General features: G+C 38.7%; 6 protein-coding genes, 2 long non-coding RNA genes, 1 other non-coding gene and 2 pseudogenes across 26 annotated transcripts in view; 6 read left to right on the top strand and 5 right to left on the bottom strand.

The window, feature by feature from the left end:
* TMEM225B (transmembrane protein 225B) overlaps positions 1-7,605 on the bottom strand; it is a 45,614-nt gene extending 38,009 nt beyond the window's left edge. The window contains exon 1 of the mRNA XM_039848667.1: positions 7,474-7,605. The gene's annotated coding sequence lies outside the window, so the exon portion shown is untranslated. The remainder of the gene's footprint in view (positions 1-7,473) is intronic.
* Positions 1-8,723, bottom strand: part of ZNF655 (zinc finger protein 655) — a 17,041-nt gene extending 8,318 nt beyond the window's left edge. For 2 of the 4 annotated variants that reach the window (XM_039848661.1, XM_039848662.1), the window contains exons 1-2: positions 8,592-8,723; positions 7,474-7,636 (exon numbers count right to left, since the gene is read on the bottom strand). In XM_039848661.1, coding sequence (XP_039704595.1) covers positions 7,474-7,609 — 136 coding nt within the window. In that variant the 5' untranslated portion in view covers positions 7,610-7,636; positions 8,592-8,723. Of the gene's footprint in view, positions 1-1,114; positions 4,707-5,656; positions 5,784-6,211; positions 6,298-7,473; positions 7,637-8,591 lie in introns of those variants that run through there. The other 2 variants (XM_039848663.1, XM_039848664.1) reach the window with 2 other exon arrangements.
* Positions 8,724-9,934: 1,211 nt separating this feature from the next.
* Positions 9,935-11,769, top strand: LOC120590948 (uncharacterized). Its single transcript, XR_005649815.1, has 2 exons — positions 9,935-10,010; positions 10,316-11,769. It is a non-coding gene; the product is annotated as an uncharacterized LOC120590948 (long non-coding RNA).
* Positions 11,770-13,140: 1,371 nt separating this feature from the next.
* Positions 13,141-17,702, top strand: FAM200A (family with sequence similarity 200 member A). Its single transcript, XM_039848647.1, is given in 5 exon segments — positions 13,141-13,508; positions 13,987-14,162; positions 15,767-16,193; positions 16,195-16,305; positions 16,307-17,702. Coding segments are annotated over 3 exon segments (1,734 nt in total). The 5' UTR covers positions 13,141-13,508; positions 13,987-14,162; positions 15,767-15,866; the 3' UTR covers positions 17,603-17,702.
* Positions 17,703-33,744: 16,042 nt separating this feature from the next.
* Positions 33,745-56,245, bottom strand: ZKSCAN5 (zinc finger with KRAB and SCAN domains 5). Of its 13 annotated transcripts, none has more exons than XM_039848637.1 (7): positions 56,122-56,245; positions 54,478-54,994; positions 50,942-51,080; positions 46,721-46,803; positions 46,307-46,442; positions 41,476-42,084; positions 33,745-36,060 (listed from the first exon to the last, which is right to left on the bottom strand). In XM_039848637.1, the coding sequence occupies exons 2-7, from the start codon at positions 54,889-54,891 to the stop codon at positions 34,958-34,960; spliced, it is 2,484 nt and encodes an 827-aa protein (XP_039704571.1). In that variant the 5' UTR covers positions 54,892-54,994; positions 56,122-56,245; the 3' UTR covers positions 33,745-34,957. The 13 variants fall into 13 exon arrangements, with proteins under 13 accessions (XP_039704571.1, XP_039704577.1, XP_039704573.1 ...); XM_039848643.1 differs by having other exon boundaries at positions 54,478-54,991; positions 56,217-56,234; XM_039848639.1 differs by having other exon boundaries at positions 56,206-56,223.
* On the top strand, positions 44,890-45,008 carry LOC120590957 (5S ribosomal RNA). The gene has a single exon (XR_005649817.1). It is a non-coding gene; the product is annotated as a 5S ribosomal RNA (ribosomal RNA).
* A 4,825-nt stretch (positions 56,246-61,070) lies between the features above and the next one.
* On the top strand, positions 61,071-69,991 carry ZNF394 (zinc finger protein 394). The gene is made up of 3 exons (XM_039848630.1): positions 61,071-61,698; positions 63,747-63,873; positions 68,536-69,991. The coding sequence occupies exons 1-3, from the start codon at positions 61,267-61,269 to the stop codon at positions 69,519-69,521; spliced, it is 1,545 nt and encodes a 514-aa protein (XP_039704564.1). The 5' UTR covers positions 61,071-61,266; the 3' UTR covers positions 69,522-69,991.
* A 7,646-nt stretch (positions 69,992-77,637) lies between these two features.
* ZNF789 (zinc finger protein 789) lies at positions 77,638-91,327 on the bottom strand. Of its 3 annotated transcripts, none has more exons than XM_039848631.1 (5): positions 90,973-91,114; positions 88,595-88,672; positions 84,462-84,588; positions 79,895-80,008; positions 77,638-78,755 (listed from the first exon to the last, which is right to left on the bottom strand). In XM_039848631.1, the coding sequence occupies exons 1-5, from the start codon at positions 91,021-91,023 to the stop codon at positions 77,743-77,745; spliced, it is 1,383 nt and encodes a 460-aa protein (XP_039704565.1). In that variant the 5' UTR covers positions 91,024-91,114; the 3' UTR covers positions 77,638-77,742. The 3 variants fall into 3 exon arrangements, with proteins under 3 accessions (XP_039704565.1, XP_039704567.1, XP_039704566.1); XM_039848633.1 differs by lacking the exon at positions 90,973-91,114 and adding an exon at positions 91,176-91,327 and having other exon boundaries at positions 77,639-78,755; XM_039848632.1 differs by lacking the exon at positions 88,595-88,672 and having other exon boundaries at positions 77,639-78,755.
* A 2,290-nt stretch (positions 91,328-93,617) lies between these two features.
* LOC120590998 (uncharacterized) lies at positions 93,618-93,736 on the bottom strand (annotated as a pseudogene).
* Positions 93,737-104,267: 10,531 nt separating this feature from the next.
* Positions 104,268-104,386, top strand: LOC120590980 (uncharacterized; annotated as a pseudogene).
* A 26,232-nt stretch (positions 104,387-130,618) lies between these two features.
* LOC120590933 (uncharacterized) lies at positions 130,619-134,394 on the top strand. The gene is made up of 2 exons (XR_005649813.1): positions 130,619-131,097; positions 134,043-134,394. It is a non-coding gene; the product is annotated as an uncharacterized LOC120590933 (long non-coding RNA).
* The last annotated feature ends 9,785 nt before the right edge of the window (positions 134,395-144,179 follow it).

Below are 144,179 nucleotides of genomic sequence, written 5' to 3'. Positions count from 1 at the left end.
CCTATTTGTGCTCTAAAAAGAGATGTGTTAAGGGGCAAGTTGATGACTTTGGGGAGCAAGAATAGTCATTTAAACATTACTCAGACAAGGAAATTTGTGCATGGGATAATTTCACAGAAATTATCATTTTCATTTCTCATCTGCTGCCTATAGATCAATTTTGTATTAGACCTGATCTACAGTATCAGACCTAGTCAAAATTGATGTCATCAGAAAGGTGTATATTTAAGCACCCGGTGTATGGTGAGCTGAGCTGTAGCAACAGAATCAGTAATGACTGAACAAATATTCCTAAAACCAATCTCAAGAAACAATTCATTTCAGTTCACATGAGGAAACAAAGAATAATGACACATTCTCACCCGTTAGGAGCTTATACTCTTGTTTATCCAACAAATATTTATGGGGGCCTCCCATATGCAAAATATGTAGGGGATAAAGAGCCCACGCCGATAAGGTCCATCCCCTCAAGGACCTTACACTCTTAACTGCAGAGACAGATATAAACTAACTATAATGATATAGTGAGGAAAGTACAATGTAAGTACATCTTCACATAAAATGGTCTTTCTTTGGTATAGTGGACTGCAAGGATCTAATCTCTTTTAAAGCATAAGTAAGGCAGTCTGCTTCTGAAGGGGCAGAACTCTTATAGTATCAAAGAGGCATTTTTTTTTAATACATGTTCAGCCCACAAAGCTTCTAGTAGCACACATACAAGGTCTAGATCGAGTCTCTCATCTTCAAAAGCCTTTCTCTCCACTTACTGAATGTCTACAAAATTTATTATTTATTCCTCTTATCCTGACATGTCATTATATGATGGAATTTATAGATACTTTAAATTGGTTTCAGGTATCATCATCCCTACCTGATTGTAAACTCTTTGATAGCAGGGACCATTTATCTTGTATCTTGCACTTCTTTTGATTCATTTACTTAAGAGCTACTCACTGAGTGCCAATTTTGTGCCCAAGTTTCAACATATAACAGATAACAAATGTTTTAAAAAGGGCATTTGGACCTTGAAAATATGACAAATCAACAGCTGCCCTCTTGGGATTCCATGTGAGAGCCTATGAGCAGAGAGATCAGAACAGATATAAGAAAGACATTTATTAAAAAAGACATTTACTATGTTTCTGAATTCCTGCTGGATACTAATACAGTCAATTCTCCTTTTGGACATTTATTTAGTTAAGGTCCTCCACGTCAAATGAAACAGTTTCGCAAGTTTAAAAAAAACAATTAGTGTGGCATGAAATAGCAACTATTCTGTTCAGAATTCTGATAACATAATTTGCAACTTTTAACTTTTGAAATATTCATTAAGATATTTCTAAGTATTTGATAAATGAAACAAATTTTGGTTATTTACTCTATATCTATACTTAAATTACATACACACGACAAAAAAAGATCATCTTCATGTAGGACCAGTGGTCTGATTTTAGACTTGTTATTTAAGGTAATGTAGAAAGGTATAAGAGAAAATGCTTAGCAGGCAGTTAAAGATACAAGACTGTAGTTCAGAAGAGAGAACAGGGTTCAAGATATAGACTTAAAGTCACTATATCATCAAAATATAAAGCTAAGGTTAACTAAGCATTTGGTAGATGCAAAGGACCATGCCCAGAGCGTTAGATACTTTCACTCACTTAATACTCACCCTACCTTCATAAGATAGGAATCATTATTGTACCCATTTTACAAATGAGAAAACTAAGCTTCAGAGAGGTTAATTAACTTGTCCAAGGTAATAAATGGTTAAGCTAGGGCACAACCAGTCTTATTTCAGAACCTAAATTTTAAATAATCTACTAGTAAACAATAATGATTGTGAATGAAATCCATCCCTTCCTCCAAAATTTGTACAGAAAGAGAACAGAAGACCAATATAATTGACAATGGAGTAAAAGTCGAAAATAACAAAAACAGAGAAGTAGTGATTAGAACAATACATAGAGAGCCAGGATCCGACAGATTTGGAGTCGTGAATGTTTTAATTAAAAGGGATCTAAGAGTTCATTGGTGTCAAAAAAAAAATGAAAATCTCTTTATAATAAAAATCCAAACCCTTAGACACAGTTTGAGCAATAATCAATCTGAAGAAATTCCACTATAAAGAAATAAACACTCTGCTGAAATTTTTGTTTGTATTAAACAATCTGGTCTCTAGCTTCTATCACTTGCTGTCCTTCTCAAACATAATCTAGTTTAATCCCTGGGACAAACCAGAGGTAGACATTATTGTTCATGTTTTATGGATAAAGAAAATGAGTGTCAGTTTAAATATTTGCTCAGTGTATCACAATTGGTAAGTGGAACCCAAGTCTGATTCCACAGTTTATAGCCTTTCCAATCTACCATACTAAAGGTCATAGAAAACATTAAAGGCAAGTTTTCTTGCCAGTGGCCTGGATGCCTTTTCCTAAATTTAAAAACTCTTATGCTTTCAAAATATGCATTTGCTTTAAATTTTTTCCCACTTAAAATTACTTGAATTTTTAATTTAAACCTTGATCATTTTCTAATTAGGTTTATTTTTAACTTAATCCGGTCTTTAAAAATATTTAAAATATATCTCATTATCTGGTTTGCTGCCTGTACCAGAGTTGTGCTAAGATTTAGCCATTTGGAAGCTTCACGGCTTTCTTCCTCGTCCTCAACAAATAAACAAATAAAATCTCTCCTTAGCAATATCATTATTGTGTGTATACCTATTATAATGGAATATACGCCTACACAATTTTACTTCTTTTTGAATGTTTTTTCTGCTCCCAAAATGTACAACCTTACTCCTGTCTGTCCAATTTATCATAGCCACTTTTAATTGTCATCAGAGTATAAAGCCATAAAAACATAAAAAACACAAAATGTAGTTTGACTTAACTGTTCTATGGCACTAAATAGTGAAAAAGAGCATGGATTTCAGAGTCAGATCTGAGTCCCAAACCTAGCTCTGACCCTGAGTGGATCACTTAAACTTCTCTGAGCCTCAGTTTCCTCAGGTATAAAATAGAATAATACTTGCTCACAGGATAATGATAAGGATTAAATGATATCTAGTACCTAGTAACATATTGGTTGCTCAATAAAGAGCTATGGCAGTAAAAGATTTTCTATGCAAAATCATTTTTGTCCCCAGGACATCAACTTCAAAAAATGAGTATATGCAAAACATTCCTTATTTATCAACTCACTTATCATCAACTAGAATTCTGATAAGCATGTTTCTTATGCTGTCACCTAAGAGGGCACCTGCCACATTGCCCCATGTGAAATGCAATCCAGGCCTCTTTCCCAGTCTTAATCTCCAGTGCTTAATCTTAATTTTAACCAGTGAGTCACAGATAACTTCCCTTTGGGTATGACCCTCAAGCCAGTAATTCATACACTGTCAATAGAATATGACTTTTAGATTTGGTAATGAAAAGTATGACTTTTTACCTACTTTTTCACTTTTACTCAGGTGTTCATACTCTGCATATTTACTACAATATAGTCAAAGCACTTAACCAAAGGACCAAAGTTCTGATGTCTGTGACAAATACAACTCAGAGCTACTGCTATAACTTTGTATAACTTTAAATTTCACATGGAGTTTGGTGAACCCACAAATAAGAAAATGACTTCCCAAGGAGTGTAACAAATAATTACTAGGAGAGACTACTGACTTGGAAACAAAAGCAAATTAAGTAGGAAGGTTTCTTGTATGCATTTGTGCCCAGTACATGTGAGTGTGCATGCATGTCCTATGCACGTGCAGAGATGACAGAGGAAATAGTGTGAAATTCAGTCTTATTAGTCTTATAGTATGCTGTGCTATTAAGCTGATTAAACTGCTAAGTTTCTTTACTCCAAAAAGTAGACAGGTTAACTGTTGGAAATTATGTAATTATTAGATAAAATTAACAGTATCTTACAATTACATATCATTTTACAGTATACAAAGTTGTTAAATACACATTCAGTTTGATATCCTGAAATAAAGAAATGGAATTCTTTTGCCCTCCCATTTCCCCCCCATCAAAGACAGGGCTAAGGAACACTTGATCAGGAAAGGTCATATAAATGCATCAATCAGTTTAGCAACAAAGAATAAAGGGACAAAGGCAGGACCCTGGAGGGGGCCACAGGGACTTAGAGAAGACTAGAATATTAAATGAGGAAAGCCCAGGGGTCATAGGAGAGTTAGGCAACAGAAGGGGTAGGGTCCTGTTCACTACAGAAAAGGAAGGGCACGCAGCATACATTCCACACCCTAACATAACACGAAAAGATCATTAACTGAAGAGCTGGAGCTGAACTCTGGTTTCTCAAAACACAAGTAGATGACCACCAACAGTGGCTTCTGAATGAACTCAGAACTCAGGATTCAAAATGCATCTGGTTGCAACGAAGGGCAGAAGCAAAGGTTGAAATTTAACAAAGGTCATTTGAGGAGCTGCATTTTACATAGTGGTAGCATCCTGGGAAGCATCTATTCCATCAATCAAGTGTAATATCTTATAATTGTGGAAAAGGAGTTTCCGAGCAGGGATGAGCAATATCGATGGGAAGCCGATACTTGGGCCATCTCTTGGAGATTCCTGCTGAAAGGACTGCAAGTGTTTCTCCAGAGAAAGCACTTGCCTGGGTATGACTCAGGGCCGGACAGGAATTCACACTATGAATCCGGTTGGTGGGAAGACGGAGAAGTATGCCTACAAAGATCAAAGAGCCAGGAATGGAAAACACGCTAAAAACCTTCCCAGTGGGCAGGCTGCCTCCCCACAGACAAGACCTCTTTAATCCTGAGTGTAATTAAGGACACAAAGCAACACCCTGGATTCCTTCAGCATAGGCAAAGCAAAGGAAGAGCGAGAGGAAGGGAGGGAGAGAGAGAAAGAAATGCAATTAAATACATACATAAATAAAAAGAACAAAAGCAGAGACAGGCTAAAAAAGAAAAAGGAGCAATGCTCACATCAAGGGGGGTTGCCAGCAACAACCCCCACTGATGCTTCTCCACAGCACCACAGGTTACCTAATCTCAGCTGCCTACTGGACCATCCAAATGACCAAGGAGAGACTCGGTTTAAGTTCTGAGACTTCTGTTGCTGGAGATGAGATTACTTAGGATTATCATCTGGGTGACACAGTGAAATGTACTCACTGAAATGAAGTCTCTCAAATTCTGCCTGCTTGGAGATGGATTTAGGTATCCTAAGAGGTGAGGGATTACTCAAAAAGATTTTAACCTATCTTTTAAAAAAGCATTTCTTCTTCTGAGGAAAATGAGGAACTCTCAGATACATGGACACTGAATTACCAGGAAGGAAAGTGTCTAGTTGTGGGTTTGGAGGCCCTAGAGTCTCTCATAAAAAGGGAAAAGATAAGGAAGGTGAGAACTTAAGCAAAGCACAAGCAAGTCTCCCTTTTCTAACAGGGAAATAGATGCTCCACAAAAGCAAGAACTAATAACTCAGGATAAGGAGTAGAACATCTCATCTAAAAACCCCCAAAGGAAAACCACTCCTGGAGGAGATGACTTTAAAGATGGAGGATTCAAAGATTAAGATCTAGAATCTAAGCCACATTCTACTTTCTCAGAAACTTCATACCTACTCAGATAAATCCCAATAGGTAAACCGAATAAAAAGACAGTCCTTACCCAGCGAGACCACGTTCCCATAATTCTCTAACATCACTTCTCTGTAGAGATCCCTCTGAACAGGGTCCAGGCATCCCCATTCCTCTCGAGTAAGGTGCACAGCCACATCCTCGAATGTCACAAACTCCTGAAATAACACAGCCTGGCTGCTCTGGGGAATGAGGCCACTATAGCATCATGGCCAGAGGGCAAAGGAGATGATAGAGGTAGACTCTCCAGTGTACATTTATGTTGGGGAGGAGTGAGAACAGATTAGAATCTAGGGAACAAGTTCCATAACCCTTTAACACCTAATAAGTGCCCATCACAGCACCAGGGAGAAAGAAGAAACAGTGTTTTTTGCTGGTGGTTTGGGGGAAATGGGAAAGTGGTTTGTGTGAAGTCCAGTCTTAATCTCCAGTCTTAATCTCCAGGTCTCTGAGGAGGATCAGTTTCCAAACTCAGGTCTGCTACTGAAAAAAATTCCACGCAAAGTTTACAGATGGGACGAGGGAAGGGCCACACTCAATCAGCAGCAATAGTCCCTGAGGAAAAGCAAAGGGTTCCTCAGCTCACCTGGTACCTGGCTGTCAGGAGCGCAGCTGCCTGGTCTCCTGGGCTTCCCTCGTGGGGAAGAGCAGGCACCTGGGGAACAGGTGGAGCTAAGGGAGGAGAAAGGAGCCAAGAGTGAGAGCAGCCCTTCCCTAGGGCTCCCTTACAGAAGAGAGTCAGTGGGACCCTTCTTCACATCAACATTCTAGTAAAACCAATGAACATTTATCAGGTATTGAATGGGTATTCTGCTCCTTCTCAGCACTTGGCATGCCCTGCTTACACATGTTTAGACCCGTGAAACAGGATTTGATTATGAAATCTCATATTTCACTTTAACCTCATGACATGACATTCCTCTAAGAGAAGGGTAAGAACTATACCTGTTTTGCAGACGGGCAAAGCAAAGCATAAAGACTTGCAGTGACTTGTCCCAGGCCATGGTTATTTAGTAGAGTTCTGACCCTTTCCCAGACACTGTTTTATAAACATCATTAAGTTTTTTCTTGTGAATGGACACTGTCTCTGCAACCAGCGTGTAAGGCCCCTAAGAATAAGGAATGGTCATCTGTTTCCTCACAATCCTTTCCACACTCCCACAATTCCCCACAGCATTCTACACACTGTGGCACTCAATCAGTGTTACTGACACAAGTTATTTCAGGCACTGCAGTTGGCCACAAATAATCAAAGATAAGATTCTTACAAAAAAAAGAAAAGACAGATCAACCTATCTATACAATACATTAAAATGTTATTGTATAGTCAATATGTGACATGTATATATTCACAGGCATTGTGCTCAACCAAGGAATTAAACGGGTGCTTTCTTGATCAAAATTAGGTTAGTCACAAACACTGCAATTACAACAAAATGGCATGTGGCAAAGCACAAAAGGTCAAGGAGGGAAGAAATTAAGTGAAGGGAACAGAAGGAGGGAGAGCTCCTATACCTAAGAAGTGAAAGCCAGGCAGGGATTGTGAGATGCAGCAAGAGCAGCATATCTTAGAAAATTTGTGACTGTGGTAACTGGGATGAAGTGAAGGTTGTATGAACAAAAACAGCTGGAGCAAAGTAAATGATTACCACTCTGCTTATTAAGGAAAGATGAGCTGTACTTAATAGAGGGGCCCACATCAGGAGTGTACTGAATAGCATCTGTCCCTCCCTTCCAGACCTCCCTTTAGGGGCCATCTTCTTATTGAAGTTCCTGGCCTCTTACACCAAGCCCAGGAGTCCCTGTACACTCCCCTTCTCCTCGGTATAAGTGTGCTCGCTGCCTTACCCACAGAAAGTCCCTGTTCCATGTCGGTGTCCTGCACGAGCTGAGGCTCTGGGGGTAGACCCTCAGACTGGGTCTCCAAAGACTGAAACTGGACCCTTGGTGATCCTGCTGCTTCCTGAACCGGTATTTCCTCCATCCCCGTTCTGGAGGACAATGACCATCACTGTGGGGTGAGATTAGTAGAAATTATTGTACTAAGTTTTAAAAAGACCATCATTTCATATCCTTAGGACTTAGCAAAGTATCTTACACACTGCAGATACTCAATAAAAATAGTTGATGATTGTTAAACACCTACATTAAATAACAAAGAAAAATGGATACTATTCAGTTTCAAATATTTAAAAACCAATCATATGCTCCAAGTATGCAGGTTTATTTGGACTCCACTAATTCAGATTTTATTAAAAAATCAAGAAAGTACGATTTAATCGTGTAAAGATTTCTGTGGTAAGTTTCAAATATTTAAAATTTACAAATTTTTTTCAAGGCTCAAGTTTGTACAAGAGAAATATACTAGTCATGATTACTCATTTTTTTTTAAAGCAGGCCCCTCAGTAAACACTCTGTCAACTCGCTTTCAATTACTAAATGGTCTTGACTAATAACAAAATTCCACTTTTGGAGTCAGAACCTTCGCTAACAGACTAAGGAGGCAGGCCTTTTCCCACAATCCTAACAGTAACCCAGGGAAGTACTGCGATTCAAACAGGTTTGACTGGTGTCCTTCAAACCCAAGGACGCAACAGAGTTCTCCGTCCCTTTTCCTCAACCCTCAAAGGGCCCTCGCGCCGGGTCCTCTGAAGGCCTCGCCCGGCGCTGCCCTCCTCCCACTTCCCTGTTAGGTGAAGACACGGTCCCAAAAGGACGAGGCGGGCCACAAAGACCCAGCTCACTGCAGGGCACTGCCACCGGGTTCTGACAGCGAGGCCCTCAGTCCGCGGAGCGTCTGGGCAAACCCGGCCTGAGGAGAAACAGGCCCTCCCACCGCCGGCGCCGCGCGCTCTTGGGGACGTAAACCGCCGTCCGCAGGGCCGGGGCCGCCTCCTCCTCCTCCCCGGGAGGCTAACGAAGGGGCCATCCCCACTGCGACCCCAGAGAGGCTTCCGGGGACTCACCCGAGCGGAGTGTCGGGTCAAGCTGCCGTCCAGTCGCAGACACCCTGGCTCCCGGGGCCAACCCTGGCCTTTTGGCGGTCGCTCTGTCGCTTGGAGGCGGTGCTTGGAGGCGGCACTTCCGGAGGCGGAGCCCGACGGCCGGGTGCAGAAGACCGGCCCCCGGATGAGGGCTCGGGATGAAGGTTTGGACCCTCAGAGCTCGGCTTGCGTGGCTGTTCCACGTCAGTCTCCCAGCCTCACCTCATTCCCTGCTAACCCCGCTAGCCGCCTCTGTAGCCAATATACCAGTTATGACTGTGACAGCCCCGGACTTGGGAGGGCGCCCCCTCTGGCCCTTCCTTGCTTCAGCCATCCCTCGAGATTCCGTGAGGGGTGGTGGCTAGCCCACGTATGTGCGTATCCGGGCGAGAAGGAATGGCAGACCTAATAGTCCAACTTCCAGGACAAGGGTATAGAATATACTGATTAAAGAGAGGATTGCAGGCGCTTTGGTAATATGAGGACCATGGGATCGGAATCTACAAAGGTTCTTGGGGGAAGGCAGGAGCATTGAGCAATTTGGAGTGGAAGAGAGAAACGGAAGAGAGCCAGTTCCTGGGGGGATGATGGGACTATGCAGAAACAAGGACAGGTAACACACGGAGCTCGTGGACAGGCAGGACAGGCAGGCCGAGTGCTAGAATAGAAGCCCCTAGGGCATTATGACCTAGATCTTTAGAGAATATAATGTCTTGTGGGGGAACTAGATCTGCTAAGAACTGGCAAGTCTCTTAAAGAATCAAAGTGGTGTGGAAGGGATTTTAGATAATACTCCTCTGTTTAAGTTAAATGTCATCCTTTAATGCTATTTGATGTCAAATATAAGAAAAATCAAAAGCGTGTCATTCTTATGCTTTTTCAAACTACAACAGCCTCAGAGATTCTGATAATGCCTTTCCTTTCTTTTCTCCGTATCACTGCTCTAATGCAGCTTCCTACTATGACAGTCTCTCTAGTCTACAGTATCCCTGTCACAATGAAATCAGCATAACATAGAAATTGCACTGCTTAGTCAATTGCTTGCTGGACAGCTCCATTTAGAAAGTTTCCTGTGTTGAAAAGAAAGATACCCCCTACCTATTTTTTCTGTTAAGTTCTCTGAGACAACAAATGACACATTACTCCCTCCTTTTCATTAACAGCTCTTCTAATCTTCTAGGATAACTATAAGTTTGGGGTTCTTTCCTAAGTTGCCATTTCCCCACAAGTTGTACCTATTAGCAGAGTGCTGCATCTCTACAGCAGAGGTGAGCAAACTATGGCAATAAGCATTTGTTTCTAATAGCTGACTTTAGTTTGCTCCTATGATAGGACCACAAGAAGCACCTACTAGAGAGAATCTACTTCCCACCAATAGGCATCAATCTCTAACAAAGAGTGGTAAGAAACAGTAGCTACTACGTTTCTGAGCAAAATGTTCTTTCGGGGCAGCGGGGCTGCGGGTGGGGGGGTTGTCAGGTGACACAGGTGGAAACAATTAGCCAACTCATAAAATTTGTGATTTTTAGTTTAAACTACATAGCAGCTATTCCCAATGAATTGAGCACTTCATTAATCTTTCTTTTATGCCTACCAATTCACTAGGTATAGATGGGTACAAAAGAAGTAAAATATGCCAGAATTTATATATGCTCTGAGTATAAGTTTGTCTTTCCTGACTGCTTTGCCTCCACCATCACTTGCAGACTTACAAGATGTCGTATCCATTGGACATACCTTAGAGCAAGGAACCCATTTTGGAGTCAAGAAGGTATGACATTCAGCTTGTAACTACAAAATTCATGGTGCTTACTCATCACTCAGAAGCAGCTAGCCTGACAGAAGTATGGAATGGCATGTTGAAGACTCAGCTAAACTGCTGATACAAGATACAGCACCTTGCAAAGTTAGGGATACAGTATATGCATTGATATGCACTGAACCAATAATATGTATATATATGGTATTTTGTCTCCAACAGAAAAACTTCATGGGTACAGGAACCAAGGGGTCAAACACAGGAGTGGCCCCTATTACTGTCATAGACAGTAAGGATACAGGCCATCACTTGCAAAATTCTTAATCTTTTTAATAAACCTAGTTAAGTCTTTCCTCTTTTCTTTGGAGAAAGACCCTCTCCCTCTAATTTAGATAATTACCTTGAAACTGGCAACTCAGGTCCTCTGGCTACTGATAAGGATCATTGAAACTCAGCATTCTCTTTGGCCCATTTTAAGGCAGGAATGGCTTTAGGCCAAAACAGGGCCCTTGGAGTCCCAGTCAGAAAGAGACCTTTTACCCGAAGTTTCTTTCTTTCTTTTACAAAATACATGAATCAAGCCTGATTTCTTTTACCTGCTTGGTAGGTAAATCAATAATAGAAATGTAACTTGATATGATTCAAATTTGTGTCTTTTTCCTTGTCTAGGGACTGAGGTGGCACTTGGGCAAGAAACCCAAGATCCTGTCCTGACTAAAAGAGAGAGGGAAAGAGCTCCATGAAAAAACCCCAATAGGCAGTGACTACGACCCTCCTTAGCAGGAGGCAGATACAGAAAAAGAGACTTCCCATCCCTCAACATCCATACTAATAATAAGGGAGTTTACAGCTCTCTGACAAAAGGGTTAGGCAGGAAAGTTGGATAGGAGATTTCGGTCCGCCAGCAAAGACGCTGAGGTCATCCTATTCTAGAAAGGGTCCGCCCTAGTCTGCCCACAATTAAGCAAGCCAGAAGGCATTTAGGGGCTAAAAGTAACTCATACAAGGAAACAAGTGAGCAGAAAAATGGGTACTAGTTTCAACCAGTCACTCGCACCTGAGCAATGAAGACCCAATGACCTTCAATTCACCTGAGCCTCGTTATACCATCGTTATAATATGATGCATATGCCTGTAAGTTCATTAATATCATTATAACAGGCTAAATTCTGGGAACAAACATGTGCAGAAAGCAAATGATGAATCACTGAGTCCTGTCAATCTTAGTTGTCAATCAAGGAAGCCCGATCCTCTATGAAAAGTAACCACCCACAGCAAATAGGGATAAAAACTCCAAAGGCTTTGTTACTGTGCCTTTCAACCACGCTTCTCTTGCTTAGGCCCACTTCCACGTCTGGAAGTGTGCTATTACTTCTAATAAAGCTATTCTTTTTTGCTGTATTTTAGTTTCTTGTTCAATTCCTTGTTTGAGACATCGAAACCTGGACAACGCACTGAGAGGGGAACCCTACTCTCTGGTAACAGTAATCCATTTGTGGAATTTGTGCTTCCTATCTCTATACCTAGAGTCTGCTGAGTTATAGTCGTGATTCTCAGCAATTACATTTCTTTTAGGAGATACAACAAGTGTTCCACTGAACTGGAAACTGAGAAACCACCAGGACACTTTGGGTTCCTTGTACCAGTAAATCAGTTAGCAAAGAATGGAATTATTGTAAATGCCTCCATAGTCTCTGCCCCCCACCCCCACCCTCAAAACATACCCAGCCAGCTGCATTCAATAACCTACCTTCCTGGACCATTTAATCGCTTTAATGTAAAAGTAGGGGTGAGGGTAGAGGGAAGAGGGCAGATTTAGACGAAGAAAAACTGCATAACAATTTAGTGGCTCTCAGATATGACTTGGAACACTAGACAAAAATATGCAGAAGTATCTGGAGGAAAAAATTCTGGTGTCTTTAAGGAGGACCATAGGTTAGTGAGCTAGCCAGTGATAAAGGAACAAAAACCTATTCAAGTGGATTATTGAGGAGTCATGGAGAAGTAGAAAGAGAAAACAATGGCAGCCACAGCGAGGCCAAACCTCATAGGGAATGGAACATATTTCGGGGCTTGGAAGGTTATTCAGAATTTTACCTAGTCATTGGTAGCCTCAGTAGCAGGTGGCTATTCCTTTTGTGGGCTTTCCATTGTTGCGCTCAAATTTGCCTAAGAACTTAAGAGTCGCGTCACAGTCATTTATGATTTGTTACTGTTTTCTAAAAGATGGTAAAAACCATAATTATCGTGACAACATTTTGACAGCAAAAATGGCTCAAATTTGACTTACTATAGTAATTCCATTATTGTTATTCTGAAAACTCCCTGGGAACATTAGCTGAGCTCAGAATCCTACAACTTCTAGTATTGGATTTATGCTGCCCACAAATCAAATGTTTGAAAATACTGCCAGATCAAGTATTTGAAAATATTGCTCATTCAAGTGGCAATGCATAATCAAGATCCTCCCAGAGAAGCAAGTTTTGTGAAACCATTCTTGACTTCACTTTGATCTTCCTGTCTACATTTTTGTTTCAGTTTCTCTGCCACAGACACACAACCACTAAGTATTATTATTGTTTGACAATAACTAGAATTATGATTCCTGCTATCAGTAAGAAAAAGAAAAACGTATAAGTAACTGAGCAGGATAGTTATCAAGAGAAACTTAACCTCGAAACTCAGCGATCGGGGGAACAGGAACTCAGTCTTCCCGCGTTCCTAGAGAGGTCCCGGAAGACGTGGGTTGACATACTTCCGGCTTCTGTGACAGACACACATCTACCCCCACCCCCATCCCCACCCCCCACACTCCCGGCCAAGGCTGTAGGAAGCGCCGTCCCACTACAGAGACAGCCCTGGATCCAAGCGGGAAGGGGTTGACGACCCTTTCGTTTCCGGACTGGAATGAGAAGCCTCTGGGACCATGAAGAGGCAGTCTCGTCCTAGGTTTTCACCCTAAGGGGTCGGAGACATGACCCTAGTTTAATATCCGTGCTTCCCCACGGAAGTATTCCTTTCGCTTTCCTAGTGAGAGCTTTTTTTCTAGGTTCCTCGGGCCCCCAAGGTGTAAAATGAGGCTACGAAGTTATGCGGGCTTTTTTTTTTTTTTTTAAAGCGGACAAGTTTAAGACTCATAGGTAATTTTAGATTATCTGCTCACTCTTAAACCCACCACTGTTAATGGTGGTGATTAAAGAGTGAAGCCTAGTGAATAACATGATTTGGATGCAGTAGGAAGATTATATACTCTTCACCATTTTCCTTTCAGTTACCTAACATTCTGAATGTTTTTTTAAAAGTATGTTTTCAGACATTGGTTAGATTTTTCAGTTGTGGCAGCTGAACTTGACTTGGTGCGGTGAGTAGTGAAGGGAGTTTGTGATGTGTAGTGGAAAGTGTGTTGGACCTTTAGAAGATTAATTACCAGTTCCCTCCCTGCCACTGATTACCAACATGGTCTTGGAAAAAACACCACCAAGTCTCAATTTGTTCCTAAGTAAAATAAACTAGATGATCTCAAAGGGCCCTTCCAACATGGAAATTCATTGCTAGAGTGATTTAACTGTGAAAAATGCAGGTAGGCCAAACCTAATGCCCCATCTCTATTTCTTGCAGCACCACCAGGACACAGAAAGATATTTTTATTGTTGAGAGAGAAGGTTAAGGGGCAGAGGGCAAAAGTAAACAGTTATACAGGCCAGTGCTAAAGAGATCATTTGCAATCAATAAATGAATTGTGGAGAATACACTGAAAGCAGATCAATGAAACCTTACTATTTGCGGAGAAAGAGGTTGGTTACACAGTGTAATAGGAGATGTGTAAGTAACACCCTTTGACACATACTTTATTTCTGTATTTTAAATCTGCTGCTTTAATATTTCTCCCATTCTTATTCAGATATTTCATAAATAGCCTCATAGTTGCAATGTAGTGAAATCTGTTAATTTATAAATGACATGCCCTTCTAAGTATTGAAATACCAGGCCTATGATGAATTTGTTGAACTTTCTACAAATGGGCAGAAAATGTTGATATTGTATTCATTCAAACAAATATTTTTTAAATGTCTGTGGGTTGCACGGAACAGCAATAAGTGACTTCAGGGCAACAATAAAAGCAAAAAACAGTCTTTATTCTTGAAGAATAACTTAGTTGAGATAAGGCATAAAAGCATGAAAAATTAAATTTCAGGGTAAAAGCTATCAAAATATTACATACTAAAATAGTGATGGAAACAGTTAATGAGTAAAGTCAGGAGGTGACTGGGTGCCGGGATCATTCAAGAAATGTAAAATAAAACCCAGTCTTTCTACTGTTGTTTGTCCAGAATCTGAGCAGGAAAACATCCAGGGCCTCTCTAGGTTAGGGAGAAGTGAATATGCTCCTGACCCCAGCCCTGATCTTTGAGTTTCACCTCCTTGGAGTCCCTTCATTTTAATTCATATTGCCACCGTGAGGGAATGCCTCTAGGGATGTATTATTTCCCCCCTTCTCCATCTTTAAATCTTTGACCTAGATATCAAAAACCAAGATTCCTTTTCCTTGATCTTCTTAAAATACCCAAGACAAAATGAATTTTTAATTGAAAATGAAGGGAAATGAACAAAGAGAATAGAATTGTTAGAAGATGAACATAAGAAGGGTAACAAATAATGAAAAAATGTAAATGCTATAAGAGGGGGACAAAAAAAGTTTGGGCCTATCAGGAAAGGTTAAATGAGGTTCAATATTTTTAAAATACAAATACAAGCTCTAATTATTTTGAAATAAAATCTCAAATATACCCCATCTCAAAGTCCATGATCTGGATTATCTAAGCCTTTGTCCCAATAATCCAAGTCCATTTTTTTTTTTAATGGCCAGATATATACCAGATAATGGTGAGATGGCAGATTGAAATAAAAATGTAGATATTTATAGTTTAACTTTATTTTCTGACAGCAGGTGGCTGGCTTGTCTACCATACTCCACAGGCAAGGCACTCTCTTGCAGTTCATACCTTCTACACCTTGCTTTGGTGATCACTTTTTAAGAATGACCAGGTCACTTTTTAGAGTGGTTTGATAGCAGTGTAGCAGTGGGCTTCAGTAATGGTTTGAGTAATGACTCTGCTACACTAACTATATGTTATTTAATCTTTCTCAGCTTCTCTTCTTCATCTGTAAAATAGAAGTAATAATCATGTACTTTATTAAGTTTCTATGGGTGTTAAATGAGTTGTGTATATAATTTACTAAATGTAATTTACTAGCTGTATGCTAATATAAATGGCAGTTGTTCAGCATTTACCATGTCACCCCATTGTGAATTGTCTTCATGAATGCTTATATAAGGTGTTAGCAGCACAGCAATTCAATGTTATTTTTTAATACTATTAAATTTTTCCAATTTCAGGATCGCAAAAACCAATATCATAAAACACCTAGGACAGAAAGTCCAGTTCTGCACACAGACCCTATTTGGGTCAAGTGAGCCAGTTCCTTGAACCTGAATAATGACTGCTGAATGAAGGGATACTGCAGATCTGTCTCCCCAGGCTACCCAGGACACGGAAGGTATAATGACAATGAAAGTGGAGGAGGAAGCAGAAGGACATAAGGAAGACCACTTACAAAGAGAAAGAAATAAGATCGAGTTATCACCACAGTTTTTTAGTTGTTCCACAACTATGAATTAGAGAGCCTTATTATCATCATATTTAATTGCCTATTGAGTGGCAAAAGAGAAAATGGCTCACATGGCTGCTGAAAAAATTATTCTTCTACCATGTATGGATATGGTACGTACAATTTTTGATGATAAATCAGCTGATATATATATATAAATTAAGAACTATACCTCTTAGTGATAATACAATATCTCGTCGAATCTGTACTGTTATTGCAAAACATTTAGAAGCAATGCTAATTACACGACTACAATCTGGTATAGATTTTTGCTATTCAGCTTGATGAGAGCACTGATATTGCAAGTTGTCCAATACTCTTGGTTTATGTGAGATATGTGTGGTGAGGTGATTTTATAGAGGATCTGTTGTGTTGTTTAAATTCACATATAACTGGATTAGATTTATTTACTGAATTAGATAAGTGTGTTCTTGGTCAATATAAATTAAACTGGAAAAAATGTAAGGTAATTTCCATTGATGGAGCAGCAAATATGACTGGAAAACATAGCAAGATTACTAAAAAATTGTTAGAAGCAACCCATAACAGTGCTCTTTGGAATCACTGTTTTATTCATCAAGAAGCTTTGGTATCCAAAGAAATTCCACAAAGTCTAATGGATATATTGAAAAATGCGATGAAAATGGTTAATTTTATTAAAGGAAGCTCACTGAACAGCCGACTTCTTAAAATATTTTGTTCAGAGATTGGAGTTAACCATACCCATTTACTGTTTCATACAGAAGTTTGTTGGTTGTCTCATGGAAAAGTATTGAGCAGAGTAAGTGAACTCAGGAATGAGATTTACATTTTTCTCATTGAAAAGCAATCTCATTTGGTAACTATTTTTGAAGATGACTTTTCGGTAACAAAATTGGCATACTTAAGTGATATTTTTGGCATTCTTAATGAATTAAATTTGAAACTACAGGGGAAAAACAATGATATGTTTCAATATGTGGAACATATTCTAGGATTCCAAAAGACATTATTGTTTTGGCAAACAAGACTTAAAAGTAATTGCCCAAGCTACTATATCTTCCCAACATTGTTACAACACATTGAAGAGAACATTATTAATGAAGACTGCATGGAAGAAATAAAATTAGAGATATTGTTGCATCTCACTTCTTTATCTCAAATCTTTAATCATTACTTTCCAGAAGAGAAATTTAAATCATTAAAGGAAAATATTTGGATGAAAGATCCATTTGCTTTTCAAACCCCAGAATCAATAATTGAGTTGAACTTGATGCCCGAAGGAGAGAATGAATTGTTGCAGCTCAGTTCATCATCATTCACGCTGAGGAATTATTATAAGACATTAAGTTTATCAGCATTTTGGATTAAGATCAAAGATGAATTTCCATTGCTAAGTAGAAAGTGTATATTGCTGTTTTTACTATTCACAACTACCCGTTTGTGTGAATTAGGATTTTCAATCCTGACATGATTGAAAACAACGAAAAGAAATAGGCTGAATAGTGCACCTGACATGCGTGTAGCCTTATCTTCATCTGTCCCTGACTGGAACGAACTTATGAACAAGCAGGCACACCCATAACATTAAATACAATCTTTGTGAAATTTTGGTTTTGTACTTAATTTGGGGCATTGTTTTATATATTGTATTTAAATATTAATAAAATTATATTTGGAATTAACTAGGTTCTTTTTCCTATATTATAACAGTAAGCATTGTTTCTGGAAACTTGTTAGTTACATGAAGGTGTGTGTGTGTGTGTATATATATATACAGGATAATATTGTAAACTATGTTTCTGTGAATTCTGTCAATTTCCAAAAAAAAAAAAAATAGTGCTCTTGACAGTTTTATACTCAGATCTGTTCCCCTGTCCACTGCTGCAGTCTTGCTCCTCCTTTCAGGCAGAGCCCCATTCAGGGTCAGTTTTTCACCATGCATGTGCCTATATGCTCCTTCCTTTTTAATTCCAGGAAGTGAATCTTGATGCCAATCGTGGTTTAACACCATCCTCCTTGTCACTGGGTTTATGTAAGCAGGGGCACGTGTTAATCATTCTAGCCAATGAGGTGTACACAGGGCAGTCTATCACAATATTTCTGTGAAGGTTTCTCTTGCTTTCAGAAAGGCACACAACAGAAAGGGTAGCACTGATAGTACCATATTTAATAAATCTCCCCTTGAAAAACATAGCAAGTAGGACAGCAAAACTGAAACCCAAGGACAGCATCTACAACAAAACCAGATGACAGGGTACCACCAACAGTTGCAAAATGAATGTAGTCTGGAGCCATTGTGTAAAAAGAAGCAGAAAAGCAATAAGCATCAGAAAGATCTGAGAGCTGCAAAACAATCAACAGGTACTCATGCAAAATTTCAGTGAGCTGTCCTGAGAAAAGCAGCTGAAACCAGGAGGAGTTTGCACACTTCAATAGAGGGGCCGTTTAAGGTGTTTGTGGTAAAGCCTGGGAGCAGTTTTGGGCCCTGTGAAATAGAATCCAAATTGACCAAGACAGAGACAAGAGAGACCTAGTCTTAACTTTGTGTCCTTGAAGATAAGCCAGAGCCCAGAAGGTGAGTAGCTCAGGGAAGAGAACTGGTGCCCCCACACTCACCCTGCAGACCTCGCTGGAGCAGTTGATCTACGGGCTTTATGTCATGACTTCCCAGTTCTGAGACAAGTCTGAACCAAGCAAGTGGGGGCAGTGTGTCCAGTAAACACATGTGCCCTGTCCAACAGCTGTGAAGAGAGAAGGGGATGCCTACAGCACAGCCAAAGCTGCCTTGCCTACACCCCGCCTAGGCTAGTGTTAGGAGCGCTGGACTCAGCAAAAGTAGCAATGAGGTGCCTGGGCCCTGGCCCAGAGATGCTGAAAATCAACTTTGGGCACTATTTCAAAAGGCATAATTTCCACATGCTAGGGGGCTACAGCACCTTCAACCTTCCACTGGCATCTCCCACCTGCCACCTATTGTCATTCTTAATGTTCCTTCCTAGCTCTTCTTTACCTAAACACAGAGTTGGTGGCAGGTACAGATGGGGTGGGATGGTCGGTAAGGAGCAGAAAACCTCCAAAGTCCTAAATACACCTGACATCAATCTGAGATGCCTGGAAGCTGCTATTGGCATGCTGTGTTAGATGCTGCAGGGGCAATCAAAGGGGACCAAACCATGGTCCTTGTCTCCTATTGTAGGGAAATTCTTTGAGGAAGACAGACTTGGAGATGACAACCAATGAAAATGTAAGCAGAAAGAATAAAGTGCTAAAATACAGGTGAGAAATAAAGTTGTGTTAGCCCTTGAAAGAGAAGATTTACATGATGAAAAAGACTTCACAGAAGCAGTCACATCTAAACTGGGCCTAGAAGGGAGGTAGATAGAAGAGCATTCCAGCCCAAGAGAACAGCATGGGCAAAGGAGAAGGCTTGTGGTATGCTGTAGGAGTGACATGGGAGTAGAATGAGGCCCGATGGTAAAAGGCTTTGACTTACAGGAGTCACAGGTGTGTGCTATTCAAAGTCACCAGTAACTATCAAGAGCCCTTACAACAGAGATCCGGGTGGGACTGGAACACTACTGCAAAGAGTTAAGAAGTTTGCCTGGAAAGAACATGAGAGAGGTAAAATGTGACATTGTGGGAGGACAGTCTAGAGGAAAGTATTTTTTGTTTGTTTTTAAGTATAGGGAAAACATGACTATAAAGAGAAGGAATCGATGGAAAAGAACATCCATGTCTATCACTGCCTCTCTCACTCTCCCGTCTTCAAAGACAGCAGGAGGACATCAGAGGAGAATATCCTTAATTTCTATCTCCTCCACCTCAGCAGTTTCACCATTTGTTCTTTCCCTTTTTTAATTTCTGTATCTAAGGAACTAGTGTTACATTCTCCATACCATTCCATTGTCTCTGGGGTCTGATCCCACCCAATTTTCTTCTGGTTTAAATATCTTCTTTTTCCATTGATTCCTTCTCTTTATAAACAAACTCATCTATGTTGAGAAGACGAGGAGGTGCCTTGTTTCCACTGAGTGAGAGTGGGAGAGCAGGTCACCATGTGGTCTCTACTGATAGCCTGGTGACCCTATTCAGCCTTTGCTGACAGTGATGGGCATGTGGCTTTTAACTACAGTAGAGCAGTTGTTGTTTAAAAGCTTTCTGTCTTGCTAGGTCTCCCCTTTCCTGCAGATTTTCTTGTGGCTTCTTAAAAGTTTGTGCCCAGACCGAAAAAAATGGCATAGATGATAGAGGCTTTGTTCATCCCTCTGGCGACCAAATCAAAGTAGTCACGGAAACAAGGAGCTGCAGCAAGGAAAATCTCCTGGGATATAGATGAACAAGCCATGCAACTAGGGAGAAATACAAGAAATCATCCTGCAAAGGCAGAAGGTAGGACGGGGCAAGGATGCAGGGCTGCCCGGTCTCAGGCGGCTGAGGGAGACGGAGCCAGCGGCAGAAACCTCTTAAAGGGGCCGCGTCCATGAGCAGATTTTCTCGGTGACAGACCTGCTCACTCTGAGCACCAGTGCTCATTCAGCAGTGTGCAGGGGGCACCAGGGACTTACAGGGGGACATTGTTGGAGTGAGGGCCAAGGCGAGACTGACTCTGTACAGAAGTGCCAGCAGTATCCATTGTTCCCTGGTGAGCCCTCCCACCTCCCAGAGTGTGGACACAACACCGCCATTGCCAAGACGTCATCAAACTGGATAACAGAGGTCACTCTGCCCAGAGGATTCCCTGAAATCCCACCTCCCCCAACTTGCAGCCCCACCCAAGCCACATCCAGGTATATCCTCAGTGAGTCAGGTGCTCCTTGCTGAGCAGTGCCTCGATTCACACCGGAGGCAGCTGACCTCGGGTTCTGGTGTGGCCTTTTGAGGCAACTATAAGCACAGCACCTGTGGATTGCTTGCTGAATCTTAACAGGTGGCCCCGGAGGGGTAGAGGCTTGGGCTAAGTTTGGCTTGTAGCTGAGCCCCTCTCAGGACTGTGCCATTGGACAGACACCTACTTCACAAATTCACACTAATAAGACCGAGAGACTTAGGAGCTTTTCTTAGTACATAGAAACAGACATGGAAAGACAGCTAAAATGGGAAAACAAGAAGCAGAAGCCATATGAGAGAACAGAACAGAGATCCAGATATAATGGAGTCAAGTAATCTAACAGATGCAAACTTCAAAACATTGATTATAAAGATGCTCAATGAACTTTTGGGAAATGTAGAGAACTCCAACAAAGAGATAAAAAACATAAAAAATGGAAATGGAAATTATAAAAGGGAATCAGTCAGAAATGAAGAACATATTATCTGAGATGAGAAGTATATTAAATGAAAAAAACAAAGTGAATAAAGAAGAGGATCAAATGACCTATATAAAGGATGGGAAAGCAAAGGATACACAATAAGAATGGCAAGAAATAGAAGCCAAGACTATAATAATAATTTAAAGAGCCTATAGGACACATTAAAGGTAAAAATATCCATGTCATAGGGGATCTTGAAGAGGGAGAGCAAGAAGTTGAATATATATTTGAAGAAATAATGATGGAAAACTTCCCTGATCAGCTGAGGATGATGGCAGAAAGAAGGCAACAAATGGTACCCCTCTGTTTCCATATGGGGACAAAAACAGAAGCTGAAGGGGGACAACCATGGGAGAGACTAGGAGATAAGGAAGAAAAGTTATATTTGTAGAGCACCTGCTATGTTTCTGGCACTACGTTAGGTACTTTCATTTTTTGACCTCACAGTAACACAGTAGGAAGCTGTTATTTCTCTCTTTTTACAGATGAAGAAAATGCTCAAAAAACTCAATAAATGGCCCACTGTCACATTTACCAAATGGCAGAGATAGAATATCTACCAAAGTCTGCCTGATGCAAAGCCTATGCTCTATGGCAAGAGAGCTCCCAGAAATTACAGCATAACAATGACCAGGGAATACAGAGTGATATATTTCAAATCATATTACACAATTTTCTAGACCATAGAATATCTCCAGTTTTCTGCCCATGTCACAGTTTTATTGAAGAAAATATTGCTTGGTATATTAGTGAAAATCAATTTGGCTTATTACTACTCTTAATTTTATCATTAAAATAAAAATAAATAGCTGAATATCTGACATATGTAACTGTACTTATTCATAGGCTGTCTTTTCCTGGCCACTCTTTTCTGCATGGAAGAAAAAATACCTCTTGATAAATGAATACAGTTACAAACATATTTTATGTCCATGTCCCCCAGGTATGCAAGTATCTCCCACACACTGATGTGCATTATGAGAATGTACAGAGAAATTGGCATAAATAAGTAGATACATAAAAATTAGTAGAAAGATAAAAGGGAAGATATGGGTCTTTGAGGAACAGAAAAAAGGGTGGGAAATTAGACAGAGTACTTAGAAAAGTGAGGGAGGGTTTAGAGGTCTCAGGTTTGTAGCAGAACAAAGGATACTGTGGCCAGTTCACTGTGCCAGGTCTTCAAATAGATGTATAGCTTTATGACAATTCTCAGTATATTAGAGGGCCCATGAGCATCTCTCTCCTGAGAAAAAAAGGGTAAGCAGGAATCCCAGGCTGGGTTGCTGGATTCAGATTTGTTCCATTGCTTCTGAGTTTTTGGTTTCAACCAGCAGGAGAACATTTATTCTTCAACCAATTAGATGAATTATGCACCCTTCCTGTTAAGCACATAATATACCTTTTTCTCTAGGGTTTCTGCAAATGTATATTTGGACTACATGACACCCTCAACAGAATCAGAGGCAGAATACTTGGTCTTCAAAAGTTTCTTTCTAATCTTGAGAAGTCAAGTATGCTCACATAGGAAGCTTGAAGAGCACAGACACTGAAGCCATTCTGCCTGGGATGGAATCCTGTTTCTAGCACATATGAGCCTGTACTTGGGCAAGATACTTAACCTCTGTGTGGCTCAGTTTTCTCTTCTATAAAATGGGAAGAATAATAGGACCTACCTAATAAGGTTGCTATAAGAATTAATTGAATATATATATATTGAACCTGAGAAAGTGCCTGACATGTAGTAAGTGCTACACACATGGCAGAGAGACAGAAAGAGAGAGAGAGAGAGAGAGAGAGAGAGAGAGAGAGAGAGAGAGAGAGAGAGAGAGAGAGAGTGAGTTTTAAATTGTTGAGCAGAGGTGGAATTAACTAAATAAGTCTTCATAGAAGAAGTGAATACAAAACAGACTATAAAATAAACATTCAGAACCATCAATATGAATATGGCCTATGAAAAGACCTTGCTCAGGTGTTGTTAGGACAGTCACCCAAGCCTCCCTCCTTTTCTCTTTGACTTTGAACTCTGTAAATTCCTTTATTCAGAGGAACTTGCACTTTAACTTAGTCTAGTGTAATTGTTCTAATTATCCATTCTCCCAGTTCCAAATCCTATTTCAAGACTAATACCTTCTCTTCTTATTTTTTCCTTTAGATTGTAAAGTGAAGAAAAAGGATGCAAAGCCTTCAAGGCAGAAAATGGTGAGAAAAATGAAACTTCCAGGACATTATTAGGAAAACCAGACAACAGATTGTCCATGATGGGGGGCAAGGCTGTGAAAGTTTGGGCGGAAGAGTAAGCATTGTGGAGATGCTTACAGAGACGCCTGGGAAAATAACCTCGGAAACAAGTTTTTGGTGAAAGTACCATCTTTTCTGTCTTTATAAACCACACAGGGGAGAATGGGTCAAGCTCTGGCAGAGCTCTAACTTGGTGTGCCATCAGAAGACATGTGTCAGGGAGAAGCACTGCCAGTGTAAAGAATGTGGGAAAGTTCTAGCCAGAGCAGAGCTTGGAGCGCACACCCAAGAGAGGCCTTGAGTGTGCAGTGAGTGCAAGAAAGGATTTATTTCTGGCTCATGTCCCACACCTGGGAGAGGCTGTATCATTGCCTTGACTATGAGAAAACCTAACATGCACCACTCAGATTGTTCACCAGAGAATCCACACTTACATGAAATCAAAATGTTGTCAGTGGCAAAAGCTTCAGAGAGATCAGCACCCTCATCACCCCCAGGTGGCCACACTGAGGAGAAATCCCCATCGTTGTGGTGAGTGTGGGAAAAGCTTCAGGTAAAGCTCACACCACACCATGCCCCAGAGAATCCAGCTGGGGAGAGACCCTCTGGTGCGTGCAATGGGTATGAGAAGGCTTCCAGCCTCAGCAAAATCTTTGTGATGCACAGGAGAAGCCCTACGTATCCTGCATGTGGGAAAATTTTGGTCATGGCACCAGCTTAATTTTATATTATGGAATCTACCTGGGAGAGATAATGTATCAGTGTTGTGCACAGGAGAAGAGATTTGGTGGCAGCTTCATCTTTTAAGATACAGAAAACCCACAGCTCAGGAATGGTTTGACAAGAGAAAAGTTCTATAAAATTATATTTCCTTGGTCATAAGCAACTACACCAGGCAAAGGAGAGAATCCACTACCCCAAAGGTGACCTGTCTCATGGATAAAATACCACAAGATCAAAGCTATCTATTGTTTTCCTTTACTCCCAGAATTAACTGCATAGTGTTAAAGAGACAGCTAGGTACTCTCATGTGAGAGTGTCTTCTCACTTCCCATTTCCTATCTTTACATTCAGCCAATCAAAATAATACCAATCAAGGGTCAGAGATATTGAGACCAAGACAAGATTGCTTTGATATGAAAGGACATAAACCTTGGAATTTGTAATAGGGTTCTCTCAGCCATAAACACTGATTTTAGGATAAATTCTGAGAGTTTCTCTCTTCTCCACTTGTCCATTTTTGGCTTTATTTCCTTTCTCTGGCTAAAGCATGTTGGATCCTTCAGGCAAATATTACCTAGGTTAACAACCAGGTTTTTAAGAAATACACATGTTTTGTGCAATATTATTGAAAGATTAGTATGTATAATATACCATCAAAGCAAAAAAAAAAGAAAAGAAAGAAAGAAAGAAAAGTTCTGTTTTTCTTTACTCTCTGAGCTTCCAAAGTATAATTTTTGCCTGCTTTCTCCCTTATAATCCATAAACTGGACTTTTCTCCAGTCTCTAACTCCTCCTCAGGTATCCGAAGAGCATTACATCTCATGCCTCACGCTTTGGTGTTTTCTTACTTTAGGTATTATTGGCCTCCATCCCAATGTACACCTGCTGTGGTTCCTCTATCAGCTTTTCCCCTGTGCCTTTTCTTCTGGAATTTCAGCAGGTCCACAGACTCTAACTTTGTGCATAAAACTCTGTATAAATGTACACTTTTCTGAGAAGAAGCTGGTGAATTTCAACATTTTCTAAAAGGGTTACCTGACCCCCAAATGTTAAGAATCATTGCTTTATGAACTCTTAATGTTCAAATGGGTTTTTCTTTTTAAAGAGAGTACAGTGTAATCTTTCCTCTTTCTGTACTTTTAACAAGTGGCACAAACAAAAAATAACTGTTTCATATTCTAATTGATTGCCTTAGAGACACACAGTTCCATTAGCCAATTTACAATCTTGAATACATCGCTTTTTTCAAGATATGCCTTCTCTGAATCTTTGGGAGTCACTAATGTTCTCTTCTCAGCTTCGTAGGCTGTGAGAGAAGGCATGAATGGGGGTGAAGTCAAAGGTGCAAAAGAGGAAAATTCTGTGCTCATATTTAGGAAGGCAAGGTGACTCTGTGGCTGAAGGTGTAGTAGGGCTGCTTACAGCCTACAGCCACTAGGTGATATATGGGCTATCTGTACTCCCTAATCCCCCACTGGAGGGCCAGCTTCTGTCTGTATTCACTAGAACAAAGACTTGAGATCAGACACCAAAAGAAAAGAACCACACAGTATACTTCTAGGGGAAAGAAGAGGGTAGAATGGTGGCTAGGAATAGCAATATCAGGAAAGAAGGGTGGAGCAGTATCATTTTACTAACAGTCATTGGCAATCCCCAGTGATAGACCTGTTTCAGGTTCTGAGGAGAGGGAAAGGAGGCAGAAGACACTGTTGGTTAGCTTTCCAACCTCAGAGAAGAACGTGACATGCATGCTCACTTCTTTCAAGGCAAGAGAGATTCACGAAGACAACATATGTGAAATAAATGCTGGCACTATAACACAAATTATGGACACTTGTATAAAGACAATTCAGGGCAATGGAAGAAAACTAAGTTATTTGAGACACTTTATTAACATTCTATTATCAGTCCCCATTTAGACCCTGATCCCTTTGCAGAGCCCTTTCCCCTAGTGCTGCTGGAGAAACTTGGTCAGCGAAGGTGGCTCGCAATACCTTTTGCAACTTGAGAAAGCAGAGCTGAGGTAAAAACTGGATAGTTAAATTGGCAGAGTAGGGTGAAGCGGGTGTAGAGAATAGAGCCTCCTGTGACCTCGAGAGGCTTTCTTTCTTTAGTTTTCAGTCTTATCTCCCTCAATGGCAGAGGCAGGTACCTCCAATTACATTTCTCATATACAACCACAGCAGCAAAATCCACCACCACTGTTACTGTGTTTCCAGTTATTATAATTTGCCCCCACATCACCACGGTGGTGACAAAAGAAGTCTACAAAAGAAGTCTAGATTTGGCCCAATTCCCTCCTTAGGTCTGTTGAGTTTCTGGCAGTAAAGTCATTCAGAAAATAGAGGCAGAAAGTAAAATTTGGACCCTTCTTTGACAGATTATAATTAGAAAGTTCTTACCTCACTCTTTGAGAATGGCCAGGGAAGAAGGGACAAAGGGATCTTTGGGGATTTTGCATGGAAAGCAGAAGTGCACGTTAATATCCCATGGCATTCCAAGTCACCTTCAAGGTCACCTTCTCCATAGTGCCTTCTGGAGCTAGCTCAGCCTCACAGACTTGCTAGTATAGACACATGGCGTGAAAGGTCATTTAGTACATTTCCCATCTGTACAGGGCCATTCTTGCAAGATCCTTACAAGATGGTCATCAGTCTGCCACTTACAGGGGCCAGAAGTTCAGTACTCTCTGATCTCTCCACCTCACGTGGATGAACTTCTCTGAACATTCTAACTTATGGTTAATATCACACTTTTAAGGCAACTTCCTTATCAAGTTTTAAGAATAACTTTCATAGAGTATTTACTACAGAGATGACACATACAATGTATGCAGTGAACATTTGCTTGAGGGACTTGGCTGGACAGAGGATGTGGGACAGCACAAAAATTACTCAATGGGGGTGCCTCACTTACTATTTTGATGAGTGCCCAGATTATAAGAAGATCAATATAGTAATAAATCATTTCATGTAGACAAGTTCCTAACACTTCCAAACCTCCTCAATCTCCACTGTCTGCCACATTTCAGCAGATGATCTCAACTTGTATTTAGTTTTCTTAATTGAGAAACATAATTGTAAACTTGATCTTCCTATTACCAAATCTTTGTGTATCCATTCATTTTTTTTCCTTTTTTTCCCTTCTTTACAATGGAGATGTTGGTCCTTCTATTAGAGGCAAATACCTCCACTTGTGCTCCTAGTTCCACATCCTCCTTTCTTCTCCAGAACTTAAATTCTATTATTCTCTTTTCTGGCTTCTAACCTCTCACTTTTTCCTGGCTTATTTCTAAGATCATACAAACTTGTTCTCATATCTCCCATATTACACAATCTCCTCTTTGTCCCTTACACATCCATTCACTTTCCATGCCTCATGCTTCTCAATGCTGTCAATACAAGTGATGTGGACCCTTTGTTTCCTTGTCACTCTTCAATCCACTCCAATCCAGATTCTCCACTCCACTAAAACTGCTCTTGCCAGAATGACCCGAGTCATTCCTATGGTTTTAAAGACTATTTATTAGTTTACCATTGACAAATTCAAAACATTATCCCAGATATATCCTCTGAGTTTAGGACTATGTAAACTATCCACCGAATATCTCCATTTGGATATCTCTGATGTATTTCAAAATATAACATGTCCAAAACTAAACTTTGTCTCCCTATACCCTGCACATACCATAACAATCCTATCCTTTCTTCTGTCTCAATCATTCCTAGTTCAGTAAATGGCACCACCAGCCACCCAATGCTGAATCCAGAATAGAAACTCAGTAATCAATATTGACAACTACTTCTCATTCACTACCCCACCTCCAACCTATCATTAAGTTCTGCCAACTGTATTTTTTGAAAACAGCATTCTTGAGACATAATTTACATATCATAAAATCTAACCATTATATGATTCAATGATTTTTATCATTCTACTTTTAAATATCAAACTGACTTACTCCACATCTCTCCAATCCACTCCCCCTAGTCAAATCCTCCACCATCCATGCTTTAAGCCATTGAGGAGTATAATCTAAGTGATCCTGTTTATATCTGCTTTCAATGCCCCCATTCTTCAGTCTGCAGTGACTTTTAAAAATATTAACAGGATTGTGCCTTGCCTCTGTTTAAAACTCTTTAATAATTTCCCATTGCATTTAGAATAAAATCCAATTAACTACAAGAATCTTGGTGATCAGCCCTTATCTACTTTACCTGCTTCACCACGTACCACTCTCTAGTTCATCATGCTGCAGCCAATTCCTTCTTCTTAGAACTATTTCCTTTTATTCAACTAACACCGTGGAATTGAATAGAAATCATCTAAATGAGAACATGTGAAGGTTATTTATTAGAGCCCCCTATAGCAAGGTAGTCAGCCACAATCACTTTATGTTTTGGCAGGAACTCAAAGACAGGCAAAGGAGTGGACAAAGGAGAAGGTCTAGGTGTGCCCTGATTGGAGCTGTTGGCCTGAGGAAGCTTTAAGCAAGCTCACTAGAAGGGCGGCATCCTTTGCGACTAGTTAAGTATACATATTTGGCTTTCTCCAGTTGGTCCTAAGTTGGAAGCGAGGACAAAGATTAAGAAAGCTCTCAGTTACTAAACAAGCCCTGTTTATTCGGGATCATTTTTACAAGGGTTACTGTTTGACTTTCTGGACTGGTTGCTACAGACAGTGGTCTAACTTCCTACATGTTTGACCTGTAGATAGTAGGTTGGCTTCCTGGGCTGGATAGTGTAGAAAATGGTTTGGTTTCCTGGGCTGGTGCTGCAGATTGTAGGTCAGGTTCTATTTTTATGTATGATCTGGCAACTGTCTGTTTTCATATTCAGTCTCTCAGCTCCATACCTTCTTTCTGGTCTCAGTTCAAATCTGACTTAGAGAACTTCCTTGTTCACCAATTTAAAGTGCCTTTGTTATTTAGTCTCTTATTATTCTGTCCTTTTTCTTTGTGACATTTCCAATTTTTTTAATTATTTGTAATCTATATTTTTAGTCAATGTCACACAAAGTAGGTCCTCAACAGATATTTATTAAATTCAATGATGAATGAATGAATGTAGATCAGGGTCTATTTTCCCCATTCCTATCTGTCTTTGAAAGGTCACAGAATTATAGTGATAGAGGTGGAAGGGCCCTCAGAAGCTATTTAATCTAACCACCTCACCTTTCATATGATAAAAAACAAGAACAAAGAGAAAGTAGTGACCTGCTCAGGGTCACTGTGCCTCCATTTCCTCATCTATAAAATGGGATTATACTGCTTACTTTCCCTGCAGAGCTTAGGAAGATCATATGACAATGTTTTGGAAACTTATATTACATAAACATAAAATATAAATACTCATAGAAATATATTAAGGAAAGAAGATAATCCACATGCTGCAGAGAAAAAACTCAGGCTTCAATAAGAAGAGATGAAATACTGCCATTTGTGACAACATGAATGGGCCTCGAGATACTCATGCTAAGCGAAATAAGACAATTAGAAAAAGTTGAAAATTATATCACTTATATGTGGAATATAAACCTAAAAGCAACAAATGAACAGGACAAACGGAGACTCATGGACATGGACAATGGACTAGTGGTTACCAGAGGGTAGTGCGGAAAGGGAAGAGAGGAGGTAAACGGGGGAAATTTAAATCATTTCTTCAATTAAAAAAATTATTTTTAAAATACCTCAGGCTTCAGAGCTGTGTACATCAGGGTTTCAATCCTGACTCCAACTCTGACTACTTATCTGACCATGGACAATTTATTAACTTTCTGGGACTCAGATTGCTCAGCTGTAAAACTGGGATATACTCCTAAGTAATTATTGCAAATACGTGGTGAGTCATGTGTTATAGACCGAATAGTGTCCCCCTCCCCTAAAATTCATACATAGAAATTCTAACCCCCTGTGTGACTGTTTGGAGATAGAGCCTTTAAGGAGGTAACTGAGGTTAAACGAAGTCATAAGGGTGGGCCCTCATCGATAGGACTGGTATCCTTATAAGAAAAGGAACAGACACCAGGAGTGCACAGAGGAAAGGCCATGTGAGGACACAGTGAGAAGACAGCTGTCTGCAAGCCAAGGAGAGAGGGCTCAGTAGAAATCAACCCTGCAGGCACCTTGATCTGATTTCCAGCCTCCAGAATGGTAAGAAAATAAAGTTCTATTGTTTAAGCCACCTAGTCTCTGGCATTTTGTTATGACCACCACAGCAGACTAAAATACCATGTAAGGTACTTAATATAATAATAACCACATTACCAATTGCACAACAAATATAACTTTTTTTCCTCTTAGAAACAAGATTATATTACTGTCCCAATGGTTTGTTAAAGTTATTTATCCAGACTTAGTGATGGGCTTGTGCTAATCCAGTCATATTCTCTCTTGGTTGTCCTCATGATCAGCGATACATATATGTAATATTTCCAGCCAAGGTTAAAACAAAACAGTTGCCATATTGCATCAAACTCATGATTTATCATGCTCATAATTTTGCCTCTGTCAGAAGTACCAAGGAACAGATGTGTTATGAATAGGTAAAATTGTCACTGACATCAATTCTAAAACACACTAGTTCCTCCATTTTGGTGCTCATCCTTGAATTTCCGTAATTTTTTATCTGCTATATTTTGTGTATCTCTGCAGGCACTTTATTAGTTTACTACCCATGGAGCAAGAGTACTTCTGTTAATTTTTCTCATCTCATTCTGATTTCAAGGAATGTCTCTTAGTTCTACTACATGTGATTTGGCACGTTCAAATTTGTGGTCACTCCAAATTTTATACTTTCCTTTTTCTGGACCTGCTCTAGGTGCTGTTCTTTCTCCTTTGGTCCAAACCACCAGAGTTGCACTTTATGGTGAAGTCATCCTATGATTCTGTACAAAGGCAGAAAAATGCTAATGTCTTAGGCTTTATCTCCAACGCCTTTCCTAATGAATGCTATCGTTTAGGTTGTCAAAGCACAAAGCTGGCCTGGGAATGGGGAGAGGGAAACGTGGGAGAGACGCTTCTATTAACATCCTGCTAGGGCCAGATTCAGAAGTAGGGGTGGGGGCGGGTTGAGGGTGGGCAGTGACTACAAGCAGCTCACATCCCCTCCACCACCTGCAGCCGGGAATTCAGAGCCATGGGGTCAGCCTGGAGAGGGACACTGAGCAGAACACAGGACCTTAAGGACAAATAGAACAAGCCCCAGAAAGCCTGATGGAAGTGATCCCAGCCCCAGCCCCTCCCCCAGAGCTCCACGTTTGCTAGGAATCTAGCAGGTCTCAGGGTCCCAGTGGTTCCTTGAGCCTTCCTCTATAAATCTAGGGTAATTTAACCTCCTCCTCAGTCTCGGGAAAACACCAAGGTTAAGAAGCAGCTCCTCACTAATAATAAATAAATAAGGGGCTAATGGAGAATCTAGCCTCCTGGGTGAAAGGTGGAGGTCATAAGTTTTGAGAACTAGTGCCTGGGATCTGTTTCTAATTGTTCCTTCTGCAGGGAAAGGACCCCAAGCTAATGACTGGGACCTGTCAGCCCCAGATGGCTCTGGTACTTTTGTAAAAACAATAAACATTTTTGATAGAATCAGCCACAGGCTTCCTCCCTATCTCTTAGCAGATATTTCTATAGAATTCAACCTACATGTTCCCTGCACTCATTCACTGACGTAAGTGCAATGCAGATTGTACTGTTCTTTCCCTTTTTTGCCTTTAGTCCTTTCCAACATTTTCATGTTTAAAAGGAAAAGTAAGTAGTGTCTTGAGCAAACAAATCTTGCTCTAACTTGCCCAAACTTGAGCAAACAAAATATGTGACCCTAATATTTTGTTTCTCTTTACTTTTGGAGGTTTGGAAGGAAAGGCTGTGATGGATGTGGTGACTGCATGGCAGCAAAATACTTTTCAGTCAATTGTTCAAATCATAAAACTGCTTTTTTTCTGCAACTAAAAGCAATGAAAGATGCAAGACTAAAGGATCAACATAGTTTTGAGCTCAGAAAAAAAGTTTCTGGAAATCAAAGCTGTTTTACAATAAAGGCAGTTGCCTTGAGAGGCAATTAACTCCCCATCATTGAAAAGGTTTCATGCAGAAACTAGATAATGAGTTGCCAGGAAATGTTTTCCTCAGCTCAACATAGTTATTAAGCACTTGTTAATATGCACATGCCTACAAATCAAATGGGGATTCTTCCATTGGATGGCAGGTTGGGTTTGATGATCCCATGGGGCCCATTACAACTCTAAGATTCTATGATTGTATGATTTTAATCATACCTTGTATTAAAATTGTTTTAACACGAACAGAGTTTCACTACTCTGTAATGTTTGACGTGTAATAATATAAGACACAGTATAGTTTAGTGCTTAAGAGCTTAGCTTTGGGGCAAAGTGATCTGGGTACAAATGCTAGTTGTATTACAAGGGCTTATGACTTTTGGCAAGTGAATTACCTATTCTGAACCTCAGTTTTTCACAACTCTAAAATGAGAGTGCTAATACGTGAAACTGCCTCAAAATGTTGTGAGGATTAGTGAGATGATCCACAGAAAGCACTTAGCCTATTTAGAACATGGCAAATGCTCAATAAACATTAACACTAGGCTTCACTAAAGTTGTCATTCTCAAGTCTTACATCTGACATTTAGCTCTGTGATTCTAGTTGCAGGAAATAAAACTTAATGCTCCCAAGGAGGGCCTTTGACACACTTTGCATTTAGTGGTTATTTGTCAAGTGTGTCATTTTTTCTCTTCGAGCAATCACTTTCAACAAGAACCACAAATTCTATATTTTCGTTTCCCGCCCCCCCCAAATCTTACCCAAGTCAGTACATCCCTTTCCACCTGTATTACCATTCCAGTTTACCAGTGAATATCACACAACTGAATGGCCACCACATGCCAGGGACTACCAATACTCCATCAGTAATGAGGTCCTCACTGTATCATGGTCAGCAGCCAACTCCATAATTCATTCTTACAGTCAGCCCCCTAGGACTGCTCACAGCACCAAATCAGGTTCCCTAAAGCAGAGCCTGAGACAGGAATTCAGAGCCACATGATTGGATGAGGGCGTACTCTTCAGAAAAATTCTTTATGGGAGAGAATGAAACAAGATCGAGAAAAACAAGAGCCAAGCACAGATGTAGTCTCATAAGGTCTAGCCTTGGCCTGATCCACAAAGGATGGGTTCTGGAGCATTAACTACACTATGTACACTATGGTATCCCCCGTTTTGAGGAAAGCGAATCAGCCTTTTGTATCCCTATATTAATCAGTCACTATCTGGGCAGTGGGAAGGGAAGATAACTCCTGGGTGAGGCAGCTCTCACCAACTGAGGGCAATTCTCCAGAGTCTCTGGAGAAGTGAAGAGCTGTAAGCATTTAGCAGTCCAAACTTATAGCAGCTAGGGGATGGGTATGCCAGCTTGGTCAAGGGGATCTGAACAAGACACCAGTGTACAACATAATCAACAAGTATTTATTGTTTATTGTACGCTAGGCAGTAAGTAGAAGTAGGACTTTAAAAGCACCCCAAAGCACTCTCTCTAGCAAAACAGACTCAGGTTAACCCTTTTATCCATGTCATCTTCTTTCCCCAACTCCTACCCAGACCTTCTCACAAGGCAGGCCTAACCAGACCATGTCCTCCCTGCTCCCAGTTAGTCTGCTTTCAAATACAGCTGCGACTCAAGTTGAAACTCATTCTACATGTCATTATGCTATACGGGAGACCTATCTTCAGAGCAACTAGGAATTGGTACACCTACTGCTTGGGCCACAATTCCTAACTCAACTTGGTCCAATTCCTTCTATGGATGTAGCTGCCCTCATTCTTGTAATAGAAAATAAACAGTCCACAGTTTGGCCTGTCTTCTCTTCTCTATTTAGCTAAGGCCCCTCTCCCCTCTTCTCAAGATGACTAGCCAAGTTTCTCCTGAACTGACAAACTTAACTCCTCTAATAGCTAGCCTTGATGCTAGTAGAATCAAACAAAACAAAAAAGTAGTGTTTTAAGGAGAAGTTATAGATTGAATGACAGCAGGAACATATACCATCCAGTCTCTGAACCCCAATTTTGCCAATATATAAATATCTTAAGTCGATTTCTTTTCAAGGGGTTTAATACTTATGATGGGAACAATGGAACAATGACTGGAGCATTCTAGTGACTGGGATAATCATTTCTAGGAAAGGTTCACTGCTGAGGTACCAAAATGGGTATCATGCTAAAGGGTTCTCTCTTTACTTGTGCTCTTCCCTGAATAGATAAGCGGTCAAACAAGGCAGAAACCACAAATAAGCTTATTTCTATTGCATTTATGAGGCTTTCCTCAGTATCAATGTTCAGAGATTCGAATGAAGAATAAGTGCCATCTGAAGGCTTTCCTTCATCCACCTTATCCATGGGTTCTCTTTTGCCTACCCTCTTAACTATGAAGATGCTAATGAAAGTATTTCTCAATGGGAAAAGCGAACAGGTATCTATTTATTATTCTCCAGTGTTCCTGAATTCTAACTGAAGGATTTCCATATATCTGTAGGTTTGATGGTTAAGCTGGAGAACTTGCTTGAAGTTGTTATTACATTCATTATAGCAGTAGGGTTTTTCTTCAGGAAGACTTTTCTAAAATTGAATAAGAGCTGTGCTACAATGGAAACACCTACACACTTCAGGTATTTATGAAATCTGTCCTATCATGACTTCTCAGATGTTTGAAGAGACTACAACTCCAACTGAAACTCATTCCACATTCTTTACATTGGAAGGGTTTCTCACCAGTATGGATTCTCTGATGTTGATTAAGATGTGACTTCAGAGTGAAGCCTCTGCCACATTCATTACATTGATGGGATTTCATGTTGGAATAGCTTTTTTGATGTTGTTTTATGTGGGAACACTGGCCAACATTTTCTCTACATATATCACATTTATAGGTTTTCTCTGCTGTATGAGTTCTGTAATGCTGAATAAGATCAGAGCTATAACTAAAGGCTTTCCCACATATGTCACACTTATAAGGCTGCTCTTGTAACTCAAACTTCTTATCTTCAATCACTGTTAGGTTCCAACTATATGCTTCCTCACAAATACCATTTTTTTCATTTTTCTGACCCATATGGAGCACCTGATGTTCAATGAGGCTAACATACTGAAAGAAGATCTCTCCACATTCATGACACTGATGGGATTTTTCTCTAGAGTGGAGTCTCAGATGCCCAGCAAGGTGTGAACGCCTCCCAAAGCCTTTCCCACACTCATTACACTTAAAGGGTCTCTCCCCACTGTGCACACTCTGATGCTGAACAAGATGGGACCTCACTCTAAAAGCTTTCCCACATAAATGACAGGTATAAGGTTTTTCACCAGTGTGGACTCGCTGATGTTGAGTTAGGTGCACACGTTGATTGTAGCTTTTCCCACACTCATCGCACTTAAATGGTTTCTCCCCAGTGTGTATTCGCTGATGTTGAATAAGATGGGCACTCTGAATAAAGCTTTTTCCACATTCATTACATTTATGTGGTCTCTCTCCTGTGGAGGATTTTTTGTGAACATATGTAACTTCACTGAAATTTATCCTCTTTGAAGAAGGTTGTCCTAGTATCTCTTTCATGGGAATGCACTGCTTTCTATCCAACTTGCCTTCCCCAAAATCTTGAACTTGAGAAACACTTCTTTGGATTCTTCCAGATAGTTCCATGTCTGCTTCTGAAAATTCTGAAATTTTCTTCTTAACATTCAATTTTGTATTCTTACTTCTTTTGTCACTGCCTGAAAAAACAAAGAGGAGATGCAAATGTCATCAGTTCTTTTACAGAAGAAAAATAAACTGTCAGGAAAAAAGAGGATAATCAAATAAAACTATGGTGTGAACTGACAAAAACTAGAAGAATGGGAAGCAAAGGGTTATGAAGCATATATAGAATTGAAGAATACCTGATAAGGAAACAGGAAAAAAAGAAAGATGAATCAGTATGAAATTTATGATATTGATGGGATTTTTCTCTAGAGTGGAGTCTCAGATGCTCAGCAAGGTGTGAACGCCTCTCAAAGCCTTTCCCACACTCATTACACTTAAGAGGTCTCTCTCCACTGTGCACACTGATGCTGAACAAGATGAGACCTCACTCTAAACGCTTTCCCAACATAATGACAGGCATAAGGTTTTTCACCAGTGTAGACTTGCTGATGTTGAGTTAGGTGCACACACTGATTGTCGCTTGGTGATGTAACACCAAAGGTAGGTGATATATGAATCTCTGTTCTCTTCAACCTTAGCCAACATTCCACCTTCAGTTTCCCTCCCACAGCACTCAATACTTCTCCTTTGGAAATGCTCATCTATTCAAACCTGTCTAGTTTTGAATAGACTTTTAATATCTGCTACTCCCACCAGATCATCAGCTTGAGAGCGTGAACAGCATCTGTTCTGTGTACTGCTGTGTCCCAAGCACTTAACCTAGAGGTTCTCAATAAATATGGCTGGATGAGGACACAAAAGTATCCCTCCTTTGATCAAAAAAAAAAAGGTGGGGGGAAGGTAGGTATTAACTAGTCATTAGTCATAAGAACAATTGCAGGAAAGATTTAAAAGGAAAGACACTATTTTAAAGCAATTGCTTTCCAAGTCCAGAGTCCTATTAGACAGATTTCTCCAATGAGACAGTCATCAAGTAGAATGGGATAGAACCAGCTGAGAAAATAGCTCAGCTTAACCCATAACTTTCAAGACACTATGAACTACATAAACTTTTATTCCATGATGGAAGTGGTGGCAGTGGCTATTAATATGAATGACAAGTGGCTAGGTTTGGGGACATTAAAAGTATAACTTAAAATTAAATACTTGGGACAGTCTTAAGAGTTTTCTGAATAATGTTAATAATAGCCGTTAAATTCACAGCACAGGTTAATTAAAGTAATGCCATCTTATATAAATATATCACTTAAACAGATAAAAAAATAAGTAAACAAACAGGAAAATCACTAAACCTTATTCATAATCAAATTAGTGAAAAAGAATACAACAAATTTTTGATAACCCTGAAAGAAAGTAAAACTGATACTCTCGTACGTGGTGTGATTGTTTCAAAAAGCAATTTAGCAATATGTATCAAGAGCCATAAAGATGTTTTGGGCCTTTCATCCACTAATCCCACTTCCGGGCATTTATTATAAGAAAATAACCCAATATAGAAAAAGACATAAGCACAGTTATCAGGACAAAAGAGAAAAAATTAGAAGTTCAACTGGGGGGTTCCCATCAAGATGGCATAGTACATAGACACTGTGCTTGCCTCCTCACATGACCACATCAAAATTACAACTAAACTACAGAAATATCATTGGGAGTAGCCTGAACAGCAAATCCTACAACTGTGGACATACAAAAGAGGCCACCTCAAGGCTGGTAGGAGGGGCGGAGACACTGAACAGGCTGGTCCTACACCCACGTGTACCAGTTGAGAATCAGGAGGGATATCCTCTGGAGGTCCCACCAGAGGAGCAATGAGTCCCAACCCCACACCAGGCTCACCAGCCCAGGGTCCCAGTGCTGGGAAGAGAAGTCCCCACAACTCTGGCTGTGAAAACCAGCAGAGATTGTGCCTGATTGAGATGGAGGGCAGCTGGAGTCAAAGACATTTCTCTTAAGGGGCCCACAAGTGGACTCATTCACTGATGGACTCACTTGCTCTGAGCTCCAGGGCTGGAGCAGCAGCTTGGAAGGCACCAGGGACACACAGAGAGGAACTGAATTGAATGGCTTCAAGGTGAGAGGTGGAGGGGCAGCTTTCTTTCAGACAGAAGTACTGACAGAATCCATTGTTTCTTTGTTGAGCCCTCCTCCACCCTGTGTCCGTCAGCCAGGCTAATACCCATCACCCCGCCCTGGAGATTCTCTGAGGCCTCATCCTATCCAACTTGCTGGCCCACCCAAGTTGTTTCTAGTGGCTTTTCCATACAAAAAGCCTGTCTTGGTTCATGCTGTGGACTTTCCTAAAGTCTTTCACAGGTTTGCAAAACCCAAACAAGAAGCATCTGGCCTCACTGTGTCCTGTACCTCTTGGTGAGTAGCCCAAGCCCGGCACTAGTGGCAGCTGGCCTCAGTTCCTGACTTGGCCTCTTGAGGCACCTATAACCCCAGACTGGCTGGTGGCCATCTGAGGACTGCTTGGTGACTCTTGTCAGGTGGCTCCAGTGAGGGCACAGGCTGTAGCTAGAGCCCCTCCCAGGAGGCCCTGGGACCAGCATGTCCAGTGGCCGGCTTCAGATAAAGCTAGAGCACTACCCGGGACTGTATTTGAGAACCACACAGCCAAAGGACAGACTCAGCAGGCACCAGAGCCCTGCTAAAGTGAATCCTGCTCCACAGAGTCAGCCCCTCACCAGCCAGTCCTCACAACCAATCAGCCCAAGGGTCAATCCCTCCCATTAATGTGCAAACAGCAACCAAGGCTCAACTACCACAGGAGGGCACGCACAACCCACAACCCATACAAGGGACATACCTGGAGTACCTGGCTCAAGTGACCAGGGAAGACTGTGCCACTGAGCCCCATAGGACACCTACATAAGGCCACTCTACGAAGAGTGGCAGTTCTACCTAATACATAGTAACAAACACAGGGAGACAGCCAAAATGGGGAGTCAAATAAAGATGTCACAAATAAAAAAAAACAGAACAAAGCTCCAGAAAAAGAACTAAACAAAATGGAAACAAACAAGCTACTAGATGCAGAGTTCAAAACACTGGTTATAAGAATGCTCAATGAACTGAGGAGAAGAGTAGATGAACTCAGTGAGGGCTTTAACAAAGAGACAGAAAACATAAAAATGGAGATAGAAAACATAAAAAAGAACCAGTAAGAAATGAATACAGCAAATGAAATGAAGAATACATTAAAAGGAATCAACAGCAGATTAGATAAAGCAGAGGATCGAATCAGTGATTTAGAAGATAAGGTAGCAGAAAACAGCCAATCAGAACACGAGACAAAAGAATCAAAAAAAAAATGAGCATAGTTTAACAGACCTCTGAGACAATATCAAGAATACCAACATTTACATCATAGGGGTACCAAAAGGAGAAGAGTGAGCAAGAAACTGATAACCTATTTAAAGAAATAGTGATGGAAAATTAATTTGGCTAAGGAAATAGACATACAAGCTCAGGAAGCACAGAGAGTCCCAAATAAGATGATCCCAAAGAGGCCCACAGGAAGAACATCATAATTAAATGCCAAAGGTTAAAGATAAAAAGAAAATATTAAAAGCAGCAAGAGAAAAGCAATTAGTTACCTACAAGGGAGCCCCCATGAGACTGTCAGTTGATTTCTCAATAGAAACTTTGCAGGCCAGAAGGGATGAGCAGGAAACATTCAAAGTGATGAAAAGCAAGAACCGACAACCAAGACTACTCTACCCAGTAAAGCTATCATTCAGAATTGAAGGACAGATAAAGAGCTTCCCCAGACAAGAAAAAGCTAAAGTTCCTCAACACCAAATCAGTATTACAGGAAATGTTAGAGGATTTCTTTAAGAAGAAGGAGGAAAACAAAAGAGATAAAAAATATGAATAATAAATGGCAATAACTTCTTATCAACAATGACTTCAAATGAAAAAGGATTAAATGCTCCAATCAAAAGATAGGGTGAATGAATGGATAAGAAAACAAGACCCTTACATATACTGCCTAGCAGAGACTCACATCAGATTGAAAGACACACACAGACTGAAAGAAAAGGGATGGAAAAAGACATTTCATGGAAAAAGAAACCAACAAAAAGCTGGAGTAGCAATACTTATACGAGACAAAATACACTTTAAAATAAAGCCTATAACAGGAGACAAAGAAGAAATCAGTAATCCTGCTTCTGAGTATTTATCCAAACAAACCCAAAACACTACTTCAAAAGCACATGTGAATCCATATGTTCATTGCAGCATTATTTACAGCAGCCGACACATGGAGGCAACCTGGGTGTCCATCAGTGGATGAATAGATAAACAAGAGGTGGCATATATATAAGATGGAATATTACTCAGCCATAAAAAAATTGAAAAAAGAATGAAATCTTGCCATCTGCAACAACACAGATGGACCTAAAGGGTATTGTGCTAAGTGGAGTAAGTCAGACACAGAAAAACAAATGCTATATGATTTCACTTACATGTGGACTCTAAAGAACAAAAAAACAAACAAAAACAGAAACAAACTCATAGAGAGAGAGAACATTTTGGTGGTTGCCAGATGGGAGGGGGTTTGGAGGTTGGGCGAAAAAGGGGAAAAGATTAATAAGTACAAATTGGCAGTTTCAAAATAGTCATAGAGATGTAAAGTATAGCGTAAGGAATACAGTCAATAATATTGTAATAACTATATGTGGTGTCAGATGGAGACGAAATTTATTGGGGTGATTACTTTATAAGTTATATAGATGTATTTAAATCACCATGTTGCACACCTGAAACAAATATAATAGTGTATGCCCACTGTAATTGAAAATAAAAAAAAACTATTAAAGAAAAAAAATTCAACTGGAGAACAGCCAAGTAAATTGTGATGTCTCTCTACACAATAGCAGATTGTCAAAAATAACAAACAGGAGGGCAGAGCAACACGGGAAAATGTGTACATCTAATATTTAATTGTACCCTCCAACTATATAAATATAGGCTTATGAAAAAGGACAGGAGGAAATACACTACCTAATAATAGTTCTATTAGTTAGGATAGTGGGATTATGGGTGATTTTTTTTCCTTCCAATTTCTTACTTCCAAACTTCCTGTACCATTTTAAAACAAAATAAGTGAAATAACTAAATTGGGGATAGGGGAAAGAAGGAAAGAAGTAAAAGAGCCAAAATCCTCATTTACAATAGAAAGTCAATAGATAGTGTCTAAAATTGATGAGTAAAGCAATAGCAGAATTATTTAAAATATGGAATTACCAGAAGAAACAGAGCTGAAAGCAGGCATCTCTGGAGAAAGGGAAGTTGTGGAGATGGGGGAGATGGCATAGGGTTTTGCCTAATTTGACAATTAAAGTATAATAAAATAGATTGTAATCTATGTCCCTTCCTACTGCTCCCACTATCACAATCCATCTGTGCTATTATTGTTCAAAGCTAATAAAACAATATTTGCCCCCATTTATTCACCAACACAAACTCCTCACACATACATCTTTGGGATTTCTCTCTGAAGTGGCGCTTCAAGTGTTCAATCAGATGGGAGTGCCGACCAAAGTTTTTCCCGCATTCAGTACATCCATAAGGTCTCTCTCCACTGTGCACACTGTGATGCTGGACAAGATGGGAGCTCACACGGAAGGCTTTTCCACACACCTGACATTTATAGGGTTTCTCACCAGTATGGACTCGTTGATGCTGAGTAAGGTGCACACGCTGATTATAGCTTTTCCCACATTCACCACACTTAAATGGTTTTTCTCCCGTGTGGATTCGCCGATGTTGAATGAAGTTTGAGGCTTGAAGGAAAAATTTACCACAATCATTACATTTGTGACCTCTCTCGGCATTTGTTTTTTGCTTACGGTTAATGTCTGTGATGGCACCAAGATCTCTTTTCTGGGAAGGGTTCTGCCTTGACTTCCCCACAGTGGGGTTTACCTGCCACCTGTCTACCATGCCATGAAGGTCACTAACTTCTCCAAATTCTTGACTCTGTGGAACATTCCTTTCAGTGCTTCCTGATGTCATCCAGTGCGATTCAGCTTCATCAGAAATCTGCTTTACTATGAGTTCCATATTGTCATTCCTGGATTCGTAATCTGAAATAACAGAAGGAAAATGAAAAATTCAGCCATTGCCTGCATTAGAAGAAAGGAAATGACTAAGGGATATAGAATAATTATACAAAACCAACATGAGCACATGACTTTGTAAAGACATTTATGATTTTATAATACAGGGACGGGATAAAGAATATTTAAGCAGGAAACAGACAGATTAAAGAGGAAAGAGTTCGCAAGAATGGTTCAGAAGGATGAGACTGGAAGAGCGGTTATTCTATTTAATCATGATGACATTCTCTTGGTATGGTACTTAATACAGTACCCTTTTTTGAATATCTGAACATTATTAACTATTCTTAATTAAATCTGTTATTATAGCTATCCCAGTCTTCACTTTCCTCTTCCTGTTTAGTCATAGCTTGGAGAAGAAAGATCTTTCTAGCTTTTTCAATTCCCCCAAAATTTCAGTATGGTATAAATTATTCTAAAGGAAAAAAAGTCATTCTTTCTATACCCAGAAAAGATCTACTACTGTCAAGAGCTACTGTCAGTAGTCCATGACGAATACAGATGTTTAAGACACTGGATTAACAACATATATTTTACTCAAAACACTGACATTTAATATAGTTTGAAAAGACAAATCTTCAGTAGTTAACAAAAATTAAGGAATATTATTTTTTAAATGCTAGAGAGAGAGATCATGGCCTCTTGAGAACTATATCTAATCAAATTTTCTGTAAAAGAAAAAGTTGTTTTCAAATATTACATAATAATGGTAATAAAAACTAACATTTGCTGAATGCGTACTGTGGATCAGGTGCTATGCCTTTAAATGCCTTATAATTTTATGGCATTTAATCCTTACAATGATCCTTAGAGGTAGATATTACCTTTTTTGACAGAGTGAGAAGTTATAATTCTTGTACCACGAAGACAACTTTAATTTTAATTTATCTTCCAACTGTTTTTACTTAATTCTCTTCCTAAAAAGACATTTTAATAGTGGAGACAAACAAACATAGGAAAAAAAAAAAAACTCTATCACAAAACCAGACTTTTTACATGTTTTTTCCTACTCCATTCAACTAAGCAGGTAATCTCAGCTATCACAATACTTCTCTCTTTTATTCATATCTACTTATGCTCACACATTTTATTCTTCTTATAATTCTCTCCCATTCAACAAGTCAAACAAGCTCATGACATTCTTTTTCTGGGGATGAATTTGAAAATAATCAGATTAGCCCAATGCACCTCTTTGGGACTATTAACAATGGCCCTTTTTCAGAGAAGGAGATTATACAGGTTGTTATTCTGATTGGTTTCCAGATTTGCTTTTTTCCTCTTTCCCTGCCTCTCCTTCACATATATGACAAGCTTTCTGTTGATTCTTCTGGTTTATCTGACATAGGTATTATGTATATTTGACAGAGAACTCAATAGCTCAACTGAACTCATAGCTCAATGCTATACCTGGCTTCTGAGTAATGCAGTGTGCGTGTGTTGTGGGGGTGGGGTGTTACAAAAACATCTAATCAGGCAGATTTGGTGCTTTATAAATTCATGCTCATCAATCTCACTGGTGCCGTCTGGCATTCTGTTTCTAAGGCTGGCTAGTTTCCCCACTCCTTTTTCTCTTAGCTACATCAAAATGTCTCTGTCATGATCTCCAAGATATATCGCTGTATTTAAAAAACAAAATAGTGTGTATGATATGCTATGATTTTGCACAAACTTGTATAGACACAGAATATGTCTAGAGATACAATCAAGAAACTAGTAATAGTCACTGCCTCTGTGAGGAACTAGGAGATTGAATATCAGTAGGGGTAGGTGGCTTACTTTTCGTTTTATCTTTTTTATTTTATTTTTATATTTTAAAGATGTATTTCATAGGACTTCACTAGTGATCTTAAAATATATATATATATGTATATATATATATTACTTTTTAAAAATTTTTTTAAGTTTATTGGGGTAACAACATTGGTTAATTCAATTACATAATTTTTCACTTTTCGTTTTATACCCATTTATACTATCTAAATTGTTTTCACTATGTGCATGAATGACCTTTTTAAAACCAAAGTTCACTGTGCTCACACCTCTACTCCACCGCCTACTGCTTTCACCTGCTCACTTTCAACAGGTGACTTATTGTCTCCTATTTTAGGAAGGTCAAAGCTATCCAGTCAAGAACTCATTGGACATCCTGCAACTAGAACTATAAACTTGATGGTGGCCTTATTCTTTCATTCTACTCTCATCTCACAATGGAGGAGCTGTCTCTCTCCCTAGCCAAGGTTAATCCTACCTCCTATACCCTGGATTTCATCACGCCATCCTATTTTCCAGGGACCTCTCTACATCAATTACACGCTCTTCCTTGCCCTAACATTTCAAACTTACTCTCAACTAGTTATTTTCCAGTAGCTTGTAAGTATACTTAAAACCTCTCTCATTTAAAATAAGAACATACAAAAATAATCCATCCATATAACCCATGTATTCTTTCAGTGACCAGCCTTCCCTCTCTTCCCCTTCACAAAGTTCTTGAAAGCTTATCTATAGGATCTCTCTCAAATTTCCGCTCCTTTGCAATGTTCAACAAAACTGTCTCGTGTTCCCAAACATCTCAAGCCACTCCTTGGTAACAGCTGTTTCCAAGATTCATTTATTTTCTTCCCAGAGAAGTTAAGGAAACAGAAACCTCTGAACATGTTCTTAATGCAGAAGAGTATACTGAGTATAAGATTAATAAAGAAATGAATAATGAGAAGAAAAATGAGAAAGTAAAAATTTTAAACTGCTTGGAGAATGGTATAGAAAAGAGCTGTGTTCTACGGCCATGCCACCCTGAACAAGCCCGATCCCATCTGATCTCGGAAGCTAAGCAAGGTTGGGCCTGCTTAGTACTTGGATGGGAGACCACCTAGGAAGACCAGGTGCTGTAGGCATAAAAAATAAAAAATAAGGGATTGTAAGATGACAAGATCCTTGCAATCTGTGAGGTCAACCAAGAGTTGCCTCTAAAAAGAGCTGTGCCAATAACCTCCAACTCTGAAACCCAACGAATGTCTGTAAAGTAAGTGAAAAGGAAAATAATACTAATAGACTCAAATTAGACAAGCGAGGTATTAGAATTTAATTTAAAAAGAAGAGAATGAAAAAATTTTTGCATTAAAATAATACACTACAAAAATAATTCCTTGGGAAGAAAGACCACTAGATCTCAACAGATAAACAGGGGGCATGTACAAATAAATCAATGAAAAGGAAATACAAATATACATATCAATAGTAATAAAAGAAATAGAAACTTTAAAAGAGCATGAGTCAGTTTTTACACTTTTAAATAAAAGCCTATGAATGAGCGAAATCCCTTATACAATGTAAACTGGTATAATCCTTTTCAAAAGAAATCTGACAATATCTATGTATTTCATCTAAAGTCTACCAGTGTGCCTGATATATATATAGTGGTTCTTCTAAAAGAATTCATTCAAAAGAAGCTAAGTGCTGTAAGTTCTAAAATGTTTGCCACAGTGCTGAAATTTTTATAATTGCTCCAAGCAGCACAATCAAATATTAGTTCCCAGGATCGTAACTTAGAAATAGGTGCAAAAATCTCATTTTGGGGCACAAAATTCAAGAAAAAACATGATGTGTAAAGTGTAGATGCTAACAGGGCAAACATCATAAAATAGGTACTAGTGTTCTGAGAATGGTAACAGTGTGAACAACTAGCCATTCGTGCTTTAGAAGAAGAGAATAAATGCCCTTGAGATATTGTAATTACTACTATAATAAACAGTTATTCAAAAAAGTCTTTCAGAAGTGAGAATTATGCAGTTAAGAACAATTCAATTTGTCAAGGAATAGAATACAATAACTATTACAAATTTGTTAAAATCCAAATCTGTTTTAAAAAACACAAAATTTAAGAAAATTTTAATTAAAATTTAAAAAGAAAAGATCCAAATCTGTTATTTTAAGCTCTTTTATTAAAATGGTAAAAAGACAGTATTTGCTGGATCACAAATACTATCCCCTAAGCATCATCAGTGTTCAGTCATAATCTTATTATGATAGATATAATCAGAATAAGCTAAGGAAAAAAAAGGCTGATTTACTTTTTCACAGAAAAAAAATAAGTCATAGCAATTGAAACATACATGCTTTATAATCTGTACTAGAAACATTCTTTATTACAAAATTAAGATGTCCTAATCCACGCAGACAAAATAAATCTTACCCATGGAAGTAATACTCTCATAATTCTCCTTCCTGTCATCCCTATAGAGGGCCTTCTGGGACTGGTCCAAATGTCCCCATTCCTCCAGGATGAAGGAAACAGCCACATCAGCCACATCTTCAATTTTCACCAACTTCTGAAACATGAGATTTCCACTAAATTCCCATTCCCTTTGTTCAAATTTGGAGTGAGGGGAAGAACTTCATGCATTAAGGAAAGAAATAGAGGGAGGGTCTATGCTTCAAACAGGATGGGGAGTACTGGATAGAATGAAAAAAGACATTAAAGCACGAACCCAAGATGGGCCTGGTCTCTAGTTAAAGAGACAGAACTGATACAGATTCAGGATTAAGGCAGCTTCTTGTCCAAGAATAGACATGGGTCCTCACTGCAGGCACAAGGACGCCAGCTCACCTGGGACCCAGCTGAGAGAAGTGAGGCTGTCAGCTCCTGGCTGTCCTTCAGGGGAAGGGAAGAAACTTGTAGAGCAGGAAGGGCTGAGGGGTGAGAAAAAGAGGTGTCAGTGAGAATATCTTTACTCAGTTCCAACTGCCATCATGTTATGCTTTTGCTCAAGAATCCACAATGGTGTCCTGATACATCAAAGCCAGATTCTTCTGCTTGGCTTTTAATACCCTTGACTTACTGGCCACTCCCACAATTACCCTATATGTACCCTTTTCCCAAAAAATGTAGACTCCCTGCTTTGGTTAGGCAAGTCCATGCTGCTGACTTCAGATTGTAATATTCCTATATATGGATGTACTCTCTTCTGCCAAGATCTAACCTAATCATCCCCCAAAATAACCAGAGTTCCACAGCTTCCATGGAGCTGAAGCACTGACTAGAGCCCAAGGCTTCTCAAGCTTTAATGTACAAACAAATTGCCTGGGGATCTTGGTACAGGAAAGACTCTAGTTCAATAGGTCTGGGGTAGCCCCTATATTTTCCACTTCTAACAAGCTCCCAGGTAATGCTGGTGCTGCTGCTCTTTGGGTCACACTTTGATTAGCAAGTTCTTAGTCCACAGTCTCTCCCTTCAAGGAATTACTGTGATTGGTTTATAGTCAGCCAATTAGTATTAATAAATCAACTCTGTGTGTTATAGGAATAGACAGATAAAACAATTCTTGCCTTCCAAAACTTCACTGTCTAATGGGGAAGACAGGCATGTAAATCTTACTTACTTCAAGAATAGGGTAAAGAGTACTAACTTGAAGTTCACCCCAGTTCCCAAAAGAACACAGAGGGAGGGGCGCCTACAGAATAGAGAGAGGGAGGTAGGAGCATCAGAAAAACCTTTCTACAGGAAGTAGAAGTGGAATGGAATAGGAATTAAGGGTGCTTTGCAGGTAGAGTGAATGTGCAATGCCTGGAGGGTCTGATCTCTAGATGCTAATGACTATCTGACCTTCTGCTGTCATCTCTGCTTGTTCTTTGTCCAAGATTCATGGTGCATCCAGATCTCACTGTCTATGTGTGCCCCAGCTTGGACAAATCCAGCTGGTATTAACCTTTAACCCGACGGTTTATACCTTGCTATGGCTCACCCAGTCCTGGAGATGTATGTGCATATTTAGCTTGCTTGTGTCCAAGGAATGGGAAGTAATGAGCAATGACACAAAAAGGAGGAGATAATGGTTATGGATAAAAGCCAAAAACAGAGACAACATCTGAAAACAGGAGTGTCCCTAAGGAGTAAAAAGAAGACTTGAAGAAATGGATAAATGTAATCTACTTAACAGTAATTTTAAGTATAGACTACATTCTAATTATAATTACATTCCAAATAATTCCACTTATTTGCTGAAGTTTCCATGAAACCCATTGTTTCTTTAGTTTTTAAGTAAATGACTTTGCCCCTCTCAAGCTCAAATTAGTCCCCTGAGCAGAAAACCAGCCCTCAGTGCTATCAAAGGCATGAGGAATGCTGCCTCGTGTGTAACAAACAAACAATATTAATTTTGATGGGATAAAGAAACTGGCTAGGGTCTGGCTAACAGGGCAGAGAAGAGAAGCAGCACCTAGGAATAGAAGAAAAGAGTAGCCTGATCTGATGAGACTCTGCAAATGGAAGGAAGATGACATGATTCGAGGACAAGATTCTGCACTTGAGAAAGCCTGATGGTAGAGCCTTCCCAAGCTAAAGGTAGCACAGAATGAGGTAAAAGAGCAGATTCAGAGCTTGACTGCTTTTGTTAAAATAAAATCCCAGCTCTGTCATTTACTAGCTTTGTGACCTTGAACAAATTACTTAACCTTTCTAGACCTCAGCTTCTTAATTTCTTTTTTTTTTCCATGATTGAATTTGACATACTTTCATTTTTCCACTTAAAATTTTTATGTCCCACCATCTGACTGGAACTTTACCTTCTTAATTTCTAACATGAGGATAACAGCAATACCTATTCACTCCACTGGGTAAGTGTGAGCATTAACCCTTGGTATGCCAACTAGGGTTATTAAACACAAGTTTGGTTTTTGGGTTTCTATTTTCAAGTTTTAACTATTTTTAAAGACTGGAATTACATGACTTGTATTCCTTTAGAGGCCTTCTGAAGAACAAAAAGAACACTTGCTTTAGGATTATTAAAAAATAGAATAAAACTCATCCTATCCTATAATTTCTATATGGATCCACTGGACCCTTTTACGAATCTAGAATAGATTTTGAGATCAAAGTGATCTTACTTTTCCTGTATCACTAAACATTTTTCTATTTCATCATCTTAGGAATTATTTAATTTTTACTATCATTATTCATTAGTTATTTCCAATGAGAGCATAAAAGACTAAAATAAGAAAATGAGAGAATAAAGGAAATATTTAGGATGACACAATAGTGAAATACATCATCATTCTTCACTATTCCCAAAATATTAAGTGCATTGCCCAGAGTTCTGCATCATCTTCAAGAAGGTATAAGACTACTGACACTGCTTTTAGCTTTCATTAAACATAGTTGAGAATTCAAAGTTTCTCATTTTCCACCCATATCGTCAAAGAGAAAAAAATCTGCAGACATTTCACTATTATTAGATGAATGAGAAGATGATGAAGACAGAGAGAATGTGCTCTCTAATGATAATGATGAAACTGAAAGTATAAGGGAAATCTTTGTATGAATCTACAAATGACAATATCCCAGATAATTTTTCTCAAACTCAAGAATCAACAATAAACACTATATTTCTAATTTCATAAAAGGAATATGACCATCTCATCCAGTGAGTCATGCAACGGGAAGGACTTCATCACATAATATTTTGCAACACGATTCTGGACTATCCCAATTTGCTACAAGGACAGTATTCATTTTGTTAAAGCAAAGTATTATATGCAGTATTCTTTTATTTTTTATGATGTTTTTATTATCAAAATATACTTGATACAAAGAGGTTTAATTTTTATTAAAATTTCTTTAAAAATTATTCATTATCCTTTGATTCTACTGTAAATTATGCATAAAATGACTTAACTATAAAAATAATTAAAAAGAATCCATTGGCGCCAGATGGTAACAGTGCAGACTATTTTTCCTGGTATACTGAAGATTAAATGAATTCCTACAAGTAAAGTTTAGAACAGCTCCTGACACACAGTAAGTACCACAGAAGTAATAGCTGCTGCTGCTGCTGCTACTTAGTTATTATTACCACAGTGAAAGGAAAGCTGGAAAAGATTAGAGCCTTGAGACATATCAAGTGAAAGACCTGACCAGAAGGGCACCCAAAAATAAAGCTTGAGGCCAAACAGGAAGCAAAAGTTTACAATTCTTCATCCACAATTCTGAAATTCCAAAGCTCGAAATACCAAAGGTTTTTTTTAAGTTAGGCATTGAACTACTTTGACAACAAAATCTTACCAAAATATATGTGAAGCTTTTCAAAGTTTTTATTTAATCCACTTATTGGAAATATGCATACATTTTACTGCCAAAATATTAATGTGTGTGATTATGGAGTACCACCTCAAATCCTGTTAGTGTAATATATGGTATATAAGTCCTATTATCTTATTTAATCTGAAAAATTCTGAATTCTAAATTACATGTGATAGTAAGAGTTTCTCTGATTAGAGACTACAGACTTGTGGACATAGATCATAAATAAAACACTCAGCTGTGCATATTTCTTCTTTGATGTATCTAATACAGGTTAATAGAAGACAAGGAGAGAGAGAGAACAAATGCTCCAAAAGTCATTGTGAAGCATTGTTTGAAATAAGACTTCTAATCGAATGAGCAGCCAGAAACGAGTGTAGTTAGGAATGGGAAAGCTTTTTTTACATAAGCATTAAAACAACAAAATCTATGAGGTAGAGTTGGAAAACTCCTACAAAACAATTATGATACTTTTGTAAAATACTTTTGTGGCTCTTTTAACAGTATCTATATAGTTGTCATCATCTGCATTACTGCTTTTGAATAGAACTGTGGTACAATTCTTAGCCATCCTATACGCTGACCTCTTTCTTAAACCAGGGACTCAATTCCAGGTCCCCAACCCTTCACAACCTCCAGCTCCTCCTGACTGCAAAGAGACCGCGCAGCCCAAAGTCTATGCTGCTGACATTGCTTCCCCCATGGCACCTACTCTCTAGCCACATTTGTTTTCCTGAATCATAGATCCTCACCATTTTCCTCCAGGAGATGAGGCTTCTGTGGCTCTTGTTCAGGTTGGGGGTTCAGAGACAGGAGCTGGTGACTGAAGGATTCCTGCACAGCTCCTGGTGGCACCATCTTCTGAGAAAGGACTTCAGGACATGCCACAATCTAACAACCACAACCACACCAATCAGTACATTACCAAGAAGGCTATGAAAGAATCCTGTAAATTCACATTATTCTTTCATTCATTCCTTTATCAAATATTTAATGTGCATATGAGCCAGGCACTGATTATACGGTGGCTTAATAACATGGGTAATGTCTAGCTGAGGAAGACTTCCATTAAACATATCAACACAAATATATAATTATGTATTAGAAAAGAAAAGAAAGTGGTGCCACGAGGTAGAACAGCTGAGACCTACTTTAAACTGAGTGGCCAACAAAGGCTTTTCTAAGAAAGTGTTACTTAAAGTAAACACCTAAACGATGAAAGAAGCCAGACAGGAGAAAAGTAAAAAGTGTTGCAGGCAGAAAGAACACAAGCAAGGACTCTCAGGCAGAAAGTGGGTGTTTGGTATAGTCAAGAAATCGTAAGAAGGCCAGCGTGGTCAAGTTCAGTGAAGTGGGGAGAGAGGTAAGAAAGAAAGTTGGAAAGATCAATGATAAGACTCAGGAAGATATACCTGGTTCCCTAGCAGACCAACACCAAGACAGGAGCTAGTGCATGTCTGGTGTGCTACAGTCCTCCTTTCTGTTCGTGGCTCTTGCTCAACCCTAGGGTACACACAATTACTCTGCCACAACCTGTCTATTCTGGAAGGTACTAGCACAGGAGCATCCTAGCAGGTAATAAGACCCTGCATTGTGATAGAATTGCCATATGTTTCAAACTGTAGAGTTTAATCCTCCTAGTTCTGGCAAAATATGGTACAGGAGTTAAGAGGCAGCTATAAAACAGTTGTGGAAGGAACACACAGTGATGGTCGGGACACAAAGTGAAAGTCACTTTGCATGGTAGTCTGTGTCCTCGTGGACCTGCTCAGAACAAGAGTTAAAATGACACCAAATATGTCAAAGGGTACCTAGACACCAAAGAAGCAAAGCAGCCTTTGATATCCCGAGACTAGGACAGAGAAACCAAGGAGGAAGGGTAAGAATGAGGCCCGAGAAAGGCTTGCCAGAGACAAGAAATGTCTGAAGATAAAGCTGAAGAACAATGTCAGGGATACAGGAGGTAGGCAGAGAAAGGAAAAGTGTGCCGTGGAGACCCGTGTGAAATCCTCTCTCTGGCCTCAAATTCTGACCATCACTATGTGTCCCTTCCAAAGATGGGCTGCAAATCACACTGAGAGAGGTAAATGTGTAACATCTACCGTAAATCCTCTATTAAAAAATGCTTTTTTTATTTTAAACTATGCTTTTTAATATTTATTACTATAAAAAATAGGGAAAAGTTTCTTAATGTCCCAATTAGGTTTTAAAAAGGAACAACTAGATGTCACCATGAACCTTTACTTCCTATTGTGACAGAAGCAATAGTAAGGTTTGAACATCCCCTTGGCAGGACAATCATTCAGTAGAGCGGCAGGGTCTGGCCACAGATTAGCAGTAACTCTCTCCACGGCCCACTTGTCTCATGGAGTGAGCTAAACCAGCTGAGGATCTTGATGTTCTAGAATGCTGAAGTACCCTTTACTCAGTGGTAAAGAATAATGAGACTGGTACCTTACATTAAAGTGCAATAGCTCTGAAGAATAATGAAAATTCTCTAGCCTCAAACTCTTGTAGCCCTATGATCCTATGAGTTTTGTTTTTTTTTATAAAAAGAAAATTCAAGTTTAAGAGAGTGTGAGACTAGCAACAAGAAGGTAGAGGGTCGAGTTATAAATGAATAAGAAAGCACAAGAAGACATAATGACATAAAGATAGCGATCCTCCCTGAATTAATATATGATCTAATACAATACCAACAAAAATACCAACAAGATTTTTGGGTAATAAAAACTAAATAAGTAATTCTAAAGTTCATTCAAAAAAAGAGAAAGAAAATATTGAAAAACAATTTGGAAGGGTAGTAGCCCTATCAAAAACCAAAGCACTTTACAGAGCTCCAATAAATAAAATATTGATATTGAACAGACAGTAAGATTAATAAAATGGAATAAAAAGACCAGAAATGGACCTAAATACATGCAGAATTTGGTATGTAATAAAGATGGCATTTTAATCAAAGAGGAAAATGGTGGATTACTATACAAGTTGCTGGGGAAACTGGATAAATATCTGAAAAAAAAAGTTATAACCATACCAAACACCCTAAACCAAAGTGAATGCCAGATTTATCAATCATTTAAAAGTATTAAAAAAGAAAAGAAACTATGAGAAAAGCCTCTTACGATACTGTAGTAGAGAAGACCTTTCTAAGTGTGGCACGAAACTCAAAAATTAAAAATTAAAAGATTTAAATTGATTGCATAGAAATTTAAATACCCTGCAATGCAAAAATCTCTATAAGCAAAGAAAAACAGCGACATAGGAAAATAACACTTGCAACATAAATGACAGACACGGTGCTTAATTTTTCTAATAAGTAAATAATATAAATAGATAATTTACCAAAAAAAGGTATAGGCATAACCCTTTTAATACGTACTGTGGTCAAACCCACTCATAATAAGAGAAATGCATGTTAAAATTGCACCAAAATTGCATCTTACAGATTGGCTATAATCAAAAAGTTGGATAACACTGTGTTATCAGGCTGTGGACAAAGAATTTCTCTTAAAAATTGCTGTTGAGACTATAAATCGGTATAACCTCTACAGAGGATAATCTGTCAACAGCTGTCAAAATTACAAATTCATATGGTCTCTGAGACAACTGGACTTCTCAGCATTCATTCTACAAATTAATGATGTATGTAAAGGATATTCATTGCAGCAAAGTTGGTTACAGTAAAAATTCAGAAACAATCTAAGAACAACTTAAAGGGCCCTTAACAGGGCCCTTAACATCCATACAATGGAATATAATATAGTTTCAGAGTGAGGCCGCTCCATTTGCACTGACATGGAATAAACCAAGATATAAGAAAAAAGCAAGATGCAGAAGTGCACAGTGATTTTAAAACATTTGTGTTTTTTTAAGCATGTCATATATGCTTATATATCAGTATGGTATATCTCTGTAAGGATATACATGAATTGTGTAACAGCAGTTGCCTCTGGTGAGAAGAACTAGGCAGCTGGGGAATTAGGGGTGGGAGGGAAACTTACTTTTCATTACAACCTTATGTACCTTTTGAATTTTGTATCATGTCATTCAAAAAATAAATACAATAATTTAAAAAATAAATAAAATCGCAGATTGTCTTCTCCAGGCTAACACACTGGATACTGCTTCTCTTTGCTGGAATGGCAGGAAATCTCCACAGTGTACCTAATCCCAGGAGAACAAAAGAATATGAATGAAGCAGCAGAGTGCTAAGGATCTCACCCTTGCTTAGCAGCTCCTTAACTCTCTTCCTCTCCTTTCTCATTGCTCTAATGTCTCCACTCACCTGTTGTCTGCGTTCCTCTAGTTCCTTCTGTATATTTTCTACCACAGCCACAGCCTCTTCTCCATTTTCCGGGTGATGTTCTCTCACCCAGGTCTGGAACTCTTCAGGCAGGATGGTCAGGAACTGCTCCAGCACTAGTAGCTCCAAGATCTGCTCTTTGGTGTGCAGCTCCGGCCTCAGCCATTCACAGCAGAGCACCCTGAGCTGACTGAGTGCCTCCCGGGGGCCTGATGCCTCATGGTACTGGAAATGCTTGAAGCGCTGGTAAAAAGTCTCAAATACTGGTGGATTATACTCTTGCATCCAGGTGCAGTCTTCTTCTTCCACCTTCACTATTAGAAGGTCTTCTTGTTCTTGCGAAGTCTCAGTTGGAGGGTCCAAGTCTGTAACTTCCCCAGATTCTGTCATTATCATTCCAACTCAAAGGGATGTCTCTCCAGGTTAGCTGTGTTACACTGATCAAATCTGTTTTCTGCTCTTTATCTTCTGAAGGGCGCTTTCATTAGTGTGCAACCTACTGATATATTGTAAATTATTATTAGCAAAGAGATGACAGAGGTCATCTACAGTAAAAATGACGACTCAACAATTTACTTAAAAATATGAGCTACAAGGCAGCTGTCACTCCATTCGTAAACTAATTACAAAAAAAACCCAGAATATTTCTAACATTTAAAAAATGTAAACGAGAGCCATAAAAATCTGACATTGGCCCAACACAATTTTAGTGAAGAACATTAAATTTCATATAAATAATAGGACAAAACTTACTAACTAGTCCAGAAGCAGTCGTTCCTTCTCTCTACCATAAGCCAAACTTAAGTCAGAACAAAGGTCAAAAATATTACAGTGGTCAAAACTGGTCCTGTCCTTCAAGCCAAAAGGGCCTGAGAGACAAACGGTAGACTTCATTGGTCCCAAAGAAAAGCAGGGTTATAAGTAGAGATTTGGACCTGGATTCCTCGGAATCGACTCTGACCCCGTAAACACCTAGACCGGCCCAGTCAAGGTTAGAGACAGGACCACCGTCTGGACACAAAGAACATTCCCTTTCCTCGAGGCTCCAGTCCCGGGGAACTCTCCTGGAAGACCAAGCTTCCGCAATAAAGGCTGGGGGAAATGGGCTGCTTCTTACAAACGGAGAAAACCGAAGACGACACTTCACACCACTTCCTCGCCGGAAGCAAGCAAGTCCAAGCTTTCCCAGTCCAACGGGGCTGAGCTAGAAATCCCAACTGCGATTGCACTTCCGAGTCCTCTCTAGGAATCCCGGAGGTCCTCGCCTCGCAGCAGGCGGGAGGTGCCAGCCCCGGGACCCGCCCCCGAGGGGCTGTGGGCCAATCGGCGGGGAGACGGGGCGCCGGCCTGGTATCCCAGTCCTACCTTCCGAAACCGTCCCACGGAGCCGCAGTGACAAGGACACTAGAGCCGTGGAGAAAACAGAGCTACCCTCCTTCCCCACCTAACCCCAAGGCCATTTAAACAGCCCGGGCTCCTCCCCTTTCCTTGGAGTGCGGACAGGGGGCGTGGCCCTAGGTGTCTGGAGCAGTTGCTAAGGCAACAGTTGCTAGTATTTGATTGGCCGTGGAACTCGCGCTCCCCCACCCTCAACACTCCGCGTCCCGGTTCGAAGTAGGTCCATACCTTTCTGCGAGCTCGCAACCCTCCCATCTCAGTTTCTTCACTGAATCTCGCCATTCCCCGCACCCTTTCTCCAGACATTCCCACCTCTTTACCACCTCAGTCGCCTTTCAGGGCCAAAATCTCCGACGTCAGACTCGCGAACCTTCCGAGCCAGCAGATCCCAGGACTACATATCCCAGGAAGCCCCGCGCGGACCGTACCTGCTAACCAATAGGGCTGCGGTTCTCTTTGTAACGTCAATCTTGCTGGCCTATCAGAATGCAGGAGGGCAAGGAGGCGTTTCCTCCGCGGCTCCTGCTGAAAGGCGATGGGTGGTGAAACCCGGTGCCAGGCGAAACCCGTTGCGGTCCCTGCTGGGTAGAGTGAGGGCAGTAGTCCTGCATTCCTGCGAGGAGCGAAGTCGTCTATGCTGGGCTTCTCCAGCCAAGGGAATCCCATCCTTAATAATTTCTCGTTTTCGTATCCGTTTACAAAACTATTCGACAGGCAGGACAAGAGTCACTATCACCACTCTTTCACACGATGCCAAAATGAGGCTTACCGACTCCACTCTGAATCAGAAGGCACACATCTTTGGATACTCCTGAGAGTTGTTTTTTAATGTATGGGATGAATTTTCAATCAGGGATGAGTTTTAAGACTCTGTTGCCAGCGCTGTGGTTTACCTAATGGGAAGAAGGCGATGCAGAAAATCCCCTATCTCCAAAGAGACCTTTAGCGGGAGCGGCTTAAATTGACACTGCTGTATGTTTGGTGCGCTGTAGTATTTGTATGGTTTCACTTTTTACATTTAGAACTTTGCATAGTTTCACAATGAAACATTGGGTCTTTTCATCCATTCAAAATGATCTTGGTGTATCATTTTGATATACCAAGTGTAGATCCAACTTTATCTTTTTCCAAATCACTACCCAGTTGTCCCAACATTTATTTTTAAAAGGTCTATCTTTATACCTGCCCCCCACCATCGATTTGTAGTGCTGTCTTTATCACATAGTAAATTCGTATGTTTCGTGGTGTTTAGATTTTCTATTCTAGACCTATTGCAATGGTCTCTTTGTCTACGGATGTGATAATACCATGCTGTTTTAATTTATTGAGGATTAATCTCTTAGGGCAAATACTCCCAATTGTGTTTCTTTTTAAAGTATTATTGCTTCTTTATTTTTTCCAAATTAACTTTCGATTCATTTTTTCTAGTTCCAGAATGAAATGTTTTTTGAGATCGCTTTTAACATTTTAAGGTAGGGAAAATTGACATCCATACAAAGTTGATTTTTCTACCCAAGAACATGGTTTGTCTTTCCATTTGTGGAAAAATAGCCTACTTTTGGATCCTTTGGAAGTTTTTAAAATATTTCTCCACATAGGTTTTGCACATGTCTTTTTATGTTCTAAATATTTTATCTTGTTTTAATATTGGAATTGGGTTGGTCTAGTTTTTAAAAGTATATCTGTTAGCTTTTGTTGCATAACAAGCCACCCCCAAGCTTAGTGACCTAAAAAAATAACCATTTACTTAGCCTATGACTCTGTGAGTTGGCAGTTTGGTCTGGGGTTATCTTGGTGGTTCTTCTGCTGGTCTCCTTTTGTCTATGGTCTGCTACTGGTAAGCTAAGCTTTTAGGGGATTGGTTGATGGTCAGCTGGAGTGCACGTGGCAACTCAGACATCTGCCTCCCATCATCCAGCAGGCTATCTCAGATTTGCTCACTTGTTGATGGCAAGTTCCAAGAGCAAGAGAGCAGAAGTTGCAAGGGTTCTTCATACCTAGGTTCAAAACTCACACAATATCACTTCTGCCACATTCTGTTAGTCAAAGCAAGCTACAAGGCCAGCCCAAATTCAAAAGGTGGGGAAAAACTTAACTTCTTGACAGGAGGAACTGCAAAATGTTCTCCTCGTATTTTATCTTTTTTGTTTCAAACCTTTGTGGCCCTTTTTACAATATACCACGATAAGATATATTATCTTAAGAGGAGAGCAAAGGGTAATGATCCAGGTAGTTCTGGGAATGGACTTTTCATATAACCATCAGCCTGAATGGCATGGCAAAAGGTCTGAAGAGTCTTGCCCTAGGCACGTTGAATTTTGTCGTTATGTTAAACCAGGACTTAAGAGAGCTGAGTACTTAACCTACACTCTTCTACCTTCACAGAATCAGCTTTTTTGAATTGTGCTTTGATACCTACCATCAGCTAACAGTAAATGGACATTAAAAATTTTAAATCTTATTTACTTGGGAGATCTTGTTAAGATATTGTACATTATGTCATGTAGTGTTCTTTTTCTGAGCACTCAAGGAAAATTTCTCTTCCTTCTTGGTACCAAGAATAGCTGGATTTCTCCTAAGCCACTATTAATAGTTTGCTTTTCCCCAAGATACACTGCAAATGATGTAACTGATCTTTTTTTCTTGCATTGGCTGCTGACACTTTTTAAAGCCTAATTGTGGGCTATCTTTTATGAGCACACAGGAGCTTACAGTAGGCAATTTGTAATCTCATCTTATTCCTGGCTCCATATTGTTTATCCTGCCCTATTTTCCTTTTCTCACTTAATTATTTCCTCACTTAAGTGAGGCAACTAGCATTTTTCCATTAACTTCTGTGTACAAAGCACCAAAAATGGCATTAAGAACACAGAAATATACCATTCAATGATATAAGTGAGAGCAAATTAAAGCACTTGACGTTCTAGGGATGACGGCAAAAGTTACATTACAGGAGAAAGGGAGATATGCGCTAAGAAATTCAGTATGTCACAATCAGAGTGCACAGTCCAAACCAGAGACAGACTGGTAATCAGCTGGTGAGCAGACAGAATCTACAGCTTCTCTTGCTGGGATGTGAGGAAAAATGCTTGTACTGCCCTTTAATTCCCTCACTCATCCCTAAAGCCTTGTCCTGCAATACTGGAAAAAGAACTTTTGATTTCCTGCCAGATTATGATAGCATCTCCACACAGATGAGGAAGTAGATTTGTGCAGTTTCTGTCCTTAAGGAACTTTCAAGCCACTTGGAGAGATCAGATATAAACGTGACGAGTTATGTCATTGAATTATTACATATTGCTCCAAATTTCTAAAATGGCAAATCTGAGCCTTGAGAGTAGTGAATTTGTTTTTCTAGAAGTGGATTTGGCATAAAAATTAATCCTGAAAACCCTGCCTTTGCCTTTTCATGTTCTGTTAATGTCTAATCAAAACAAACTAGTACACAACAAACTAGTACAATCACTTGGCTGCTAAAGCCTGAAGTACGGGTTGACTAACTGTGCCTTTGCACATTTTTTATATTTGAAACTTTAGTCCATAGAGATGTCATATGGAATTCTGACACTCGGACTTTGCATTCATAAATCAGAACATTAATTTTATTCATTAGAATGAATTTTAAAAATGAATTTAACTATAACATAACTTTGATAATTCTTCATTTGTTAAATGAAGATGATTTAATATAGATTTTAAGTTAATGAGTAGTATTCATTTAATGTAAATGTTGAATTAATGCATAGTATTACATGATTTGTTTTCCTGAACATTATTGAATATAAGTGGATATGAAACATGCAAAAGATGCTTATTTTAGTTTCCTTATATATTCTATTTCTTGAGGCAAGAAAAAAACACTAGAAAAAAAATCTTCCACTATTAGCTCGATTATTATCTGCTTCTGACTTTTCTGAATACATGGGATCCAAAGGTTCAGTTATTTCCATGATACTTAAAATAAGTCTTTGGTATTTTATATATGTTCAAACATCTTATAATTAAAAGTTACAGTCACATGTAATAGAGTCCTATAGTCAAGATCAAATCATCATAAAATATTTTTAAGTAAAAAAAATAAATGACTAAAATTGCAATTTGCCACTTACTCCTGTTACAAACTGAATTAAAGCTTAGGTTCAAATGCTCAGAGGCAAGACGCCTACATGTAGACCCTTACTGCTTCCGGAATTTCCCCTGGAGTACAACTCTGCTTTACATTGTCATAGGATATGTGTAATAATAGCAGGGAACTGCAATACAGATAATGAAGGATAGTGGATAAGTCTTATGTACGCTACACATGATCTATATGTACAAAAAGTTACCTACATTTTTTACTGTCAGAAAGATTCATCTGATCACTGCTTCTCAAAATTAAGTGCATGTACAAATTACCTGGGGATCTTTTTAAAATACATATTATGCTTCATTAGGTCTGGAATAAGGCTTGAAATTCTACATTTCTAACAGGATCCCAGGAAATGCTTATGCTGACTGTAGACAAAGCCCAATGTAGCCTTGTCACCTGTGAGTATGTGTACACTGTGGGGGCTAAAAAAAAAGAAAATTAATACCTTTTATCCTACCTTCTAAGCTGTTCCAGAGGGGCTAATAACCAAATTAACAGAGACAGATTAACAGGATAAAAATCAGGTTTTTAATACATGTGCATGGGGAATTCACACATGCATGAAATTCCAAAGACAGAGAGGTAACATTGGGTAGATATGACATTTTGTACAAAAGAGAAAAGGCTGGGAATGGGGTCTTAGATTTCAGAAGTGAGAATAGTGTCTGTCTCAAGAGACTATGAACAACTTGAGGACAGGGATTGTGTCTTCTCCAGTTTTGTATCTATAGTGTCAAGCATGATGCCTTGACATGTAGAACATAGTCTACAAACCTTTCTTGTATAAGTGAATACCACCTGGCTGAATAACATTCAAGTTTTAAATGAAGAGTATCCTTTTTTAAAAGAGTAACCTGAAGGATTATAAGCTCCCTAAAGCAAAGTGCACACACTAGAGCATCCCTTGAAGGGGTGAAAACGGCAAACCACCGAGATGCATTTCGCTCCTCCGGTGCGCCTAGAGAGACCCCGGAAATGCCCAGGCGGTGGGTACCGCAGGGAGTCGGTGTCGCATTTCCGCCCTGGGTTACGAGCTTTCTTCTTCTTCTTTTTTTTTTTTTGGTCACGAGAAGAGGGGTTCCTTAGGCGGCGCCGCTGCGAGTAGGAGAAGTCTGGGAGGGAGCCGAGCAGGGTGCGCCCCTGCTTGGGGAGGGCCGATGGGTTCCGCGGCTTTTTGCAGCGTTTGCCCTTCTCTCACCTGAAGGAAAAACTCTAGGGAAATCGACTCGTGCCAGAGAAAGATGAGTTCGATATTGACCGCAAGTCTAGGCAGTGACGCTGAGGCGGGGGCCAAGGTTGCTGCGCCACCCTTGCGTGATGGACTTTTGATAGTGAAAGTGGAGGAAGACTCATTCGGAGGTCTGGAGTCCGACTTGCCCGGGGACTGTCAGGATTCCGAAACTTGTCGACTGCATTTTAGGCGGTTCCGTTACCAGGAGGTGGCTAGTCCAGAAGAGGCACTGAGCCGGCTCAGGGAACTTTGTCGTCGGTGGCTGAGGCCTGAGATGCACTCGAAGGAGCAGATTCTAGAGCTGCTGGTACTAGAACAGTTCCTGGCCATCCTGCCCCCAGAGCTGCAGGCCTGGGTGCGGAAGCACTGCCCCCAGAGTGGGAAGGAGGCAGGGGCTGTAGTGCGGACTCTTCAGAGGGCACTGGGTGAGCCCTCACCCCAGGTGAGTGAGTGTGCTGATGGTGGGAGTTGGGGGAATGGAGGTGAATGGGATGCTATGAGTTTCAGAAGTTTTTTCCTTCTTCATTATATTTTTTGCGAACTTTAGGATGTTCATGAAACTTCCAGTAGATAAGTAGATAAGATGGATAGACAATCCATCCAGGAAATGATCCTTCAGTTATAGACCTCTCAGCACAAAACCTACACAAGAGAATCGTTTAATCATTGTTAGACATCCTTTTGTCTAACTGCATTATTTGAGAAAGAAAGTTCAGATGCTAGAACAGTAATTCCTCACCACTTTGAATGTGAGGATCCCTTTTTACTTTTTAACATTTTGGAGACTCGCTTCTCTCACAATTGAGAATGTACTCCAGAGAGGGGAGAGGGGCTGGAAATGGAGTTAATAATTGATTATATCTATATGATGAAGGCTCCGTAAAGATCCCAGTAGTATGGGGCTCGGGTAGCTTCCAGGTTGGTAGCTCCCAACTTAAAGGGAGGGCAGGGCACCCTAACTTCATGAAGACAGAAGCTTCTGAGCTTAGGACCCTCCGAGACCTTGCCCTATGCATCTCTTCCATCTTGCTGTTTTTGAGTTTTATCTTTTTATGGTAAACTCGTAATCTAGTAAGTAAACTGTTTTCTTGGGTTCTGGAACCACTGTAGCAAATTAATCAAACCCAAAGAGGGGGTTGTGGGAACCTCTGATCTATAGCTGGTTGGTCAGAAACAGGTTGTGTGGCCGTGCAATTGGCATCAGAAGTTGGGGAGGGGAGCAGTCTTATAGGACTGAGCCCTTAATCTGAGGGATGAGTCCATCCCCAGGTAGGTAGTATCGGAATTGAGCACCCAGCTGGTGTTGCAGAATTGCTTGATGTGTGGAAACAAACACATCTGGTGTTGGAGGTGAAGTAGTGTAGTGAAGTATTCAGAGTATTGAGAGTAGAGGAGACACACAGGAGTGCAGTTTTCCTTTACACAGAGACAGAAGAGGGGTTCAAGAGGAAAAAATTTATTACAGTCAGGTCCTAGAGACAGGAGGTACCACATGCCACACAGAACCTAATGGGAAGGACACCAGCATGGTCAGGCAGATGACAGGAGCAAGGGGAAAGTTTAGGCCAGAGCCTATTTTGGGGTTTCTGGGGAAAGGAAGGGCAGGGCAGGGTGAACAGTAGGATCGACTAGTTTGAATAATTTCAGTGGGTTGCAAATTATAGCAGTGGTCCCTAGTTGCCTGGTACCTGGCCTTGGGATGATTAAGGCTGAGGAATGTTACCTCCTGGGGTGTAAAGGCCAGATGGAGAAGATAGGACTCTAGATTACCCAGTCTTAGCTGAGCCCTTTGTCTCTCTAAGAATTTGCTCTCCCTAGCCACAAAGGTTTTCTTTTTTTAAGATGTCAAAACATAACAAAATATAATAAAACATAACAGGAAAAAAAATACATTCCCTTTCTCTGTTATTGAGTGAGAGATCCTTGGAGTCAGTTTGCAAGCCATCACTGGGACCTATAAAACCATTTCCCTGCATCAATTTTACAACTTTCCCTTTCTTAGAACTGTGGCTATACCGTCTGTGAATGGTCAACTTACACTTAAATAAACCATCTCAAAAGATCATCTTGTTGGATAATTATCTTACTGGGCAATGGTCAAGTAAGGGAAAGGAAATTATACTGAGCACCTGCTGTTGGTGAGGCACCTTCATCTTCTTAAGGTAGACGTTTGTATCCATTTCGTACATGAGGAAACTGTCTCAGAGCCAGCATTGGAACTTGGGACTCTGGTTATCTGTACATTTTTAATCTATCTCATATTTCTCTTTTGGTAAATCACAGTGATAGAACTTAAGTGAATGTTTGCTCTTATCCCAAATTTGAAAGTGACCCATCAGTATAAGATTCACTGGTAGACTCAACAGCCATGGTTGTTACTTTATTCTCAATGCTGGCCGATGCCTCTCTGGAGTCAGGCCTCATCCTGAGACTAGTGGTAAGGGTATTCTGGGACAACAGGTGCTGATGAGAGGTCACCTGTTGTTTCAGGGTTTGGTGAATGTCAAGGATGTGGCTGTCTCTCTAACCTGGGAGGAGTGGAAGCATCTGGATCCAGTTCAGAGGGTCTTCTACAGGGAGAGCAAACCAAAGGATTATGGGAACATAGCCCCACCAAGTAAGTGCTGTTATTTTGCTTGTTTCTAGCTGTTTGTGATTTGCGAAGGGCTTGTTTAAGTCCAATCCCTGAGCCACTCTGCCATTCACAGATATAAGGTGAGAGCCTTAGAGTCTTTTTTGTGACCCAAGCAAGACTTCTCTGTTCTATATTGCTAGGTGACATTCAGCTTATTAATTCATTTTTAATAAAATACCTACAGAAAAGTATAAAAAAATATAATGGGAACCTGTGTATCTACCACACAGGTTTATCAAATTTTAATATTGTCCATACTGGCCTCATATTTTTTTTGAAGAAATAATATGTTCCAGCTATAGGTGAAGCCCTGTGTACTCTCCCTGAAAACTGTTGCCCTTGCTCCTTTTCCAGAGGTAACCAATATCCTGTTGTATATATCATGTCCATGTGTGTTTTATATTCTTTCTTCATATTCATGTAGCCACATACATATTTTTTCTCCCTTCTTTTCTTTCCCCATATACATATACACACATATAAATAAATGTATATGTAAACATGTATATAAACATGCAAACATATATACTATTTTCACATGTTTTATGGTATATAAATTATATTAGTGTATGATTCCAATGCACCTTGCCTTTTTCTCAACGTTAAATATTTGAGATTTATCCATGTTGATACATGTAGCTCTGGTTTATTCATTTTAACACCTATATATTTCATTGTATGACTATTCCAAATTGCATTTATCCATTCTCCTATCCATGGGCATTAAGGCTTCTAGTTTTTCACCATTACAAACAGTATTACAGTGAATATTCTTGTATCTTTCTTCCTGTGGTCATATGTAAGAGTTTCTGAAGAAAATATACTTAGGGATGTTTGACCGGCTTGCTGTCCAAAAGGATACTCCAGCAATACATGAGGATTCTTCTTTCTCCCATTCTTGTTAACATTTGGTGTTCAGTTGATGGCACAGTGTCCTAACATAGTAGTCCAAGTGTTCCTTTTAAAGTATTAGATTATGTCACACCTGTGCTCAGAACCTGCAATACTCATTTCACACAGAGTAAAAGCCTGTGATGCCTAATGTGACATGGCTCTGTTACCTCACTGATTCATTTCCTACTCTCGCCTTCATTCACTCTGCCCCAACTCCACTGACCTTGCTGCATCATGATCTTTGCTCTAACTGATCCTTCTGCCTGGAATATTCTTCCTTCAGATTTTTACTATGCAAACTCCTTGACTTGTTGCAAGTTTTTGCTTAAATTTCACTTTTCAGTGAGGCCTGAACATCATGTTTAATACTGCAGTTTGCCTACATCTGTCTTTCTCTCACACTGCTGACTGATCCTTTGCCTTACTTGACTTGGTCCATAGCATTACTAGGCTCTAACATCCTATATAATTTACTTTACGTTTATTTATTGTCTGACCACCCCATCTAGAATATCAGCTCCACAAGAAGAAAGATTTTTGACTGTTTTGTTCATTAATATATTCCAAGTACCTAGAATAGTGCCTGGCACAGAACAGATGCTGAATAAATAGTATTTAGATTAATGGTATCTGGTGGTTTTAATTTGCTTTACCCTGATTGCTGCTGGGTTAAATATCTTTCAGATATATTTTAGACATTTTGGTTTCCTCTCCTGTGAATTGCCTGTTTATATCTTTATTTCCTCCATTGTCTTTTTTTAAATTGCTTTGTGGCTGTTCTTTATATTTTTGATATGAATCCTTTGTTATTTTAATGGTTATGTAGGTGGCTTGTCTTTTCATTATGACATCTTTTGTTATATAGAATTAAATTTTTTTAATATAGTCAGTTTTATCAATCTTTTACTGGTTTGTATTTTTCAAATCTTCTTAAGAAAATATCAGGCCCTTCTCAATCCTGTTTCCAACTTTGCAGACACAGCAGATTTAAAATCTTTTTAACTCTTTCCAGTAGTACTTATTTTCATATTTCTAAATAAGATTTTCCACCTGCAGTTATTATCTCTTGACTGCCGAATGAGGAAGTCAAAAATCTGTCCCACAATGTTCATACATTTAGCAGTCTGTAATTCTCTCATTATAGTTAAATCAGTCTTTTTGTTCAGTAATATAATGTTTTAATATTATGCCTATAAAAATATTATCTGTATTCACTCACATAGTACACATGATTGTATGTCTTTTCTTTTACAGCTTTTAGTTTTCTCTTGAATTAAAAATGCCTTGTTTTAACAAAGACTCATGGATATGGACTATAGACTAGTGGTTACCAGAGAGTAGAGTGTGGGGGAGGAGGGGCGAGGTAGGCAGAGTGGGGCTCAAATATAGGGGGGAAAGGGGGGAGGGTGAAGTGGGTAAAGGGGATCAAATATATGGTAGCTGAAGGAAACTGGACTTTGGGTGGTAAACACACAATAGAATACATAGATGTCAAATTATAATGTACACCTGAAAATTATATAATTGTATTAACCAATGTTACCCCAATAAACTTAATTTAGAAAAAGAAAACATACCAAATATGAGCAAAAGGAAACAATCAGTTAAATATTCTCTAACCTTTATATAATTGAATTATTACTTAGTAAAGGGAAAAATTTTAATAAGTTTAAAAAATGCCTTGTTTTGCATGTTTCTCATTTTCTAACTACTGAACACACTAGTTTACCCACAAGCTGTTAGAAATGTAAAACTCTCCGTGCCATCACATACAGCAGATATGCCATCATTTTCATATCCCCTTGGAGAGTTCCTTCTGAAGCTTCCTCTTGCCATTACGTGAAAAGGCTTCTTCTCTAAACCTGTACTCAGCTATTGTACTAGAACTTTCCTTCACTATCACCATGGGAATTGCTTTTCTCTTTCCTGGATCCCATGCCATTTTCTTCCTTGGTTTTACCCTCTCAATTTAATGGAGAACATTTTTCAGTGTGTTCCATATACTTGGGAACTAACATTTTTGTGACTTTGAGTGTGTCTTTATTTCCTTCACATTTGGTTCATAGTGTGGCTGGATATAGCATTCTACGTTAGAAATTTTACCTTTGAATTTTGAAGACAGTGCATTTTCTAGCTAGCTTGCCATATTGCTATTGAGAAATCTGATGCCACTGTGATATTCTATCCTTGGTGTATGATCTGTTTGTTCTGTGTAGAAGCCCTTAGGAGTTTTTGTTTATTCCTGCTAGTATAAAATTTCACCATGGATATGGTTTAGTGTGAGGTTTTGGTTTTTTTTTTCATTCATTGTTCTGAGTAGTTGGTGGGCCTTATAATATAGACACCAATATATTTGAATTGTGAGGAATTTTTTATAGTATTTTTTATCTATCTACTTATTTTTATCTCATTTTTACTGTGTTCTTTCTGGGATTTCTTTCAGTTGCATGTTGGAACTCATGGACTGATCTTGTCAGGTCTCTCCACCACCTTCCCATTTCTTTATATTTTGTTTCACTTTCTAGAAGATAGATCTCCTTAGCTTTATTTTCTAACTCTTACACTGAAATATTTTTGTTCTCATTAATATTTTCAAGAGCTTTTCTTCTTTAAATATTCCTTTTGTTATAGCCTCCTTATTTCCTAGATGCAATGTCTTATTTATCTGAGAATATTAATTATACGTTATTAAAGTTTTCTCATTTCATGCATTGCATGTTTCATTGGCATTTCTATTGAAAGTTTTTTTGAAATGTTGGTGACCTTTCACTTTTCGTTTATATTTAATAGTCAAACATAAGAATTCTGACTGGAATCTCTGTTAGAACAGGACTTGTAAACTGGTGATATTCAGTATAGGGTTGGCCATCCAGGTGCTGTTATACGTGGGAATTTCCTTGTGCCATGTCTCTAGGTCTTTTTGACCTGGGCTGGTAAATTTTACCATAGAGAGATATTCAACAAATATTTTGAGTGTCTGCAGTAAGCCAGGTGCTATTCTAGGTGGGGATACAATAGGGAATAAGCCTATGAAATCCCTGCAGTAAAAATTTCTGCCCTTTCTGCCTAGAGGACATAAGCTTGGAACCAATAGTTTGAGCCTGAGGAGAAGACAGTACATTGAAGTTCTACCAATTAGGGTGTCAGTTTTCCCTTGATTGAACTGATGTGACAGTAGTAACTCTCCCCTATTCTTAGGTGTTCCTGATGTCCCTGATCCAAAATTTATCTGGTTAAGCCTTTCTGGAGAGTAAACTACAAGAATTCTGGATTAAGGGATATAATCTGTTGTCTTGACTGTTCCTCTGTAGACTTTCAATAAGTCCCAGATTTATCTCCCACACGAACCCTGCCTTCAGACATTGGGGGCATCTGGTATATCTAATACTGTAACTCATCACATGAATAGAATTTCCCTTGTTAAACCATCTTTCAGACATTGGATAAAGGCTATACTGGCTCTCTTGACACCCCTTCCTAATTTATGTGTCATAATATGGTGCTTAATACAGCAGTGGAGTAGGGTGGGGGAGAAGAGATGGGTTGGTAGGTGCAGACACAAGTATAAAAGCAAAGAAACAGGGTTTGTACAGGAAAATGTGAGCACATCTGACAGGTTAACTAAAACAATTTAACTTCAGAAGTGGTTACATGGAGATCAAAAATTGGGGGTGCACTTTTCTGCTAGTACTTGCTTATTTTGCTCTTGCACAGGATGAAATATCAGTAATTTGTATTTTAATGTTTCAGGTTTGGAAACCAGAACTGAGAACAAAGAGTTGATTCCAAAGCAAGAAATTCTAGAAGTAGAGCCACAGAGGCAGCTACAGGAAGCATCCCAGGGGAAGGCTCCCTTGTTTTCCCATGAGGACAGGGTAGAAAAGCAGTCAGGAACCCCCTCATCACTGAAATTTGAAAATTCTCCGGAAGAGCAAGGACTCACCAGCATCTCAGATCTCAAGAATGGTCCAACGGAAGAGGGAGACTCCAAAAATAATGAATTTGGGAATAGTGCCAGAAGTTCACACTTTGTTTTTTGTCAGCGTGGCCTGACAGTAGAGAGATCTGTTAATGGTGATGAATGTTGCATTCATAGTTCAGGCCTTTTTGAGACTCAGAGGCAGTTCCGTGAAGAAAGACCTTATAAATGTGAAAGCTGTGAGAAGAGTTTCAAACAGCGTTCTGACCTCTTTAAACACCGGAGAATCCATACTGGAGAGAAACCCTACGAATGCCAAGAATGTGGGAAGAGCTTCAGTCAGAGTGCTGCCCTAATTAAACACCAAAGGACACATACAGGGGAAAAACCATATACGTGTCCCAAATGTGGGGACAGCTTCAGACAGAGCTCACATCTCAATCGGCATCAAAAAATACACATAGGAGAGAAACACTATAAATGTAATGAATGTGGGGAAACCTGCCGTATTTCCAACCGTTTTAGACATCAGAGAATCCATAAAGGGGAGAGACCCTATACATGTGAAGAATGTGAAAAGAGCTTCAAACGGTGCTCTGACCTCTGTAAACATCAGAGAATCCACACTGGGGAGAAACCTTATGGATGTTCTGTGTGTGGGAAACGCTTCAGTCAGAGTGCAACCCTCATTACACACCAGAGAACTCACACTGGAGAAAAACCTTATAAATGTCTTGAATGTGGAGAAAGCTTTAGACAGAGTCCACACCTTATCCGACACCAAAGGATCCACAGAAATAAAATCCTGTCATTTTGACATACTTTTGCATGAACTGTTTTGTTTTTTCATTGCCCAAATACTGCATTCTTTGGCTTGTGGAGTATTTCAGTCAATCATGGATTATATTTCCTTGGGCATCACACCCAAGATAGATTCATTCTGACTCAAGTCTCAAGACATACTTGATAAGAGTATTACAAAGAAGGAGAACCCTATCAGTTGGAAGCCCCTCCAACATGATTCTGGGGAGACTTCTGATAAGAGCGAGGGCTGACATGCGACATTCTGTCCTTGTCTCATCACTCTCCTACCTCTGCTCTTGAACAACCAAATCTTGGCGCACTCTAGTTACTTCCGTAAGAATTAATTTTGGTCACTCAGAATTGTCTTTCTACTTAGATGGCAGAGAGGATTGCAAATACTTTATCATCCAAAACAACTCATATAGTTCAGTGCATACAAGAGCCACTCTATATATTTGAATTAAAAAAATTAATTTTGCAGAATTCCTCTCTTTTGCATTCTTTCCTTGTTGGGTTAAGCTGTAGGCACAACTAAAAACTTGGATTAGAGCTCAAATCTGTCTTACTCTCCTACTAGTTCTGTACGCTGATAACATGTATTACATCCAAATTCTTTTTGAACCTTTTTTTAAATTAAGGGGCTATAAGCACATTAGAAGGATGTTTCAGAAAACATCCAATAATTTAGAAGCTGAGAAAAGGGAGCTGAGATTAAAAATTACTATATTCCCTCATGTGATCTATTTACAGTGGACCCTTGAACAATCGGGGGGTTAGGGCGCTCACACCCTCCATGCAGTCAAAAATCCAGGTATAATTGTTGACTCCCCAACAAGTTTAAGAGAGCTGATTGATGGTAAAAAGTTTAAGCAGGCCATGAGCTGTATCACACTGGTTTTCCCCGAGCTTATAAAGGTTATTTGCCCAAGGTCAGATAGTTAGTAAATGACAGAGTCATATATATAACCTGGTAGGGGTTCTGATCCTAGTGTTCTTTTTACTATAGGAACTCTGCAAACTTAAAATGGACTGTACTCTCTCCATTTTTAGTTTCCCTCCATTCTTCTACCTTCTATAGACATTTACTGTAACCTACATACTTGAATTTCCCACATATCTATCTTTGGTCAAGATAATTCTGCTTTTAATCTCAGCTCCCTTTTCTCAGCTTCTAAATCACCAAATTAATAAAGGAAAAAGTCCACTCTTGTAAAACAATTTAAAATTTTCACTTCTCTATTATCCTACCCCAAATTATTCACAAGTGACTATATACAGCAAATGTGTATATGCCATCTCTGATCCCTAGATTATAAAGGGTGTCTTACTCTTCTCTAATGCCTAACAAAATACCACAGACTGGATGGATAAATAACATATTTATTTTCTCACAGTTCTGGAGGTTGGAAGTCCAAGATCAAGGTTTCATCAGGATTGGTGTCTTTTGGTGCCTTTTCCTGTCCTGTAGACAGCTGCCTTCTCATTGTGTCCTCACATGGCTTTTCTTGTGTGGTGAGCAGAAAGAGAACTGTTATCTACTCCTCTTATAAAGACACCAGTCCTATCAATGAGGGCCCCACACTTATGACCTCACTTACCTTAATTAGCTCCTTAAAGACCCTGTCTCCAAATACGGTAACATTAGGGTTTAGGACTTAAATGTATGAATTCATGGTGTTGGGTGACAGGATTCAGTCCATAACTGAGAAACCATCTTACTACTTGTATGCTCCTATAACACCAAGAACAGCATCCAACAAAATGGTAAATCTAGATTTTTGCTAACAAGGTGAGAGACCTGACTCGAGCTGGGAGAGTTATAACATTAAAATCTATTATCTTTTAATGTCTTTGTTTTGAAATTTTCAAGTTCTGTTCTGGAAAGTCCTGCACCCTGCTTGGGACTTCTAGGTCTCTGGCACAGTGGCACAGTTAAGAGGGAGGCTCCTGAAGCCCCCTGGTGGGAACTGCAGGGACAGAGGCCTGACCGAAGGGAGGGACCAGAGGATTGCTAAGCACCCTGGGTTCCCAGAGGGTATGTGGGGCAGGGCTGTCTACCAGGCACATGCAGTGGGGCCTGCTGAGGCTGAACAGGTGAGTCCCTGTTTCCCACATGCTTACCTTCTGGCAGGATTCTGAACAGTCTTTGGCAACCATCGTTGGGCCAGCAGGTGTCATAATGGAATGTGGGATCATTGGATAATAACAGCATGGCTTGGGGAACTCTGTGGGCCACTCATCTTGAATTTCCAGAGAGCCACTTTGCCACTTCGAATAATTGGACTAGATAATCTATCTTAGCATTCCTGTCCCCTTCAGAATCCATGTTGGATTCTTTTGGTGAGCATAGGGCTTATCACGATTGGGCTCCCCATTTTGTTTATTTGTAACTGCCCAATGCTTACTTGCTGGACTATATGGCTTAGCTACTGGCCACAGCAAGAATAGCCTTTAGGACATGTCTCTAGTTCTCTTATAGCTAAATGTACTACTTGTGATTCAGTCTGTCAGGCTAGATTGCTGATTTCCAGATTAGTTATCCAAACAACCAAAAGCTACCCCTTTTTGCTTTATCAGGGAGTTTTCTGGCTTCCATCTGGCAGTGGAGGAAAGAAAGTCCCTGGAGTGGGTAACTGTAAATCCAATAATAGTGCTGCTACTTTTTACTGATGTGACATGCGTTCTTCTCAAGCCCTTTCTTGTGGAGGTGGGTGGGCAGGTTAATGTTACTCTGAGCTCCAAAATCTCCACTATGCACAGGTCCAAAATCCTTGATCCAAAGCCTTGGGGTCACATGTGTTTCAAAAACCAGAATTTTTCCGTTTTTATAAAGGTAAGGTATTTACATAACACCATATAGGGGATTGGGCCAATACAGTTAATATTTCTGGAACGAAATATACAAATATGAAAATGCTATTTGGAACTATAAGTAGTTTTAATTTCACCACCAGATGAGTTCAGGTCAGCTCAGGTTTGGTAACTAAATAGATTATGAGAAAACACTTTTGCCCTCAAACCTTCTAGGATTTTTGGAATTGGAAATAAAAGGATTGTGAATATTTTTTTATATATAGGTCTTGGATATTTTTATATATATTTAGAAATATAAATACATATATTTATTTACATAAAATTTTGGATATATATCTGAAACACACAGGCCAAATTGTAAGGAAAGAGGGTTCTTACCCAGCAAGACCTGTTTGCTTAATTCTTTAGCATTGCATCTCTGTAGATAACCTTCTGAGCCAAGTTCAACTATAGATAACCTTCTGAGCCAAGTTCAAGTCTTCCCACTTCTCTCTAATGAAATACAGAGCCACTTCCTCAAATGACAGCAACTCCTGAAGAATTAGGAAATGATTACGATTCTTCTAAAGTACTGAAGTTACACATGATATCACTTACATGTGGGATATAAACCTAAAAGCAACAAATGAACAGGACAAACAGAGACTCATGGACATGGACTATAGACTACTGGTCACCAGAAGGTAGGGGGGTGGGAAAGGAGGGGGGAAGTAGATGGTTAAAGGGGGTCAAATATAGGCAGGTACGGGGAGGGTGGAGTGGGTAAAGGGGATCAAATGTATAGTAACTAAAGGAAACTGGACTTTGGGTGGTAAACACAATAGAATATATAGATGTCAAATTATAATGTACACCTGAAAATTATGTAATTGTATTAACCAACGTTACCCCAATAAACTTAATTTAAAATAAATAAACAAAGAAATAAAGTACTGAAGTTAAAGGCGATGGGCTTCTTAAGATCTTGATCTTTGGAATTATCTCCTTCATTGTATCACCAGACCCTTTGGATTTAAAAAAAAAAAACTTTTAATAAAGTACAATTTATAACATAAAAAAATTAGATGAATTTTCACAAACTGAACACACCCATGAAACCATCATCCAGATCAATAAACTAAGCATTACCAGCCCCCAAAAGTCCCTCCACCTTGTGCCCCATGCTCCATTCCAATCACTATCTCCCAACCAAAGGCATTATTTTGTCTTCAAGCAACATCAGTTAGTTTTACCTGTTTCGTACTTTATGTAAATGGCATCATTCATGTATTCTGCTGTGTCTAATTTATTTCACTTAAATTTTTGAAATTTATCCATATCGTTGAGGTAGTGGTAGACATTTGTTATGAAGATTCATGTTCCCCTAAAATTCATATATTGAAGCCCTAACTCCCTGTGTTGCTGTATTTGGAGATGGGACCTCTAAAGAAGTGATTAAAGTTAAATGAGCTCATAAGGTGGGGCCTTGATCCAATAGGATTAGTGTCCTTCTAAGAAGAGACACCAGAAAGCAAACAAGCTTTCTCATACATTCTCTCTCCCCATACATTCACTGAGGAAAGACCATATGACATAGCAGCTGTTAGTCATGTAGAGTCCTCACCAGGACTAAATAATCCAGAACAGAAATTTATTTTCTCACGGTTCTACAGGCCAGAACTCTAAGATCAAGATGTTGGAATTGGTTCATTCTGAGGCCTCTCTCCTTGGCTTGTAGATGGCTATCTTCTCCCTGTGTCTTCACATGGTTTTCCTTTTGTATAAATCTTATCCAATTTTTTTTTTATAAAGACACCAGATTAGATTGCAGTCCATCCTAGTGACCTCATTTTAACTTAAATCAACTTTTTAAAGGTCTTATCTCCAAATACGGTCAAATTCTGAGATACTGGGGTTTAGGACTTCAACATACTCATTTTGGGGGGGGGTGGATACACAACTAAACCCGTAACAGATGGAAACTGCTAAAAGACCAGACTTAGTTATTTGTTCAATAATTCAGTTTTTTACTGAAACACTTCAAGTCTTTTGGGAAAAAAATATAGGAGGTATTGTTCTGATATCAGATTAATGAAGACTATCTTAAACATATATCGTTGGTGATAAAAAATAGATCCAAAAAGTATGGTTGTTTATATCTCATTCCTGTAACAGTTTAAGGCACATATACATGACTGCCAGGGTGGCTCTCCTCCAAGTAGTCAATCTGATGGCAGCCCTGCCATCTTCAATACACAGCTTCTAAGATCCCCTGGGTTTTCTAACCTAGTCAACTGGAAGGGAATAAAAAGAGCATGAAAATGTGAGAGGGCTTTTATGGGCCAAGCCAAGAAGTGGCACACATCATCTCCACTCATATCTCATTAGTTAGAACTCAGTCACCTAACCACACTGAACGAGACAAGCTGTGAAACGTGGTCTAGCTTTGTGCCCAGGAAGAACAAAAACAAATTCCTAATAAATTGGTAGCAATCGCAACAAGACTCAAAAAGCGCTATCATAAAAGATTGATAAATTCAACTACATTAAGATTAGGGAAAGACAAAACAGGAAGCACAGCCCTTGATGATGAAAAGATGCTCAATTACATTAGTGAGAAATGCAAATTAAGCCATAATTAGATACTATTTCATAATTTATGGTTTATCAGATCTTTAAAAATCTGTCAAAACAAGTATTGATAAACATATAGAATGGCAGGAACTCTCATCTATTGCTGTTGGATGTATAAATTGTTACATATAGTGAAGTTTGGCATTCGTTCTTAAAGTTGAATGTATGCATCTCTTATTTCTAGGTCTTTCACAGGGAACTTAGAGGCACGTTGAAATGTTGTTTCGTAATAGTCACAAACTGAAGCACCTTAAAAGCTCATCAATAAAGTAGATTCATAAATTGTGGTATACTCCTGTGATGGAATACTCAGTATCAATTAATATGATTGAACAATAGCTACACAGAAATACAGATGTTTCTCAAAACACATGTGAAGTGAAAGAACAAGAGTATGATCCATTTATGTAAAATTCTAGAAAAATCAAATCTAAGTTATAGAGTGTCTAGACATAGATAGGTTGTATGTGTACATTATACGAAGGAATAATTAGCATAAAACTCATAGTGTTTGTTAACTTTTGGTGAAGAGGGTCTTACCCGAAAATTTATTTTGCCAGGAAGTCATCTTTATTTTAAAACTTATTTTAGAATTTTATGTAGTACTTTTGCTTTATACTTGCTTACAATTTACCCTCTTCTTCATTTCCATCAGCTAAGAAATGTTGACAAATGGAGAATCTATCTTGATGAAGCTACAACTGAGAATGAGTTTGAACAATGTCTAGACTCACACAGGTATTGTCAAAACTTGAATGTGAGTGGCGTAAATGTCATACATATGGCCACATTACATGAGATTTTACTTAACTGTAACCCGAGTATGTAAAAATGAGAAAATAAAACATTTATCAATGTTCATCTTATTTAAATTTTAACATAGTTTTTTAATTTCTAGTTTAGCATTTTTAGCTAAAGTAGGCAAATTAACATTTGTATTTATTTTTCCCCTTGCTTTAAATATAGTGAAAAAAGCATCAGTGATCTTGTCAAGAAAAGATATGCCTTTTCTAATCCAGTGGAATATTCTAGACTGTTGATGCCAGACTCCCCCTACCTTCACTGAATGACTGATTGCTCAGTCTACCAAGGAATGGAGGACAATGGGTCAATCCCATTGGCCAAATAAGAACGCAAAAACTTGTGCATTTCTTCCCCATTACTTTCTATCGAGGGCTAGTTTGGAACTCTTGCCTTACTGCTGTTAACAAACTGACATCAACTTTGCTAATCTATACTCTTGGTCTGACAAGTGTTTATCTTTTCAGAGAAGGCAGAAAGCCTTCCCTACACTTGCACTCTTGAGGTGGGGGCTCCTTTCTCCCAAAGCAAGTTAGTTCAGCAAGGCTTTCAGATCCGTGTCATCCCTTACTTCCTCCTTTGAGTCTCAGAAATTTGACTGAAAAAAATATTTTCAAATATTTTATAGAGGTCATTAATATCGGGAAAAGAAGTCCTTTTAATTTAGTTTTAGAGAAAGAAGTGGAGCCAAATACAAGTTCTCTGTGTTTCCGTAAGTCTTTAGGAGCTCTTTACAGTGCTGTCCAATAAACCTTCCTGTTGATGGGAACATTCTACATCTGTGCTGACCTTGAAAAGTGAGGTTTGACTGAGGAATTTATTTATTTATTCATTCATTCATTCATTTAATTAAAATAGCCTCATATGGCTAGTGGTTAGCATATTGAGTAGTGCAGCTCTTTTCTTCCTCTTGGGAGAGATGTGGCTGATTATAGCCATGTTTCATGTATCCTTTAGTTGTGCCTTCTTTATTCTGGAAAGCTGGAAGCTTGTGCATTATAGGAATAGGAGAGATTTACTTACTTATTTTTTTCAGAATAGATTTAATAGCCTGGGCTAGACCTCTGTGTACTCAAGCCCTCTTCTGCTTTTCATAGGTCCCCATCTCCCAAGGCTGTGTTAAGGGAGACTTCTCTCTCAATGGCTTATTTCTTCATCAGTGAGAAGTTTCAACTTCTTAATTTTGCTTAGGGAAATACAATTTTGCAGTCTTTTCTTCTAGCCAATTCATGACAACCAGTACAAAAATACTGATTTGGTATTTTTGAACCCAATATACAATCTAACACTAATCAATATTTTCCTCCGGCAAGGCTTAAGAGTCCTCAATTTTATGGGGTGCCACTTGCTTTCTTCTCATTCTCAATAGAACTCTTTTACTTTTATATGCTGGGTAAGAAATGGAATTGGTGGGAACAATAATAAATATAAAGAAGAAACTAGAGGGGATTTGAATGATATGACAGGGTCTAAATAGCAATTTTTAATGCAGACCTAGAGTGATGTTTCGGTTATTAGAATTTCAAATGGGTTTCTTGTATTGGTGACCTACAGTAGAATGTAGTAGCATGCTAATTTAATTTTATAAATAAATTTTAGTAATTCTTACTCCCGCACTAGCTACTAGTGAGTGGCATTTACTTTTAGTCTATGAATACCAGGTCATCTTTTCTGTATGAAACCAAGAAAGGCATTCTTAAATCATTCATGATCCATTAAATGGTCTCCAGCCTGTGGGACCACAGAGCAAAGCTACAATGTCTCCTTTCTGCCTTAACTTGATTTGGGGGAACTGAGGTATAGAGGTCTCAAGGGAAACTGGACATAACAGCCTATCATATTGTCTATTAAGTAATTCTGGATTACAGCAAGCTTACCTACAAAAAGAGGGTCCCCACAGAAAAAAGTTCAGTTCTTATTTATTAATTTTCATGAAACAATCAAACTATACATACTTGTATGACGGTTAAGTTCTGGTATTTAAATGGTAGCTTTCCTGGTTAGTCTCACATAGATATATGCTCTTTGTGAGTGCCCTGATGCTTAATAAAGCTTGTACGCCAACTGAAAGATTTCCCACATTTGTCACATCTATAGGGTCTTTCTCCATTGTGAATGACTTCATGTCGACGAAGATTTGACTTGAAACTAAAAGTTTTTCCACATTCTCTACATTCAAATAATTTCCCCTTGGTATGGGTTCTTTGATGCTGAATGAGATCTATATTCCGACCAAAGAATTCTCCACAGTCACTGCATTTGTAAGTGTTTTGTTTACTGTGAATTTGTTGATGGCTCTTAAGGGTTGAATTCCGAACAAAGGCTTTCCCACATTCAAGGCACTTATGGGGTTTTGCTCCACTATGGATTACCTGATGTCGAATAAGCGTTGAATTCTGACTAAACTTTCTTTCACATTCACTGCATTTATAAGGTTTTTCTTTGGTATGGATCCTCTTATGTTCAACAAGATATGCCATCTGACGGAAAAATTTTCCACAGTCATGACATTTATATGGCTTTTCTTGAGGGTGACACTGTTTATGGATAGTAAGAGCAGACTTCTGTTTGAAAGCTTGGCCACATATGTCACACTCAAAAGGGTCTTCTGAAGTGTGAATTCTCTGATGTCGAACAAAATTTGCCTGACGCTTAAAGACTCTTTCACATTCATTGCATTCATAAAATTTTGCATTTGTAAGAATTTGCTTATGCCTCAAAAGTAATGATCTCTGATAGAAGGGTTTTCCATATCCATCGTATTTGCCCTGCTTCTTCCTTGTTTGAGCATTCTGATCTTGAAAAAGGTAAAGGTTTTGAAGGAAGTCCTGGTTGCATTCATCACCAACAGTAGGGAGTGTAACTCTGTAAATGTCCACAAATTTGTTACATTTAAGTAATTTTTCTGAAGACGTCTTTGCCATCTTCTGCTTTATCACTGATACCTTATATGACTCTAAATCTTCAGAAATTTTCTGCTTTGGAATCAGCTTTATCATCTGGTATCTGGCTTCTGAACCTAGTGAAATAAAAAGGAAACATATAACCGACCTCTCCACTGCAGAAGAAAAAAGGGAAAAGAAGCCAATTGTTTGTGATATAAGATACTCAAATAAAGCTAAGACATGTTTACTTAGTTATATCATCATACTAAAGAGGCCAAAATTCTGATTTTTTTATAGGACTCTTAGCTTTCACAACAGAAAGAGTTCTTGATATCAATCAACTAAAAAATGAACAAGTGTGTCAGAGAACATGAGAACCAAACGAACCCAACTTACCCAACAACTTACTATGGGTATTCAGGAGTGTCACATAAATGTAGGAGAGGTAGCGTCTTATACTTTCTAGATAAGCATGTTTTTAATAATTCTGGGAGAAACAGCTCCTTAAAAATGGAGAAAGTGTAAGATAGAATAGAAAAGGAATCAGAGGGAAGTAGGTATAAAAGCTAACAGAACAGAACATTGGTTCTCTATCAGTAGTTTTACCTCTCGGGGGCCATTATTTGACAAGGGACATTTTTGGTTGTCACAACTGGATGGTGCTATTGGAACCTAATGGGTAGAGGCCAAGGATGTTGCTAAACATCCTACAATGCACAGGACAGTTCCTCCACAACAAAGAATTATCCAGCCCAAAACGTTGAAGTACTTCAATTGAGAAACCTTGGAGTAAAGGGATGTGGGAAGGGGTAGAAGCAGCAACAGGATTTAGTAAGTAGAAAAAAACAGGTACATCAAGAAATACTGAGGAATGTGGAAAACAAAAGGAATGCAGGGAAACAAGAGAAAGTAGAAAGGGTAAGTAATGAGAGTAGAATAAAGCAGTATCTAGGATGGCATAACAGCAGTCAGAAAACACCAAACCGGCTGCTTCAGGGAAGTACTTTACTGCGGTAGAAAGAGGATAAGCTTTGTAACTTGAAATCAAATACCAACTAGCAACCTACTGTGTGATAGATAGCTTAAGCTATGTGTTTCTTCATCTGGAAAATGAGGATGATGGTCAAACCTACCACCTTCAGAGGGCAGTAGGGATGAAGTGGGAGAAGATATGGGAAACACCTGGCTCAGTATCTGGGCCACAGAAGGGGCTTCATTAACGTGACTTCCCTTCCTGTTTATGATTTCCACTTGACTGGGTCTTCTCACCCACCTGGGCAAGCACTACTGGAAGACTTCCTAGTCCCAGCTCTTGGTAGATCCAGGATCCATGGGTCTTCCCACTGCTCCAGCTGACAGATCACCTCAGGTTTGGGAAATTGAAATCCTACTCATGAGAAGTAAATGGGATGTGGTGGTTAGTGAGTTACAGAGAGATGTCCTAGAGCTCAGTTTAACCTTTGGGTCTACAGTAGCAAGCAGAGATAAGGACGATAATCAAAGCGCTGGCACAATCTTTGTGAAAATTTGGCAATCTTTATTGACAGCCTGAATGATATTCACACCTTGGATGTGGTAATTTCACTCTCAGAAATACAGCCTAAGGAATAATAAGGACAAAAATTAATGTTCCAGAGATGTTCAGCAGAGTTGTAACAACGCAAAACTGATATAAACTGTATGTTAAGAGGAGAGTAATTAAAGCATAGAACATTAATCCGACAAAGGAAAAAGTATTAGGCACATGTTAAAAATCCATGTGTTCAAAGAATATTTATTAAAATAGGAAAATGTTCCTTGGATATTTTAAAGCAAAATACAAAACTCATATACAGTATGATTCAAAACTCATATAAATTATGATCCAAGTTTTGTTTTTTAAAACTACATGTATATGTGTATGTACATAAGTATATACATATATGAAAAAACTAGGAGAAAGTAAACCAAAATGTTGACAGAAATTATTTCTGGGCAATAGGCCTGCAGATGACTTTTACTTTCTTCTCTATTATTTAAAAATCATTCAGTAATATGTATATATTAAGAGACTCGAGAGTGCCCACACCCTTTAACTCCAAAATCCAGTCCTGGGAATATACCTCAGGGAATAATCAGAAAATTCATGTAAGGATTTATAGTCAGAAATATCCATTAGAACGTCATAATATAGAAAATGATAAATGCACAAGCAAACCAACAAACACAAAGCCACTAAACATTCTTAAATGAGAAAATGAATAAATATTATGGATCATACAATAGAATTACATTAAGATCATTTACTATATTTATAGGGGCTTTTAATAACAGGAAAAATGCTGATGCTATAACATTAAGGATTTTTTTTTCCAAATTTATTGATATATGATAGACAATTAGCTGCTCATATTTATATTGTACAATTCAATTAGTTTTTTTCTCAATTATAGTTGGCATACATAACGTATTTGTTTCAGTTATGTAGCATAGTGATAAGAGATCTATATAACTCACAAAGTGATCACCCCACTAAATCTAGTAACCCTTTGTCCTTACATATTATAACATTATTAACCATCTTCCCATGCTACACTCTACATCTCCGTGTTTATTCTGCAAATATCCATTTGTACTTCTTAATCCCTTTGCCTTTTCTCGCTGTCCCTTCAAACACCCCTCCCATCTAGTAGCCCTCAAAATTGTTATCTATGAGTTTATTTCCATTTTTCCATTTTTTTTTTTTGTTGTTGTTATTTTGTTCTACAGATTCCACATGTACGTGAAATCATTCAATATTTGTCTTTCTCTATCTGATCCATTTCATTCAGCATATACCTTCCAGGTCCATCAAGGCAATATCTTGTACCATCCCCTTCCTTTTAGTCTGTGTGTGTCTTTTAACTTGAAGTGAGTCTCTTGTAGGCAGCACACGCAGGGGTCTTGTTTTCTTATCCATTCAGCCACTCTTTTTGGTTAGAGCACTTAATTCTTTTCCATTTGAGGTACTTGTTGATAGGAATGTAATTATTACCATTCTTTATTCTTGTTTTTGATAAATGTTTTTTTCTTCTTAAAGAAGTCCCTCCAACATTTCCTGTAATACTGGCTTGGTGGTGATAAATTCCTTTAGCTATTTTTTTTTTTTTTTTTGTCTGGGAAGCTCTTTATCTGTCCTTCGACTCTAAATGATAGCTTTGCTGGATAAAGTATTCTTTGTTGTAGATCCTGGGTTTTCATCACGTCGAATATTTTGTGCCAATCCCTTTTGTCCTGTGTAGTTTTTTTTGAGAAGTTAGCTGCCAGTCTTATGGGTGCTCCCTTGTAGGTAACTAACTGCTTTTCTCTTGCTGCTTTTAAGATTCTCTCTTTGTATTTAACCTTTGGTATTTTAATTATGATGTGTCTTGGTGTGGGCCTCTTTGGGTTCCTCTTTCTTGGGATTCTCTGAGCTTCCTGGGGTATGTCTATTTCCTTCACTAGGTTAGGGAAGTTATCCATCATTATTTATTTAAATAGCTCTTTAATGTCTTGTTTTCCTTTGGGTACCCCTATGACACAGATATTTTTACATTTAATTGTGTCCCATGGGCTCCTTAAATTATTTATAGTCTTGGCTTCTTTTATCTTGCCATTCTGATTGAGTGTCCTTGGCTTCCCCACCCTCTATATTGGTGGTTCGATCCTCTTCTTTATCCAGTGTTTATTCCCTGTAATATACTCTTTACCTCAGAAAATGTGTTCTTCATTTCTGACTAGTTCCCTTTTACAATTTCCATTTTTATGTTTTTTATCTCTGTTAAAAGTTCTCACCGAATTCACCTACACTTTCAATAAATTCATTGAGCATCTTTATAACCAGTGTTTTGAACTCTGCATCTGTTAGATTGCTTGACTCCATTCTTCCTGGATCTCTGGTCCGTTCTTTCTTATGGTTTCTGCTTCTTTGTCTTCCCATTTTGGCTGCCTTTCTGTGACTGTTTCTATATACTAAGCAAAGCTCCTAAGTCTCCCAGTCTTATTAATGTGGCTTTGTGTAGCAGGTGTCCAGTGGCATAGTCCTGAGAGGGGTTCAGCTGCAGGTCAAGTTTAGCCCCAGCCTGTGCCCCTCCGGGGCCACCTGTTAAGATTCAGCAAGCAATCCACAGATGCTGTGATTATAGTTGCCACAAGAAACCACACCAGAAACTGAAGCCAGCTGTCACCAGTGTGAGTCTTGGCTCTGCTCAGCAAGGAGCATCTGACTTGCTGAGGACACACCTAGATGTGGCTTGGGTGGGTCTGTGAGTTGGGGGAGGCAGAGTTTCAGGGAATCCTCGGGGCAGAGCTACCTCTGTTATCCAGTTTGATGACGTCTCTACTATGGCAGTGCTGAGTCTGCACACTGGGTAGGGGGCAGGGCTCAACAGAGGAATAATGGGTACCTCAGGCACGTCTGTACAGGAGAAAGCCTTGCCTCTGGCCCTCACTCTGACAACTCAGTGTTCCCCTGTAAATCCCTGGTGCCCTCAGTGCAGCCCACCCAGCGCTGGTGCTCAGAGTGAGAAAGTCTGCTCACAGACACGGCTCCTTTAAGAGGCGTCTGCAGCTGTCAGCTGCTGCTGCCATAGCCTCTGTCCTACTCTGTCCCACCAGCCACTCAGGACCGGGCCGCCTTGCATCTTCACCCCCTCCTACCTTCTACAGTTATAGGGTTATTTCTTATTTCTCTCGTTAGTTGTAGTGCTTCTGTTCATCTTGATCCCAGGTGACTTTTCTTGCTGTTTGCTCCGTGTTTGTCACAACTTTGATTGGGTCGCAAAAGGGACGAACAGAGCCTCTGCCATCGACACCATTTTTTCCCGTCTCAACATTAAGTTTTAAAGGGATTACAGAAGTATACAAATATGCTCAGCTACATTTTTTTTAAAAGCATAAGGAAAGAAAAATCAAAAGGAAATATTCCAACGGTGTTACCTTTGAATGTTTTCTTCTTCCGAAGCTTCATGCTTTCCAATACCTTCCATGTATTCAAATATGCTCTTAGAATTTTTAATGGGAAAAGAAATATTAACAAATCCAAAGGTAAGTCAACGATCTCATGACAGACTTTGTGCCAACAGTGTCAGTGTGGGGGTCTACAATATTTGATATGTGGTCCTAGAAAGAAAACTATCCAGGAAACTCCTACAGTGGGACACAGCATTGGAATAAGATAAAAGGCTGGCTCCTGGGAAGACGAAAGCAGTGAAGGTTCAAAAATGAAGTCGGTTAAGACACAACTAGTGATGTTGCAAACAAAGAAGAAACCCATTTCCAGAGAAAACAAATAAGATTTTCAAGAGAACAAAAAGCTAGCCTTGGGAATCCAAATCAGCCACAATATTTTCAACTCCAAGAGGTCTTATAGATGTGGAAGAGGCCAGTGGGGGTGAGGAATAAACTCTAAAACAAAAGGAAATTATCCCTCCTCCACAATCCTCTATCTGAAAACCTTGAGGCCAGATGTGTTTCAAGATTCATAATTTTCTCAAGATTTTAGAAAGGTGCCTTGGTGTGTCATTTTCTATTATATACCACCCCTAACCCAACAGGGTTTGGAGCTGTACTTTTAATCAAACACACTGAGATTTCTGATGCAAAAAAACCAAACCAAAACAAAACAAATATGAAGACCAAATGGGAAAAATAAGGATGATAAGTTTCCTGTAAGATGAAATCAGGTTTTGCCACCAATGACTTCCAGATGGGTCTTCTAGCCAAACGAGTTATGAAAACACTTCTGGTTTTCAGAGCTTTTTCTGATTTTGGAATTGCAGAAAAGGGATTAAGGACTAGACACTCAAAGCACTCAAAGTCAAATTTTTAAGCAGAGTCATTACCCAATAAGATCATGTTTCTGTAATTCTCCAGCATCACATCTCTGTAGAGGTCCTTTTGAGTCCAGTCAAGTTTGTTCCACTCTTCTCTGGTGAAGTACATAGCCACATCCTCAAAGGACAGCATCTCCTGAAAACACAGCGACTAATTATAGTTTCAATTCTGACAATAACTTTGGAAGCTATTACCATTATTCTATGGGTCAGATTTGATGAGGTAAAGTGACTTAGCCAAGCTCATTCAATTAATAAGTAGATTCAGGGAGGGATCAACTCCAGTCTTCTCACCCCGAGGCAGGCACATTCTTTCTTCTATACTAGAGTTGACAAATTTTTTCTCTAGAGGGCCAGATGGTACATATTTTAAGCTTCTCAGGCCATTTGGTCTCTGCTGCAATTATTCAGCCCTGCTGCTGCAGCAGAAAATAAAGCCATTGGAGGACAGGTAAGAGAATGGGTATGGCTGTGTTCCAATAAAACTTTACTATCAGGTCAATATCAGCTTGCTGACCCCTGCTCTATACAATACTAACTTTTATAAATAATATGTTTCTTCTGCCCAGGTCCTCATAGGGAAGAGGTGGCAAACACAAATAAGGTTACTGAGGATAGCTTTGTATGCCCACTAGTCACAAAGAAATGGAGAAGCTTCCCGGAAAGCAACAAGGCCTGCAGAAGTATGCAGGGGCTGGCTATGCTGGGGAAGAGGAAGATAGGGGGAAGGGTTATTGGAATCCAGAAAGTTGTTGGAGAGGGTACAAAACTGGAGGCAGGCCCTTGGAGGAATGCAGCCACTGATGGTAAATGTAAAGGTCAGTCTCCCAGGGCACAGCCCAAAGTGGGGAAAGGTAGAGAGTATATCCAGAGAGATAAAGTGTTCATCACAATGTATGCAGTAGAAGTTTCCATTTGCAACTGTGTGTTCACCTCATGCGGGCCGAGAATGGAAGGTGTCTCATTCATATGCTATTGCAGCCCTTGGAGCAGAGGCCTGGTTGTCTACCAGCATACTCTCTTCTCTTACAAGGCATTGTGTGGGTTCAGGGAGTATTTTTACAAAACAAGGGTGCTTGGCACCAGGGACCAGGGAATCCCACCCCCATCCTGAGAAGCTTCCTGTAGCTCCTTCTGGAGTAGACATTGGAATCTCCCAAATTACATGGCCTCTCTCTCTTCCCTACCAAACCTGCCTTCCTCCAGCCCTCTCTCTCACCACCATCCTGAAAATCTCTCCTTTTACTGTCTCAACCTGACCAATTTAGCCATCTGCATTCTCTGCATCTACATAAAGGATAACAAGCATTAGAGGACAAAATGGTTTAACCTCCCATGGAGTTATCTCTGTATATTTAATTTTACAGTTGGGTCCGTAATGATTCCCAACAACTCTTGCTCTCATATTCCTAACCAGTGGTACTCTACATCTTTATCACTCTTGTTTCTTCAAAAAACATTTACTGAGCACCAATAAGTTGTTAGCCTTCATGCTATAGGCAAGTAAAAATAAAGGTTACAGCTCCTGCTTAGGTCACACAATACAGCTACTCAGGCTGTGCACTGCTCAACTCTGAGGAAACCATTCATAGCTGGGTGAATAGGGCTTCCTAGAGTTGCTAAGTGCACAACTGTACAACCCCATAGCAGCTCTGGTCCCTGCCTCAGGGAGTGAATGGTCCATAGGAGGAAGATGGAGAAATCAACATGGTAACAATCCAGTGGTCAATGCCCCGTGGGAGGTAATCAGAGGGGGCTGTGTAGACAGGTAGCTCACTTTCCCTTTCAGAAGGCAATGGCAGTTATGACCAGATAATAGCCCTGGGCATATGCCCTTTAACTCCTCTCACACTCCCCACCACCTCCTCCAGACAGTACCTACATTTTTACTCATCCTTCTTCTTCTTCCTCAGGATGCCCTTCTTTTAATCCCTCCTCCTCTGCCTTTGATTCCATTCTCTGCTGTCTCCTCCAAGGTCTGAATCCAATGAGTCTTTCTTTTCTATACCTTTACCTTCTTTCCCCTTGTGATATTGTGATTTACAGTAAAAAAAAAAAAAAAGTTTATCTGGTCTTTGTATATTTGCCCTGTTTCTAGCACAGAGCTCCTAAAACCCTTAGAATTTCCTAAATAACAGAAAATGAGCATTATCTAGTAATATCTGGTCTTTTGTCCTCAGTTTCTGAGATAGCTCCAGAGCCATAAAAGTGAAGAAATGTTTTATTACCTATAATAAATCTCTTCCAACATATGAGTTTGCGTTAATGAGGTGACCTTTGGAAAGTCCATAAAAATGGGAGCTGGCTTCCAGAAGAACCATCATGAGATTAGAGGGTAAGAACTTTCGGCTCCCTCCCAACCCCAACTAAGAGGAAGAGAGAGGAGCTGAAGATGGAACCTACCACCAAGGCCAATGATTTAATCAATCAAACCTATGCATTGAACCTCCATAAAAACTGAAAACTTGGTTGCACAGAGGTGCTGGGAATGGCATGCCTAGAGAGAAAATGGAAGCTCTGTATCTCTGTCCACTTATCTTGGCCTATGCATCTCTTCTATCTGACTGTTCCTGAGTTAGATCCTTTTATAATAAACTCATAATCCAGTAAGTAAACTGTTTTCCTGAGTTCTTTGAGCCACTGCAGCAAATTAATGGAACCTAAGGAGAGGGTCGTGGGAACCTCCAACTTATAGCCAGTCTTTCAGAAGCACAGGTGACCAACTACACTTGTGATTGGTATCTAAGAAGGGCAGTCTTGTGGGACTGAGGCCCTAACCTGTAGGATCCTAAGTTAAGTCCAGGCAGAGAGCATCGGAATTGAATTACATTGCAAGGCACTTAGCTGGTGTCATGAACTACTTGATAGATGGAAAAACCCTGCGTCTGGTATCAGAAGTGAAGTGAAGTGTGAAAGTAGAGAAACACAGGAGTGTTTTTTCCTAAACATTCATTCCTCTACTAACTCCCTCCCCTTAGCCAGCAAAACTGCTAAAATCTCTCCTATTGTTAAAAAGATGTTTCTCGTGCCTTCCTTCCCCTCTGGTTTCTACTCTCTCTCGTTCCCTTACTGGACTACCTTCTGTAAAGAAAACTGCACACTCACTTCCAATCACTCCACAACTCAGCACCTGGATTAGGCCTCTATAGCTCCTCTGAAACCATTCTTTTAAGCCACCACCCTCTCCCCCCGTGAGGGCCTAGTTGGAAACACAGGGAAGAGTAATGTAGTTAATGTAGGAAGTCAGAGGATTTCATAGAGAATATGATTTTTGAGTTGAGTCTTAAAATATAAATAAGTGAGTTTGCCTGTGGAGGAAGAGAACAGGAAATATAAAGAAATGGAAGAATGGAATAACATTGCACATTCTCTGGCTGTGGGGGAAGGCTGGAGATGAAGCCGAGAAGGCAGGCAGAGCTTCATAACATGCAGACACGCCGAAGCAATATGGTCCATCTGCTGCAACTCCAACTCCCTCCCTCCTGATCAAGACTGTTCTTTCAAAATTGTTGCAATGGCGTCCCAGCTTGTCTCCTTACTTTCAAACTCAACTTCTTATAATTACCCATCATAATGTTACAAATTCATTAGCTAAGTTTCCATTATACCCTTAAATACTAATAGATCTGAATTTCTTTCTGTGTTAAAAGAACTTACATATGTACCTCTCCAAACATCTTGTAAATTCCTTCAGTTAAGAGTTTATCTCCTAGCACCAAGTATGGTATCTGGTATACAGCAGGTACACAGTAATTTTTACTGATAGAAACAATGAACAACTATGGTAACAATAGCTAAATATACAGAGTGATTAAAATGTAACTAGATACTAAGCAAAGTACTCCACGTATGTATGTACATTATTTCATTTAATCCTCACAACTCTATGCTATAGGTACTACTATTATCTTATTTTACAGATAAGGAAACTGGCCCAGAGAACCTATGTAACTTGCTGAAAGTAATACACCTAAAACGGAACACGGATTTGAACCTGTCTGAACTCCAGAGTTTAAGATCTTTACCTCACCTTCCAAGAAGGAAAAATCCCCAAATTGATAAACATGGCTCAACCATAAAAAAGGAGTTAAAGCCATGTTAATGAGGCTATAATGAGGAAGTGGAGGAGGAACCCAGCTCACCTTCCACGGGGCTGTCAGGAACACAGCTTCCATGGCCTGATCTCTGAGATGGGGCAGGATCCCAGCTACCAGGCTAGGCTGAAGGGAAAAAAAAGATAACCAGTAAGGCCAGACCAAAGTTGAACCTCACTCCCTAGGCAACTCTGGGACAAGGAATTCCAACAGGGCCAACAAACCTCAGCTGTTTGGTGCTGGACTATGTGATAAAATGAAAGGAGCCACTAGAATAGTCTTTTTAGTAATTTCTGAAGCTGATCAATTTCCAAAGCAATATCTAAAAGAATCTATGGCCTTGTTCTCCCCTTCTCCCTAGATTATGTTCTGTATTCATTGAGAGACTGAATACATAAAGGAATAAAAAGAGATAAAAACAGCACTCTGACCTGCAACCTGAAGCAACTAGGCCAAAACTCAAACTACAACCAATGCTGCAATATGCCCTAAATCAGGACTCGGTCAATAACTGCAAACTTATCGCTAATATTTAGCCTCCAATTTAGGACCAACAGAGAAAGCTAAACATGCTCCCTAGTATCCTACCAGCTAGGATGTTCTGATTCTATTAATCTAATGTGCTCCGGCTTTCCCAAGATGACAAATTCCAAACTGAGCATATTTCAGCTTTCCCTTTTTACCACTATAAAGCTTTCCCTTTCCTCCCTTGGAGACTCTGCAATACACAAGTGATGGTGGCTGACTCCCTTGCTTATAGCAGGTTCTGAATGAAAAGTGTTTGTTCTTTGGGTGGTCTTCATTTATTTCTATATCATACAGAATCAGCTCAGGGAGTGTAAAAATGATTTTAGGGCAGTAATCTGAGACTTTAGGCTACCTATTATATACAAGGAGGTAATTATTGTCAAAAGAAATTCAGCTTTACTTGCTATGAATTTTTTATTGTGTGAAAAACAAACTGCAAACAAGGAGATCTCAAAACTCATAAGCATTAAGAAGCTTGGCTCTAGGCAGTTTAAAGTATGTGAAGGGTAGCAGAATGCACCACCCCCAAATATGTCCCTTTGGAATATTATTTTGAGCTGCAGGCACTTGAAAAATAGTAAATGTAGAAAGAGCCTTTCTATGAACTCCCCTTATCTGCCTAAAGACAGATCCTCCAAAAGGACTAAAAATTGTCTTAAGTCCCTTCCAGGGAGTTTCATCAACCAGGGAAGATTGACTCTTGTCACAGGAGATAAGAATAGAAGTCAACAGTACACCCAAATTTTGTCACAAACTATCAGACCTCTTATCTCTTCTTCTAAGGGCCCCTTCGTCTTTTACTCTCCTCTAAGAGGCATACACCCTCCCACCCCTTTCCCTATTAAGACGGTATTTAGGCCTGAATTCTAAGCCAAGCCCGGAGTTGCTCACTTTTCCCTGGTTATCTCTCATATATACATGAGGTATAAATGTTAATAATCTTATTTTTCTCTTAATCTTCTATTGCAGGGGTGTTAGTGAAGAACTCAGAAGGGTTGAGAGAAAATTATTTTTCTTCCCCTTACACACAAATGAGGAAGCACCTTTTTTCCACTGTGATTGGTTATTAGAGACTTATATTCCTTTAGAGTAGCAGTGCTGTACAAGCTTACTTCTTCGCAGCGGAATGGCTAGGAAGATGCAAGGTCACCACACAAGAAAGCTTAACTTTCATTTCAGGACCAAGTCAGTATTTGCTGGAAATTAGCTATTTAAGTTCGGGTTCCCCAGCTATGAATGGTTGGCCTAGGGTTATATCCAAACTGTGGCCTCCAATTTAGCTTTTCTTTAACATATAAATTCAATATTGTTACTCTCCAGGAGTACACGTGATGGGATGCACATGATTTTAATTTTTCTTGTGCTTTTCTGGCTACCGGTGAACCTTGCTTTTTCTGTAAGTGCATGTTTAAGAAAGTCTCACACAGTTCATGTTCCCTAAAAACATTGTGTGAAAAGACACTCTGCCTCTTAAGCAGGAAAGGGCTCCAAAAAAACGTCCTGATAATGGCCCCAACATTGAGGAAAGGACGGGTATATTATCTACTGTGAATACTATACATCTGGAACTCAGAATCTAAAATGCCACTTCACAATCATGTGAACCCCTCAAATTTTTAATCGTATCTCGTTTTCTCCTATAACAAAACCAAACAATAGTATCAACCAGGCAATCAAGAATCGGATTCTTCTTCCTTAATGCTGAAGACGTGACAGCGCGTAACATATTCAAAAGCTGGCGTCTTCGGAAAGACACTCTGTAAACGTCCTGTGACTTCCCCTGAACGCCAGAAAGCGCGGGGGCGACTCCCGAGCCCTGACACCTTTCGTGTCGGAGCTACTGTGGCTTCCGTACGGCATGCACCCCTCTCATCACACTAGCTTCTTTCTCCCCAAACCTGCTTGGCGCCTGCTCCGAGAAGTCTTAACTGTCCACTTGCAGCGACCATGTGGGCTGGTCTCCCCTCTCCAGGTTCCCAGCCAGCCCGAGTGAGTGCTTACGCCCCTTGCCAACCCCCACCTTAGGCAGCTAAAACGGAAGTTTCCCCCGCCTTTCCCCCGCCCACTAGCGCTCACGAGCAGAGCGTCCCCGCCAGTGTACCTTCTAGGAAGCACGGAGGCTTCGCAACTCTATGGTTGTGCCTCATCCTCGTTACAGGTACCTGGTGTGAACTCTAGAGTAGAGGACCCCAACGCCCAGGCCACCGACTAATATAGTCTGTGTCTTGTTACGACCCCGGGGCAGGGTAGCAGGAGGTGAGCAGTGAATGAGCCAGTGAAGCTTGTATTTGCAGCCACTCCCCAGTGCTAGCATCACTGCCTCAGCTCCGCCTCAGATCATCAGGCATTAGATTCTCATAGGACCACGGGTCCCTGGGGCCAAAAAGGTTAGGAACCGCTGCTATAAGCAAGTTTCTATTGCTACTCTTTAAGCTCACTGATCTTTTCAGATATTGTTGGGGTTTTTTTAATCTCCGGAAGCTCCATTTATTTATTTTTATTACCTTGTATTTTTTCTGTTCATTGTTTTATTTTAAATCCTTGAACACATTCATATTGTTTTAAAATCCTTGTCTCCTACTTGTATAATTTCTGTCATTTCTGGATGTTCCTATTGACTATTTTCCTGGTTTTGGATTATATTTTTCTGCTTATTTACATTCCTATTAATTTTTTTACTGGCTGCTAGACACTATAAACTTTATATTGAGTGTTAAGAGTTTGTTGTCTTCCTTTAAAAAGTATGGAACTATATGATCCAGAAATTTCATATCTGGATAAATACTCCAAAAAACTGAAAGCAATGTACGCCCATGTTCATAATAATATTGCTTACAATAGCCAAAAGGTAAAAGCAACCCAAGTGCCCATGGACAGATGACTGTACAACAAAGAAAGAAATTCTGACACATGCTACGACATGAATGAAACTTGAGGTCACTATGCTAAATAAAATAATCCAGACACAAAAGGATAAATATGGTATGGTTCCACTTGTATGAGATACCTTGAGTAGTCAAATTCATAGACTCAGAAAGTAGATGGGTGGTTGCTAGGGGCTGAGGGGAGGGGAAAATGGAGAATATTTAATGCATACAGAGTTTCAGAAGGGGAAGACAAAGAGACTTCTGGAGATGGAGAGGGGTGATGATTGCCCAACAATGTGAATGTACTGAATGCCACTGAATTGTACAACTGTACACTTAAAATAACTTAAAAGCTAACTTTTATGTTATGTATATTTTACCACAATAAATTTTTTAAAAAATATTTTTTCTCTGGCAGACAGTTTAAATTACTTTCAGATCAGCTTCATTCTTTAAAGGCTTGTTTGAAGCTTTGTAAGGGTGAGTGCCCCAAGAAGAGTATGATCTTGGCTTAAGCGTAAACAGATCTTGAAGTATTCTATGGCTAGTTTAGTACTTTTACTAAGGCGTTATCCTTAGGATCTCTACTGAATTCTTCGGGCGTTCAGTGAGAATTCTCCATTATGACTGGTCAGGACATGAACATCTCCCAGCTCTGTGTGAGCTCTGAGAATTATTCAACTTACAGCTTCCCATTCAGTCTTTGCCAGCCATTGAGTCAGCCAGGAACAGCCTCAAGAGGACCCCTTGTGCAGATTTCTAGAACTCTTTCTCTGTGTAGCTTTCAGTTCTCCCAGCTACCTCTGCCTCATTGAACTGCAATCTATCTCCTCATCTCAGAGAGCCTGCTATGGTCTCTTTGAGTTCTCCTCCTCTGCACTATAGTCTATAAAGTGCTTCCAGTTAGAAAGCAAGGAAAATTATAGGCCTTACCTCATCTGTTTCTTTTTTCTCAGGGATCGCAGTTCTGCACTGCCTGTTGTCCAAGGTCTGAAAACATTTTGCTTCATATAGTCTGTCTATATGGACATCATTAGAAATATTTCTCCATTCTCAGATTAAAAATAAATTTGTACTTTTTTTGGTTTCCTTTTATTTTGTCCTTTCTTCTTCTTCTTCTTCCTCCTCTCCCTCCTTATCCTTCCTCTCCTTCTCCTCCCCCCAACCTCCTCCTCTTCCTCCACTTCCTCCTCTGCTCTGCTTCTGCTGCTTCTCTGTTTTCTGTCTCTACTTCTTGTTTTGCTCCTTCTGTCAGCTCTGCTTCTGTCTTCACTTGCTTCTATTCTCGCATTTATAGTTTGCTTCTGTTTCTGTCAGCTTCTGCTTTCTGTTCTACTTCTGCTCCTGCTCCTACTTCTACTTCTGCCCCTGCTGCTTCTGCTTTTGTTGCTTCTGTTTCCAGTTCTGCTCCTGCTGCTTCTGCTTCTTTCATATATACTACCCTGATCCATTTGGAATTTAACCTAGTATTTGGTGAAAGTTGTGGATTTAAATTTAACCTTTTCTCAAAGGTTATCCAATAGTGGAAATACCATTTGTTTAAATGGCCTGTCTTTCCCACTGACATAAGATGCCTTTTTTTTTTTTTTTTTTTTTTTGCTAAGAGGCAACCTTGTTGACCTCTACAGATTTAGTATGACCTTGTCAGCTTACAATCCCTTATTTTTTATTTTTTACGCCTACAGCACCTGGTCTTCCTAGGTAGTCTCCCATCCACATACTAAGCAGGCCCGCCCCTGCTTAGCTTCCAAGATCAGATGGGATCGGGCTTGTTCGGGGTGGCATGGCCACAGACAAGATGCCTTTTTTATCATACACTAAATCTTCACACATTCTTGTACCCATATCTGGACTTTCCATTCTGTTCCATTTGACATTCTATCTCTTCATATGCCAATATCACAGTTTTAATTAAAAAGACTTTATAGTATGTTTCTATAAATGGTAGAAAAATTTATTTGCTCTTTTTCAGCATTTTTATTATTGTTATTGTTTGCTTGTTTTTCCACATGACCTTTAGAATTAATAAATACAGCTGCAGAAAAGTACTTGTATTGGTATCATGCTAAAATTATAAATTAACAGGGATAATTGACACCTTTATGACACTTAGAATAAATATCTAAGAATAAATATCTTTTCATTTGTTTAAGTGTACTTTTTTCATTGAGGAGTGTTTTAAATTTTGCCTCATAAAATTTTTTCACATTTCTTGATAAATTATTTCCTAGAATTTTATCATTTTTGTTGCTATTATAAATGAAGTCTTCTCATTTATAAATTTTCAAATAAGAATCTTGTATATATGAAGGTTATTGATTTTTGTATGTTAATTTTATAACTTGCTACATTACTGAGTTCTTTTGTTTTGGACTTTTTCTTTAAATTCTCTTGAGTTTTCTGTGTACATAATAGATCCAGTTTTCTTTTTCCTTTTAGAATTTTAGGCTTCTAGTTGCCTTTTCCTATCTAACTGTATTATATAATAACTCCTATGTAATATTAAAGGATCATAACAATAATCATCATCCTGCATTGTGTTCAACTTTAGTAGACTTGCTACTAGTAGCTTCCCTTTAAATAAAATGGTGGCTTTGAAATGCTGTGTGTGAGTTTTTTCTTTTTCTTTCTTTCTTTCTTTCTTTCTTTCTTTCTTTCTTTCTTTCTTTTCTTTCTTCTTTCTTCTTTCTTCTTTCTTTCTTTCTTCCTTTCTTTCTTTCTTTCTTTCTTTCTTTTCTTTCTTTCTTTTCTTTCTTTCTTTCTTTCTTGCTTGCTTGCTTGCTATGTTAAAGAAGTATCTATCAATGCCCATTTAATGAGCTTTGTAAAAAATCAATAATAGGTGTTGATTTTTATAAATGCCATTTTAATATCTATAGAAGTAATCGTTTTTTTCTCCTTAGACATATTAATAGATTTGCTAATATTGAACTATTCTTGGAGCTCTGGAATAAACTCCATTCGATCATGATGTATTTTTAAATGCGATGTTGAAATCTGTTGGCTAATATGTTTTTAATACTTGTACATTGATATTCATAACTTAAAATGATGTATAGTTCTATTTTTATTCAATTTTATAGTTGTTTAAAATATGAAACTTTCTTTTTATCCCCCATTATTAAGTTTAAGAAATATTGGGATGATCAAATCTTTACAAATTTTAGAATTTTGCGCTGAAAGCATTTGAATCTAGATTTTTTTTTTCCAGCATTCTTTATTTCTTCTCCAAGGAAATTGCTCTGTTTAGACTTTCTTTACTGTGGCCACTTTTGGTAAATCATATTTGTATAGAAAATTATACATTTCATCTAAGTTTTTAAAATTCGTGTTAATGGAGTTAAGGAAATTAACATGTGCTTTTTAAATTTAGAAATATGATATTGGTGACTCAGAGTTTCTCAAGATGTTTGAGTGGATGAGATCAGAAGCATAGGAATGCCAATTAGCATTGAAAAGAAATGGGATCATCTCCAAGAGGGTTAGGATACAGTTAATTTAAGAAAAAGTTAATGATTTGATTGTTTATGTTTAACTGCATGGTCTAATGCAAAGGTATCTGCTGAATTTGAAAACAAGCAGAATAGATTTTAAGAATTTCATGTCACTTGCTCCATTAATTTGGATCTTCTGGTTCTTCTAAATTATGATAGTATTACTCATGACACATTCTATTCAAATGAATAAAATCAGAAAGATGTACTGAACTTTTGTGACATGCCATTCATCCCTTTTCCTCGATCTCTCCATCCTTTGGGAATTGGGCAATTTTTTTTTAGATGTATCAACTTCCACATGATTGTATTCTTATTCTCACAGAAGGTGGAGGCCAGAAATAGGGATAGCACTCTGGAGAAAGGCTTTAGTTTTTCAATACTATTTCAATCACTATGGCCTTCTGTTCCTACCCAATCAATACCTTACTTTTCAACCCATGTCACATAAAACTCTGTCAGCTCACAAGCCCTCTGCAATTACCTTTTCTACCATAAATTTAGTAGAAGTAGGGCTGCTTTTCAACTAGTATGCACCACTTCAGTGTTCCTGGCACCATCTATTCTCATTAAGCAGGATCTGTTCATATGGGGTGGTGCCTATGACATACACTGGTAAATATTTTCAATATTAACTCAGAACTTAATGTGCCCTATGTTGGAAGACTATCTGTATGAGAAATAGTCTGTGCATTTGATATTTCTCACCTATTTTCTTAATGTCATCTAATTGCTGAGACAAGTTTTTAAATTCTCTAGTTTTTAAATACCACGGTCATTTCTTTAAATATCTCTGAATATTCTTTTCAGGCCTCAGCAGAATGATATAACACTTGGGAATAAACACGAAGGTGAATAATGCAGCACTTGAGGCTAAAATAGAGATCTCCACAGCCACTGTGGTCTTCCCCTTGGTGCCATGGTAAGTGGGAAGAAAAGAAATCCAGACACTGCAAAACACCAGCATACTGAGTGCAGTGATCTTAGAGCTTCATTGAAAGTGTCAGGTAGGCTCCTGGCCAAAAATGCCACAGTGAAATTCACAAGGACCAGGAAGTTCATATAGCCCAAGACACAGTAGTAAGCAGTGATGGAACCCTCGTTACATTCAATGACAACGAAAACAGGCTCAGAATGTGAGTCCTTGTTTAGAAATGGGGGAGAAGTCTCCAGCCAAATCCCACAGATTGTTGCTTGGATCAGTGAGCAGACACGAACAATGGTTTAAAGGTTGTGGGTCCCACGCTCTTCCTTATTCTACTCCCAAGCTTCTTGGCTCTAAATGCCAAGGCTAGAGTGATGGTTTTGGCCAAAACAGAAGAAAGAACCACAGTAAATATAACTCCAAAACCTGTTTGTTGAAGGAGGCAAGAGGCTTCCATAGGTCAAGCAATAAAAGCAAACAGGAAAAGTAGAAGAGGAGAGAGATGAGGTGGGTATAGGTGAGAGCGCTATTATTGGCTTTGATGATAGGAGAGTCTTGATGTTTTACAAAGAATATAAGAACTAGAGCTGTGAAGATGGAAAAGGAAATGCTCACACAGGCCAGAGACATTCCCAAAGATTCTTCAAATGATAGAAATATTTCTGTTTTGGGGAGGCAGTGGCTTCTCTCCTTGTTTGGAAAATGATCTTCTGGACACTTGACACACTGTTTGGAGTCTAAGTAAACAAATGAAAAATTACTTTATCTCTTGTAGTCTACATTACTTCTCCCCAAGCCAACATAATGATTATAGCAATACATTTCTTTTAGTCTACAAACTACAATTCTTTGCTGCATGGGAATTACTATGCTAAAAATCTTAAATGTAAATTTCTTTCCTATAAATGAAAAGGTGATTATTAATGGTTAAGTACATTGAATTAGTCATTTTATGGGTTAATCTGTGCAACAATCATTATATTTGGCAACATTCTTTTAACTACAAGTAACAATAATTCGGACAAGCTTAATCACAATGGGGAATATATATTACAGTTGATCATCTAAACACACATGTCCTATATTCTTCAATAACTTCCTATGGCTCTTAAGAGAAAAGGTAATGTAACTTTCGATGCCCTACACTCCTTGGGTTCTGCTTCATTCATACACTGCTTGTCTTAATTTCACTGCTTTTAAGACTTTAGCCACACTGCCCATTCTTTTTTTAAAATAATTTTTTATTTTTCAATTACAGTTGGCATATAATATTAGTTTCAGGTATACAACATAGTGATCATCCCAATAAGTCTAGTGCCCATCTGACACCATAATTAGTTACTACAATATTGACTATAGTCCCTATACTGTACTTTACATTCCCGTGACTGTTTTTGTAACTGGCAATTTGCACATCTTAATCCCTTCCCCTTTTTTATCCATCCCCCTATCCCCTTGTTCCTGTTTTGTTTGCTCATTTATTTTGTTTTTTAGATTTCGCATATAAATGAAATCATAAGGCATTTGTCTTTCTCAGTCTGACTTATTTCATTAATACCCTCTAGGCCCACCCACATTGTTGCCAGTCACGCTGCCCATTCTTAAAGTAATGTGCCTTCTTGGTTCTGGGCCTTCACATATTCTGTTCTCTTTTGTACATACATTCTTACCTCTTCTTAATTTAGCATCTCCCATTGATGATAATAAAGATTGTAGCTTAAACATTACCTTCTCATCAAAGCTATCATGTGTTTTAATATTCTATTATAATGTAGATATAGTAAGGCCAAAAGATTAAGAAATGACTGCCATTGAAAAAAATATTTTGCTATACTCACAGATCTTCCTGAAAGGGCACAGCCTTGGACATGTACATGGTCTTCCAGACTACTAGGGACATGTGTGATTTTACTTCTAAGCCTGACTTTTGTTTAAAATGCCATTTCAAAATGGAGTTAGAGCCTCCATTCCAGAGAAACTGCCTTATATATCTTGTTCCTTCAGTCTCTGGACTGGGTCAGACCTTTGTGCCACTGCACAAGAGTCAGAGGCAGGGACAGCAGCCCATTTCTCTTGGAGTAGCTCTCTTGCACTCTGAGGGCACTGATCTCTGGCCTTCTTGGCTTGTTTCTGTTGGAGTAGCATCTCCACTCTACAAATGAGCTGGAGCAAGGGAATTTGAGAACATTAAGGCCCCAGTGTCCCAAGTGCCATGCCTAGAATGGCTGGGCTGTGTGGGAAAAACAAAGCCACAGTCCTATTGGCAGTGCCTACCCTGAATAGATCTTCTGCAACACAGAGCTGAGGAAGATGAGAAACAGTGATCTGCCCCTATTGGGGGTGAAACTGTATCCCAAATCAGGAGTTTGATGGGGAAGGAACCATGGTGGTGGAAGGTTGTATAATACAAATGGGACTTAGGGGATAACCTGTGAAGTGTGAGAACTGTTCTGGAGGAGTGGGTGAGGACATAGAATGGGCATATTCCTCAAAAGTCTTATTCTATGGATATATTTTATTGATTGTTTTTATTTATTCATAACCTGCCTATATACAAACATATACTATCTGATTTGAGGAAACTTATAAACACACACATGTATACACACAGGTCATATACTTACATATATTGCTATAAATATATATTTGCATAAGACTGAGAACATTTTATGTTCCAATATTCTGAGAAATATGTTCTATGGAAGCCAGGCCTACCAAACATAATTTCTACATATAAATCCAACAGAGAGTGGGACTGGACAGCATTTTTCAAGGGTCTACAAGATGTGGAGAGGATATCATGAAGAGAATGTGCATTCTGGAAAATGGCAGCATGTAAGCGGGGAGACAGTGAAATTGCAGAGTGCAATGTTATCTCTTTCCACAAAACTCCAAATTTTCAACAGTTTTTGAATTTACAAAGAATTAGGTGAGACTGTATTTTTTTTTTTGAGTGGCGGAGAAGTTGAAGTCCTGAGTGCCACGGGAGTTTAATAGAGAAAATTCAAGAAAACACATATTGATTCTGAAAGAGGCAGAGAGAAGCATGAGGACATTTGTCATGGAAATCATAGAAGGAAGGACAGTTTTTAGCTGTTATGTTCCACATAAATGACATCCAAGGAAAATTTAACCAGTTCTCCAGATATAAAGGAGTCCCCTGTAATCTGGGTCACATTCTGGACTTTCCAGCTAAGATTTGTAAATTAAGCTGCAGGACTCAGCAGGATTTCACATTAATTTATAAGCTCTTAAGTGATTCATGTGGGCTTCCTCCACATGACTGCCATGTTGGTGGAACAGGGTGCAAGTCATAGTAATTAGCTTGCATAACTGATAGCGATGCCGAGCATAGAACCTCAGAGTTAGCTGAGTGCTGCAGAAAATACTCTGAGATGAGTGTCATAATCTTTTTGGAGTCATAGGTAGGGTGCTCTGAGCAGCAACTAAATAAATGAAGCATTATGAGAGTTTGGTAGTATGCAGAAGACTGAAAAAAAATCCCTCATAAATCCATGCTAGAAACTGATTTTCAACTGACCCTAAACAAAAACTCTCTTTCTTAATAAACCAGAGTCTCCTAGAAAGACTGACTACTGCCCTCCATTGAGACAGGATTCACTGGACCCAGACTGCTTCCCTGGGACTATTAGCAATAGCTGGGACTTGTCAATCAAAACTCTATGCTATCTGAAGCCAGTTCTATTCTTTGGGAAGAGTGGTTGATTGTATTAATGACTCCAATTAATGGCCTGCCTGTATTTATACCCTTTGCTTTGTTAATTCTTAGTTATTTCCTGCTCTAATTCTGGGCCTAGCCATGGTTTTGGCCATCGGGATGTTTGCACACATGATATAAGCAGAATCATGAAAAGCACTTGCATACTTTTGCTTCCTTTCTAGCTTCTCTGCCTTCATGTAAGAACATGTCTTGGATAACTCTTTCTTAAAACCCTGCCACCATCTAACAAGAAGCTTGAGCTAGCCTGCTGAAGAGATATAAAAGATACATGAAGGAGAGCCAATTTATCCCAGCTGAAGCCATATTAGATGAACCAGCCCCTAGCTAATCCAGCTGATTGTAAACACATGAACAGGGCCAAATGCAATCAACTGAATCCACTCTAGATCAACGAAATCACCTAATTTGCCTGTGGACTTATGATTATTGTTTTAAAGCATGATATCTGGGGCTGTTTGTTACACAACAAGTCTTATTGGTACCAGAGAACACCACAAGGACAGAAGAGAATTTTAACTTGTCATTAGAGTATTTCACTGAAAGGTCACAGGTGGAAAGTTCTGAAGAAGCAGTAGAAATTAAAAGAAAGTTTTCATAGCCTTATATTGGAAATGCAATATGGTCTTGAAGAATTAAATGCCTCCAGCATAATTTGAACCAGTCTTATAAGAAATTTTAGAGCAAAAGATATAAATTAATGAGGGAGGGGAGGATATTGTGATTTGCACTTGAATCTGGAAATATGAGTTTTTGTTAAGCCAGTGAGCCTACAAACATAGCATTCTCAATTACCAAAGATTCTGGTGACCATTAATAACAACAACTAGTAAAGGAATTGAGCCTCTAGTTTACCCTTTCCGGTTTCGAATCCTGGGAGTATATTGCACTTACATGGATACTCACAAAATTAATTTACACTAAGCACCAAAAACATTTGATTCCACATTTGACAGTATAATAGATTTGTTAAGAAAAGCCACTTTTTCAGATCACAGGTTTTTTGTTTTTTTTAAAATGTATTAAGTATTTTTATGGTATCTGTCATGCATATAGATTTCTTTTATATTTTAAGACAGGATTCAGATTCTTCTGAAATCCTGTGATGTGAATAATAATTTAGCAAATATCATAAATCCAACAGAACTTAGAAGACAGAATCTGAGTCCATGTAGAGAGAAGTCATAGCTTGGTTTTTTATGTACTCTTACCTCTGCTATCCGAAGACTGCCCTTCAGGGCAGAGTCTGCCACCGAAGAAGCAGTGTGGGGCAACTCAGGGCCAGGAATCTGGTAGGACCCTGGGGGGCAACTCTCACTGCAGACAGAGAGGAGAACCTGGGGGTAGGGGAGGAATAGCATATACATAGATCCCTAGATTCTCCCTTTTCCTGAATAGGAGAATTAGAAGCTCCACTGTAGAAAGAAGTGGTATAAGTTAGTTTGAAAGAAAGGAAGCTATTTATGTATCTATTCAGTCCTTCACCACAGAAACTTGGAAATCAAAAATTCTTGTGGGAATGAGAGCTAAGAGAACTGAGAGGGGAGACAGTGAAATATTTTGTTGTTGTTCTTTTGCTTTCGTATAGCTACATACGTGTGCCTACAGACAAAACAAATGAGCTATCTGAAAAGAAAAATTCCTCCATCTGCACACATGAGATTGGTAAATAAAAGGCAAAATAATAATATTCCAATGTCCTGAGTAAGTATTCTCCACATTCCACCTTTGGTGTCATTATTTCTTTGCACAATGGACTTTCCAAAGGCTAATAATTTTTATTGTTTTAAATAGTCTCTCCATATTTTGAGAAATGTATTGTTATATTTCCTTGCTTTCTCCAGGCAATGGAGAAAACTCACTTAAAACTCTACAGTCTGATATTGCTCACCAATGTGAAAGGAACAATTGTTTTGGCCTTAGTTTAAAATCGCAGTCTCTCTCATCTGCCTGTGATGCTCGTCCCCTCCAGGTGACGGTGCTTTTGTTGATCATCAGTTCTTTGAACTATGGGATCAATATATCCAATTTTCATAGAGTAGAAGTTGCCTTTAGGGGTCTCTTGCCAGTTAAGAATGTCATATCTTTCAGAAAAGTCTCCATTGGCCTTGAAGGATGCCTTCTCTCTCCACTGGGAGCCTGGAAATGCACATTCCTGAGGTAATGGAGGAGCTGGGGAGAGACAATGCAATGCATGATGAATGCAGGTGGATGGGGTGGGGGGAAGGGAAAAGAGGAGGGAGAATTGGACTATTTGGACCAGGGACTGGGTAATTCATCACAACTGCAGTTTTCTTTCATTACTCAAAACCACTGAGTTCCTATTAGTCCTTCTTATCTTATTTTATAGATTTATGTTTGGAATTCAATACATAACTTAACAAATGAATGAATAAATTATTGGCAGGAAATGTGAACTCAGTGGTTACTAGGGTGTTGACCTATAGCCCAGTGTTTTATTCCTCATGAAAGACTAAAATCGGAAAGGCCTGTGGAAGGTGAGGGAGTGTGAAAAGTGGTGAAGGAAGGGGCAGGCTTCTCTTCTAATTCCCAAACTTATGTATGCCCATTTCTGTTGGTCCCAGGGCAAGCTCCACACAGCTGTTATTAACATCACAAACTGCTGACACAATTGGCCCTGCCTGTCCCTGGACCTTTGAAAGCTTTTCATAGCATTTTGAGCTTCTTCTCAACTAACAAATAGAGTCTGGAAAGAGTATGTCTCTTATTTGCTTGCTTGCTTCTTTCCTTCATTCTTTCAACATTATATGAGAGTCTCTTTGCCAGCCCACAGGAACAACAGCAGTGAACAAGAAAGTATGATGTTATAATCTCTTCTATATGTTTGGGAATGAGCAAAGCATTAGGTGCTGAATCTTGGGACCTCAGTTTTCCTGTCTGTCTCTCACCTTAGTACTTATGAATCCATTGCTGCTTCTTGTTTATACTCTACCACATCTCTATAATGAGGCAGAACACAGGTATCATTGTGCCTAACTTTAAACCAAGTTTTCTGGTGTCCTCTCTTATCAGATTCATGCCAGGTACTTCCTGTCTATGTTGGCCTAGGCATTGACATTTCTTCTGCAAAATCTGAATGAATTTTATTTCATTATGTGAAACTTTAACAAAAGCATCATTCAAACTGTCTATGAGCCTTCAGACTAGACTCTCTTTGTGTGAGATAATAGAAAATATTGTCTCTGCCCACATTTCTTGGCACAGAGATCCTGAAACCCTTGTAATTTCCTAAGTGATAAGAGTACTAGGAGCATCTCTTATTCTAATATTTGTCCTTGACCCCATCCCTGGTACAGGCCTCCTAAAACCCTTATAAATTCCTAAGAGATAAGAGCACTAGGAACATCTTTTGTCCTATGAGGTGACTTTGGAGGTGCTCCTGGATGGGGGCTTCTGGTCACCAGAAAGACCAAGTCATTATTAGAGGCTTGGGATTTTCAGCCCCACTACCCATGTCTCCAGAGAGGAGAAAGGGGCTAGAAATGAGGTTAATTACTGATCATACCTATATGGGTAAACCTTCATAAAATCCCAATAGGTGGTTTGGAGAGCTTCCAGGATGGTGAACACAGTCACACCAGGAGGGTGGCAGACCCCATCTCCCCAGTGACAGAAGCCTCTGGACCCTCCCAGACCTTACCCTATGTATCTCTTCATCTGGCTGTTCATCTGTATCCTTTATCATATCCTTTAATAAAATAGTAATCCTAAATATGTGTTTCCTTGAGTTTTGTGAGCTGTTCTAACAAATTAATCAAACCTAAGGTAGAGGTCATGAGAATTTCCAATTTGTAGCCAAATCAGACAGAAGTTGTGGGTAACGTGGAGACCTACTACTTGTGATTGACATCTGAAGTGGAGTGAGAGCAGTCTTCTAGGACTGAGCCCTTAACCTGTGGGAACTGAGACTATCTCTAAGTAGATAGTGTTAGAACTGAGTTATACTGTAGGGCACCCAGCTTGTTGTGGGGGAAAAACTCCACGTATTTCATGACCAGAAGTGAAGTGTTTTGTTTGAGTAGTAAGGGAGACAAACAGGAGAAAGAATCACAGGAGGGGAAGACTGGATTTTCCCCTTTACACTTGGATATTGGCCCTACCTTAGTTCCACTCCCTTGAACTTGTGATTTAAATGACTGATCTCAATGTCTATGGCCATGCCACCCTGAACGCACCTCATCCTGTCTGATCTCAGAAGCTAAGCAGGGTCAGCCCTGGTTAGTACTTGGAAGGGAGACCACCTAGGAATACCAGATGCTGTAGGCTTTAAAAAAATAGATACATACATACATACATACATGACTGATCCCTCCCTGGAATTAACCAGTCCTTCCATCCTTATGCTGGCAAAGCATGCTTTGTAGTCCCCTTGCATACTCTATAAAATGCTTGTCTCCATACCTCTGCACCACAAGACATCTCTCCCCAGGCTCTATTCTGAATCACTTTCTCCAGGTTCCTGTGTTCTGCCTTATGCCTAGTACCTCTGCACTGGCATTTCAGTTTTTCTAAATACATTACTACTTTGGTTTTACCCACAGATTGTCCCTTGGATCGCTCATTGACTCCACATTTTGCAGCTCATGTACCAAGTCAACCATGAGTGTCTACCTATCCCAGCCTTCAAACTCCAGGCTTTTCCATAAGGATTGTTCAGAAATTCGCTTCCTGAACAATGGACAATTCTTGCTTATCCCTGCCCTAAAGCCATTCTCAAACATCAGCCTCTGTGCACTATGTGTTTTCTCCTGGACTCTGTGCTACTGGAGCTATAGCACCTATAGCATCTATGCAACTGTGAGCACTGGCTTTCTGGCTCTTAGTGGAACTTACGGAATTTTGAGCATACCCTGATGACCCCAAACTCTGGCACCCACCAGTATATTTTCAAGCCTGAAGTGGCTGAGGATAAACTTGGAGTCCATGTTCAGTAGAGTTCCAAACCCCAGGCTTGATGTAGTTTCCCACAGTGGCCTTCACTCTAAGCATTCAGAGTGCAGCTCACAGTATTGGTACCTGAGGTTCGTGCCAGCACATCATTGTAGCTCCTGCTCCTGCAACTTGCTGCTGCAGAAGAGATTTACCAGTGATACTGAGACCCCTGATTCTCTTCTCCCTTCAGATACAGTTGTACAGGACAAGCTGGAAGTCAAGGTCACTTGTAGGTTGGAAGTGTGATGGGGACTAGAGACTATAAGATTCCCTTACGTGTTTCTGAGCTAAGTTTGTGGGAGCAGGCCCAGAGGAAAATACTGCATCTTTCCATCCAGTAGTCCTCTTTTCTAGGACCACCATGCATATACCTCTGTGGTCAGGCTGCTGGCACGACCAGTGAACTGGTGGAAATCCTGTGTTCCTGCTTCTATACTTCCCACCGTGGAGAAAGAACCATCAGCAGACTGTGCAGGTAGACTAGATTCTTGGTCTGCAGAATTAGTATGTAACTTGCTACTAAGGGCCAGGATGGCAAGAATATGTTCCTCTTTTTCACCATTCATAGCCCAAGTGCCCTCACTCTTTTCTGGGATTAGAGAGCAAAAATGTTTTGTCTTAAACTTATGAAATCAACCACAATGAAAACATGCCTGGATCCAAAACACAGTTTGGCTAAATTGTAGTGTGTTATTAAGGAAATACATTGAGCTGCATGACTGAGTTCAATAATTCTGTACTATGAAGCTTTCTTATCAATGAAAATCCACTTTTGAATATGGGCTATGGCCTGACCTAAATTGATAGACACTTATCCTATGTATTTTTCTATGTTATCTGTAATATTTTTATACAAATCCATCTTAATACTCTTAAATGTCCATCAAGATATTCTCTTAAGCCTCATGTAGTGGCAATGAGGATGTGCCTCATAAACCTTTTGCTACAAGGAACAGTTGACTGGGGCCCTGTCTCTTCACCTTCCTGCAGAATCCATGCCTCCCAGAAGCTGCTCCCTGCAACTGATTGAGTGCACGGGGACACTAAGGCAGACCTATCTCTGGAAGGTATGGGACTCTTTTGTAAGCTGACATTGGCTCATAGACTCCCCAAGGGCTTTGCTAAACTTTCCTTAAACTTCAGGGCAGACTAGGATGCTTCCTACTGACCTTCACACCCCTCTCCTGCACTTAAGATTAGACTTGCATCTTAGGCTGATGGCTGCCCTGCACCCCAGCCCTATACTTTACAAGCTCCCACCCTATTTCCTTTCTCATAAGCATGTCTCCTGATAAAATCCTTCCATGTTTCATCTCATCTTGGCATCTGCTTCTTGAAGGACCTGGACTAACATACCACAGAAAGAATAATATTTGAATTCTTCAACTTCAAAAATCCTTGCTCTCAAAATAAAAGTTCCAGCTATTTTATGTACCATTAGCCTATTCTAAGTTCTCTAACTTATGGGGAGATTGAAAGCTGGATCATGTCAGGAGGACTTCTTGGTCCTGGGTGATGGAATTACTCTCCTATTTTTATCCCCTTTCACCTCTGATACTATCAAGCAAGTGACTTGTCTAGCAGGAAAGAGTATTTAATGTCTATCAGCCAGAGATAGTGTATTGTTGAACTTGAGTGGACCAGAAGAGAGAATGGCTTACTTGCTATTGTCTAACCTGGAAATTGAATACATGAAGTTAATTTTCCCATTGCAATTCCATAATCATGCTCATTTAAAACAGGGGATGGGAACAGCAAATGAGCATGCTGGAAGAACAGACACCTCCTACTACAACAAGGAGTCCTTACTTAACGTTGTCAATAGGTTCTGTGACTTGAAGCAAAATGATGTATAATGAAACCAATTTTACCATAGGCTAATTGATATAAACAAAGTTAAGTTCCTATAGCATCTCATCAATGTTGTAACAAAACATGTATTCAAGGACCTGCTGTATTGAATAATCTCTCTGAAGGCTATTTAGTTTCTCACCTGCCAGGTTTGGACGTCTTTGTCTTTTGAGTATGCCCTGTTTCTAAAGGCCCTCATTCCATCATCCCAAGAATAAAGGTCTTGAAGAGCATGGGCAATGCTGTAGACAGAAGTGTATGTATTATAAGTTTGTACCAAAGCACTCATGTACTGTCTTTGTAGATGCTCTGTTCTTGTGCAAAATTTGACCTCTCCAGTATCTGTGCTATTTTTAAGAACCAAGCTCTTGACCTGGCCACTTACACCTAAAATTTTCTTCCCAAAATGTATTCATGAACATGTTCTGGAAGGATGCATTTGATCAAGGAATTCTGAGAAGCTTGGAATTATGACCTTGGATCTAAAGATGCTGATGGTCTGGTACATGCCCAGGTTAGACTGTTTAAGTTCATTTTCTTGGACAGTGCTTTTTATCCATACCTTCCCCTTCATATCACTCTCTGAGAGTCTCTCATAGAAATGGGGGGAGATGCTGATAAGAAACATCACAATGACCTTTGAAGTTGACGTCCTTAGCAGTTCCTTGTTGTATTCTATGTTCTCCCAGGACTTGGAGGTGGGAATGGTAATTAGGAATTCCTTACAGGCTCCCATTTTCTCTAGCTCAGTGATCAATAGGGAGTTCCCCTGGATTCTAAAATCATCATCTTGAGTCACGATGTCCACCCATGTCCAGTTGAAGTAGCTTAGGAGGTGTGCCACACCCCGGGCCCAAGATTGGTCACTGGATATTGTCCTTAGGAATGAAGGGAATTCAGTTTTACCACTGAGGCTGACTACAGTGGATGCATAACTGACCTGGAAAATGAACTCATCTTTTTCAGAAATCAGAAGTTAATTCTGACAGAAGCATATAGAAATACTGAAATTTATTCTTACAGTTAAAGTTTTGGCATAAGAGCCAAAATATATGGCCTAGTCCATATAGTCAAATTTGTTTAAGTTAAGTGACTCTGTGAAGCACCTTCACTGTATATTTATATCACTATTTTTCCTCACCCTTAACCATATTTAGATTAGCTTGCCTCCTCTCTACCTGGGTATTTTACATGAGTGTACGCACGCATGCACGCACACACACGTGCACACACAAAGACAGTAAAGACTCTGGAGCCAGATTACCTGAATTTAAGTCATGGGTCTGCCACTGATGAGTTGTGACTTTATGCTTTTACCTTCATCCTTAAAATGGGGGGAATAATAGTACCTAAGCAATGGTTATGTGGATTAAATGAGCTATTATATGTAAGGCGATTAGAATTATACCTTACACAAAATAAGCACTATATAAATATTACCCACTATTATTATTCTTTGCTCATAATAATATCCAAAATTAAAATTAATCAAAGTCAAAGTTTAACTCATACTTATCTAAGCACTCATCTCTGCCAGTTTTCAAAGCCCTTGGTTTTAGTTGCACTAAATTGTCCACTATCATATTCATTCCTGTAGTATTTTTTCCCAACATATTTAGGTCATGTTTCATTGATAGAAAGTATGGATTATATTACTTTTTAATCATGATCAGTCACTTATAGTAATCAGGCAGCACCAGTAATGATGGCTCCAGTAAACTGAGCCAATGTTATATTGCCTATAGAATTGTATATTCAATATAAATATACTAAATCAATACATTGATTCCCAATCTCACATTCTGTGATTTTCAGATTCATCTTGAAACCTTAATGCCATATAGGTCGATGCACTTTCAGATTATTCAGTCTAGAGTTGGATTCTACATGCCACAGATGTCATTCTGATTCTGTGGGGCAAGTTGGAGGGTTTCTCTGGCTAATTTTCCTTTTATCTGACCTTCTTACCTACAATTACGGATGGCAAGAATCTTCACCTGTCCTCACCCACTCTCATGTTGGCAAAAATTTTATAATTTGAGTAATTAAAGATGGGTTGGGGAAAACGGAAAGATGAATGCCAGTTGGATATTTAGCAATAGGATAATATAATATTTTGAGGAAAATGTTTGCTATATCTATATGAATGAATGCCCGTATGCTTGTTTGTATTTTGAGTGGGGCTGCTTTCTGTAATGAGAGAAAGAACTATGACTTTAGGCTCAAACTGCCAAGAGAAGAGTCAGGCTGGTGGGTAAAGAATGATAAGAAATGAGAACAGGCTTCCACGTTACTCACCTGGGGAAAGTTATCTTGCCATGGGAATGGACAGCGCTCATTGAGATTCCCTAGTCAGAGCAAAGAGAGGAGGGTAAGCTTGGCAGCAATAGTCGGGTACTGGGTTCTTCGACCCAGTCAGGAAGCTGATGGTTCCCTGGAGGGACCCTGAGATGGAGCTCCTAGAGTCCCAAATGGAGAATCCTAGAGTGAGACTGAGTAACAAATAGATGTCTTTGTTGATTTCTTCAGTTGCAAAGATTAAGACCCAAATTACCCAGTAACTCCAGGCTATAATTCTGGGTAAAAAAAAATAAGTAAATAAACAAACTACAAATTAAGTTTTAAAATTTCCTTACATCTACCAATATCTGTACAGTCCCTTAGTAAATTTTTTAAATACATATGTCTACAAAGATTCTTTACTTTCCTTGGGTATGATGAAAATTACTCTGAATCAACTCCCATTCCAACTTTCCCAGCTCCGAATGGTCCTACATAATGTGTTCAAGGTAGAAATTAGGGTGAGGCAAGTGAAGCATTCTTTTTGGGTGCAAAATTTAAGAGGGTGCAAAAAAAAAAACAGTAATCAAGATGAATAATATCGTAAAGCAATATTTTTAAAAATCAAAATTATTGCAAAAAGGCAATGATGAACAAAAATATCAAAATGTTAAATAAGACAAGGTTATTGTTTGCTTGTTTTGTAACCTGCAGTTATTATGCATTGGGAATAGTCATTTCCAATCGGCTAATGACTCCTAGGCCTCATGGCCATCACATTCCATTTTGTGCAGGTTAACAATGATGTGCAAACAAACTGGGCAATGTGGACTTTATATATAGTCATTTTTAAAAATTATAGAGCTTTTATTAACTTTTCCTATCTGGTTCAAAACATGAAAAGATATTTTGATAAGTGTATACTGGGGTACATATGTTTCTTTTTGACTCAAAATTCAGTACAGTTTGGAATAGCACTGGGTGGATATGAAAATTTTTTGAAAAGGTAATGGCTCAAAAATCAAAACAAAATACAGGGAACAGCTGCCCTCTACACCTGCCCCATCGACTTCATTCCTTTCAACCCCAACATGTAATAATTAGTTTCTTGTGAGTTCTTCCAGTTTCTTTTTGCAAACACAGTCATATGCAAGATGTTAACTCTTAGCTTTGTTGACTTCCTATATTGTATATTTGCTTTCTATTTTAAAATTTCTGTTCTTTATTATGTATTTTCTTTTACTTTGTGTTTAATTTGCTTTTGCTTCTGGTCTTTCAGTGAAAACTGAGATAATTTGTTTTCAACCTTTTCTATTTTTAGAAAATTTAATGCTAGAGATATCTCTCTAACATATTGCTTTAGTTGTATCCCACAAATTTGGGTATGTTGCATTTTCATTATTATTTAGTCAAAATATTTCCAATTTTTATTTCTATTTCCTCTTTTCTCTTTGGTTATTTAAAAGTATATTGTTTAATTTCTAGGAAGTTGATGCTTTTTTCCTCATTATCTTTTTGTTACTAATTTCTAGATTAATTCCACTGTGGTCAGAGAATATAATATATTTTACTTTAATCCATTGAAGCTTGTTGAGATTGCTTCATGGCCTATCATATGGTCTATTTTGATAAGCGTTTCATGTGGACTTGAAAAGAATATGCATTTTACAGTTATTTGGGTGGCAGTGTTCCATACATGTCAATTAGGTCAGGTTAGTTATTTGCATTGTTCAAAGCTTTTATAGTCTGTTTTGTTTCTCATTCTATCAGCTATTGTGAGATGAGCTTAACTTTGTCAATTTTTTCTTGCTGTATTTGGAAGATATTTTATTGGTTGCATACATATTTAAGATCTTCTGTCTTCCTATTAGATTGGCCCTTTTATCTTTATGAAATAACTGTCTTTATCTTTAGTAATACTCATTGCTCTATTCTGTACCTTGTTTTATATTGATATAACTACATCAGTTTTCTCTTGATTAGTATTTGCAAAGTATGTCATTTTATTTTCACTCTGTGTCCCTAAGTGTCCCTTAAAAGTAGCATATTGTTAATTATTTTATGCAGCCTGACAGTCTGAATCTTTTATTTAGTATGTCAATTTTATGTTTAATAGCTGACATTTAGATATACTAACTTTCTTGGACCAACATATTAAATGTTTTTTTTTTTTCCTCTCCTTATTCCTCCTAAATTTAGATTAAAATATTTTTATCATTTTATTTAGTCCTTTGTACTAAATTGTTAGCTAGTCAATCTTTTAGTGTTCTTTTCATGATTAACCTAGAGATTACAAAATGCATATTTGACTTTTCAAAGTCTAATTTAAGGATGAATTTTAGAACTTGATTATATTATCTTACATTAAATCATCATCTTTAAATTGAACCAGACCACCAAAATTTTTTGAACTTATGGTACCATGGGGTTGAAAAGTGTTCCTCAAAGTACAGCTATTGAAACAATCACATCAAGTAGCATATGCAGTATAAATATGCAGTTTCCTGCATTCCTCTTCATGCTTACTGAAGGAAAAGCTCTGGGGGTGAGCCCAAGGGATCTAAACTTTAACAAGCATTTCGGTTATTCTTATACACACCAAAATCTGAGAACTACTAGAATAGAGTTTGACCAGCAACCAGCGGTATTAGACTATTTCCTCAAAACTGCAGGCCAAATTAGGAAATTTTTTGAGAGGAATTTTTGTGGGCATGCACTGACTAACAGCCACTGACTATCTCAACATTACAAGAAGAAATATTCCTTTCTATATTTGTGAAAAGTATTCTGGTGATTTTTATTGACGTAAATAATACATGTTCATATTGGCCCAGCAATCCCACTTTCCAAATGTCTTCTGGAAAATTAAAAGCTGATATTAAAGGAGAAAAGCAAGTTACATAATAATGCAAATAGCACAATTCTTCTTTTTATAGATATTAAATAAACAGTAAAATAAAATTTAAAATTCTATTCATTTGTACAGATGTGTGTATAAGGTTAAGACTGAAGAAAGGTGTCGAATAATATACTACTGTGCTCTCAAAGATATGAGTGAAGAAATGAAAAGTGAAAGCTAAAAACTATGGATTTTTTTTTTGGTATCGTTTCACAGGTTGTGGTAAATATGCATCTTGTAATTTTTGAAGAAGAATAAAAATAATTGTTAAAAATCCACTTATATAGATGTCTAACCAATGTACTATATACTTGAAACTAATAAAATTAAATTTAAAAAATTCACTTGTATAGAAATCATTCATATAAGTTTTTGTTAAAAATGTAATCAAGAATATATGTACTGGAATATATGTACATTGAACACAGTGGAGCAGGACAACAGCTTCACTCAAAGACAGGACAGGATGTTAATATTAATAATATTTAAAAAAAGAAGTAGTTATTAGTTACTGACTACACCTGTATGCCAGGATATTTGAGGATATCATTAGAAAATACACCTCATCATCTCCTTTCAAGTGCTAGATAGCAGTAAAAACCTATTAAGTTACTCACTTTGATGAGTGCAGTCTAATTGGCCCAGCAGTGAAATTCAACTTTGTGAAGACTCTGTCATGTAAATGGAAAAGATGCCTCCAATGATCATGTCCCCTGGTTGCTCCAACCTTGGTGTTCCCATCTTTTTGTTTGGATTCTCTAAATCTGTGGTATTGGTAACAGACAAAGCACTCATGAATAAGGAAAGCAAAAGCAGAGGAACATTCCTATTGTGGGGATAGAGGTACAGAAAATCAAGAAAGAAGAACCAAGGGTGCCTCTGGTGGAGTCTGTGCTAATGATCTTGTTGGAGGCCACTAGGCACCTGATGGGCATTTATCTACATATTCAGCACCTTTCTAGCCCATTCATTGGGCTCTTTGGGAATCAAATAGTGTTTGTCTAAGAAAAGAAATTTAAACTTTATAAAAATTCTCTGGTTCTCCAGACTTCAGAGATCTTGCTGGATCTTGGAAAAGAAAATAAGACTTATATGAAATCAACTTGGGGCTGCAGTTATTAGAGCCCCTGAGGCTCAGTAATGTAAAATTTGGATTGCTCTTGGTTTTCCCTATAGGAAACAATATTCTCTTCACTCATTATCCATTTAAGTGGACTTAGAAATGGTTCCCCTGTTCCCCAAACATCCCCTCCCAATTCTCACACAACTCATGGAACCTCAAAAGGACTCATTCTCAAGAGTCTTTCTAGGCCTAGGGCAGGACCCAGAATCTACTGCAAATGATCCTGCTTCAGAGCTGCTAATGTGCTAATTGGAACCATTTCAGATAATTCTGGTAATTTCAGGGGTTTGGCTTCTGATTTATTCCCTTTTGGGCTAGAACATAAGGAGCAGCTGGATGATACTGCTTGGAAATAAAATGAGAAATGTCTCACAGGAATATGAGGGTTAGAGCAATAGAGGCCCATGGAGGCTCCTGGGAAATCTTCAATAACTCATTGAATTTGTTTATCTCTCACAGAAAGTCATCTTGAGGGCTAAAAACTGGTGTTGCAAAGTAGAGAAATTGTGTTTTTGTTTTGTTTTGTTTCTGTTTTGTTTTATCTTTTTGTTGTTTTTTTGTTTTTGTTTTTGTTTTAGAAATTTGTTTAAAATAATTATATATCCTTCTTGACTTTGAAAGGGAATAAATTTTGCTCTATGGGAATAAATTGGGTAGTTTGGGATCCTAGACACTCCAGACATAGAGAACACTGAGCATTAGAGATACAGAAGACATTTAATGATCTAATTCATAATTTTTATAATTCAGAATAGGATACTGTGCTTCTATAAGTTAAGAGACACACCCATAATCATGGAGTTATTTAACAGCAAATGAAAGACTACTCCACTGAGTTCATATACAAGGCTCTTTCATGTTGAGTCTAATTCCAAAGTAAATCCTATATCCACTCTTAGTAACTAAAAAGTTAGGTATGGTTCATTCACTCTGTCATTTCACCATTATTTATTATGTCTGCGGTAAGTGATATGCAATGAGAATAAAGCAGTGAACAAGATACACTATGTCTCTGCCACTGCAAAACTCTATCATTGAATGACACTCAACAAGTAAATATAATAAAGAATCAGCTTATATATGCAGTTGACCCTTGAAACAACCCATGTTTGAACTGTGTGGATCTATTTATATGCCGATTTTTTCAATATACAGTTTGCCTTCCACATCCCTGTGTTTCACATCCACAGATTCAGTCAAGCACAGATCAAAAACAGTATTTTTGATCTGTGGTTGGAAATCCACAGATGTAGAGGACCAAACTATAAGCATTGTTCTATATAAGGGACTTGAGCACTCACAGACATTAGTAACTGTGGAGGCGTGTTAAGGGGCGTGGTCCTGGAACCAATCCTCCTCGGAATTAGGGACAATTGGGGAATCAAAAGTTATACGCGAATTTTCAACTGCACAGAGCCGGGTGTCCCTAACCCCCGCATTGTTCAAGGTCAACTGTAATAGGAAAGACATTGAACAAGTAATGATAATAAAGTGATGGCAAGAGAACTAAAAGGGGTTACAAGAACATAATACTAGAGGTAAGTGACCTAGTTTAGGGTTGGGGAAAGCATTCTAGAGCAAGTGATAATTTAAGCTGATACTGGAGGGATAAATAGAAGTAAATCAGATGAAGAAAGGTGACAAGAATGTTTCAGGTAGATGCTACTGCATATATAAAGGCCCTGAATCAAGACAGGGGATGATGTATGAGGAAATGAATGATCATAAATACTAGAGCATAATGTGCAAAGAGGGATGGTAAACAGAGATGAAACTGGAGAAGAAATTGGGACTAGAGGAAGGAATTTTGATCTTTCATGAGGTGTTTTTACTTAATTTGGAGCACAATGATGTGTCTTATTTACTGGATATTCTTAGAATTAAAATATAAAAGCTAGACTTAGCCTTCTAGACGAGATGACAGATAATGAACACATTTCTTCTTTTAGTCCCAAGAATATAAAATACTGTATAAAACATTTTAAAAATCTTATCACTGAGCTAAAAATCATGGAAGTCTATAAGGACAGAAACAAAGAAAGAAAGGGGAAATTATAATTATGGGGAAGAACTGAAGCAGCAGAACCCATAATGAAATCAAAACTGAATAACATTTAGAGATTGGTATTTTTTATGAAACTGACATGTGCAGCCTACTGCACTAAGGAGGAAAGTTAAAGGTTGGTATTTTAATACCTACCTAGGAGCAAGAGGTGAGGCTACAGGCCCTATGCCTTGCATGAATTTGGAACTGGACTTTATAAGAAATAGGAAGCCGGGAAATTAATGCATTGGTAAAATCTCTTTATCAGCCTAGGGTTATGGTCAGAAGAGCAGCCTATCTTAGGCCATGTATGGAAAAGAGCTCACAAGAGTGATATCTGAGCCCCTAGCTTGTGCTTTAAATGTTTGCATGCAAATTAACAATACCTTGCAAAAAAAATCAAATGTAAAAATGGCTTACAATTTGCAAACTCCATAGGGTTGGGGCAAATGCATTCTCCAAACCATTCCAGAGCATTATGAGAACCTGTAAAACATGAAAAAGTGATCACAAAAAAAAAAGTAGAAATATATGAGAAAATTTATAGCCCGTCAGTCAAAATGACAAAATATTAGACAAATATATTAATGACCATTTGCTACAAAAGTATTTAATAAACAACCATAAGTTTCCTGGTATACAACAGTAAGAATTTATTATTGTCATGCCTGTGGGTCTTCTGGAGGTTGGTTTCTCTATGCTAGTCTTGCCTGAAGAATTCTAATTTTGAGTGGGCTTGCTCACATGTTTGAAGGTTGGCTAAAGGTCAGCAGAATTAATCTGGTCTCGGTCAGAGTAGTTCAGCTTCACTTGTCTCTCATCCTCTTCCTGAAAAGAACAGGCTAGTCTGGGTAAGTTCTTTTCATGGTCATGGAAGACACAAGAGTATAAAACCCAAACATGCAAGCACTTTTTAAGCACACACTTGTGTTATGTTAACATATCATTGGCCAAAGCAAGTTGCATGGTTAAAACCAGAATGAAGGTTAAGTTGGGGAGAGGAGTGAACAAATCATCTTTAGAAATGAGGAGAACAAAAGAACTATTTTGCAGCCATGATCTATAACAACAAAACATAGAAACTGTTGTTTGAAGGCAATGGAACACACAAAATTGACACAGGACTTGAGAAGGTAGGATTATTGAGAACTTTTTATTCAACTTGTTTTTATTCCTGAGTACATGAAAAGATGGTCAACTTCATTATGCATTATGGAAATGCAAAGCAAAACCACAATTAGATACCACTACATGCCTATTAGCATGTATAAATTTTTTTTTAATAAAATGAAATCAAAATCTTGACAATGCCAACTGCTTGAAAGTACATAGATCAACTGAAACTCTCATACATTGCTGGTGGAAATGCAAAATGGTACAGCCACTTTGTAAAACATTTCAAGTTTCCTTTAAAGTTAAACATATATTTACAATATGATCCAGCAATCCCACTTCAACGCAATTCCCCAAGAGAAATGAGAACTTGTGTTTAGACAAAATCCTGTATGCTAATGTTCATAGCAACTTTATTAATAATTGTTTAAAACTGGAAACCCCTCAAATATATTTCAATTAGTGAATGGATTAACAAACCATGGCATAGCCATATAATGGAATACTACTCACCACTAAAAAGAAACAAACCATTGACACACACAGTTACGTAGATGAATCTTAAATATATTATGCCAAATGAAACAAGCCAGACTAAAATTCTATATGTGGTATGATTCCATTTATATATTCTGTTAAAGATAAAATTCTAGAGATGGGGAATAAATCAATGGTTTCCAGGGGTTAAGAGTGGGGGTAGGTTTTTGGCTATAAAGAAGTAGCAGAGGGCATTTTTAGGGAGTGGAATTGTGTGATTTTGTAGTGTGAATTCAGCTAAAATAGAACTACATTTCTCAGAATTGCCTAACCTGCATAGTTTTCATTTAGGATTGGCTACAAGAAAAATTTGCATGAGATATGGGAGGTGGAAGTCAAGCATCAGGTATGTTTAAGCTTGGAAGTCCAGGTGCTGTGCTGTTCAGGGGGATGTCTGCTGGCTCAAGTCGTTGGCATAGGATGGCAGCCCATTCTAGTTTCTCTGGCTACCACCAGATCTCTTTAGGGCAAGAGCTGAGACTCCAGTTCCTTCAGGTCCTGCGAGATCTCCTCCTTCACCTTTTATGAATCCTGAGTCAGGTTCATGTGCAGTTCTGCTATGAAGCTTGAAATCTTTTTTACAGATTATCTACATCATCAGTATTGGAGGCTTAGAGGTGGAGAGAGACCAATGTGGATCTGGTGAAAGGTAGATAGGGGTTTCATTTTCTTCCTCTACACTCCACATCCATCTTCTCTTCCCAACTGCCAGCCCGACTGACTTCAGCAGACTCACAGACTGCTTATCCAGCTCCCAGTTATAAATTCCTTAGTTTTGCTTCTCTGATCATATCCTAAATAATATACCTAATAAACACATAGGTTTCAAAATTGTTGATCCATACCACTACAATAAACAAACCTATTAAAATTCAGGGTTTATTTACAGTTTTGTGTATGTGTGTGTGAGGTAACATTTACAACATTAATATGCACAATTTCTAATTACACAATTTGATGACTTTTGACAGAAGGGTATGTTCATGTAACTCACACTCATATCAAAGTATAGAGTTGTTTCCTCATTCTAGAAAATGCATTAGTGTCCCTTCCCAGTCAATCCCTCCTAACAGACGCAATCACAGTTCTAATCTTTTTCACATTAGATTTATATAATAGTTTTCTATTGCTGCCATCACAAATTTAACAGCTTAAAAACAACAGGAAGTTATTCTCTCACAGTTCATAGGTCAGAAGTCCAGGTGGACTCAGCTAGTTTTCTGCCCACAAGGCTGAAATTTAGGTGTCCACAGGCCTGGGCTCTTAGCTGGAAGTTCTTCCCCAGAGTAGTTCTCCCCCAGAGCTTCCAGATCATTCAGGTTATTGGCAGCTTCTGTAGGACTGTGGTCCTTGGATCCCTCCATCTTCAAGCCACCAATGGAGCATAAAATCCTTCCTGTGCTTTAAACTTCTCTTTCATTTTTGTTGTATCCTTTATACCTCCAGCCAGAGAGTTTTCTGCTTTTAAGGATCCATGTAATTAAAATTATAATTATGTGTAATCCAAGATAATCTCTCCATTTTAAAGTCCCTAACTTTAATTACATCTGGAAAGTCTCTTTTGCCAGGTAACAACATATTCATAGGTTTCAGCGATTAGGGTGTGGGCATCTTTTGTGGGGAGGGAGGCATTCTTACTACCAAAATTAGTTGCCTCACCTAGAACTTCATATAAATGAAATCATATGGTGTATAAATACACACACACACACACACACACACACACACACACACATATGTATGTATGTATCTGGCTTCTTTTGCTCTGCATAACATCTGTGAGATACATCCATGTTGTTGCGTGTATCACTAGATCATTCCTTTTAAATGCTAAGTAGTATTGCATGAATATATGAGTTTCATTTTCCCTGCTGTTCTTAATGGAAATTTGTATTGTTTCTTGTTTTTATTATAAATTAAAAACAATTCTTTCTTCAGGCATATGTCTCCATTTTTACTGTAAATACTTGAGTGAAATTGCTGAGTCAAAGAACATGCATTTAATTTTACTTAAAAAAATGGCCAAACTGTTTTTCAAAATGTACCATTTTATATTCTCACCAGCAATATATGAGACTACCAGTTGTTCCTCAACCTTACCAACATTTGTATTTTTAATTTTAATTTTTATTTTTTAACTGTTCAGGTGTGTGTAGTAGTATCTCACTGTGGTTTTAATTTGCATCTCCTTGATGATTAATGCTATCGAGCACTTTTTCATGGATTTCTTAAATATTTGTATATTTTCTTTTGTGAAGTTCAACTCTCTTGCCCCTACTATGTGTTGGGTTATTGTCTTTTTATTCTGGAATTGTCGGAGTTCCCTTTACACTCTGGACACAAGTCTACAGATACATGATCACAGATACATGATTCATAAATATTGTCTCCAGGTCTGTGGGTTGCCTATTCATTTTCTTAACTACTTATGAAAATAAAACAACAGTTTTAAATTTTCATTAAGTATAATTTATAATTTTTCTTTTATGGTTATTGCTTCTCTGTCCTAAGAAATCTTTGTCTACCATCATCTCATGATGGTAATCTCCTATGCTTTCTTCTAAGTATTTTATAGTTTAGTTTTTAAATTTAGGTTTCTGATCCATTTCTAATTAATTTGTGCATACAAAGTGAAATAGAGGCCAAGAGTTCTTTCCTCCTCCCCTTATGGAATATCCAGTTGTTCAAGCACTATTTGTTAAATTGCTCTGACACCTCTTTTTGAAAATGAAATGACAATTTAAGTGGGTGGGTCTATTTCAGGACTCGTTTCTGTTTCACTGACCTATTTATCTAGCCTACACTAATACACACTATCTTAATTATTGTAACTTTATTGTAATTCTTGTTATCAGGTAATGTGAGTACTTCAACTTTGCTCATCATTACAGTCATAGTGAGAATATGTAATTATTTTAGAAATTTGCTGCATTCTATTCATTATGAATTTTTTCATGTTGATGAAAGGCTGAACACACACTGCAAGTTTTCTCATATTTCTTACATTTGTAGAATTTTTCTCCTGTATGAGTTTTCTGGTGTAGAATAAGAAATGAACTCTGGCTGAAGACTTTGTCACAATCACTGCATTTATATGGTTTCTCTCCAGTATGAGTTCTCAGATGCTTTGTAAGGGATGAGCTCTGACCGAAGCTTTTCTTACATTCTTTACATTTGTAAGGCTTCTCTCCTGTATGAATTCTCTGATGTCTTACAAGAGCTGTGCAGTCACTGAAGTCTTTCCCACATTCATTACATTTGTAAGATTTCTCCCCAGTGTGGGTTCTTTGATTTTGAATAAGAGCTGAACAGTAACTGAAAGCTTTCCTACATTCGCTACATTCATATGGCTCTTCACCTATACAAGACCTCTGATGCTGAGTAAGGCCTGACCTGCCACTAAAGGCTTTCCCAGATTCTTTACATCCATACGGTTTTTCTCCAGTATGAACCCTTTGATGTTTAATAAGGGATGAGTTGTCATTAAAAGCTTTCCCACATTCCTCACATATATAGGATTTCTCTCCAGTGTGTATTCTGTAATGTTGAATAAGGTACATGCTTTGGTTGAAGGCCTTCCCACATTCATTGCATTCATAAGGTTTTTCTCCAGTATGAATGATATGATGTTGAATAAGGGCTGAACGATGACTGAAAGCTTTCTCACATTTGTTACACTCATAAGGTTTCTCTCCAGTGTGAATTCTCTGATGTTGAATAAGTGATGAACTCCGACTGAAGGCCTTTCCACATTCATTACATACATAGGGCTTCTCTCCAGTATGAATTCTCTGGTGTAGGATAAAGGCTGAATAGTAACTGAAGGAATTCCCACATTCATTGCATTTCCAATGAGTAAATGTTCTGATGTTTCATTGAGTTTGAACTTCCCCTGATTTCATTACACTCCTCCACAAGGTTTTCCTTGTGTTTAATTATGACTTGCCTTAAATCTTTCTTCTGATTTCCTTGCTGCCTTTCTAATGTGCCTTTACATTCCCAGGCTTCTATAAATCTGGAGTCCCAGGAATCATCCTTTTTAAGTCTTTCTATTATTAGCTCCCTTTCAGATAGATGATACTTCTTCATACACTTCCTGCTTTGAAAGAAACTCTTTAGTTTCACATATAGATTCAGAATCTGAAATAAAAAGTGAAAATGTTTATGTTCTTGGTGTTGAGAGTAAGAAAACTGTTGAGTTATTGTAATGGCTATGTGTGGTGCCAGGTGGGTGCTAGAGTAATCAGGGAGATCACTTCATAAATTATATAAATGTCTAACTGTCATACTGTATACCTGAAACTAATATAAAATAATAATAAGATAATGACAGAGGAGGAAGGGGAAAGAAGGGTAGGGGATTGGAGGGGGAGGGAGGGAGGAAGAGAAGAAGAAGAAAACCACAGAGTTGGCAAGAGGATAAAAAAATAAAAACGATCCCTATTAAAATGTTTATTTGAATATTTTCGGAAAGTGCCTCATAGTGGTGGAAAATTAGGTTGTTTCAGGGAATAACAGAGCTGGGAGAATGACTAATATAAGGTACAATAAAAAGGACAGACAATGAGAATGCTTTATCTAAGTGAACGAAAAACTGAACAGACTGACCAGGGAGAAAAATAAGCAGATAGAATGAAAATAAATGTTAACTCAAAATAACTAAGGAAGGGAAGAAAGATGAAAACACAGGTTGAGACCAAACAGTTTAAGAAAGTATTAGACAAAAATCGCTTATAATAATGCCATCTGGAGACAACCACTTTTAACTTTTTAAATAGTTCTCTCCAGTCCTTTATTAAAGGCACAGATTTTTTTTGTTTACCATATACTTTAATTATGTTTTTGTGTCTCCACTAACCACTTTTCCCTTTTTTCTTTCCTTCCTCCCTTGCTTCCTTCCATCTCCTCTCCCTCCATCCTTTCTTCCTTCTTTTTTTGTCATAGCCAAATTTCTCAAAAAGGTTTTGCATATTCTCTCATCACATACTTGTTCCTGAATTTCTCTGTTCTCATTGAAGTCACTAACAATTTATGTCACCTAAATCCAGTGATCCTTTCATTCCTTGTTTAGCTTAGCCTCTCAGTACCACTTGACAGTGCTGACCATGCTTTCCTCCTAACAACATTCTCCCTGCCACCTCAACTTTGTTCAGATATAATTGACCTATATTCTCTCTTCACTTTTATAATTATAAGCTCTCCAGTTTTTTCTCTGGATCTGTATTTCTTTGGACCTTTTTCTGCTGTGTTTTCTTCTTAAATGTTGATAGTTCTTAGTGTTCAATCTTAGGCTCCCCTCTTTTGTCCCTGTCACCTTCCAACTATACTGTCTCCTTTAAAGACCTCATCCAATCCATGGTATTAATTGACTTTTAAAAAATTGAAATATATTTAATTGACACACAACATTGTGCAAATTTAAGGTGTACAACATGTTGTTTGGATATATTTATCCATTGAAATATGATTGCCATTGTAGCTCAGTTCTCTCTCTTCCACATCCATATAGCTAACTATTTACTGTATATATCCACTAAGAAACCTTGAATTCAATATAGGCATATGTTAACATCCTCTCCTTCAACCTGTACATTCCCAGGTTTCATCATCCAAAAAAACAGCACCACCAAGATTTTAAATTAAATATATTTTAAATAACACATCATACAACAATTAAATGTATGTTGTATAAAATGAATTGAATACAAACAATACAAACACGTAGGCAAACCTGGAGGGCAATAAGCATTCTTAAATTGTTTTATCCCATTATAGAAACATAACCAATATATGAGTAAAATATATGTGTAATGCCACCATAATTTTTATTAGTTGAGAATATCATGGTATGTGAAGTTTAAAATTTACTGTGAATCATAATATTGGACAAACATTTATATAGTGTTAATTAAGTGTAAGCTACTACTCTAAAAGGTTGAATATACCAACACAACTAATCCTCACAAAACCTCCAAAAGTTTTTCTAGTTGAAAGTCAGAAACTTGAAAATCATATTGAACTCTTCCTTCTATCCTACCAAACACAACAAATACATCACCAAGTTTTAGGGATATACTTCCTCTCAAATCTGTCTCATATCCATTTTGTACTCTTCATCCCCACTATTACCACCCCCATTCAGCATCATTAACTCTCACCTAAACTAATGAAGCAGCCTCATAACAGGTCTGCTTACATCCTCTCTTCATGCCATGCACCCAGCTCCAGCTCCATTCAAATCAGATTGTCTAAAACCATAGTCAGAGTAATCAACAGAACCAGATTAAATGATTACTCAGATATTAAAACTATAAGGGAATTTAAAACTACTATGATTTATATGTAAAAGGCTCCAGAGGAAAATATAGACAACATGCATTAACAGTTGGGGAAGTTTAGCAAAGAGATGGAAACTAGAAAAGTCAAATGAAAATGCTAGAAATGAAAAAAATATGGTACAGAGAGGAAGAATGTCTTTGATGGGTGCAGAAGTTGTGTCAATAAAGGTAAGAAAAGAATCAGTAAACTTGCAAATAGGTTAACAGAAATTACCCAAACTGAAACACTAAGAAAAAACTAAGAAAAAACACTAAGAAAAAAAAAGAGAGAAAAAACAAAGTAACAGAACAGAAGAGTATCTAAGAACTGTAGGACAATATCAAATGTTTTAACATACACGTAATTAGAATCCAGGATAGAAAAGAGACAGAGAGAATGGGCAGAAACAATATTTGATGTGTTAATGGCTGACAATATTCCACTATTAATGAGAAACATCAAACCAAGGAAACAAGGAAGCTCAGAGAACCCCCAATAGGATGATACATGCACACACATGGACACATCATATTCAAACTGTTGAAAATCATCATAAGAGAAAATCTTACAGATAGCCATAGGAAAAAAAGATGCATTTCATGCAGAAGAACAAAGATAAAAAATTACAGCAAAGTTTTGTCATAAACTATGTGAGCCCAAAGACAGTGAAATGACACATTTAAAGTGCTTAGAGAATTCAATGCCAGTAGACCTGAACTATAAGAAATAATATAGACAGAAGGTACCTGGTTATCAGTCAAAAACTTGGATCTATACTAGGAGTCAACATATTATGGCCCATGGGATAAATGTGACCAACCACAGGCCAAATCTGGCCACTCCCATTTGTTTGCATATTGTTTATGGCTGCCTTCATGCTATAATGTTAAGTAGTTGCAAAAAAGACCATATGGCCCACAAAGCAGAAAATGTTTATTATCTTGGCCTCTTTAGAGAAAGTTTGCCAACCCCTCATCTACATTAAAAAAAAAATGCCAGGAATGTCATAAATAAAAATAAATATTAATTTTTATGAGTATATAATTTTTTCTTATTTTTAATTGCTCTAAAAGATAATGACTGTCCTAAACAAAAACAGTAGCAAAATATTATGGGTTTACAGCATACATAAAGGTAAAATGCAAGACAACAATTACAAAAAAGATGAGAGAGAGAAATTAGAAGTTTATAGAAGATTCCCATACTATACATAAAGTAGCATATTATTTAAAGGTATACTGTGATTAATTAAAGAAGCATAGGAAAACCATTTAAAGAAACTTTAAAAATAAGGTTTAATAGATCCAATCAAAAAATCGGAAGAGGACCTGAACAGACACTTCTCCCTAGAGGACATACAAATGGCCAACAAAAATATGAAAAGATGCTCAATATCACTAGCTATTAGGGAAATGCAAATCAAAACCACAATGAGATACCATCTCACACCTGTTAGAATAGCTATAATCAACAGAACAAGTAATAACAAATGTTGGAGAGGATTCAGAGAAAAAGGAACCCTCATACACTGCTGGTAGGACTGCAAAGTGGTATAGCCACTATAGAGGTCCCTCAAAAAATTAAGAATTGATCTGCCATGTGATCCAGCAATCCCTCTACTGAGTATTTACCTCAAAGACTTGAAAACCCATATCCGAAAAGATAGTTGCACACCGATGTTCATAGCAGCACTATTCACAGTGGCCAGCACATGGAAGCAACTGAAGTGTCCTACAATAGATGACTGGCTAAAGAAGCTGTGGTACACATATACGACAGAATATTACTCAGCCATAAGAAGAGATGAAATACTGCCATTTGCAACAACCTGGATGAACCTTGAGATAATCATGCTAAGCAAAATAAGCCAGACTGAAAAAGTTGAAAATCACATGATATCACTTATATGTGAGATATAAACCTAAAAGCAACAAATGAACGGGATAGAGATTCAGGGACATGGACAATGGACTAGTGGTTACCAGAGGGTAGGGGGTCGGGGAGGAGGGAAGAGTTAGACAGGGTAAAGGAGGTCAAATATAAGGGGGTTGGAGGAGGGTGAAGTGGATAAAGGGGATTAAATATATGGTAGCTGAAGGAAACTGGACTCTGGGTGGTAATCACACAATAGAATATATAGATGTCAAATTATAATGTACACTTGAAAATTATATAATTAATTAACCAATGTTACCCCAATAAACTTAAAAAATAAAATAAAATAATATAAGAATAAGGTTTAATAATAAGCTAATAGTGGAGATAAATTGGAATAAAGAATAATGAAAAAACACAGAAAAAAATTATGAGAAAAATATGGAACAAATAGAAAACAATTAGCTGTAAGGAAGATTTAAATCCAACCATATCAATAATGATTTTAAATGTAAATGATCTAAACATACCAATTGAAAAATCACAGACATTGTCAAAATGTATTTTACAACTGGACCCAATTGTATGCTGTCCACAAGAAACCACTTTAAGTAGGTTAAACTAAAAGAATGGAAATATATACTATGCAACACTAATTAAAAGCTACCATGGCTATATTAATATCAGACAAAATAAACTTGCAAACATGGAATATTACCAAAATTAAAGAGGGATACTACATAATGATAAAGGAGTCAATTCACCAAGAAGATATAAAACTCTTAACGTATATGCACCTAACAAAAGAATTTCAGACTACTTTAAGCAAAAGCTGATAGAACTAAAAGGAGAAAGAGACAAACCCACAGTTATAGTTAGATAATTCAACTGTCCTCCATCAGTAATCAATGGAAGCCAGTAGACAACAAATCAGCAAGGATATAGAAGACCAGAACAACACTGTCAAGCAACCTGACCTAATTAAATTTTTTTAAGCGTACGTGGAACATTCCTTGAGACTATATTATGGATAATAAAACAAGTCTCAAAAATTGTAAAGAATTGCAATCATACAAAGTATCGCTGACCACACAGAACTAAACCACAAAATTTAAAAACAGAAATTTATTGAAAATCACCTAAAATTTTGGAATTTGTAAATAATTCATGAGTCAAGGAAGAGTGAATATTGAATTATATTGAACTGAACAGAAATGAAAACACTTCATATCAAAATTGTAGAATGTAGCTAAAGCAGTACTTAGAAATTTATAACATTAAATGTTCATATTGCAAGTGAAGAAAGATCTTATACCAATGATCAAGCTCCTACCTTAAGGAGAGCAAAGTAGACACAAAATTAGCAAAGGTGAAAAATAATAAAGATAATAGCATCAATGAACAAAATGGAGAACAGAAAACTATACATAGAATCAATGAAATCAAAAGCTGGTTCCTTGAAAAGATCAATAAAATTGTTAAACTCCTAGGAAGACCAATAAAATTAAAATATAGAAGATACAGATTACCAATATCAGGAATGAAAGATGGAAAAGCATTACCAGAGCTCGCTCAAGAAGAAATGAATAATCTGAATGGTCCTCTATGTAACAGGGGACCCAAATTCAAGGTTAAAAACTTTCCAATAAAATAAACTCAAGACCCAGATGGCTTTACCAGATCAAGATTTTGCTGCCATATCTAACAAAATTTTGCCTTAAAAAGAGTTACAATGACTATCTTTAACGTTTCTTCTAGAAGTTTTATAGTTTTAAGTTTTATAATTAGGTCTGTGATCCATTTTGAGTTACTATACATGATGAGAGGTATGACTTAAAGTTCATTTTATGGATGTCCAATTATTGAAAAGATTCTCCTTTTAACATTGAATTGTCTTTGCACATTTTTCAGAAATTAATTGACCATATATGTGTGGGTTTATTCCTAGACTTTCTGTTCTGTTCCATTAATTTACATCTATCCTTTCAGCAATACTACACTGTTTTGATTACTACAGTTTTGTAAGTCTTAAAATCAATATAATGAAGCTGTCCTTTTTCAATTACACGTATGGTGAACTTTAACTTACCAAAAGAAAAAAGAAGACGAATTCTGAGCCTAAAGTGATCAGGGATCCTGTAGGAGATCAGAGCTCTCTGGATCATAAGCAAAACTATGACATTTTATGCCATTAATTATAGAGAAAACTTATGTTCCAATAAGCAGCTTTCATTACAAAATAACTTCCTTACCCCAAAATACTAGGCTCCCACAAGTCTCCACCTTCATATCCATGCCCATGTACCTCTGGGCAGAATTCAGCTCTTCTTCCTCCACATGGATGAAGTCCATTTCCTCATCTTTGACAGTCACCAATTCCTGGAAGAACAAGCACATTCTTGTAAGACTTGGTAATCCCTGAGAGAAGAGAACGATCTAGAAGAGAAAGTGTTATTTAATTTAAAGGTTAAATCTTTATTTTAACCATTTTATGGAATATTTTTAAATTCCTAAGTATTAGTCTGTGTTAGAGAAAATACTAATAGCTAACATTTATAACAATTGTCTATGTTATTTTCTAAGTCCTTTGAACTACCTCTTGCAATAATAACTATATGAAGTAAGTATTATTGTTAACACTATTTACAGGTGTAAAGATTGGAGCTAAGATTTAGACTCAGGCAGTTCTGACTCCAGAACTATACTCTTAACTATACTCTTCTGCTTCTCACATATTTTACTAAATAAATCTAACATTTGGAATGACAAACAAGTGTTAATTACTAACTACACTGTAGATGGGATAAGGCTCATACATGCAATTTATACTGATTCCTGGAATATTCTGAGCTTTTATAGAAATTCAGCTTGCTATCATGAATGCATATGGAAAGTCATGCTATTCTAAATAGATTTTTCTTCTTTCTCTGTATTTGGGTCCATGACTTTTAGATTTGTCTTGTTATCCTTTAGTAATTAAAGTTGTTCTTAATGAATGGACTTACTAATTTTTATTGAAGATGATCAACTGTTCTAAAATGATTCAAACTCTATGTTTACTTTGAAATAGGTATCATCCCTAACTTACAAGATCATTTGTTTAAAATAAATGTAATAATGTCTGAAAATTGGCTCCAAATGTTGGAGTTCCCCAGAGCTCAGTCCTTAAACCTATTCTCCATTTACTCTTATATACCTATAAACAACCTGTTATTTCTCCTCTTTTTTAAAAAAAAAATAACAAAGTCTCTTTGGTCTTACTAGTCCTTCTAGCTATCACTCTACTCTTTTCTTTTCCTTTACAGTAAAACTCTTCAAAATAGTTGTTTATAGTCTCTGGTTCCAATTTCCACCTATTTTCTTCTAAACCCATCCCAATCTGGCCTTAGCTCCTACTACTCCATGAAATTGTTCTTGGCAGTCATCAATGATCTTCATATTTTTTATGATCAACTCTCCGGCCTCATCTTACTTGACTTAGCAGCAGCATTTAACACAGCTCTTTAAAACACTTGTTTCTATTAGTTACCACGATGCCACACTTTTGGCTTCCCTTTAATTCATTGGCCATATCTTCTCAGTCTCCTTTGCTGGTTCCTCTCCATCTCCTTGATCTCTAAGTGTTGGAGAGCTACAGAATTCAGTAAGAAGATCTCATCTCTTTTCTATCTACACTTATTTTCTTAGTGATCACAGTTTCATACTTTAAAACTCAGATTAATCCCATATTTAAAGCTTCAGCCTGAGCACCCCCGGAGCCTCAAGTCTTCAAGAAAAAATTACTTTGGTTCATTTCTCTACAATGGATTTCTATGAAATGAACCTCTGAAACAAGGTGGAAGAAACAAGGACATACTATAAACACCAAGCTAAGATTTCAGGGGAAGGAAATTAAACTTACACTTACCTGGAACTCAACAGGCAGGAGCTCAACAGTAGATTCCATTTCTTCTGTGCTCTGTTTTTGGGGCACAGAAGCATCCTCAGTAGTCATGACTAGAAGGAGAAGGAAAAAAGCCATAAAAGAGATAAAACTCTATCTTCCTACTTCCAAATTTACTAGGACAAAAGCTATCACAAGCCAGCTGAATTTATTTATATATATATATATAGATATATATAGATAGATAGATATAAATTTATCTATCTATCTATCTATCTATCTATCTATCTATCTATCTCCTACTTTAACTCAAAAAGCTCAGATGAGGATAAAACAAGACAATAAAGTGAAAGTGCTTTGACCAAAAAAGTTAAACTCACATATCCACAATACATCAACTTCTTGAAACAGTCTAACAGGGGTGGAAAAGTATGACCTGCCCTTCATCACAAAAGCAACCACTATAGAATATTTTCCCTTGCGTGGCTTCAGAGGGAATATGGATGAACGCAGAAGTGCTAAAAGAAAAAGATGGGACTAGAGAATGAGCTACAAGAAGCCTGTTTACTGATTCCCACACATGGTGGCTTACTGAGAGTTTCTCTACTTCAGGGCCTTCCCCTGACATGTGTCTGCTTCCCTTTTCTATCATATAGGGACAACTAACCTTTTCAATCTCGTCAAAAGCATTTCCTCCACTTGTCACTACTTCAACTTCATGCTTATTTCTGCAATTCTTACCTTTTCCCCCAACTTTAATGGTTAAATAATCCATGATCAGCTTCTCTTCTTTGTCCTGTTATTGCTTTGACTTTCTCCTTATTCACTGTTTCAGATGAGATAAACATGGATTTTCAGCAATACGTAATCTTTGTGCTTCTTTGTGTAAATCATTCAACTCTGAAGCTCTGGAGAAAGATTTCGATGTTAGGCTTGCCCTCCTCTGGAACTGTCCTGCTCTTTGGAGCATCTCCCTTTACTCCCTCCTACTCCTAGGAAGCTTAGTCCTATGCATTTAAGTTCTAGGGCCTCAGAAGTAATTCTATTTTGCTTGGAACCTTTATTATTTAAGGCTGGAAGACCATCCTCTGGAGTACCAAGATAAGCCACTACATGGCATATCAGGGCAAAAAAAGAGGGTGGTGAACTGTGAGACTCAGTCACACATCTGGTTCCAAATCGTACAGAAACTCCTATGAGACCCTAAATGTCACAAGTGTCCATAAGGTGACCTGTGATTATGGTAGCAATAACTATAATAAGCAGGGCTCCCATAGTTGGTTCATCCTCGCTATTCATAAACACAAAACAGTTGATCAGTTGGGCCCTCACTAGTTCCTTATTTTAAGACCCTGGAAAAATACAGGCCGAGATTCCCTCCTACTTTAAGTTAAATCCCTTGCAGTGGCGCCCGCAAATACAGGCGGGCTCCCAAACCGATAAACACAGAGGAGAATAAGTAAGATGCGGTCCCCATGTTTTTCTTTCTATACCAAAATTTCAGAACCTTAAGGATCTTGGTGGAGTGACAAGATTTAAGGTCAAAACCAGGCGGAGGCGCTCTCGCTCTCCACACCTCAGAAGCCGAGCCCTCCGGCCTCTACAATCTGGCTCCCCGAATGCCCCCGTCCGTCACGCCCACTTCACGCTCCCGGACTCCACTGTCCAGGAGGCTTAGCGGCAACCCTGCTTCCAGGCGTCTCTTCGCTCAGAGCTAAACCAACAAAGCCGGCTCGGGACGCAGCGGGATGTTCATCGATGCCGGAGGCGGAGCTGGATGCTGGCACGGCCCCGCCGTTTTCCACCGAGGCCCGAACCTGAGAGCCTGGCTCGAGCTGCGGTGGGAGGCATTAGAGCTGCGTGCACCGGCTGCGGACTCGATCTCCACTGGGCTGCGCTTTGGGACGGGCGGACAGAGTCGTCTTGGGGCTCCGAGAAGACAAAAGACTTAAGGCCAAGGCTCCGTGCGGAGTCGCATCTGCGCTCTTGGCGACAGGGCCATGTCGGGGGTCTCGGCGGAAGGAGTCCACTTCCCAGAGGGCTCGGAGATACTGGTGACTGTCCTGGCGGGGTTGTGGGTAGCGACTGCAGAATCGAGAGGAGAGAACTGCGGGCTTTCACGGTGAGCCTTAAAATGGAGATAACTCCACACCTGATAGGTCTTTCTGAATAAAATGAGAAGCTGTCGTTTAAAAGCTCCAAGTGATTTTAGTGCCTCATTATTAATTGGAGATTGGAGTGGGGACCTGGTACACAGTTTTTTACCCTAGTATTTATCATTATTTCTTATAATAAAGCCCAAATCTGTAAGCTGAGTGCTAATGCTGATTTGAATGAAAGCATTCTGGCTGGTAAATAAAAAGCATATTGTCCTGAGAAGCCATTGTCCTGATTGGCAAGATAGAAGAAACAAAATTTGGAATGAGTGCACAAGGAAAAGTTAGATGTGAGAAAGTTGCAAGGAAGGAGAATGGCTTTGAAATGCAGAATTGTGCAGACCTGGAATTTAGGAACATTAGTGCTGGAAGGGCCACTTCCCCTGAGCCAAAGATCTTTGAGACAAAATGTACTTCTTAGTGTCAGAAATACAGAAATGGTAAGAAACCAACTGTATCAGTGTCATTCTAGCCCAAATTACGAGTTACTTGAATGGTCTCCACATCTTGTCTTTTTTCAATCCCTGCTATTCAAGACAGCCAAGATGAACTTTTAAATATTAAACCTGTTTGTTACTCTTCCCAGAACCCTTCAATGGCTACCCTCTGTCCTAAGTATAAGGTAAATTTTGCATAGTTTATAAAACCCTGCATAATCTGGCTCCGCTAATCCTGAATTTTTGCTGTCTCTTTATCATTCCCTACACTCAGATCACAGGTGCTGTTTAGTATCTCACACATCCCAAACTGCTGTTCCTTATGTAGGAGTGAAAAACTTTCCAATAAATCAGTCACAGGGAAGTGATATCTTCAGGCGCCAGCCCCCAGGAAAGCACTGACAGCCACAAGGATGCAGATAACGAAACTGCCTGCTAGGCCCTGTTTGATCTAAGAGTTCCCCGGAAACATTTGTCTTTGTGTAAGACGTTTACAGCCAACATCTGCTTTCTGTAATCTGCTTGCTTGCTTGTTCAGAAGACCACCAGGCTATGGTCTTAAGCTTTATAAGCTGCCTCCTCTGGAAGCTCGCGGCTGATCGATCTCCTCTGACCCTGCGTGGTAGACAGTCACCGGCCGGCTAATAAAGGCTCACAATTCATCTCAATTGGTTCCGTGGGTCTTAGAATTGATTGCACCACAACACTTAATCTACACATTCTGCTTAAAACATCATCCTTTAGATTTCGGGTCAAATGTTACTTCTTCAGAGAAGCCTTCCCTGACCCTCTTCCCCTTAATTCAAATTAATTTTCTCACAGAAACCTGTTATTCTCTCCATAGACTTGTCACAATTTGTAATTTTACATTTATTTTTGCTACTATTAAATGTCCATCTTCCTACTTGACTGTAAATTCCATGAAGACAAAGACGATACATGTTTTGTGCATCACTGTGCCACGTTTCAATCACAGAGCCTGATAAAGTTGAATGTTGAGAAGGTGCCATTTCACAATTATTCCTAACCTCAGCTAGGTTCTAGCATAATTTAGCAGTTATTTATCCATGGTTATCTCCTTTTAACCATGGTTGTCTCTTTTTCTGACTCAACAGCCATTCCAAATATTGCTCTCTTAAGCTCCCTACCTCTCACCAAGCCCCTCTTTTTAGTCAATGAAGTCACCACCATCTATTTCAAGGAAAATGAAAGGTTTTCAAGTGGGAACATATCCAACTGTTGTGATGGTTAATTTTATGTGTCTACTTGACCGAGCTAAGAAATGTCCAAATAGTAAAGCATTTCTGAGTGTCTGTGAGAATGTCTCAGGAAGACATTAGCATTTGAATTGATAGACTTGATGCAGGACAGGGCAAATTTCCCCAGGTGATGGGGAGCCCAAGTCCTGTACCGAGAGAAGAGAGTCCTTTGGCAGAGAGTGTGAAAAGAATTCAACACACGCCAAAGTTAGAGTCAAAAGGAAAGTTTACTAGAAAAGGGGTAACACTCCACAGAGTGCGGTCTCCTCTCAGAGGCGGATTGTGAGAGGGACATGGAAAGACACTGAGAGGGACGCTGAGTGTTCAGGGAATTCAGTTTATATGTCATTCTTTAGTTCCTATTTCCTTTGACATGGACATACAGTGAGGAAGGGGAAGAGTATGTAGCATGAAAAGGTAAGAATATGTAGAGTGAAAGACCTGCTGGCAGTTCCCAGCCTTCTTTAATCCTTGAGTTCCCTACAGTTTTAGCCAAAGGAATGACTCGGGGTCTGTTTCCCCTTCACAGGTGTGGAGAATGGGTTGTTAGTAACCCAACAGAAATCTTTCTTTGTTCTGAAGGTGTCCTCCTGGCCTGGCTGCAGGGCTGATTAGCGTACTGCAGTCTCTGGTTGTGGCTTGATTAACATTTTTAATTCTCTTGCCTCCTCCCTACATTAGACTAAATTAAGACAATTGTTCTCACCAATGCCAGTGGGCATCAATCAGTCCTTTGAGGGCCTGAATAGAACAAAAAGGCAAGTTTTCTCTCTGCTTGAGCTGAGACATTTCATCTACCCTTGGACACTTGTGCTCATGGTTCTGGGTCTTCTGGTTTGAACTGGGCCTTACACCATTGACTCCCTGGTTTTCAGACCTTTAGGCTTCGACTATAACTATACCACCAGCTTCCCTGGGCCTCCTTTGTAGTTGGCAGATTATGGGATTTCTCGGTTCCACAATTGCTTGAGCCAGTCCCTCATAATAAATTTCTTTGTAATACGGGCCATTATTTACAAAATGTGCTCACAGAACTTTTAATCACTTTATTTCCTTTTCCTGGGAGAAAGCCTCTCTCCCTCAAACTCGAGTAATTACCCTGAAGCTTGTAACTCAGGTTATTAAGTAACTCAGGTCCTATCAATAGTAAGAAAATTAATAGATACATGGTTTAAATAATAAGTTTACATCTTCTTCCTTTCTTTCTTGTCTAAGGACAGGGGCAGCATTTTGGCAGGATACATCCTCTGGAGGACAACCCAAAACCCCGTTCTGACTTAGAGAGGGAAAGAGCTCCATGAAACCCCAAAAGGCAGAGACTACGACCCTGCTCAGCAGGAAGCAGATACAGAAGAGATCTTCCGTTCCTCAACATCCATACTAATAAGAAAGTGTTCGTGGCCATTAGAAAAAATTAGGGGTTTCGGGTCCACTTGCAAAACGCTGAGGCCACCCTGTTCTAGAAAAGGCCCACCCCAGTCTGCCCACAATTAAGTAAGCCAAAAGGCATTTTTAGGCTGAGCCAGTGCCAGCACCAATAAACACTACTTCCTGCTTATTGCCTTGGTGTCCTGTGTCTCTGTCCGAGTATCCTGCAACATTTCCTAAAAAGTAACTTCCACAAAGAAACAGGTAGGCAGAGATTAGGTTCCAGTTTAAGCCGGTCACTTGCACCTGAGCCATGGAGCCCAGAATGAACCCCAACTCACGTGAGCCTCATTATGATGTAATGTATATGCCCGAAAGTTCATTAATTCATTAGACTGAATTCTGGGAATGAACATGTACAGAAAGTAAATGATTAGACACTGAGTCCTGTCAATCTTAGTTTTCAATCAAGGAAGCCCACTCCTCTAAGAAAAGTAACCACCCACAGTTAAGTAGGGATAAAAACCCCAAAGGCTTAGTTACCAGGCTTTTGAGCCACCCTTCTCTTGTTCAGCCCACTTCCACGTCTGGAAGTGTACTGTTGCTGTACTCTCCCTTCCAATAACTATTCTTTGCTGTTGTATTTCAGTGTCTTGCTCAATTCTTTGTTCAAGACATCAAGGGCCTGGACAACGAGCTGAGAGGGGAACAGAAACCCCACTCTCCAGTAACATTTTTATCTATCTATGTATATCCTATTGGTTCTGTTTTACTGGGGAACCCTTATACAACTTCCCTGTACTCAAATCTGAAGGCATGAAAGCACAGATTACCTTAAAGTTGTTTTTCCATAGGTGTATTTTAACTATACAGCCATGGTAGATAACATTAGTCAAAATCTTTGCTGTCCCTCCTGGCAGGAGGATTATACTTCCTTGCCCAGTTGAATTATGGGTTGTACCTATGACTTACAATAACCTTCTTGACAGAGATGTGCTTTTTTTTCCTATTTAAAAGTCAGTTTCTGGTCTACTATTTCTTTTCCCTCTGCCATGAGACTCGGAATGTCTCATATAAGACTATTCCATCAGTCTGTATTCCAGAGTGAAGACATGGACATGTAGAATGAGTAAGAAAGACACCTTGATTGTTGTCTCTGAGAATTTTCAGGTTGTTTGATTCTAGAGCATAAACTAGCCCCTCCAAGATGCTTTCTGAGCACTTTTAGGATAATACTTTTCAAATGCATGAACATTTGTTTTGTTTTAAATAATAAAGGAACATGTTTTTCTCAGGAAAAGTATCAACATGTTCCCCAACACAATCACAGTGCCCAGCTTTAGGTCATATAAGTTAGTTAAAAATATGAAAGTATAAATATCAGGTAAATTACAAAATTCTAGTAAGCACGATTAAATTAACAAGACATCTCTCATATGCTTTGCAGATATCCACAATATCACTCCTGTTCATGCTATACTCACAAAGATAGTCAATAGACCATGACTAAAGCACGTCTCAGCTTGAATCTAAAAACTACAGGTAGAGAACACACAATTTACAAGCTATTCAGAAATAATACAGGAGTGGTTATTACAGTATTATAATGAAAAGCAGACTGTATTGTGAATCCTACTGTTTTTACTGATTCTAATATGTATAATTTTATTATTTACATTTTCATAGCTCCAAAACCCAGAAGTAATGTACAATTATTGTTGGCTGGTGTCAGTGGTGCGTAGTCATCATGCTTGTACCAGTAGGAAGGCACACCAAAATGGGTGTGGAAGAAAACAGCTTGGAAGAAAATCCCAGAGACAATAGTGGAGTATACTTAAGAATCGCCTTATTACCTTATTACATAATACAAGAGTATTATATACTCTTGGTTTCAAGGAAACAATACAGGGTGGAAAAACATGGGCACAGACAACATTGCATGGAAAAATGATTCAGAATAGGATTCTGAATATGAAGAGTTTAGCAATACCTTAACCATTTTATTTTCTTTATATTTTCCTTTTTATATAAGAGGCATGTATTACTTTTAAATGTATGATTAAAATTATGTCTAAATAAGTCTAAAAGAGATCTATTAATATTATGAAAAGATCAAAGTAATAATAAGTTTTATTCATAATTTAGTTTTCAGTGTTTTTTCTTTATTCGTGGCGCAGAAAATAATTGTGCATCTTGCAAAACCAAGAAGAAACCAAGAAGTAAAGAGGACTGTTTTCAGGGCTATTTATATAAATACTTAGGAATTATAAAGTAGGTATCTAAGGGAAAGTCCAGGGGACTAGAATCTTTTAATGTTTCACAGAAGGATGAACCCTATGACTGCCAGCCCCCAAACATCTCCAACTCGATCCCAATGCCTGGACTCCCTAGGCCTCCTATGGGCTGCAGATGACCCATCAAAGTAAAAGTGATATCCTTGGATGTGTTTCCCCGATCTCCAAGGAGCTCATACAAGAAGGTGGACACTATACAAGGGCATAAGTAGTAGAGAAAACTGATACCTTCTGCCTCATCTCTACAAATAGGTTCTGTAGATATTATTAGTAGTTTTGCTATATCTGATTCTCTGCATCAGCTTCTCTCCAAATGGAAAAATGACCCTGTGCTCTTTCTTTTATTCCCTCTCCCTGAATGTTTTCTCTATTCTATTAACCTAAAACAAGAAAACTCAAACTCAAAGATGGAAGGTCCAAAGTAGGAAAGGGCAGGTGCCAGGTGATCACTGGAAGCATCTTGCACATTCAGCATAGAAATTCTTCACCCCTGATGAATTTCACTGTCCAGGTTGTTGCTTTGAACTCTAAAGAATGATTAACTGCATGAGTTTAAAAGTGCATTTATATCTAGAAGGGAATATGTATATTTTTAAATCAATAAATAAAAAGTATCCTGACATAAGTCAATTAATTACATCAATTATTTACATTATTATCATTATCTTTAACTTTTCCACATGTACTTTTTAATCCCCTCCCTCTTGCATCTTTCCCCTTACCCTCCAATCTGACAACCATCAAAATACTCTGTATCTATGAGCTTGTTTCTGTCGTTTATTTGTTTATCCTGTTCTCTAGATTCAATGTATGACATTTGTCTTTCTCTGTTAGCCTTACTCCACCCAGCATAAGACCTTTTAGGTCTATCCATGTTGTTGCAGATGGCAAGATTTCATTCTTTTTTTATGGCTGAGTAATATTCCATTGTATATTTGTACCACCTCTTCATTATTCATTCATTGACGGACACCCAGGTTGCCTCCATATCTTGACTATTGTAAATAATGCTGCAATGAACATATAAATGCACATGTCCCGTCAAAGTAGTTTTTTGGGTTTCTTTGGATAACTACCCAGAAGTAGGATTACTGGGTCCTTCTCTGTCTCTTGTTACAGCCTTTGTCTTAAAGTCTATTTTATCTGGTATAAGTATTGCTATCCCAACTTTCTAAATTCATTTCAATTTTCATGAAACATCTTTTTTGCCTTTACTTTCAGTCTGTGTGTGTCTTAGGTCTGTGTTCTTTAAAAAAAATAATCAATGGCATGAAAAACAAAGGCAGGCGAAGAAAGGCACCAGGTTAAAGGAAACTAAAAAGACATGAAAACTAAATGTAATGCATAATCCTGGGTTGGATGTTGAATTAGAAGAATTCTATAAAAGATGTTATTGGGACAATCTGTAAAATCTAAATATATGTAAATATTATGTAGTTATTGTATTAATGTTAAATTTCCAAGATTTGATCATCCTACTGTGATTACATAAGAGAATGCCTCTGTTCTTTAGCATAATACATGCTAAAATTTGTCATGATACATGCTAATGTGTTAAGTGTCATGATGTCTATAACTTATTCTCAGATGATTCACAAAATGGCAATAATAATATAAATAATATGTATATACATATATGACTGTGTGTTTATGAATATATGTATATGTGTGTATATGTGTATATATGTGTATGAATTCATATAACTAAAAGCAAATATAATAAGATATTTTTTAAAACTAGTAAATCTAAGTTGGAAGAATATGGGAATTCATTTGCTATTCTTGCAATTTTTCTCTAGGCTAGTTACATTTTTATAAAAGTTAGAAATTCTGGCTCACAATATATTTCTATAATTATAGAGTAAAATAAAACTTCAAGAATTTCCATTAATTTCTGTGACCGAGCCATCCTTTCTTATTTCTTTGCATGGTTTATAATATTTTGTTGAAAATGAACATTTTGAATATTATAATGAAATAACTCTGAAAATCTGATTCTCCCCCTTCTTCAGGGTTATTTTGGTTGCTTGCTGTAGGTTGCAGCAGACTGTTTAGTGTTTTTTCTAAATTTTTTTTTTGTAAAGTCTTTGTTCTTTGTACTGTGTGGTTTCTGATGTCTCTGTTCCTTTAGCTTATATTCAGCTAAAGTCTTAACAGAGATTTTCTTGAATATGAGGAGCCAAAAAGAGAGAGAATATTTTGAGAAAGAAACCAAAGATGAAATTGATGTTCCATACCTGGAAATGTGGAATATATGGACTATATTCAATGTAAGCCAAGAATCTGGAGAGGGAACACCAGTTGTGGTTTCCTTCTAAATCAGCTCTATAGGTATTTGAAATGAAGGGAATATTGAGCTCTCCCCTAGAGTAACCGATCTGCAATCTTCTTTCTTTCCTGCTATTCATTCCTCCCTCCCTTCCTTCCTTCTTTCTTTCCTTCCATAAGGATGTTTTAAAAATGCACATTAAATTTATAGCTAATACCTGTTAGTATTATTGGAGAAATTGTTTTACAAAAAGAATTTTACAGCAAAGTAATGTTTAAGGATATAGAAACAGAAAAATACCAGGGAAGTTGCACATAATTACATCAGCTTTGATTTTGTCTGAGATGTTCGATTATGGATAATTTTGTTTTCACATCAAAATCTCCTGTATTTGGAATAATTTCTTTCAAAAAACACTTTTTTTACTCTTTAAGAGTAAAAAACAGTCATCCTCGCAGGTACTACTCAAACACATTCTTGTGTGAAAGGCCAGAAGGAAGAGACACTCAAGTTCCTGATACAAACCCCCATCCTGACTATCTCGCCTCAGCAGTTTTCCTTTCGTGTTGTGCTTTGTCGTGTGTCAAAATCTCTTCAGATATGAGACTGGTGCCTCCCTATTCTCTGACCCACCCCTCAGCTCCTAAAAGAGTGCTTGGACATCCTGGAACATTGTGTGTTATCTTATGATTATGTGAATGTTTGTGAAATAAATTAGGAAAACAGCTCTAAGAGTCACTTTAAAGAGGAGAAACCATTCAGAAGCAAGCAACCCACACAGATAGCAGAGTCCTACAGCAGCACCCATGTTTCTCCTTATAGAAGACCCAGGAAGGTCAGTACTGGCTCCAGGAAAGCTCCAGGCATCTGAACATAGGGAAAGAAGGAGGGAGGGTCAAGCATGACCATCCAGAGGCAGCTGATATAGGGAGTCAGTTCTGCAAGTCATCTCCAGGCCTGGGAATGCAGCTAGGGAGAAAGATAACAGGTCGGGTCCCCAGGCCACTTTTGTATATTTGGAGTGGGACTTGGCTCCAGCTCAGAATCCAGAATGTTCTCAAATGCACACTCCTGGGAAGACAATTGACTATGAATGTTTCCTTTCTTTTGCTCTCCCTCCCACCCTGCTCCCCACTTTTCCCTGGGTGGGTAGAATTTCCCCTTGCTCCTGCTGATCTTTGAGACAGCTCCCGTCAAAGGGAACTCTCCCTGTCCCACCTTACTTTCCTTTTGAATAAAACTTTGGCCAGGTGGCTGCTTGGAATCTGAAGTCCAGAAGGGGCTGGACCAGCAGAGCAGTTGGGAGGATGGCCAGTGCCTCAAAATCACAGGGAGAGCAGATTGTTTGTGAATATCGAAGGCAAGTATTCCCCGAGCCCCCCAGGTTTACCTCTACTTTATCCAACTTATCATCTTCCTTTATATATTTCTCTAATAAAAGGACAAGAAACCCAGAGGAAGTCCCAAACCATCTGGATGCGTGAATAGCAAATATTGAACTATGCAACTGAGAAGTGAGGAAGCATATGTGAAATATACAAAAGATTGGTGCTTGTGACTTCATTGCCCAAACAGCAGCACATCTGACTCTAGACTACTAGATGTCAAATCAAGTGTTATGCTGTCCATTCTAAGATTTCATTAATCACAGACTTTTAAAACAAGGAGGCATTTTTTTGTTGTTGTTTTTGTTTGTTTGTTTGTTTTTTAAACTCAGGAAAGAATAGGCTTTTAAACTGAAGGGATAGTGGGGCTGGTGCAGTGCAAGCTTAAACCTCATAAGTCCACAGCGATCTTCATTACTACTAATGTGAGTTTTTCCTGGCTCTCACATTGCAACTGGTTAGTATATGGAACTTGATTGTTTCATATCCCTGTTGAAGGGATATGTTTAAACAGCTCCTAAGTAAAAGGTGCTGTTAAAAAGATAACTTTCCACTCTCAGAGAGTTCAAGAACTCCTTCCTAAACATAATAAATTTTGAATCAACTTCATAGTACTATTATCTCTTTAACCACAGCGTTTAGGAGCTTTTGACAGAAGACTTATACTCAAACCATGAAAAGGCAGGGAAGAGGTGGGGGAAAATAGGAGAAAATTGGGAAATTGACTTCTTCCAGGTTATAGATATCAAATCAAGGAGACTGTGCAATACTCCTTCCGGGAGCCAATAAAACTATTTTCACACTAGAGTGAATTCATTCACAAAGTCTCCGAATGTCCTGTTTTAGTGTCCTATCTGAAGTTATTTGAATGTCCTATCTGAAGCACAGTCCTGATAAAGGTAAATCCTGATGAAGATGTGAACAGAACGACTTAAATTTTGGCTCGTGTGGGTTTTTCTTCCCTTCCAGGTCATGCTTACCCTTCATCTTAAGTGTCTATCCACTGCTGAGGTTCATAACAAGAAATTCCTCTGGACTAAAGAAAAGGTAAAAAATGAAGTACAGGGTTGGGAGCTAGCGATAAGATGCTGGATTGTTCACTACTGAACTTACCCAGGTAGCAGAGGAGAAAAATCACAACTTCAACTCCTGACCCAGATGTGATTTGAATACATAACCTTCTGATCTGGAGTCAGATGTCAGATGCGCTACTGTTACACCACGAGGTCCTGGAGAACACCGTGTGTGTGTGTGTGTGTGTGTGTGTGTGTGTGTGTGTGTGTGTGTGTGCGCGCGCGCGTTAATTTCAGTAGAAGGTTTTAGAAGGACGTTACTTTCAGTAGATGGTTAGATGCACTGTCCAATAAATTTGTTTCTTCTACTACCCTTATTTTGACTTGGAGTTGACCATGAGTTCTTTGTCATTTTATAACGAGGCTATTAAAAGCTATTAAAAGCGAATGGTAAATGTAAATGGAGCAGGGGAGAAGCTGAGGGCTGGAGGAATTCTCATCCTACCCCCCCACACAGAGTAACTCGGGGAAACCCACCTCCCGGGGGCTATGGAGACTCTAGGGAGTGATGTTTGCAAAGCAACTGTGGAAAATGAGAAAGTGCAACTCACAGGGAAGGCTGGGTTCATCAGGGACCTGGCTTCTCTTCCCCCAGCTCTTCTGCACGTGAAGCACATGGGCGTCACCTACAGAGAAGGAAGATATTTCCCTTTATCAAAAAAAGCACTTGGCAGTTCCTTTTTTTTTTCTTTGCAATATAACACATATTCATTGTAGAAATCTCATCAGATAAAAAACAAACAAACAAACAAACGCTGGGATGAGGAATGTTGCACTCCTACAGACACTGGCTCTGCACATCACCACCTGATGTGATCTTTCAAATCAAAGAACAGGGGATGGAGAGAGAGATTAATGCTTTGTGGTTGGGATGCTGAGTGTGACCATGGATTATACGATTTCAGCTATTCATTGCTCTGAGTGAATGGGGAAGAAGGAGCTGGCGTGAAGGAGATTTTGGGCATGGGAGTCGGGTGACAGCCAGTTGTCCTGACTGGGTATCATAAAGGTCTCCTGGGTGAAGTACCAAGGCTGATCTCACCATATCGTTGCTTGTATAACCAAAAAATCTTCCATTTCTGAGACTTAGGACATGCAAAACAAAATGTTGATTTTGAGTTGGGAACAAAGAATAGTTTAGATATGGCTGCATTCGTGTGTCACAGTCTTATGCAGTCAGGCTAGCCCCGTTAAGGACGCTTCGACTGAAGAACTGAAGGTCTCAGGCTGTATGCTGGTTTTCAGAGGTGCGTTACTTTTCTTTCCATCTCCAGGCCTCCTGGAAGACACTTAGAAAATTCCCCTTTATAAAAGCCTCCACAGCAAAGCTTCTCCCTGGAGGTGCTACAGTGAACTTGCCAGCAGAGACTCAAGAACCAGCCTGCACTTTCCCAGGGATTTCTCAGAGCTTGAATGGTGCCACAAAGTTGTAACACAAAGAAAAGTGCTTTTTTGTTGTTTCGGTAATATACTTTATTTTTCAAATATAACAAGTGATACTAGTTTTCCTTTATATTGGAGATATAATTATGGGATGTAAAGAATCTATGGATATATCTCCTAGGAGATAAATCAAATGACAAAACGGTGAAGTGAGCACACCCAGGACACAGACTTGGAGATTGTTTCCACGCCCAAAACAAGGAAAATGAAGAATTCTCTCAAAGTCCAACCGAGGCCTATGAGAAGGGCTGAAGAGAACACTCCATTTCTATTTCCCCAGGAAGACTCCTAACACTGATGCCCTCGCAGGATGGGATCAACTAGTGGGAAGTTTTCCACAGGATAAGGGTCAGAGGCTGCGCGCCCTCATAGACAGCTTTTCGCGCATGCAGCAGACGGTTTGTGGGTCTCGGTGGTAGAGACGTGTTTCTCCTTGTTCTCAAATAGTCTCACATTAAAAGGAAAAAAAAAAAGTAAATGCGTTGAAACCAGAAATTCTCTGTCACTGATCAAAATGGAAAACTGTTGCACTTAATACCATAAAAACCTACTTTTTATTCCAACAAAACCACAGTACCTCCTTGGGCACATTACTACCAGAGAGGCCAGGCTCCACCAGTCGTGAAACACCTTTGTACCTGCAACTGTGCAGAAATTTTTGGGAGGTTTATTAGAATGGAAATGAAACAACTTAAATACGGCTCAGACTTAAACCCTACACTCTAACCCAAAATGTCGTCGAAGCAGAGACCTCCGGATGTGTAGTGGTGCACCTGTGCCTGCTTCCTTGAACTCAGACTTGACCTTGATGCCCAAAGAGGGAAGAGTCCTCTAGACCTTGGCTTCCCAACTCAGAATACGAATGGCGTGATGTGTTTACTAGTCTATGAGTTTCCAGATATTCCAGCATAAGACGAAGAGGTCAGGTTGAAGCACAGTGGTAGAGTCCCCGGCTCTCCCCATCTCTGCCCAGTAAGCTTTCAGCTAGCTCACCCTGGGGACAGGATAAGTGTACTTAGTGCTATTAACTGTACACTTAAGAATGGTTAAAATGGTAACCACATAATACATATTGTGTATTTTACCACAATAAAAAAGTAAAATAAAAACACATACTTTTAAAGGAAAAAAGTGAATACTTTAAAATGCCTAAAGCTTATGAAAACAAAGAGGACTAGACACACTAAGCTTCCAGAAAGGAAAGAGCTCTTATTAGCTGAGGTGAGATTGCCAGACATTTCCACATCTGGGGAAATTTGCTTAATTTCAACACTGATAGATTTGTCTTAATAGGGTAAATTTGAGGATTTGGGGGTTGATCAAAATAAAAAACATGACCAGAAGATGGCAAAAGCACACACTTAACTTTATTTGGGCAGTGATTTGACAGTTGCATGAGAGGGGAAAAAGTCCATCAGAGCAGGAGACCCTCCAGTGACAGCAGTGCAGGACCACCAACTAGAGAGCAAATAGGACAAGCGAACTCCCAGGCAGAGAGGAATTGGAGAGGGGACTTCAAG

This window comes from Pteropus medius, unplaced genomic scaffold, assembly GCF_902729225.1.
Source record: "Pteropus medius unplaced genomic scaffold, Ma_sr-lr_union100, whole genome shotgun sequence".
NCBI classification, from domain to species: domain Eukaryota; kingdom Metazoa; phylum Chordata; class Mammalia; order Chiroptera; family Pteropodidae; genus Pteropus; species Pteropus medius.
Note: the sequence above shows the minus strand (reverse complement) of the source record. Positions and strands in the feature narration are given on the sequence as shown.

Coding starts and splice junctions, on each gene's coding strand:
- ZKSCAN5 (XM_039848637.1), bottom strand. CDS start 54,891: ATGATAATGACAGAATCTGGGGAAGTTACAGACTTGGACCCTCCAACT. Junction 51,081..54,477: donor TAGAGGAACGCAGACAACAG/GTGAGTGGAGAC, acceptor TGTGGTTGTTAG/ATTGTGGCATGTCCTGAAGT. Junction 46,804..50,941: donor TCATCTCCTGGAGGAAAATG/GTGAGGATCTAT, acceptor CTCACCCCTCAG/CCCTTCCTGCTCTACAAGTT.
- ZNF394 (XM_039848630.1), top strand. CDS start 61,267: ATGAGTTCGATATTGACCGCAAGTCTAGGCAGTGACGCTGAGGCGGGG. Junction 61,699..63,746: donor TGGGTGAGCCCTCACCCCAG/GTGAGTGAGTGT, acceptor CTGTTGTTTCAG/GGTTTGGTGAATGTCAAGGA. Junction 63,874..68,535: donor TGGGAACATAGCCCCACCAA/GTAAGTGCTGTT, acceptor TTAATGTTTCAG/GTTTGGAAACCAGAACTGAG.
- ZNF789 (XM_039848631.1), bottom strand. CDS start 91,023: ATGGTCGCTGCAAGTGGACAGTTAAGACTTCTCGGAGCAGGCGCCAAG. Junction 84,589..88,594: donor TCCTGACAGCCCCGTGGAAG/GTGAGCTGGGTT, acceptor CTGTGTTTTCAG/GAGATGCTGTCCTTTGAGGA. Junction 78,756..79,894: donor TTCCAGTAGTGCTTGCCCAG/GTGGGTGAGAAG, acceptor TTATTTCACTAG/GTTCAGAAGCCAGATACCAG.